Source organism: Ochotona princeps, chromosome 15 (genome assembly GCF_030435755.1).
Source record: "Ochotona princeps isolate mOchPri1 chromosome 15, mOchPri1.hap1, whole genome shotgun sequence".
NCBI lineage: Eukaryota > Metazoa > Chordata > Mammalia > Lagomorpha > Ochotonidae > Ochotona > Ochotona princeps.
In genome coordinates this window covers 6,529,630-6,653,626 of record NC_080846.1, presented here as the reverse complement: position 1 = coordinate 6,653,626, position 123,997 = coordinate 6,529,630, and the positions used below count along the sequence as shown (strand labels likewise).

General features: G+C 55.2%; 5 protein-coding genes and 1 pseudogene across 12 annotated transcripts; 4 read left to right on the top strand and 2 right to left on the bottom strand.

Annotated features, from left to right (window-relative positions):
• The first annotated feature begins 5,529 nt into the window (after window positions 1-5,529).
• EIF3L (eukaryotic translation initiation factor 3 subunit L) lies at window positions 5,530-26,332 on the top strand. The gene is made up of 13 exons (XM_058673063.1): window positions 5,530-5,647; window positions 6,028-6,076; window positions 6,357-6,567; window positions 9,768-9,847; window positions 11,543-11,604; window positions 14,609-14,678; window positions 15,147-15,220; window positions 17,153-17,324; window positions 18,934-19,088; window positions 19,824-19,994; window positions 21,418-21,915; window positions 25,342-25,422; window positions 26,121-26,332. The coding sequence occupies exons 1-13, from the start codon at window positions 5,615-5,617 to the stop codon at window positions 26,157-26,159; spliced, it is 1,695 nt and encodes a 564-aa protein (XP_058529046.1). The 5' UTR covers window positions 5,530-5,614; the 3' UTR covers window positions 26,160-26,332.
• An 8,286-nt stretch (window positions 26,333-34,618) lies between these two features.
• Window positions 34,619-34,991, top strand: LOC101528161 (small ribosomal subunit protein uS17m-like; annotated as a pseudogene).
• Window positions 34,992-42,635: 7,644 nt separating this feature from the next.
• MICALL1 (MICAL like 1) lies at window positions 42,636-66,916 on the top strand. Of its 2 annotated transcripts, none has more exons than XM_058673020.1 (16): window positions 42,636-43,158; window positions 48,901-48,949; window positions 49,341-49,482; window positions 53,202-53,293; window positions 54,238-54,383; window positions 55,777-56,213; window positions 56,523-56,580; window positions 57,288-57,679; window positions 59,928-60,382; window positions 62,704-62,838; window positions 63,280-63,406; window positions 63,551-63,641; window positions 63,782-63,855; window positions 64,779-64,893; window positions 65,109-65,155; window positions 66,036-66,916. In XM_058673020.1, the coding sequence occupies exons 1-16, from the start codon at window positions 43,013-43,015 to the stop codon at window positions 66,155-66,157; spliced, it is 2,628 nt and encodes an 875-aa protein (XP_058529003.1). In that variant the 5' UTR covers window positions 42,636-43,012; the 3' UTR covers window positions 66,158-66,916. The 2 variants fall into 2 exon arrangements, with proteins under 2 accessions (XP_058529003.1, XP_058529004.1); XM_058673021.1 differs by having other exon boundaries at window positions 42,637-43,158; window positions 53,205-53,293.
• Window positions 66,917-68,547: 1,631 nt separating this feature from the next.
• C15H22orf23 (chromosome 15 C22orf23 homolog) lies at window positions 68,548-74,369 on the bottom strand. Of its 5 annotated transcripts, none has more exons than XM_004589755.3 (7): window positions 74,258-74,369; window positions 73,928-74,018; window positions 72,523-72,585; window positions 69,689-69,877; window positions 68,941-69,072; window positions 68,764-68,864; window positions 68,548-68,678 (listed from the first exon to the last, which is right to left on the bottom strand). In XM_004589755.3, the coding sequence occupies exons 2-7, from the start codon at window positions 74,001-74,003 to the stop codon at window positions 68,607-68,609; spliced, it is 633 nt and encodes a 210-aa protein (XP_004589812.3). In that variant the 5' UTR covers window positions 74,004-74,018; window positions 74,258-74,369; the 3' UTR covers window positions 68,548-68,606. The 5 variants fall into 5 exon arrangements, with proteins under 5 accessions (XP_004589812.3, XP_058529006.1, XP_058529007.1 ...); XM_058673023.1 differs by having other exon boundaries at window positions 74,309-74,369; XM_058673024.1 differs by having other exon boundaries at window positions 74,349-74,363.
• A 104-nt stretch (window positions 74,370-74,473) lies between these two features.
• POLR2F (RNA polymerase II, I and III subunit F) lies at window positions 74,474-123,703 on the top strand. 3 transcript variants are annotated; one of them, XM_058673027.1, is made up of 6 exons: window positions 74,475-74,632; window positions 75,157-75,226; window positions 78,557-78,687; window positions 83,106-83,177; window positions 83,367-83,474; window positions 123,692-123,703. In XM_058673027.1, the coding sequence occupies exons 1-5, from the start codon at window positions 74,613-74,615 to the stop codon at window positions 83,455-83,457; spliced, it is 384 nt and encodes a 127-aa protein (XP_058529010.1). In that variant the 5' UTR covers window positions 74,475-74,612; the 3' UTR covers window positions 83,458-83,474; window positions 123,692-123,703. The 3 variants fall into 3 exon arrangements, with proteins under 3 accessions (XP_058529009.1, XP_058529010.1, XP_004589572.1); XM_004589515.3 differs by lacking the exon at window positions 123,692-123,703 and having other exon boundaries at window positions 74,476-74,632; window positions 83,367-83,539; XM_058673026.1 differs by lacking the exons at window positions 83,106-83,177; window positions 83,367-83,474; window positions 123,692-123,703 and adding an exon at window positions 81,310-81,541 and having other exon boundaries at window positions 74,474-74,632.
• On the bottom strand, window positions 87,470-96,282 carry SOX10 (SRY-box transcription factor 10). Its single transcript, XM_004589514.2, has 4 exons — window positions 96,051-96,282; window positions 95,004-95,512; window positions 91,070-91,338; window positions 87,470-88,786 (listed from the first exon to the last, which is right to left on the bottom strand). The coding sequence occupies exons 2-4, from the start codon at window positions 95,429-95,431 to the stop codon at window positions 88,083-88,085; spliced, it is 1,401 nt and encodes a 466-aa protein (XP_004589571.1). The 5' UTR covers window positions 95,432-95,512; window positions 96,051-96,282; the 3' UTR covers window positions 87,470-88,082.
• Window positions 123,704-123,997: the final 294 nt, after the last annotated feature.

Genomic DNA, 123,997 nt, shown 5'->3' with positions numbered 1-123,997 from the left:
TCCCTGATACATGTCCTATAATTGGCTTCTCCCTCCTAAGAGCCTCGGTGCAGATGTTCGCTACCGTGCCTGCTGTGGATGGGAAAATTGAGGCACTGAGCGGCAATGGACGTCAGGCAAGGATGCAGAGCTGGACAGCTGAGGCTGCCTGAGGCTCTCCACTAGAGGTTAGGTCATGTCCAAGTGTCCGGGTCAGCTCCCTGCTAATGCACACCCTGGGAGGCAGCAGCGGACGGCCGAGTGCTTGGATCCCTGCCACCTTGGTGCGAGACCCAGATGGAATTTCTGTCTTCTTTCTGTAGCCTGACACAACCCTTGGGAATGAACCAGTGGATGAACTATCTCTTTGTGTCTGTCTTTCAAATAAAGGAAACACAAACAAAAATGAAAAAATAAGAGTTTTCTCAACTCCCTGGGAAACCTGGCCCCTGGGTTTTTTTCACCTCACACCCTGCGGATCATTCATACGTCACTTTGTTATGTGTTTCTGCTCTCTTCCCACATCAGTCTTCAATCCCCCACTGTCACCTGAAGAGACCCAGGCTGTGTATACTGTGTAAAGCACAACTCTCTTTGTGTCTCTACTGCCTGCCAGTCAAATGAATTCAGTTAGAAATTCAACCAAAATCTTCATTTTTTTTATCCTTTCCATTAAGATCCTTTAAGTTTTTGGCTTAAATTTTTATTTTGCTTCCTTACTGGGCCCACTCCCAGATCTCACACTCTGCAGGTGGTTCTGCAGGATAGCTGAACAGGATTTGTCCCCAGTCCCCGTACTTGTCAGCTGATGCTGCAGCAAAGCCCAACCAGCCTGCACTTACTCTGGCTCATGCATACACTAGTGGATACAGTTGGTTAACCCAGCCTGGCTCTCCCCAATCCAGTTCACATGCAGGCCAACAGATGTAGCCCTGCCAGTTCTGTTCTGCCCCAGGTTTGATGCTTGCCAGTGGGAGCAGAGGCCCAGCAACGGAGCCTGTGCTGTCCCCTATCAGGCTTGCAACCCTCCCCTTCGGGTTTCATGCGTACTGGTGGGTGTTGCAGCCCAGTCTGTCATGGCCCACTGCACCTTGGCATTTGCTGGCAGGTGCTGTAACCTACCCCATCCTGCTCTGCACCTGATCCTAGCTCATGCTGGCAGGGGCTGCAGCCTAGTCTGACCCATCCAGCCCCCAGTCCCTGCCCTAATGTGAACTGGCTGATGCTGTAGCCCAAACAGGCCTGTCCTACACCCCGTCTTCATACTCATAGCTGCCATTGGTTGTTATGAACTGGCCCAACCTGGCCCGTCCCCAAATTTGACCCACATGTATGCCAGTGGGTACTTGTAACTTGGCCTGGTCTGGGCTGCTCTCTGCCTTGGTTCTTGTGTTCACCTGCCAGGGACTGTCATGAAAGAGGAGTTCCCTAAGCTTCACAATCAGATCTCCTCCCAGTGACAGATCTTGTGCACACCAGTGGGTCCTTGGTCCAGGCTGATTTGGTCTACTCCCTGTCCTGGCAGGAACAGTGGGTTTGCCAAACCAGCCAACACCCATTCCAATTCTTACTGTTGGGTGCTATAACCCAGCCACACATGGTCCATGTCAAGACATAGCGGAGAACCCAAGTGGGGCTGCTGGGATTAGAACAAACACCCATATGGGATCCTGGCGCGTTCAAGGAAGGCAAGGACTTTAACCACTACACTATCATGTCGGGCCCTTATAACCTAATGTCTTAATGATTAGGCCAAAGATTGCCTTGAGTAATACATTTTTTAATTTTTATCTTGTTTGAAAGAGTACTCCTACATGCCCACAACATTTGGAGCTAGGGCAAGCCAGAGGGAAAGATCCAGAACTCAATCCAGGTCTCCTATGTAGGTGGCAGGGACCCAAGCAGGATGGAGAAGAGGGAGGAGAGGGCTGTGAACCTGACAGTGTCATGGCAAGTGGAGCCTGCACCAGAGACAACTGAAGAGCCCAAGCTAACTGCAAAGTGTAATGAGACTGAATTTTCTCCTTTCTCAAGCCTGGCTCACCTGAGCTGCTCTCCCTAGGAAACTCCATTAGCCAAACTAAACAACCCAGATTGGATTTGTCAGTGATTGGTTGTGCTTGCCTGCCTGGGTCAGCGATGCGTTTCTAAGCAGATTCACTACCCATGTGCTTCCAAATGATAAACTAAGCCTCCACTGCAACGCAGGTTTTTTTTTTTTCGAATTTAATTTTATTTTTAATATTGTTTATACAGCTGAAAGGGATTCATGCCCATCTGGGCCTCTGATTAGTGTGAGTAGGGTTAGCCATGGAGGAATGTGGATGGGACACATGTTTCAATCTTTTTTTTTCCCTCCTGTGTCCACAGGGGAAGAGACGGAGAGAGCCACTCCCAGCTATCAAACCACATCAGTACCTGTGGAAGGGGGATGGTCCTTTGATGACACCCTAGAGACCCGGATGTGCAGAGGAGTGTTCCGAGGGTGTTGCTTGAGTGGTTTCAATAAACCAGAGATATTATTGGCTTCATTGCTCCAGGATTGAGTAAATCTCTCCAAAAGTCACTGGTTACAAGAATCCACAGATACAAGAATATGCTACAAAGCCTGGCCAGAACTGTTCAACCTGTTCTGCCCTCTTCCTCTGACAAGGCAGCTGACATCCCCCACTGGTCTAGCTGAGCTGGTCATCATGTTCCCCATGTGCATTTGGACATGCTGTCTACTGCACTGGCACCAGCAACTGACGAAGCCCAGTTCTGACACATACACTCTAAAGTCTGACCACACAGCCTGTGATTTTTCGGTGGCTAGGGTCTGTATCCAATGGTTCAGTAGGAAACTCCCCTAAGAAACCCTGCGTGGGATGACCTCAGACCTGACTCCTATGTGTGTAGCCAGTACAAGGTCAGGTGTGGTCCATCACCTACACGAGCCAACACACACACTGGTGGATGCAGCTAACTGGTTAGTTCCAGCCCAGCCCTCTATCACATAAACTGACAGGTGCTGCGGCCTAGCCTAGCCAACCTGCCACAGACCATCTTCACACATACCAGTGAGTGCCACGGGCTAGGCAGGGGGGTCCCCAATAACTCCTACTAGGCTCGTCCCCAGCTCCAGTCTAGCTTCTGTTGCCCAGCATGACCCAGCCCACATCCCATTCCATGGGTGCTGCACCTCAGCGCAGCCCAACCTGCCTTTACACCTGGCTCTTGCATATGCTAACAGGTGTCACCACCTTGTCTAGCCTGGCCCTCCCCGGTTCTCGTGCTTACCAACAATAGGAACAGCCTAGCAAAGGAGTGTCCACAGTTCCCAGCCCCAGATCTTGTACCTGTCAGGAGACACTGGTCCAGCCTGACACAACTTGCATCCAGTCCTGGCATGTGCCAGCTGATGCTGCAGTCTAGCCCAGTTGGCCTACCCCATTTTTGCTCTTCTGTGTGCTGCCAGTGGGTGCCTAGTGCGTAAGGCCACCTCCTGCCATGCTGGCATCCCATATGGGTACAGTTGCAAAGTCCCAGCTGCTTCAGTTGTGATCCAGCTCCCTGCTAATGCGCCAGGGAAGGCAGCAGAAGATGGTCCAAGACCTTGGGCACCTGCACCCATGTGGGAGACCTGGATGAAGCTCTTAATTCCTGGCTTCAGATCCATGCAGGCCCAGCTCCAGTTGTTATGGTGTGGAACCAACAGGTTAAAGAGCTCTGTCTCTTCCTCTCTGTAATTCTTCCCCCCAAAAAACCAAAAAATGGCTTATTATTTATTTCTAAATGTAAAATGACAAAGGTCTTCCCACCCACTTTCTCATTCCCCAAATAGCCGCAACAATGGGGAGCTGAAGGAGGCTGGAGTGGGGAGCCAAAAGTTCATGGAGCTCTCCCATGTGAGGGCAAGAACTCAAGTACTTGAACCACCATCTGTTGCTTCTAGCAGGGAACTGGAATAGAAATGGAGCAGTAAGCCCGGCAGCGTGGCCTAGCGGCTAAAGTCCTCGCCTTGAAGGCCCCGGGATCCTATATGGGCGCCGGTTCTAATCCCGGCTGCTCCACTTTCCATCCAGCTCCCTACTTGTGGCCTGGGAAAGCAGTCGAGGACGGCCCAAAGCCTTGGGATCCTGCACCCATGTGGGAGACTCGGAGGAAGTTCCTGGCTCCTGGGTTTGGATCTGCAAGCACCGGCCGTTGCAGTCACTTGGGGAGTGAATCATTGGACGGAAGATCTCTGTCTCTCCTCCTCTGCATATTTGACTTTCCAAAACAAAACAAAACAAAACAAAGAAACAAACAAAAAAACTTTGGTAAAAAAAAAAACCCCAAAACATAAAAAAGTAAAATAACCAAACATGATCAAGAGAGTACATTGCTGGGGACTGTCCCTGAGCACAGAAGGGTCCTGGTATTTTTTGGGGGGGGCGGGGCGAGGGAGGACTTCAAGGGTCCTGAAACTTAAGCTCCATAAACTCCATGGGGATCCTGCACAAGTAGAACACAAGATTGCAGCACTGGGGAATGGGGCAGGCCTACACCAGTCTAAGAAGGGTGTTCCTCCGGGGGGTGCATGAAGTCATAGCAAAAACTTTAGGACCAGATGGGCCCGGCGGCGTGGCCTAGTGGGTAAGGTCCTCTCCTTGAACGCGCTGGGATGCCATATGGGCGCCGGTTCTAATCCCAGCAGCTCCACTTCTTCTCTATCTCTCCTCCTCTCTGTATATCTGACTTCGTAATAAAAATAAGTCTTTAAAAAATTATTTAAAAAAAAAAAACTTTAGGACCAGAACCAACAGGGGATATATCGCATAAGCAACGGAGCTATGTGACAATGAGGTCTGGAGACCGTGGCCCAGACAGGGTGAGGCAAGTAAATTCCTGGTCCCTGAGCAAATCCGTGCCAGGCACTGGAACCCATAGTTCCACTGTATGTTGCCCATGGTGGCTCAACCAAGTTTTCTAAGGTTTAATATACGGGATCCTGTCTGTGAGTCGTATAAGCCCACCGCTCCGCGAGGGTTTCCGTGGATTCTGAAGTCCCCCTCCTCCCGTGCCTCGAATTGGCACAGGACCCCGCAGCGTGGGCTCTCACCAGCAGCGGGGGTCCCCAGCATTCCAAAACAGCTGGCCTCATCTTTGCCTGCTCCACGAGGCCACTCTCCTCAATGCCGTGTCCTCGCGTGGGACACGCGTGGGACCACTGGTACACTCGGCACGTCCAGTCTCGAGATGCTCCAGAGGCCTGAAGACACTTCCGCGGCGGACGAAACACTTACACCTCAACCCCAGGCCGGCCCCTCATCGTCCCTTCCTCCAGAAGCCGTCCGGAAGAGGCTGGCAGCCATCTTGGGTGTGGCATCGTAGGGATTTCCCCTTTAATTTTTACCAGTTGTAATGACAACTAGCTCATGATTTTGGCTCAGAACTTACATAATTGCCATAGACTCATATTGCTTGAAAAAAAAGAACTGAGAAAAAAATATTCTTAAGTAATTATCCTCGTCACCCTTCTGAACATGGCCGTTTCCGTTTGCCGGGGGCCCCGGAACGTCTTCCGGTTTTCTGGTGGGGACTTCCGGCGTCGTAACGCAGGCGTGTGCCGCCGAGTTCGCTCTCTCCGGCGGTCTCCACGAGCGGCGCCGCCATGTCTTATCCCGATGATGATTATGAGTCGGAGGTAATGTGGCGCCACTCGCGTGGCCTCATTCGCCATGCGGTTTCTGGGCCCTCTGGGATGCCGGTCCTGGGAGGAGGTTTGGGGTTTTGGGCGAGCGACCCGCCCCGAGCGGGCCCCATGCTGCTGGCCCAGCACCCGGCTCCTCTCTGCCACTCCTCCCCGCGTGTCCGGCCCTCGAGTCCACTCCTTCTCCAGGCTTCGCCGGCCGAGACTGGGGAGACGGTTCGGTGTTCGTGTCAGCCCCCTCTTTTTCCGGGCTGGGGTCGGTGGAGTCCATCCCGGGGCCCCCCAGGCTGGGACGGGGCCTGAACCCTCGGCCTGCCAGTGGGACGCCGGCTGGGAGAGCATTGTGGATTCCCGGGTTGTCTGTTTGCTTCCAGGCTGTCTACGACCCTTACGCGTATCCCAGCGACTATGATATGCACACAGGTGAGCGCCCTGCCGGGGACAGCCAGGCCTCGGTACTTCTTCAGGGTCAGGGTCAGCTGAAAATCGCTTTGGCGGTGAAGTTCTCTGGGTCTGACCGGCACCTGCTAAGGACTGCTTGTTGGGGGGGGGGGGTTGGGACGGATTTGGAAAGTTTATAATGGTTCTTTTCCTAGTAGCCAGGGGGGATTGTACCACTTTATGTAGACTCAAGGGTGGTTTAATTTGAAGACTTCTGTCCCACCAGGAAACTCTAAAATATCTACCCATCTTTGCCCTCCAGGAGACCCGAAGCAGGACCTGGCTTATGAGCGTCAGTATGAACAACAGACCTATCAAGTGATCCCGGAAGTGATCAAAAACTTCATCCAGTATTTCCACAAGACAGTTTCAGATCTGATAGACCAGAAGGTGTACGAGCTGCAGGCCAGCCGGGTCTCCAGCGACGTCATTGACCAGAAGGTGTACGAGATCCAAGACATCTATGAGAATAGGTGCGCGCTGGCCGAGGGGCCGCCTTCCGGGGGACCGCCTTCCGGGGGCTGGCCTGGTAAGGCAGCTCCTTGGCAGGAGGGGAGCTGGATGCTGGAGCTTTTTTTTTCGGTGCTCAGGGGAGCTTTGATTCCGTGGCTAGAGACAAGTTCGCCTTATGGGACTTGTGTCTCGGGAAACTTGGACAAGGCCTGAAACGCTAGCGTTTTCAGAAGCTTACACGAAAAGGGAAGTGTCACTGTTAGTAACTGTGCCAAGCGCAGTTAGCGTCATGTTGTCAGTGTATTCGAGTTGTGTCCAGGGGCTTCTCCTGTGTGTGGTTTTTTTGTGTGAGTGTTTTTGCCCTTCACGGTGCCCTCCACCCCCCCCCCCAAGGGGATGATGTTGCATTTTATATTTAACAAAAAAAAAAGAGTCACATAGCTAATTAGGTGGGTATGGTGGGTTTTCTCCCCTCACAGTTTGACACCAGAGATAAAATTGTTTTTAAATCTTGTCTAGAAATAGGCAGAGAGCAGCAGGCTGCCATGAACTAGTTCACTCCCTGATGCCCACAGCAGCCAGGGGCCAGGAGCTCAGTCCGAGTGTCCATGTGGGCAACCTGTACCCGACCACCTGCCATTGCCCTCTGCCCACCAGGGTGAGCATTCGCCGGAAGCTGAAGTTCCACGTGGGGCTGGGACTTGAACCCAGGCAGTCTGGTATGAAATGCTGGTCTCTCCGATGGCGCCGGATGCCTGTCCCGTGGCGTGGTTTTGAGGGTGCCCCAGTGTGGCGGCCGTTGGAGATAAGAGTGGACAGACACATCTGGGGTAGTTAGAAGAGATGTTGCCAAGAGTGGAGATGATGCCTGGTAGGGTACAAGGCGGGCAGGGGTCTGGAGGCCTGCTGGGCTGTGGCCTGCGTTTCCTTCTTTTCCTAGTTTCCTGGTTGAAACTGTAGAGGCCTGAGCTCTTGAGCAGAATAGCCACAGGTGCAGCTTCATTCATTAGAAAAATGAATTTTACATTTTTTTCGAAATGTAGCTAGTGTTTTAAAAATGAGTGTCCCACAGTAGAGGACCTCACTGTTGTTCTGGCTCCCTCTCCTCCCTTTATTTAGGTTTTGTTTATTTGAAAGATAAGAGTTACAGAGTAGAAACCAGTCACCCACCTGCTGGTTTGTTCTGCAGGTGGCTTCAGCAGGCAGGCTGAAGCCAGGCCCTGCTAGGTGTCTGAGTGTGTGCAGAGGCTGCAGAATTTGGCCTTGCTCTGCTGCTTTCCTGGGCGGGTGAGTGGGGTTAGAAGGTGGGAGTGGAGTGAATGTTTTAAGCTAATTGGGTATTTCACTTTTTGCCTTTGGAATAAATCTAAATCTAGTATGTATTTTATAGTTGGAGCATATTTAGTTTCTTGTATATCAGAAGTACTTAATCTCTATTTAGATTTCATAAAGTTTACTCAAGTAATTCCAAATATACCTGAGTGCTGAAAGTGTTTCAATAACTGAGTTACTGGTTTTTATTTATTTTTAAAAATATTTTTATTGAAAAGGCAGATTTATAGAGAGAAGGCGAGACATAGAGAGAGAGAGAGTCCATCTGCTGGTTCACTTCCTGGTTGCCACAATGACTGGAGCTGAGCCCGTCTGATGCCAGGAGCCAGGAACCTCTCGTGGATCTGCCGTGTGGGTGCAGGGTCCCATGGCGTTGTGTCATTATCTACTGCTTTCCTGGCCCAAAAGCAGGGAGCTGGGTAGGAAGTGGAGCAGCTGGGACACGAATCAGCACCCGTGTGGGATGTCAGTACTTGGAGGTGGAGGATTAGCGAGATGAGCCACTGAGCTGGCATGAATTACTGGTTTTTATATTTGACATAAAATTTACTGAAAATTAAAGTTCCGTTCTGTTGTGTTAACCCCCTGTAGCTGGAGGATGCTTGTTGGGCCTTAAGGGGCTATCCCACCTGGGGTCGTTCACTGCCCCCCACGCTGGAGTATTAGTCTCTGCTTACCGTCTGCCAGCGTACCAAGGGAAGCAGCAGATGATGGCCCATGGCACCCAAGCAGACCAACTGGAGTGCTTGGCCCAGCCTGACCCAGCCTGACCCTTGTGTGTTGGGAGATGATTTCTTCCTCTGTGTCTTCATGTCCGTCACTCTGCCTCTCAAATGACTAAGAAATTAGCAGAGATTTTCAAAAGGCAGGAAAAGGGACGACGGTCAAGATGAGGGCTGTGTCTCGCGCTGGCCTGCCTGCAGCAGGTGAGGCTCAGGCGGATGCGAGTTCTGGGCTAGTGGCTTCGGCCTGGCTATTGGCATTGGGGCTTAAACCAACACTTGAAAGATTTGTCACTATCTCTGCTTTTCTGTGTCTTTGCATTTCAAATACAATGAAAACAAATATTTTGTTTGTTTATCTATTTTGAAAGTTTGTTTGAAAGACAGAGTTACAGAGAGAGAGAGAAGTGAGATTGTCTGTCTAGTTCACTCCCCATTGTAAGTGGAGCAGCCAGACTCAAATTAGTGCACTATATAGGAACCAATATATATGGGAGCAAGTAAATCTCCAACAGTCAGAGGCTTTATTTGCTATGCCACAACACTGACCCTGAAAATTAGGGGGGGAAAAAGTGAATCATCAGACAGGTGTCAGGGCAACCAAAAAATTTTCCAGAGGCTTTGAAGAAGGTGTGATCTGTAGCAAAAGGTCAGATGAGAATGGAGTCAGATGGCCGAGGAATCGCTCAATCTAGAGGGCTCCAGAGTGGGAGGCTTTCACTTTGTTCCCTATGTGTGCTGGACTAACCCAGGAGGAAGGGAGGGCTCAGGCTGGGATGGGAGAGGGGGATGGAGCTGCTCAGGGGAGCCGGGGAGAAACAGCGCCAGCATGCATGCAGGTGTGCTGCGGGGTCAGAGCACAGCAGGCACAGCATTCCCAGACATGGAAACAGCACAGGCCCATCCCAGCTTGGGATAGAGTCACGTGACCCTGAAGGCTTGCTGAACTCCTGACGGAAGGGAGTGAGTTGCTATAGTAAGGGCAGTACGCTACACCTGTCGTAGTGCAGAATTGGGGTAGGATGTTGTGGACGGGAAGGGTCCTGGCCCAGCTTCAGGGGCCAGTTGCCCTCTCAGAGCTGCATCCTCATCCATCCACTGGGAGGGGTGGCTCTTTTGGGTTTTTCCTATTTAGAAGCTATGAAACTTCTCTGCTTGGTTTTCAGCTGGACTAAGCTGACTGAGAGATTCTTCAAGAACACTCCTTGGCCGGAGGCTGAAACCATCGCCCCGCAGGTTGGCAACGGTAGGTGTGTGCTTGGGGGTTGGTGGTGCTGTGTGGGCGCCTGCAGCTAGGAGCCCCTGGCCGGAGGCCTCTGCAGGCTGGGTCCCTGGGGCTTCCCTGCTTCTCTCCCTAAGACCCAGTGCTTCCTTGGAGGTACAGTTGGTGGAAGGAAGGCCTCAGGTCTCACGAGGGGACAGCTCTCCTCTGCAAGGCTAAAGCCAACGTTGGCAGTCCTTGTCCTAACTGCTTTCCACTTCTGTCCATAATTTGTGGTCACTCCAATAACTCTGGAGTCAGCACCCTAGCCTGGCACCTGGCAGCTTCTTCAGTGATATCCTGTCTGGGTGAGAAGTGATGAGCACTTAGCTGCCTCTGCTGCCTGCTGGAAAGAGGATCTTTCCCACGTCGACTTGTCCTGTGCCCATGTGGGTGTCTGTGGATCTGCGCCTTCCTCTAGGAGGCACACGTTTCTAAGAGTCTCTTCTCAGTGGGGTCTTGGGTGACTTCCTGCATCTGGCAACAGATTGTAACTGCATGTGGCCATGTTGTGTGACGACACGTGTCTGTGTCATCTACTGCAGCCACTCCTTAGAGCCCTCGTGTCCAGGGATGCCATTGGAACCTAGCCACACATGTTCCCCTACCCAGCACACCAACACATGACACTCCCAGAGGGAGGGCAGGTGTCCAGCTGGAAGGTCCGGAGGTGCCAGCCAGTCACGCAGTGAGCATCTCGAAGGATAGCAGTCTCGGGCTGGCTGTGTTAATTCTTCCTGCACAGGATGACCACCTGAGGCTGCATTGGCCACAGGATGAATCTCCTAAATAGGATTTCTGAGTCAAAGATGTCTGGGTTTCTAACGTTATTAGTGTCTTTGACCCATGTGGAGCCTTAACTATTTATGTGCTGGTTTGTTAAAGTAGTTGGACAGCAACCGTTTCTAATTGGTGAAGAGGCCAGTGCTGTGCAGGTAGAACATCCACCTGTGGTGCAGGCATCTCATGGATACCAGTTCAAGTCCTGGTTGGACCACTTCCAGTCCAGTTCCCTGCTCTTGGCCTAGGGAAGCAGTGAAGGATGGCCCTAAGTGTGTGGGCACCAGCATGCACTTTGAGACTTGGATGAAGCTCCTAGCTCTTGGTTTTGAACTAGTCCAGCTCTGGCCATTGCAGTCATTTGGGGAGTATACCAGCAGATGGAAGGTTTCTCTTGCTCTCTGTTCTGCCTTTCAAATGAGATTAGGATGAGACTGACAGAATAGAATGGGGAAAAATACACTTTTAAGATTTATTTATTTTCACTGGAAAGTCAGAATCACAGAGAGATAGAGAAGAAGATCTTCCATCCACTGGCCCACTCCCCAGGTGACCACAGTGGCCGGAGCTGAGGTAATCTGAAGCCAGGAGCTTCTTCCAAATCTCCCACACTGGTGCAGGTTCCCAAGGCTTTGGGCTGTCTTATACTGTTTTCACAGGCCACGAGCAGGGAGCTGAAAGGGAAGTGGAGCTGCCAGGACACGAACCAGCACCCACATGGGATTCTGCACATGCAAAGCAAGGACCCCAACCAGTAGGCCACCGTATTGAGCCATGAAGTGAATTTTTTGGCATGCATTTTTTGTGCATAAGCATATAGTTTAGATGTTGTTTAGTTCCTAAAATCACCTTTCTTCCTCCCTCTGCTCCATCTCACACGCTCTCTGCCATCTTTTCCAGATGCCGTCTTCTTGATCTTGTACAAGGAATTATACTACAGGCACATATATGCCAAAGTCAGTGTGAGTATCTGAAGGCCCCCGCAGCCCGGCCCACCCCACACCCTATTCAGGATGCACATTCACGTGCTTCTGCCTTGACCAGTCCAGACTGTTGTCGGTTCCTTTATCTGTGAGTGATGCCAGGCTCCTTGGTCACACCTAGCTTAGTCTATCACCACCCAACTCTTGAGCTAACCAGTGGGACTAATATTTCCACAGAGTTTGGCCCCCACATCCCTCACAGAATCTATCCCCAGAAATGGTTCTCTCGTGTGCTGGTTAATGTCATGGCCCTGCCTAATGTGACCAGTCTCCTAATCCATCATTATGTCAGGTACTAGGATATGGTCCTGCCAGACAAGCCACCAGCCTTAGCTTTTTCATGGACTGGTGCACGGTGGTCAGCATTGTTCACTGATAAGAAGTTCTGCAAAGGACTCCAAGGAGGCTGGTATATCAGTTTTACCCATAAAGGCCATCTGGTCCCTCTCCTCCAACCTACCAGGTCTCAGTACCCTTGTTTACTTTCAAAGGAAAAGTTACTTTGTCATTGGTAGTCTTCAGGATTGATTCATAACACAGAGGCACAGTGGGCTCACCATGGAGCTACCTAAGCAGCAATTCAAAACCCCAAAACCACAGAGCTTGCTGCCGGTGTGCTCAGTGGCTGGAATCGGGCCTCTTGAGCATGGAGACAAACCTGGCCTGGCACCCACCCTTGCCTCCCAAGGGCATGGTCACTACCTGACCTTGCTGCAGCATCAACAGGGATGGGCGGAGATTTCGTCTAAGAAATGCTGAGGGAGTCAGTGAGTCCACATTGCTGGAGTGCACGCCAGAGAAGCCAGCGCTGCGCCGCCTGTCCCCGCCCTTCTTGCCGGTCCACTCATTACCACGTGCGGGCTTCCAGACTGCCATCCCCGCAGCGTGTACCCAGACACTTCTTTTTTCCTTTGGTGTGTTGTCCCTGAGTGTCCTTCCTTCTGAAATGTGCATGACGCTGTCACTGTGTGCCAGGCACAATGCTAAGCGCCTGGTTCTGTCTCTTAGTGGCAGTATCACAGAGTTGACAAAAATCTTAGCGGAAACCTCTGCGCTCTGCAGAAGGCCAGGCTTGGGTGTCGCACTGGCTGCTCGGCATCTCCACCCGGCTCTCCAGTCGTCATCTCTAGTGTAATGTGCCCAAGCTGCAACTCCTGCTTCTCTCTTAACCTGCTTCCTGTACATTTGTCATCTCGATAACTATCACTGCCATTCAGCCTGTTTCTCAAAGCCAACATTCATACCCCTGCTGCTTCTCCAGCGCCAGTCCTCAGGCCAGAACCCGTGCAGGTGCTGCTCCCCTGCTGGCACATTCCGCCCCCATCCTCTTTGCAGGATGGTCGCCAGGCCACTCCCTCACAGGCTTCTCCTGAGAAGGCTGAAGTCCCAGGTTTTAGCTGTGGCTGCTGAATCCTTTGCCCAGCTGATATCTTCCCTCATCCTCTCCCTTCCTGGATCCCTAGCCATTCCTGGCACTTGAGAACAGCTCTCACTAGTGCATTCTAGCATGTGTTCAGTGGGCGTTTCTTGCTTCCTCCACTGGAGGTTAGCTGCACCAACTTTGTTTTCCCTGCTGGAATCCTGTCTGACTCATTTTGGTGATGTGATTTTGAGCACATGTGTGCCTTAGTGAAAAAGGAAAATAGAGCCATGGTCTGTGGAGTGTTTACCTCAGGAAGTCCCAGCTTCTCAGGCACTCACCACCCATCCCTCAGCACCTGATCTGACTCAAACCCCCGTCTCGGCACCAGTTGTCATCCCCGTGACTAGTAGAGTTCCTGCCACCAGAGTCATCCCAGTGGGACCCCAGTCACCTAAGTTGGTAGGAGGTAGATGCCCTAAGGTTATTAGTGCTGAAACTGATGGACCTAGTGGGAAGGGAGAGTGTAGCCGGAGTGGACACATGGCTTTGGGCAGGCCGGGACATCGGGTGTCCCCCACCAGCCCCCAGGACACCTTCTGCCCGGTCTGTAGCTGAAGGCTCAGCAGGCCGAGGCGCTAACTGCTGCACTGGGTACCGGTGGACACTGCCTCACGTGTGGCCAGTGTTCAGCTGTGAGGAGGAGGCTTTTCCCCTCGTGAGCCTCTATATTGTGTAAAGGCCTTAACTATGTTTTTTTTTTTTTTTTTTTTTTAAGATTTATTTTATTTTTATTACAAAGTCAGATATACTGAGAGGAGGAGAGACAGAGAGGAAGTGGAGCTGCCGGGATTAGAACTAGCAGCCATATAGGATCAAGGCGAGGACCTTAGCCACTAGGCCACGCTGCCGAGCCCTTAACTATGTTTTCTTACTGGTGACCAGTCAGCGACACGCCCCCCCCCCCCCTTGGGGGTGGCAGGGCCAAGACTACAACATGTGTATTCTTTGTACCCAGTTGCAAAGGACGTCATTCCTGCTCTCAATCCCCAAGCTCAGAAGTTGGTCCCGAGGACCAGCAAGCAAATGGTTAGGCTGTGAGGTCCTGCTGTTCATCAGTAATCCTCTTAGCTGTGACTTTGCGGTAGCCGTGAGCAGTGTGTCTTGAGTGGATATAGCTGTGTGCCCGTGCAACAAGTGATGGACAAGAGACTGGAGCAGGTGGTTACTGGCCCTGGCCTGGGGTCTGTTTGGGATAGGAGGGCCTCCTACCTGCTGGTTTGGTGGGGCCTAGTGTGGCTTGGTGGCATGTTGTCTCTTTGGGCTCCTGTTGAAGCACAATTCTGCTTGTGCCCAGGTTGGCAGTGTTTTCTTCTGTTTCTATGAAACACTTTGTCTTCTCTGTGCCAGAGCACTCCAGTTCTCTAAGGGTCAGGTCTGTACCCCTGTCATCCAGCGGGCAGTGCCCTGTGGGCTGGAGCACATGCTGGCTTCCCTGTGGCTTTAGGACTAGGATTCCAAGCTAGAGAGAACAGACCTCAGTTCTCGCAGTTCCTCTTCGTAGCCTGGGGTGAACCACGTGGAAGTGAGTTATCTGTGTGCTGATGTCTGTTCTCTTCACAGGGGGGACCGTCCTTGGCCCAGAGGTTTGAATCCTACTACAACTACTGCAACCTCTTCAACTACATTCTTAGTGAGTCTCAGTTGAGCCAAGTGGGTGAGGTTAGGAGAGCTGGCATTGGTTTCATGCTCTTCTTAAGCAGGATTTGGGAGTGTAAGTGGGAGCTGGGGGCTTGTGGTTTGTTGTCCTTTTAAGAGGGAAATTTCAGGGCCCAGCATTGTACAGTGAGCTGAGTGATGATCCACCTGCCAGGTTCAAGTCCCAGCTAGTTTGCTTCTGGTTAGCTTCTTGCTGATGCTCGTGCTGGGAGGCAGCAGGCAATGGCTGAAGTACGGGAGTTGCTGCCACCCGTGTTGGAGACAGGGATGGGGACGCCTCTGCAGCCTGGCCCACCCCTGGCTGTAGGGGATGTGACTCAACAATGGAGAACCTCTCTCCCCCTTCCACATAAGTGAAATAAGCAAAACTAGTTCTGCGGTCTGTGAATAATCTTTGGATCTGACATTTATTTATTTATTTATTTGGTGATTTCCTGAGCAGATGCTGATGGTCCTGCTCCCCTTGAACTTCCCAACCAGTGGCTGTGGGATATCATCGATGAGTTCATCTATCAGGTATCTCCTCCGCCTCGTTTGGAATAATGACCCAGGCAGGGAGCAGGTGAAGCCATTGCATGTTACAAAAATAGTCCAGGTGGGGCAGAAGATACCCTGTGGCAGTGTCCTCATTGCTTTTCTGCTGAGGAGCTGGCCCAAGCTCCGGGTAGGAAGTTGGACGTTTCTGTGTTTGGGCTGCTGTCTGGTCGCTCCATCGGAGATTTGATTGTAAGTTATTCGGACTTCACCTCCCACACTCAGAAAATGGAAATACACTGCTTGATGATGATGGAGACGGTGGTGGCCAAAATCTGTCAGGACACCTTCTCCAGGCTGCTGCGGACAATGTTTTGTTTGTTTGTTTGTTTGTTTGTTTGTTTAAGATTTATTTTTATTAGAAAGTGAGTTATATAGAGAGGAGGTGAGACAGAGAGGAAGGTCTTCTGTCCGCTGATTCACTCCTCAAGCAGCCATAGTGGCTGGAGCTGAGGCATTCTGAGACCAGGAGCCAGGAGCTTCCTCATTGCTTAAGGCCTTGGGGTAGTTTACATGTCTATGTCAGGATTGTAGTAGGAAAGGCTACAGAAATAGCCAGGCAGTTTACATAGTGCTTCTTGTAGTAAATTTGGCTTTTTTGTTGTGATTGTTTTCTTTCTCTTGTGGAGACCAGTTTTATTTTGTAGAAATTATACATCTGAAAAAGATTAAAATAGAGAATTTAGGAAAAGGATCTTTTTTCGCTTCTGTTTTATGGGGATCATATAATTGGCTAGCTTTGGGTATTTCAGGGGTATTTGATGGAGGTTTTTTTTGGTTGTGTTTTTAAGATTTATTAATTTGAAAGGTGGAGTTACACAGGGAGGGAGAGACAAAGATCTTTAGGCTGCTGGTTTACTAACCAACCACATGGCTGAATTTCTCAGCCAGGAGCTTCATCTGAGTTTTCCTAGTGGGTGCAAGAACCCAAGGGCTTGGAGGAGCTCTCTGTCACTTTTCTTCTTTGTACCTCTGCTTTTCTTTCTTTTTTTTTTTTAAGATTTATTTTATTGGAAAGGCAGATGTACAGAGAGGAGGAGAGACAGAGAGGAAGATTCTCCGTCTGATGATTCACTCCCCAAGGGCCATAGTGGCCTGTGCTGCGCCAGTCCGAAGCCAGGAGCCAGGAACCTCTTTCCGGGTCTCCCACGTGGGTGTAGGGTCCCAAAGCCCCGGGCCGTCCTTGACTGCTTTCCCAGGCCACAAGCAGGGAGCTGGATGGGAAGTGGAGCTGCCAGTGCCAGAACCGGCGCCCACATGGAATCCCGGCGCCCACATGGGATCTCAGCGCATCCAAGGCGAGGACCTTAGCCATTACGCTATCACGCCGGGCCCAACTCTCCTTTTCAAATAAAAAAAGAAAGCAAAGAAGGCATTGTTTGTGCTGTTTGACCAGGGTTGTGAATCCAAGGTCCCCCCAGGGTGTGCCTGGAGCATCTTGCCCAGGGCTAGGCTCCTGGGCCTTTTCCAGTGCAGGCCTCCTGACTGGTGGCCAGTTGGTGACTGCTGTCAGCCAGGCAAGCGAAAGGAGGACCTGGCTAGGCAGCTCTATCCCTCTTAAGATAGTCACTTCCTGGGCTTAGCCAGTTCTCTCCTGGAAGGGGATTACCGTACTTTCCCTTTCTGACAAAGGTTGAAGTCCCTTTGTTATCTTCCCCCCCACAAACTAGTAGCAGTGCCAGATACTTTCACCTAGTCACCGTGTGAGGATAGACTCGGTAGTGCCTAAGATTCATGGTTTACTCAGAGCTGGCCGTGGGAGAATGAGCTCTAAGAAAACTGAAAATGAGCAGTGGTCATCTCCCTGCTCCTCTGCCTGGCCCAGAGCTCTGGCTTCGCCTCATTGGTGCCTTGCACACATGATGGTCACGTGCCGCTGTCCCACGGCTGTGTCTTTCTGTTCTGCCTCAACAGTTCCAGTCCTTTAGCCAGTACCGCTGTAAGACGGCCAAGAAGTCCGAGGAGGAGATCGACTTCTTGCGCTCCAATCCCAAAATCTGGAATGTGCACAGCGTCCTCAATGTCCTGCACTCCCTGGTCGATAAATCCAACATCAACCGGCAGCTGGAGGTGTACACCAGCGGAGGTGAGGCAGCAGGCCTAGCGCCCTAGCCTGGCATCCCTCCCAGCAGCCTGTGCTGGGCTCCAGCCGAGTCCCTGAGGAAGTAGAATAGCTATGTCGCCGTCTTTGGGAGTGCTGTGCTGAGTTAGGGTGGGCTTACTGAGCTGTTCATTCACAAACACCTCCTGGGACTGTGGCCTGTGGGTTTAGATGAATCCTTCTTGGGCTTTGGAGGTTGGATCCTCTTTACACTGCTGTTTTTTGAAAGGCAGTTACTGGGGGGAAGTCTGCTATTCATCCCCCCAAATGGCCACAACTGCCAGGATTGAGCCAGGAGCTTCAGCCACATGTCTCACATGGGTAGCAGGGGACCAGGCATTTGGGTCATCTCTTGCTGGTTTTCCAGGCAGTTTGAAGGAATTGGATTGGGTTTGGTGCAATGGCTAAATTCTCAACTTGTAAGCACTAGGATCCCCTCTGGGTGCCAATTGGTGTCCCAGCTGCTACACTTCCAATCCAGCTGCCTGCTTGTGGCCTGGAAAACTGGTAGAGGATGACCCAAAGCCTTGGGACCCTCACCTGGTGGGGTGCAGAGGAGGCTCTTGGCTTTGGATCAGCCGTTGCGGCCAATTGGGGAGTGAACCAGTGCATGAAGACCTTTCTCTCTCTTTGTGAAATTGATCTGCCTTTCCAGTAAAGATAAATCTTTAAAGAAGAAAAGAGGGAGCTGGGTCAGAGAGGGAGAAGCAGTCAGGTCTTGAATCTGCACCCATAGGGGCTGGTGGCAAAGCAGGAGGCTGCTTGGAAGTCTTCTGCGTTGGTGTGTCAGGCTTGTTTGAAGTGGCTGGGGTGAAACTGGGAACATTCTGGTGTCTGGGGATGAGGGGACTGCTGGCCCCTCCGGGTGGTTGGGGACTCTGAGAAGTGGCGTCGCTGTAGAATGGACCTCCTTGGAGATGTGACGTGGTGGTTCCCTGCAGGGTAAGTGCTGTGAACACTGAGACAGGTGGTGCTCTCCGACTCAAGTTGCTGCTCTGGCTTCTGTTTGAATTGGTCGTTTTGCCTTCTTGTAATTTTGTAAAAATATTGATTCACTGTGTTGTAAAGATCTTCTAAATGTTGACACAAATTTTATCACAGTATTTAAAAATCACATTGCTGGCATTGGCACTGATCTTCGCAGGTCTTTATTTGGAAGCTCATAGTGAGAGCTTTTCAAAGCTGCATCTGGCAGCTCGTGTTTCTCATTGGCAGCAGACACGGTCGGCTTCAGCTGGTTTCATTGAAGTGTGCAGGTTGACTTCGTGTGTTCTTGAGAACATATTTGCAGGTAGTTGAATCTGAGTGACCTGTTAGTGGTCATCATTCTTTCCAGTAGAAGTGGTGCTCTCAGAAAGAGGAGTTGGTCCCTTTCGTGTAAGTGCATGACCAGAGCCCAGCTTTGACCTCTGGACTCAGTGGTCAGGTGGTCAGAGGGGCCTTGGTAAGAGGCCCCACTCACTTCTCACCCCCGAGAGAAAATGAGTATGGTTGGCTGGACTGGGCTCGCTGTTTTGGAGAACCCTCTGGGAGGCAGCATTGGGGCGTTCTTTAGCACACGTTTGCTGCAGCAGGCTATGTCTGTCCCTGCCAGGTGACCCTGAGAGTGTGGCTGGGGAGTATGGGCGCCACTCACTCTACAAGATGCTCGGCTACTTCAGCCTCGTGGGGCTCCTGCGCCTTCACTCGCTGCTCGGGGATTACTACCAGGCCATCAAGGTGCTGGAGAACATCGAGCTCAACAAGAAGGTAACGGCTGGCTTCCACTCCCGGGGAGACACGGGATGCCCTTGGGGTGAACCTTAGGGGCCAAGGAGGACTCCTCCCTGGGCCATCTGGAGTCTCTTTGGTGTGGTCAGAGTGCGCCAGGCCAGCTGCAGTGGCTCATGGCACTTAGGTGTTTTTCAGCAGTCTTGGTTCTCCCTCTCTGTTTTATAAAGATTTTACTTTTATTTGAAGGGCATAGTTACAATAAGAAGGGGCTTCCATTCATTGATTCACTCCACAAGCGGCTATAGTGGCCAGAGTGAGCCAATCAGGAGCCAGGAGCTTCTTCCAGGTCTCCCACGTAGGTGCAGGGACCCAGTGATTTCCCTGGTGCATTAGCAGGGAGCTGGATTGAAGTGGAGCAGCTGAGACCTGAACCAGTGCCCATGTGGGGATTCAGCACTGCAGAAGACGGCTTGATCCCCTCACCTCTGCACCAGCCCCTGTGCATTCCTTTAGAGCACTTAATTGAAAAAGTGAGAAAAAATAAAGCATTGAATTTTAGGTTAGTTCCTTGTAGTAATAGCTAGAAAGATGGAAGCCGTAAAAAGATAACCATTTAGTAGTGGCTTCAACACCACAGCTTCCTTGGGATACTTCTGGGCCTTTGAGGGGTCACTGCTGGTGTCTCCCCACCGGCTGACTCTCGGCCTTCCCTCCTTGCACATGCCCCTGGAACAAACCCGGACTCAGCTGTTTGTGCCTGCCCTCCCACAGAGCATGTACTCCCGTGTGCCTGAGTGCCAGGTGACCACCTACTACTACGTTGGCTTCGCGTACTTGATGATGCGGCGTTACCAGGATGCCATCCGGGTCTTTGCCAACATCCTCCTCTACATCCAAAGGACCAAGAGCATGTTCCAGAGAACCACGTATAAGTATGAGATGGTAAGGGGCTCTCTGTGCTGCCGGCTCCTCATGTATTCATTTTTTTTTTTAAAGATTTATTTATTTTATTACAAAGTCAGATATACAGAGAAGAGAGACAGAGAGGAAGATCTTCCATCCGATGATTCACTCCCCAAGTGAGCCGCAACGGGCCGATGCGCGCCGATCCGAAGCTGGGAACCTGGAACCTCTTCCAGGTCTCCCACGCGGGTGCAGTATCCTTGACTGCTTTCCCAGGCCACAAGCAGGGAGCTGGATGGGAAGTGGAGCTGCCGGGATTAGAACCGGCGCCCATATGGGATCCTGGGGCATTCAAGGTGAGGACTTGAGTCGCTAGGCCACGCCGCCGGGCCCCATGTATTCATTTTTAAAAATATTTATTTATTTTTATTGGAAAGACAGATTTAGAGAGAGAGTTTCCATCCGCTGGCTCATTCCCCAAATGGCTAGAGTGGCCGAAGTTGAGCCAGTATGTAGCCAGGAGCTTGCTCTGGTCTCCCACACTGATGCAGGGTTCCAAGGCTTTGGGCTGTCCTTGACTGCTTTCCCAGGGCTCAACCAGGGAGCTGGATTGAAGTGGAGCAGCTGGGATACGAATTGGCGCCTATATGGGATCCCAGTGCTTGAAGGGGGAGGACTAACCAATTGAACCATTGCGCCGGACCTGCAGCTGACTCTTTTAAACTGCTTGAGATAGAGAGCTACAGCAGGCGAAAGAAAGGTCTTCATTTGTGGGCCAACTTTCCAAATATCTGTAACAGCCAGGGCTGGGCCAGTCGAACCCAGGAGCCTAAAATTCTGTCCAGATCTCTTAACTGGGGAGTAGGAACCCATGTACTTGGGCCATCATCTGTAGTTCCCCACAATGTGTTAGTAGGAAGCTGCGTTGGAATGGGGTAGCTGGACTTGAACTGACACTGATAAGGGATGCAGGTGGTCAAGGCTGCAGTATGACCCACTGCACCACAATTACTGCCCCAGGGGCTGAAATTTCAAAGGATGGTGATGCCACACACTAAGCCATTTCAACTGGAGGTTGAGAGTTGTGGGGATCAGAGTGTTGGATTCTAAAGTAGTGCTTATCACCGTGTATCTAGTGTTCCATGGGCAGTGAGGAGCCATCAGAGGTTTTGAGGAACTTTATCCTGACATGAGAGGATTGTCCTGTCAGTGATGGGAACTGGACTGGGGAAAGACAAAATGCCGTGAAGAGCTGGGGGGTGACAGCCCAGAACGAGGGGCACTGAGGCAAGCTCAGTGGCGCTCAAGTGAAGATTGGTGTAGATCTTGGGGAAACCAAGACTGGTGCGATGGGGAGCGGTGAGGGTCCCTGCAGTGCCCCCAGGGGTGGGCAGCTAGTGGGCATTGGGGCCTCAGCACAGTTGTCAGCCTCACCATTCGCACGAACTTGACCTGCCCACAGATCAACAAGCAGAACGAGCAGATGCACGCGCTGCTGGCCATCGCGCTCACCATGTACCCGATGCGGATTGACGAGAGCATCCACCTGCAGCTGCGGGAGAAGTACGGTGACAAGATGCTGCGCATGCAGAAGGGCGACCCGCAGGTCTACGAGGAGCTCTTCAGCTACTCGTGCCCCAAGTTCCTGTCGCCTGTGGTGCCCAACTATGATAACGTGCACCCCAACTACCACAAGGAGCCCTTCCTGCAGCAGCTGAAGGTGTTCTCCGACGAGGTACAGCAACAGGCGCAGCTCTCAACCATCCGCAGCTTCCTCAAGCTCTACACCACCATGCCCGTGGCCAAGCTGGCTGGCTTCCTGGACCTCACTGAGCAGGAGTTCCGCATCCAGCTGCTCGTCTTCAAGCACAAGATGAAGAACCTGGTGTGGACCAGCGGCATCTCTGCCCTCGACGGCGAGTTCCAGTCAGCCTCTGAGGTCGACTTCTACATCGATAAGGTAGGCTCGCGTCTGGACAGGAAATTCGAAAAAAATACTGTGATCTTCTGCCATTGTTCTGGGCGTAGGGCACTTATGTGAAAAATCCTCTTCTTGGGATGTTTCCATCCTACTGTAAGACAGTAGACACTAGGGGCTGACACGGTGGCAGAGTAGGCCACCTCCACCCGTGGTACCATGTGGATGAGAAGTAGAGTAGCCAAGACATGAACTGGTGCGCATATTGGATCCTGGCACGTGCAAGGTGAGGATTTAGCCACTGAGTCACTTTGCTAGACCCTTGTGTCACAAGCAGAGGAGATGGCCCAAGTCTTTTGGACCCTACACCTCTGTGGGATACCCGAAAGAAGCGCCTGACTCCTGGCTTTGGATCAGCTCAGCTCTGGTTGTTGTAACCAGTTGGTCAGCAGATGGACAACCCTTTCTGTCTCCTTCTCTCTGAAAATCTGCTTTCAAATAAATATTTATTTATTTTAAAAACATTTATTTATTATTTTTTATTGGAAAGGCAGATATACAGAGAGGAGAGACAGAGGAAGATCCTCCATCCGATGATTCACTCCCCAAGTGGTCGCAATGGCTGGAGCTGAGCCAGTCCGAAGCCAGGAGCTCTTTCGGGTCTCCCATGCGGGTGCAGGGTCCCAGAGTCTTGGGCCGTCCTCCTGCATTCTCAGGCCACAGGCAGGGAGGTGGATGGGAAGCGGGGCCGCTGGGGTTAGAACCTGCGCCCATGTGGGATCCCAGTGTGTTCAAGGCAAGGACCTTAACCGCTATGCTGTCGCGCCGGGCTCCAAATAAATATTAAAAGAAGAATAAGAAGGAAAATACCCAGTAAACAGATCAGCGTTATAACTAAGCAGACCATAGTAGATGGGCCCGGGTGGCCACAGTTGGCAGAACTGGGCCAGGCTGAAACCAGGAGACTCCTGCTCTCTTCTGGCTTCCCACATGCATGCAGGGGCTCAAGGACGTGGGCTGTCCTCTCTTCCTTCCAGGGCAACATGAGCAGGATGCCAGCACCACAGGCTGAGGCTTAATGTACCATGCTATAGCTACAGCCCTGGGCGATTTTTGAGAACGTACTGTGTAGGGCTGACCTCATGGTGCAGCATGTTAAGCCATGCCACCTATGATGGCGATATCCTGTCACTTCAGGTCCCAGACATCCCACTTTGGATCCCACATCCTCTTCCTCTGCCTGCTGAGATGCTGACTTTGGCCAGGCTGAACCCTGACCCTTAAGAGCGTTTAGAGATTGGACCAGCATCTTCTCTCTGTTCCTCTGGGCTTAGCATGGGTAAATCTCTTTTTAAGTCTTCAGTATTTGAAAAGCAGAGTTAGAGAATGATATGCAGTCTGTTGTAGCATGGCGGATGAAGCTGCTGTCTGTGACGCCAGCATCCCAGATGGTTGCCAACTTGAATCTGGCTGCTCCACTTCTTTTTTAATAGATTTTTTTTTTAATTGGAAAGTCAGATTTACAGAGAGAATGAGATGCAGAGAGAAAGATCTTCCATCTACCTGTTCAATCCCCAACAGCCAGAGCTGAGCCGATCCAAAGCCAGGAGCTTCTTTTGGGTATCCCACAGAGGTGCAGGGCTCTCCTCTGCTGCCTTCCCAGGCCACAATCGGGGAGCTGGAAGGGAAGTGGAGCAGCCAGGATTAAAAACTGGCGCCTGGGCCTGGCAGCGTGGCCTAGTGGCTAAGGTCCTCGCCAGGATCCCATATGGTCGCCGGTTCTAATCCCGGCAGCTCCACTTCCTCTCTGTCTCTCCTCCTCTCTGTATATCTGACTTTGTAATAAAAGTAAAAATGAAAATCTAAAAATAAATAAATAAATAAATAAATAAAATAAAAAAAAAAAACTGGCGCCCATATGAAATCCCAGCGTATTCAGGGCAAGAATTTTAGCCAGTAGGTTGCTGCGTTGGGCCATTTTTATTTATTTTTATTGGAAAGGAAGTTAATACAGAGAGACAGATAAAGATCTTCTGTCCATTGGTTCACTCCCCAAGTGGCCACAACAACTAGAGCTGAGCCGATCCGAAGCCAGGAACCATGAGCAGCTTCTGGGTATTCCGCATGGGCACGGGGTCTCAAGGCTTTGGGACCAGCTGCTGCTGCTTTCCCAGGCCATAAGCAGGGAAGCTCAATGCATCTCTAACTCTGCCTTTCAAAGGAGTATATAATTAATGTGTGTGGTATATAAAATGTGTGTGTGTGTATATATATAATGTATAATTTACACATACATAGATGGTGTTTAAGTACCCTGCAGGTCTCCCAGGTGCAGGGGCTCAGATACTTGGGCCATCCTCTGCTGCTTTCCTTGGCATATCAGCAGGGAGCTCGATCAGATGTGGAGCAGCCAGGGCTCAAACTGGCAATGGTGTAGGATACTACCTTCTCAGGGTGGGTGGCCTAGACCCCTGTGCCCCACCCAGCCCAGTGCTGCCATGTGAAAGTTTCCAACACAGTGATTTTAGTATGCTGTAATCACGATGTTGTGGAAGCACGCCATGATCTAATTGCAGGACGTTTCCATCCAGTGGAAAGCAGCCAGCTACCCAGCAGCAGTCCCTCCTGGCTGCCCGCTCCTTCCCCTTTCTGCCTTGGGGGTTTCCCTTGGCGTTTCTGCGGCCTTCTGATATGTCGCCCCTTGTGCGGGGCTGCCCTCCCCATGCCTGCTGGCCAAGTGTACCCGCACTGTGGCTTGTGTGTGAGTGCTCAGCTGCCTCGTTGCTGTCCTGTACACGCACACACCATGTTTTGTCCACCCCTTCCTTGGGCAGCAGGCCTGGGAGTTGTTTTCATTGCTGTGACGAAGTTTGTGTGAGCAGCATTTGTGTCTAGGTGTGAATGTGCTGAGTCATTTGTTTTGAAAACTCCCCTTGCTTTCTCACTTGAGACTGTAACTTCTGGAATATGATGTGGTTGGCAGAATTTAACTGTGTCTGACATGAACAGACTTGGCCAACGTAAAAATATGCCAGTAAAAGTGGGTGTTTTTCAATGTTGTTTCAACTCAAGGAGCCTTTCCCTGCAGTGTGAGCTGTGCCGTCATGTTTGAATCTGCCATCTCTTAGAGTCCCCAACTGGCTCGCCCTGACTCTGGTTTGGTGGAACACCTCTCCTGAGAATAAGCAGTGTAGTTATTATAGATGTTCAATTTTGCTCAGAGATTGTATTTGGGTCAAGCTAATAATAATATGCCCCTTGCCTACATCAGAAGATATTTTCGCCACATGTTTTGTGGTGGTATTCTTCCCAGCGGCTCCTCCCCACACAGCCCTGCCTTTGCCTTTGACAAGCAGTGTAGGGGTAGAGATTTTGCCAGCACTTAACAGCAAGTCCCTGAGTGGCTCCTGGGTTGCGGGACCCTCCCCTTCCTGCTCCCCTCCCTCATAGCTAACGCTTGTCCCCCAGGACATGATCCACATTGCTGACACCAAGGTCGCCAGACGCTATGGGGATTTCTTCATACGTCAGATCCACAAATTTGAGGAGGTGAGAGACGGCCAGGGACTGCCAGGGACCGGGCTCAGAATGGGGTGGGACTTGTCACGTGGTGTCTTTCCTGCTTCTGTTCTCTGGTAGGCCTGTAATGGGCCCTTTAAGCTGTGGGTTGGGGCTCCCTGTCAGGGCGGGGTGGGGCGGGCCTCCCCAGAACTGGCTGCTTCCCAGCCCTCTGCGGGTGGCCAGCTCTGCTTGCCCTCCCTCCTTCTCTAGGGTTTCCTAATATGGGCAGGTTCTCTGCCTGCTCCTACACATCCCTGCCCACCCCCCCTGCTCCTGGCACTGGGCTCCACCTCATACGGGTCTGGCGGGTTCCTGTTGGCTGGGGTTCCAGCCTGTTACCTTGGTGGAATCCAGGCCCTAGCAGAGTCTGGTGGTCTTCTGCAGTCCCAGTGGGAGCCTGTGTCCCCATGCTAGGGACCCTCCAGCAGGGGGCAGCCTCTGCCTGCAGCAGTTACACATAGACCAGTGCTGCCTTCTGTGGGCACAGGGGTGGGGGTGGGGAGAGCAGTGGAGGTTATGATTTGGAGTGTGGGGGGCAGTCGATACAGGCTGTGACGGATCACGCGCACAGCAGGACTGTGCACATCTTTGTCTTCAGGGAGCGCTGGGAGCCCCACCTGGTGATGCCCCCTGTGGGAACAGGTACAGGAAAACTTGTAGCCAACTTTGCATTTCTTCCCCTCCAGCTTAATCGTACCCTGAAGAAGATGGGACAGAGACCCTGAGGACATATCTGCGTTAGTTGGTCACCTGTTCTGATGCCACTGTGGACATCAGTGCTTTTGGCACCGGAAGTCGGTCCCTGGGCAGCCCTCAGCCTGCCAGCTGGGTGAGATGTGTTTGAATTGAGGACCGAGATATTCTAAGCAGACCTGAGTAAAAGATGTTTGGAGCCAGATCTGTCAGCCTGTTATTGGGGGGTGGGGGATTTGGGTCGGGGCTGCAGCTCATTGTTTCCATCTGTCTGGAAGCATCCATTATCAGTGTCTGATTGTCTTTTCTAAAGTACTTATTTAAAAGAGAAAGATCCACTGGTTCCCTCTCCCATGTGGCCCCAATTGGCCAGGGTTAGGCCAGAGCCAGAGCCAGGAGCCTCATCTGGCTTGTCCATGTGGGTGGCAGGGGTCCGAACACTTGGGCTGTGCTCTTCTTTCCCTGGCACATTAGCAGGGAGCTGGGTCAGAAGTGAAACAACTAGGACAAGAGGCAGCACCTGTGTCGGCTACTGGCATTGCAGGGAGCAGCTTTACCCACTGCACCACAGTGTAGTCTGCTGTTGTCAGGTTGGGTTCTCATCCCCTGGTGTTTATACAGCATTGTGTCATTTCTAGGACGTTGGAACTTTGTGTCATCACAGGTCATGAGAGCCCTGTGAACCTTGCATGACGTGTGTAGTGAGAGTCCTGTGTACCTTACGCGGTGTGTGTAGTTGGGTGGCAGTTTAGGGGCAGCACTGGGAGGAAATTTAAGCACATCCTACTGCCAGGGGCTATCAGAAGACACATGTCTCTTCCTGGCATGAGCCCGAGACCCCGGATGTAGTAGTGAGAGTCTCCCATTTCACTGATAGGCAAGTGGACCCTGGTCTCGATGACAGGCAATCCTTGGCTCTGGATCACTACTTGTTTGTGATCTACCCAGCCAGAGCTTGGCTTGCCTGGGGTTTGTCTGTCATGGGGCCTGCCCAGGGCCACCCCTGGCTACAGCTGGCCTGGTCAACTACCCCTAGGCTACCTCGGCTGGGTGCTGGTTCCCAAGAAGATGAACTCACATCTGGTGCCTGGCAGCTGCCAGTATGACTGAAGCCCTTCATGGCTATGAGCTAAGCCATGCTACATCACCAAGTAGGTTCCACGCCCAGTAACCATTGTCCCGAGTGGGAGCCCACAGGGGGCAGGCAGATTGCTGAGCCACATGGCCCTGAGCTAGGGGATCTGTGGAGTCACCAGACGGGAGAGGCAAGGGAGGCCCTTGATTTTGAACTTGGGCTTCCAGGATTAAGCTCTGGTTCTAAGCAATCAGGTTGCTTGGTGATCGTTTCCACTGAGTGTTGGGCACGTGGTGGGGTTTGCCCTAAGCACGGGATGCTGGTCCCTGCTAGGCAAAGGGGAAGTGCAAGTGGGAAAAAAATGCCTTGTCCTCATGGGACTTAAATTCCGGTGGGCCAACCCCTCTTGGCTGTGTGACTTCCTTTCACATTCCTTCAGTGGGTGCAGGCAGATGTAACAATATTGAGTAAGTGGGGCAGCTGCACGTATCCTGTAGCACTGAGGCTAGCGGTGAGAGATGGTCACATGGTGTCATGGAAGTAGACATCAGAAGAGGGCAGACACTGCACATGTCCCTGGAAAACCAAGTGCCAAGGCTCTGGGGCACAGCACTGCCTGTGTGGCAGGAGTGTCGCAAGATGGCAGGCAGAGGGGGAGGGAGGAGGAGTGTCCAAAGGTTGGCTGCCTTGCCACCTGCAGCCACTCTACACCTGGCTCCCTGGCTGGACAGAGGGGCCCACTAAGGAACTGTGCTGCTCCAACCCCATCCTGATGTTGGATGACAGCAGCTCCAAGGAACTCAGACCTCCACCTGAGCTGCTGGCTGACCTCACTGCATTTGAATTCACCAGAGTTCACATCCCATCAGTCAAATTGTGCCACATGCACTACTCCTACCCTGTCGGCTGACAGGCCACTTCTGGTGCCCCAGGCCACACTGACCCAGTGTGTGAATGCCTGGCTCGGAGCCATCACCCAGGCCCATGGCAGTGCTGGGAGCCAGCAGTCCTGGGAGGAGGCGGGGCAGGCACCACAGCACTGCGCCTGGCACGGCTTGAGGAATGCGGGGCAGTCGGCGGCTGTGGCCAACTCACAACGATTCTGGATCTTCTAGTCCGAAGCAGAACAAGCAGGCTCACAGTTCTTCCAAGCAAACGGGTGCAAGGATTCTATTCTCTGGAAATAAGGCACCTCCAGTGGGGCCAGGATCAAAAATGTTCATACCTGTAGGAGAGGACAAGAGGGGAAAGGGTGGTGTGAACTTGGAGACAAGGGGCAAAGTATGTTGTGAACTTGGTCAGACCTGGGTTCAGGTTCTGTCATAGCTGCACAGTTGTTGTCAGGTTAATTACCCAAGCTTCTCAGTTTTCTCTGATACATATTAAAAAAAAAAATACGTATTTATTGGAAAGTCACATGTACAGAGAGGAGGAGATGGAGAAGAAGATCTTCTGTCCGATGATTCACTCCCCAAGTGGCTGCAACAGCCGTAGGTAAGCCAATCTGAAGCCAGGAGCCCGGAGATCCTCCGAGTCTCCCATGTGGGTGCAGGGTCCCAAGGCTTTGGGCCATCCTCGACTGCTTTCCCAGGCCACAAGCAGGGAGCTGGATGGGAAGCGGGGCAGCTGGGATTTGAACCAGCGCCCATATGGGATCCCAGTGCGTACAAGGTGAAGACTTTAGCCATTAGGCTATTGTGTTGGGCCCCAGTTTTCTCTTTTTTTTTTTTTAAAGATTTATTCATTTTATTACAGCCAGATATACACAGAGGAGGAGAGACAGAGAGGAAGATCTTCCGTCCGACATTTCACTCCCCAAGTGAGCCGCAACGGGCCGATGTGCGCCAATCCGAAGCCAGGAACCAGGAACCTCTTCCGGGTCTCCCACGTGGGTGCAGTGTCCCAATGCATTGGGCCGTCCTCCACTGCTTAACCAGGCCACAGGCAGGGAGCTGGATGGGAAGTGGAGTTGCCGGAATTAGAACCGGCGCCCATATGGGATCCCGGGGCTTTCAAGGCGAGGACTTTTAGCCGCTAGGCCACGCCGCCGGGCCCAGTTTTCTCATTTTTAAAACTTGGGTTTGTAACTGCCCAGAGGCTTGTTCCGTTAGCATAGCACCCAGCAATGGTGTGTGTGTTTTGGCAGGGATGGGGAGGGTGGGGGTGAAGGCCATTATTAGTTGGCTGTGATCTTGGTGATCAGAGTCAAATTATAGAGGCAGAAAGTCCTATGTGGAAGCTGCTGGCTACTTCCTCGTGGAGCTGGGACGCACAGCCTCCACAGTGCACCCAGGGGCACTCCCCTGGGATTGCTCAGGAAGCAGAGAGGAGCAGCAGAGTCTGGGGTGGCTGGGACGCATGTCTGTGCACCAAGGCTCAGGCTTTGGGCCTCGTAGGGGTAGTAGCAGGTATGGAAACCCAACAGAATGCAGGAGTTTGGGGTTGTTACGGGACCAGGCTTTGTTAGGGCTTGGCAGCTGAGCAGATGGGGGCTGCTGGGGGGAGGACGCCTGCTTTGCTCCTGGTGGCTGAACCATAGTGAAGCTGTGCTCTGAGGTGGGCTGCAGGTGGGTCCCAGTGGAGGTGGAGGAGCCCATGAGAGGGACATCCAGGTGCAGGTGCCCAGGGCACAGCAGGCAAAGGCATCAGCAGCAGGAGCCGGTTCCTCATGGATGTGGGCCAGCTCTTGTGGCTCTGGCCAGGTTCCTTTCCACACAACAGCACACCCTCCGACCCTGTCTGTTATGCACTTGACCATGAACGCAAGACAGGCTTTGCTTCCTCCTGTGCCCGTGATCCTAGGTAGCTTCTGACCCAGGTTGTGGTCCCAGTTGTCCAAAGGTCACCTCCACATCTCAGAGGGCCAGCAATCTCCCTCGTAGAGTGATTGAAAAGAACAAGATTTAAAAAAAAAAAATCCTACAGGGGTTGGCATCATGGTTTTGCACTTGAATCCTCGAACCCTCTGCCTGCAACGCTGGCATCCCAGGTGAGTGCTGATTCATGTCCTGGCTGCTCCACTTCAGTCCAGCTCTCTGCTTTTGGCCTGGGAAAGCAGCAGAGGATGCCTCAAGTTTTTGGGTCCCGGCACCCACGTGGGAGACTCAGAAGAAGGTCAGCTCTGGCTGCTGTGGCCATTTGGAAAGTGAACCAGAGGAGAAGATCTTTCTCTCTGCAAATCTACCTCTCAAGTAAAAATACATGAATATTTAAAAAAAATTCTAGGTCCCGGCACAGTAGCATAGCAGCTGAAGTCCTTGAATGTGCCGGGATCCCAAATGCGCCCCGGTTTATGTCCTGGCGACCCTGTTTCCCATCCAGCTCCCTGCTTGTGGCCTGGGAGATCAGTGAAACACAGCCCAGAGCCTTGGGCCCCTGCACCCGCATGGGAGACCCAGAGGCTCCTGGAGCTCTGGCCCTTGCAAACTCTGTCGGACTCTGTCTCTCTATCGAATGTATCTGACTTTCCAATAAAAATAAGTCTTAAAAATAACGAAGGGCCCAGCGGCGTGGCCTAGCAGCTAAAGTCCTCGTCTTGTACACACCGGGATCCCATATGGGTGCCGGTTCTAATCCCAAATGCTCCACTTCCCATCCAGCTCCCTGCTTGTGGCCTAGGAAAGCAGTAGAGGAACGGCCCAAAGCTTTGGGACTGCACCCGTGTGGGAGACCCGGAAGAGGTTCCAGGTTCCTGCCTTCGGATCGGCGTAGCACCAGCCGTTGCGGTCACTTGCGGAGTGAATCATCGGAAGGAAGATTTTACTCTCTGTCCTCCTCTCGGTATATCTGACTTTGTAATAAAAAATAAATCTTTAAGTAATAATAATAATAATAAACATTTGGGATTGATTGAAAGGAAGCCGCCCTGTGAGCTGCTGAGGAAAGGGACACTAACTGGAGCAGTGTCCCTTGCAGGCAGGGGAGAGGTTAGAGTTGAACGAATGAAGGCTGCAGTAGGGGGAGGGATGAGTCGAATGTCATAGTCCTTTCTGGAACAAGAAGGTGTGAGGGGAGCAGGTGAGGTATGGGCACCCTCCCAGCCCCACCTCTGGCCAAGGGTGGCCTCCTTGCTGTCCCATCTTACCCCAGCCTGTTTACAGCCCACAGGACTGGGGTCCCTGCACTGACTCCAGGGCTTAGTGACATCAGAAAGAGGCTGAGGGGTACAGGGGCCAGTCCAACTGGCAAACTGACACTCAGTTTCCTAGTTGTTCTAAGGTATTTTTACTGAAAAGGCAGATCTTAGAGAATAAGAAAAAGATCTTTTATCTGCTGGTTCACTCCCCAGGTGGCCTCAACAGCCAGAGCTAATCTGAAGCAGGATCCAGGAGCTTTTTCTGGGTCTCCCACGTGGGTGCTGCATCCCAGGACTTAGGCCACCTGCTTTCCCAGGCCACAAGCAGGGAGCTGGATCAGAAGTGGAGCAGCCAGAAACTGTTGCCCATAAGGGATGCCTGTGCTTGACTGTGGAGGATTAACTGGTTGAGCCCTCACAGTTTCCTGGGGTTTTTCCAGAAGGAGGGGCCAGGGGCAGCAGGACTTGTCCTGTTTCCTGTGGCTTCACATTCCTGTGCAGCCCGCAGCCCAGAAACCTGGCTTTTCCTGCCCTTACCCAGCCTCTTGACTGAGTTCAAGGTGCTGACCTCGTGCCCTCCATTCCCTGTACCCCTCCCCTTCCCTTGCCATCTGGGACCTTCTAGACCTGGCGGCTCCAGGCTCTGGCTCCATGCCCCTGGGCCCCTGTTTCCTGCCAGTCAGAGGTCAACAGCAGACCTCCCCCAGGGTCCTCTAACCCACAGCGTGGAAGACAATGAGACAGGTGCATGGCGGCTCACACCCTGCCCATTGTATGTGGGGTGACTCCTCCAGAACAGCTTACGCTCTCTAGGGCTCTCACCAGGAAGGGCAGCCTGCATGTGCGTCACATCCATGTCATGGCGCCACGCAGGGTCAGGTAGAGACAGCCTTTTCCGGTGTCTGACAGCCTCTTCCTGTCACCAGGCAAGAGGCAACCTTCCTGCCTGAGGAAGTTCAGTGCAGCTCTGCCCGCCTGGAGTCAGGAGGGAGGGTGAGCTCTGCACCCCAGGATCTCCATGCTCCCCTGCAGCCCCCTTCCCCGCCTCCCTGCAGGTCCTCTGCTCTCCCTCTTCCTGCCCTACTGGCCTGCTGGGGGAAACCCCACCCCTGATGTTTATTGCAGTTGAAAGTGAGCAACTGGGAAGTTCTGAGAAAATCCTGCCTGGAAGAGTTGGTGGCTTACAAGTTAAGCCACTGTGTGTGAGGGGCGGCACCCAGAGAGATGCCGGTTCACGTCCGGGTTGCTCCACTTCTGATCCAGCTGCTTGACTATTATCCTTGGAGAAGTAGCAGAGGGTGGCCCAAGTGACTGGGGCCCTGTCACTCACATGGGGGACTCAGATGGAATTCCAGGCTCCTGGTTTCAGGCTGGCCTGTCTAGGGAGTGAACCAGCAGATGAAAAATTTCTTGGTTTCCTCTTGCTTTGTGTAACTCTGCCTGTGTGTTAGGATCTGTCTAGTGGGGAGGGGCCCCTTGGCCAAGCACATGCCGTACATGTGAGCAGCTGCCCAGGCGCTCCCTCCTCCAGGCTGCCCTCAAGGATGTCCTGCTCTCCTCCTCTGTGTCTGTTTTTGTTTGTTTTTACATGCCTGTCCTCCACACCCACTGCCAAGCCCTCCAGAGTAGCAGGCACAAATTTCTTCTCTTGGGACCCTTGTGAGTATACCCCTCCAGGGCCCATGGAAGGAGGGAGATTTGGTCTGGGGTAATCAGGGCAGGCTTCAGGTTAGAGGCGAACCCTGGGTATCATTGGGAAGAGCTGTTGGGCGGTCTGTGCGGGGGATCTCATCAAGCATCCTGTATACATGCAGGGTGTGGGTCAGGTGGGTGGGGTCTGGCCCCAGCTCCCTGTTCTAGGAGGACCATGAGCAAACACATTCCCTCTCTGGACTCCGATCTTGGCCACAAAGGGTGCTTTCCAGGGCAGAGAGTCCCCTGGCTGTTCAGAGTGGGCCCCTCTCTTGGGACAGTCCCCCATGATCTAGGCTGGTCTTGGCAGGCTCTGAGAGCATGGTCCTGGGGACACACAGGACGTGGACACAGGACACCCACAGTCCCACAGTGCATTGCTGGTGGGTGAGGAGGGAGTCCACCTGCAAATCCAGGGAAGATTTTCTAGAATAAATAGATGATGCTGTTTCAAAAAGTTCTTGGTAACAGAATTCGAAGATGTTTATCGAGGGGCATGAATCAGTTGACGTTCTATATATGTGGGTGTAGGGGCTGAATGGCCTGGGGAGACAGACTTGGAAGAAATCACCTCCTGTGGCCAGACACAGCTGGAGTTCCAGGGGACCCAGGCCTTACTCTGGCAGGTGGCAAGGGCCAGGACACCAAATGCTGTTGGCACATGCTCAGGCATGCCTCGGGCCCAGCAAGGATGTAGCAGGGCAGGAGACAGTGGCCACTCCTGCCATCAAGCATCCCACATGCCTTCATTGCCCCCCTAAGGTCCTACAATGCTCCCATTGTCCATGGCACTGCCACACTGCCATCCCGTGGGAGCACCCCAGAGCCAAGGGTGTGGCAGGGCCTGAGGCCTGCAGCACAGTCTGGGTGGGAAAGCATAGCAGTCAGACCCACGGGACACAGAGAGGGGACCCAGAAGATTCCTAGAATCTGACACCACAGACACTTGGGAAAGGGTTGCCCCTAGGATCCATGGGATGTGTGTGCAGGTGCAGTGCTGCCTACCCACATCATGTTGTCCTGGTTTCATCGTATAAGTCACCAGTGCTCTGACCCCCGCTTAACACACTTCTCCCCTTCCCAGCTGGGACTGGGTGGGCCAACTTTCTCTTCTTGCTTGGAGCTTGATTCCATTGTAAAGGGAGAATGATATCAATTAAGATATAAACAAGGTTGTATTGATGAGAAAGTTAAAACAGCAGGTTTTTTTTGTTTGTTTTTTAAAGATTTATTTACTTTATTACAAAGTCAGATATACAGAGAGGAGGAGAGACAGAGAGGAAGATCTTCCATCCGATGATTCACTCCCCAAGTGAGCCACAACGGCCGGTGCGCGCCGATCCAAAGCTGGGAACCAGGAACCTCTTCCGGGTCTCCCACGCGGGTGCAGCGTCCCAAAGCATTGGGCCGTTCCTCTACTGCTTTCCCAGGCCACAAGCAGGGAGCTGGATGGGAAGTGGAGCTGCCGGGATTAGAACCGGCGTCCATATGGGATCCCGGGGCTTTCAAGGCGAGGACTTTTAGCCGCTAGGCCACGCCGCCGGGCCAGTTTTATTTTTTTGTTTGTTTGTTTAAAACAGCAGTTTTAAAAAATTGTTTTTGGCCTGTGAGCTTGGGCTGTGGGACTGAGAGGTGACCAAAACCACATAATGTCAGTTATCTGTTCATTGGTCCATGCCAAGTGGATTTTGGGGAAGGTGATTGGAACCACAGTGCAAAAAAACAGCTCAAATTAGGGCTTGTGCTGCGTCCCTATTTATTAAAGTACTTCAATAAGAGAAAGGCCTACTTTGCCCATGATAACCCTTCAGCAGTGCGCAGTGAGGGATACTGTGCTTCTCAAAGCTTTACCTGTCCCATGGACGAAGCATGTGAAACATGAACTGGCTGAGATCACTTTCAAAGTTGGAAGAGAGACAGATCCAGTGACAGGGAAGCCCTGTACGGGCACCACCTACCTGCAGTGTGGAAACCACCCACTTAACACAAAGCCTGGAAGAACTGCAGGTCTCAACAGCTTGAAGGAGGACTGGAAGGAGGAGCCAAAGGGAAAGACTGACCCATTGACTTTGTGGAAATGAAATTTGCCTTTCCTCATGGACTGCCCAGTGTCACCTGTAGTATTTAGGAAATAGCTAAAAGTAAATGAGGTAAAGGTCTTGCTTGAGATTGTTTTTTAAGAGCCTATGATCATGTTTCAAATAGTTTTTTTTTTTGAAGATTTGTTTATTTTTATTGCAAAGTCAGATATACAGAGAGGAGAGGCAGAGCAAGATCTTCCATCCACTGGTTCACTCCCTAAGTAACTGCAATGGCCAGTGCTGCGCCAATCCGAAGCCAGGAGCCAGGAGCTTGTTCCAGGTCTTTCACACGGGTGCAGGGTCCCAAGCATTTGGACCATCTTCAACTGCTTTCCCAGGCCACAAGCAGGGAGCTGGATGGGAAGTGGAGCAGCTGGGACACAAACTGGTGCCCACATGGGATCTGTGTGCAAGGCAAGGAATTTAGCCACTAAGCTACCACGCCGGGCCCAAATACTTTTTAAGTAAACATGCTTTTATCTTATACTAAGTGTACTTACCAACCTATTGGATTGTTTTAGAAAATGTCCTATTTTTTTATTGTTCATGGGAATCTTGGGCTTTGACGACTTCCATTTGGGAGAATTCCATTAGATATAAATGAGACCACATTTTTTGATGATAGATACTAACATAATTTTTAATGTATTTATTTTATTGTGTTGTTATATAGTTCCATAGGCTCTGGGATTTCTCTTCCGTCTTCTAGAACCTCTCCCAACCTCACTGATTTCTCTAGAATTGTTGCAGTAGTACAGTCCTTCATAAACAGTCACAGGTCCATCATTTTGCAATTTGGGTGTGTCCGGATATTGTAGGTATGGATGATGGTAGAGCATCTGGAATCCTATTGTCAGGATGGATTTGACGGTTTTATTGGGGGCCATCTTTGATTTGGAGGGGTAGATAAGCACTGCATTGTGTCTGCACATCTGGATATGATGGCCTCTATTGCACAGTTGCTATACATCACCTTGGATGAGGAGCCACAGAACAAAATCAGCAACAGGAAGAAAAATAGAATACTTTTTTTTTTTAAATTTTAAAATACATTTTTGGGTCCGGCATCATGGCCTAGCAGTTAAAGTCCTTGCCTTGAACACGCCGGGATCCCACATGGGCGCCAGTTCTAACCCCAGCAGCTCCACTTCCCATCCAGCTCCCTGCTTGTGGCCTGGGAAAGCAGTGGAGGACGGCCCAAAGCCTTGGGTTCCTGCACCCGCATAGGAGACCTGGAAGAGCTCCTGGCTCCTGGCTTGGGATCAGCGACTCCAGCCATTGTGCTCACTTGGGGAGTGAATCATTGGACGGAAGATCTTCCTCTCTGTCTCTCCTCTTCTGTGTATATCTAACTTGGTGATAAAAATAAAATAAATCTTTAAAAAAAAAGAATACATTTTTTAAAAATTATTTTTTCCTGTAAGATGAACAATTCCAAAGGGAAATAATCAGTCTGCCTGTGGATACTTTCAGATTTTTTTTCCTAATAAAAATGTTGACATATAGAAAAAATAATTATTTTTATATTTATTTTATTGTTTTTAAAGATTTACTTTTATTTTTATTACAAAGTCAGATATACAGAGAGGAGGAGAGACAGAGAGGAAGACCCTCCATCTGACGATCCACTCCCCAACTGAGCCGCAACGGCCGGTGCGTGCCGATCTGAAGCCGAAACCAGGAACCTCTTCCGGGTCTCCCATGCGGGTGCAGGGTCCCAATGCATTGGGCCGTCCTCGACTGCTTTCCCAGGCCACAAGCAGGGAGCTGGATGGGAAGTGGAGCTGCCGGGACCAGAACCGGCGCCCATATGGGATCTTGGCACGTCAAGGCGAGGACTCCAGCCGCTAAGCCATGCCGCCGGGCCCTATTTTTATATTTATTTTAAAGATCTATTTTATTTTTTATTGGAAAAGGAGAGTTACAGAGAGAAGAGACAGAGAGAAACACCTTCCATCCACTGGTTCTCTCCCCAAATGGTCTCAAGTGCCAGAGCTGAAGCCCAGAGCCTGGAGCCTCCTCCAGATCTCCCACATGGATGCAGGGTCCCAAGGCTTTGGGCCGTCCTCGACTGCTTTCCCAGGCCACAAGCAAGGAGTTGGATGGGAAGTGGAACAACCAGGACATGAATTGGTGGCCATATGGGTTCCCAGCATGTGCAAGACGAGGACTTTAGCCATTAGGCTTCTACGTGCTTGGCCCCTGTAATACATTTTTAAAAGACCCATATAGGGGGCCAGCACCCACGAATCGGCTGTCCACCTGCAAGCATCAACATCCCATATGGGTGCAAGTTTGTGTCCCGGCTGTTCCACTTCCCATCTAGCTCCCTGCTTTGTGGCCTGGGAGAGCAAAAAAGGATAACCCAAAGTTTTGGGACCCTGTACCTGTGTGGGAGACGTGGAGGAGGCTCCTGGCTCCTGGCTTCAGACTGACTCAGCTGCAGCCTTTGCAGCCATTTGGGGAGTGAGTCAGTGGACAGAAGATCTTTGTGTATCTCCTCTCGATAAACGTGATCTGCCTTTAAACTTCAAAAATATACATATATAGTTAAAATAGATGTATGTATTTGAAAGGCAAAGAAAGCATTACAAATGTGGGGAGAGACCTTCCACCTGCTGGTTCACTGCCCGGATAGCTGTAACAGCCAGAGTTGGGCCAGGCTGGAGCCGGGCACAAGGAACACCATCTGGGTCTTCCATGTAGGTGACACAGACCCAAAACTAGGACCATCATCTGCTGTCTTTCCAGGCAGATTAACAGGGAGCTGGAGTGAAAACATAGCATCCAGTACTAACTGGCTCTCTTTCTCCTTAAGAGTCTTTATTTCAGGGGTCAGCACAGTCCTGCTTCAGGCTAATCCTCTAACCTGTGGCACCGGCACCCCAGCATCCCATATGGGTGTTGATTCATGTCCCCTGGACACTCTCCTTTGTATCCAGCTCTCTACTAATGACCTGGGGATACAACAAAGGATGGCTCAGTGCTTTGGGCCTGGGTACCAATGTGGAAGACCTGGAAGAAGCTCTTGGCCTCTGGCTTTGGACCAGCCCAGCTCTGGCCATTTAAGGCTCTTTGGGGAGTGAACCAGTGGATGGAAGATCTCTCTCCCTGTCTCTCCTTCTCTCTGTCACTCTTTCAATTAAGAAGAATAAATCCTTCTTTAAAAGAAAAAAGCTTTATTTATTTGAATGGCACTTTGATAGAGAGAGAACGATCTTCATTCTGCTTATTCACACTCCCAGTGACTAAAACAGCTAGGGCTGGGCCAAGAAAAGGCCAGGAGCCAGGAACTGCATCCAGTTCCCCCACGGGGATGGTAGGGATCCAAATCCATGGCTCACGATCTGCAGCCTGCATTAGTAGGTGCATTAGTAGGGAGCTAGATGGAAAGTGGATCAGCTGGGACGCAACTGGCCCTTGGATGGCACATGGCAGCATCACAAGCAGCAGCTTAACTCCCTGAGCCACAATGTCAGCCCCGCTTTTTAAATCCATGACAAGCAAGGGGGTAACCAGGGATTCGAGTTGTTCAGTTCCAATCCTGAGAGACCAGGGCTGACCTGCCCCACCTTTAGCTGCTGGCTTCACCTTACAGCTGGCCCCAGGGATCCATGGTCTCTCCTCATCACCCACCGCCTGGAGACGGAGGCGAGGCCAAGATAATCACCCTTTTACAGGGTGGGAAATTGGGGTTCACAGGGCTGAGCTCACTGGTCTGTGGTCACACAGGTGTGCCCTGACAGGTCCTTACTGCAAAGGGAGGGGAGCTGACTCAGATTGTGGCCGCAGGAAGCCCGCAGGACGTTCATGGGGGCCAGGAGCCAGTCTGGGTAAACTATTATTACGGCAGTGGGAGGAGTAGAAGTTGGGCCGGCAGCTGCCTGGGGACCAAGGGGCCTGAAGCCTATCTGAGCAAACGATTGGAGTCATTTCTGAGGCTTTTTTTGTTTTTGTTTTTTTACTGTACTTTTCATGGTTCCTGATTGACTTTATTATCTTTTAAAAATATTAATTTTTATTGCAAAGGCATCAGATATGGAGAGAAGGAGACACAGAGAGAAAGATCTTTTGTTCACCTGTTCACTCCCCAAATGTCTGCCAGGGTCAGAGCTAAGCTGATCTAAAGCCAGGATCCAGGAGCTTCTTCCAGGTCTCCCGCACAGGTGCAGGTTCCCAAGGAGTTGAACCATCCTCTGCTGCTTCCCCATGCATCAGCAGGGAGGTGACTGGGAAACAGTAGCTGGGACACAAATCGGCGCCCATATGGGACCTCAACACTTGCAGCAAATAGGATGAGCCAATTGACACATTGTGCTGGGCCCAACTTTATTTTTTATTTTAGTATTTAATATAAAGGTAAGGGGTTTACAGACCCATGTGGGCCTCTGGTTAGGATAGAGACGGTCAGGTGGGGAGGGAAGGTGGCTGAGGTGTGTGTTTCAGTTTTCCCTCCTATGTCCATAGCGGAGCAGGGGGGTTCTGGGGAGGGTGGAGAAAGCTAGTACTGCTCCTTGCTGTCACACTGTATCAGTGCTACCTGCCTGGGACTGAGAAGTTCTTTTGATGTCCCCTTTGAGACTCAGATGTGGGGAAGAATGTTCTGGGTGTTACTTGCATGGTCTTGATTGTTCTAAGATGTCAGCTGTTTTTACATCAGAGGTGAGAAATTTGTTTCTAAGGCCTATTGGCCATTCTTGGCACGCCCACAAATGCCTATGTTTATTTATTTAATTTTAAAGATTTATTTATTTTTCTTGCTACGTCAGATATACAGAGAGGAGGAGAGACAGAGAAGAAGATCTTCCATCCGATGATTCACTTCCCAAGTGACCGCAATGCACCAGTCTGAAGCCAGGAGCCCAGATCCTCTTCAGGTCTCTCACGCAGGTGCAGGGTCCCAAGACCTTGGGCCGTCCTCGACTGCTTTCCCAGGCCACAAGCAGGGAGCTGGATGGGAAGTGGGGCTGCCATGATTAGAACTGGCACCCATATGGAATCCTGGCACGTTCAAGGCGAGGACTTTAGCCGCTAAGCCATGCCGCCGGGCCCCAGACCCTATTTATTTAAGATCTACTTACTTATTTGAAAGAGTAGCAGAGAGAGGAAATAGAGAAAGTGTTCCATTGGTCAATTCCACCCAAATGGCCACAAAGGCTAGGGCCAGGCACTTTGTCCAGGTCTCCCCACGTGAGTGCAGGACCCCAAGCACTTAGGTGATCCTCTGCTGCCCTCTCGGGCACATTAATGGGAAACTAGATCACAACTGGAGTGGTTGGAACATGAACGGGCACACATATGTGATGCCAACATCAATACATAATAGTGCCCAAGGTTTTTATTTTTAAATGTTTCTTCCTTTGGAAAGTCGATTGAGAGAGGGGTGAGGTAGGAAGCAGAGATCTCCCATCTGCTGGTCCATTGGCCCAAGTTCTGAAGCCAGGAGCCAGGAACTCCATCCGGGTCTCCCACGTGAATGTTGAGGGCTTTCATAACTGGGTTTTCCTCAGCCATCTCACAGGCCCAGCTTTGGGAAACTGGATCAGGAGCCAAGTGCCTGGATTCAAGCTGCCATTCCAGGGTGTCACCCAGGGCACCATAATGCCAGCCCCTGCTGCTGCCCTTTCAGGTTGAAAAGGACGCTGGTCTGTGAAGGCCAAGGTCAGGGTCCCAAGCCTGAGTCTTTTGTTTCATGAGGGAAGCACCTGGAACCCTGCCTTCCCAAGTCACTTCCCATAAGGGATAGAATGTCAGGAGGGGGCAGTGTGGGGCGCCTGGGTGCTTAACGCACAGACAGACCACAATGGGGCCTTCCCAACCCGCATTGGTGGCTTTCCAGCTCTGGATATCCCTGGGGAATATGGCCCACCTTGTATGGCCTGCCTTATTCCCCAGGCCCTGGTTGTCATCAGATGGAGGACTCCATGGGCGTTGAGGAGGTGGTCATTCCCAAACTGGCTTCTCTCCTTGATCATTTACCCAACACAGCCCAGGTGACACAGGCGTGGGGGTTGGATCACTAGCTTCCAGGTGCCAGGTGTGGTTATGAAGGATGCCCTTAGGGTCAGATACTGTCTACTTTTTAAAAAATAATAGATTTTTGGGCCCTGGCACGATAGCCTAGTGGTTAAAGTCCTCACCTTGCACGCGCCAGGATCCCATATGGTTGCCGGTTCTAGTCCCGGCGGCCCTGCTTCCCATTCAGCTCTCTGCTTGTGGCCTGGGAAAGCAGTCGAGGACGGCCCAAATCCTTGGGACCCTGTACCCACGTGGGAGACCCGGAAGAGCTCTTGGCTCCTGGCTTCGGATTGGCTTAGCTCCAGCCGTTGCAGCCGCTTGGGGAGTGAACCATCAGACGGAAGATCTTCTTCTCTGTCTCTTGTCCTCTCTGTATATCCGCCTTTCCAATAAAAATAAATAAATCTTAAAAAAATAATTAATTTTTATTTTTCTGATAGGACAAGTTACAGAGAGAGAGGGAGACACAGACCTTCCAGCTGGTTCACTCCCCAGTGGCCATAGTGGCTGGAGCTGGGCTGGTCCAAAGCCAGGAGCCAGGAACTGCATCTGGGTCTCCCGCTATGTGTGATGGGGGCCCAAGGACTTGAGCCATTTTCTGTTGTTTTCCCAGGTGCATGAGCAGGGAGCTGGGTGCTAGAGTCCAGGTGCACCACAATGGTGGTCCCAGGGCCAGGCACTTTACAGTTAAAAGTGGTAATTCTCCCCATTTTCAAGCTGTGGACAGTGAGATCTCGGGAGGCTGGGCTGATGTGACTCTAGTCCCATTCCCAGATGACTAAGACCCTGCTCCTTCCCTCGGGGGAGGAAACCACCGCCCCATTCCAATCAGTCAGTGCTTGGTCAGGGTGACTTCATAACCTGCCAGCTGAGAGTGGCTCATTTATCTGCTGAAAAGTCAGGAGAGGCCTCTAGGCAGGGGCGGACAGCTGCCGGGCCAGCAAGTGTAGAACTAGGTTAGGCAGCCTTCTAGGGCCTGTGTGTGTCTCCTAACTGCCACTTTGGTCCCCCTGTCACTATCATCAGACCTGAAGGAGACTCAGGCTCAGTGGGAAGGGCAGATCCCTGAGCTTATAGGGGGGTGGGAGAGCTGGAGGTGGAGTGGGGTGCGAGACTTGAGTTTTCTCGCTTCTCCCTCAACCCGAATGGGGAGTGGATGGTAAGGGGTCAAGTGGAACAGGAGAAGGAAGCTGGTGGCCATCAGGGGTGTTTGCAGGGGAACTGTGTCCCCTAAGTTTCAGGCCATGGTTGCTGAGTGTGTTTGGAGAAGTCAGCGTGGGGGAATTTGCTGGTTCTCAGGAGTCGGGAACCAGCGAGAGGTGTCCCGCCTCCGGAGGGGAAGTCCCGATGGCAGGGTGGTGGTGGCCGTGGGGGTGGGGGGAGATTAAGGTGGGAAAGGCTGGCCTGCACCGTGGTTAGGGGTAACCCAGGTCCTCCAGCTCGGGAGGAGCCCTGGGGTGTCTGCAGAGGCGGGGGAGGGTCCACGTCTAGGGGCGGAGCGGCCAATGGGTTGGGTGCCAGGCCACCGCCCCCTCCCCGCTCCCCCGCGGCGGGCGGGCGGGCCTCGGGCGGGGACCTAGTCGGTGAGAGGCCCGCCCGCGGCCGGCCCACAATGAGGGGAGCCGGCTGCCGTGAGTAAGGGCAGGCGGCCGGCCGGGGCCGGGCCACGCGGGGCGGAGGCTGCCGGGGCAGGTCGGGGCAGGGCTGGCCAGGCGGGCGGTGGCGGTGGGAGCCGTGCCCGGGGCCCCGCACCACGGAGCGCGCGACCTAGGACAGCAAGGCAGGCCGGCCCGGAGCCCCGCGCCCTGCACTCCAGCGCCCGTCCGTGGGCGCCCCGAGCTCCGAGCGGCGCCGGGCAAGAAAAGCGTGCCGCAGCCGCAGCCGGAAATCAGCCTCGGAAATCGGGGGCCCCCACCAAGCCGGAGTCAGATCCCCAGTGGAGACATGGCGGGGCCGAGGGGCGCGCTGCTGGCCTGGTGTCGCCGCCAGTGTGAGGGCTACCGCGGCGTGGAGATCCGCGACCTGAGCAGCTCCTTCCGGGACGGCCTGGCCTTCTGCGCCATCCTGCACCGGCACCGGCCCGACCTGCTGTGAGTGCTGGGGCGCGGCGGGCAGCGGGCGGGTGGCTGGCGGGCGCTGAGGCCGCCGCCCGCCTCAGTGACGCGGAGTCCGGCCGGGGGCAGCAGGCACCGCCCTCCGCTAGGGACGGCTCCAAGCGAGGCTCCGGGGGACCCCTAGCCCCGCACCCCCTGCCCCCATCCACCTCTTTTGCCCCGCCTTCGGGGTATAGAACCTGACCCCGACCCCGCCCCCCGGGGGGACGCTAGGGGCGCGACCTGTTTACGGGGTGGGGGTTTGTGGGGGGGCACTGAGCCCTCATCTTGGGGACCCCTGCGCCCCTCCTGTGCTCTAGGTTCCCCTCCCACAGGCACTCGGAGCCTCCAAATAGGAATATAGAAGCTCCAGATTACTGCCCCCACCATTATACACTTTTCTGGCGGATTTGGGGATTTGGAGTTCGTTTGAGAAACTGTAGTGCATTTGGGAAAGGCGTGTCCGTCCTTAGTAAAGTCTGACGCTGGAGAAAGGGCTGCCCAGGGACACTTTTAAGACCTGGAGGAGCACTTCAGCGTGACCTTTCCTCACCTGAGCCCTCCCTGTCTGCATCCCACCCCCACCCCAGAAGCTCCCCAGCAGCCCTGGCTCCCCTTTTGTGGCTGGGGATGCTATTACCAGGCTGAGGGCCCCCGACCCATCTTCCACCCGTGCACACAAAGGGAGTGAAATGTGGATTTTCTGCTGTTAATCCGTTTTATGTCACTGTAATTCATGGCCCTGCACAGGATCTAGGAGAGCAGAGGGAAGCCCCCCACCCTACTGCTGCCCTCCCTCATACCCCATGGAGTGGGGGGTGGGGAGGGAGAAGGGAGGAGCCTCCCCTCCCCCACCCCTCATCTTGGTTCTGACCTAGTTCTTACCTGGAGGGGACCCCCACATTAACAGCTGCTGGGTAAAAGGAAGTGGATACACACACACAGTGTTGGGACCAGGTCTGTACCCTAAGCTATGGGAAGAGGAGCTGGAGACCAGGCCTGGAGGAAGGCTCTCGGGAAAGTGTGTTCAGGCCCCCTCTCCCAGGCGTGGACTTGGGGCTGCCTCCCTTCTGAGCTGCCCCTGCCCTAGGCCTGGCCACTCATTCTTGAAGCCATGGGTGTGAGTTCACCTTGTGCCCGCCTTGCCTCTGGCTTCAGGTTATACTTGGCAAATCTGGGGCAAGAGTCATGGACCTGGTTCCTCTTGGATGCAGCCCCTCACCCCAACCCTGGAGTCAGTCCCTCTCCCCCTATGCCACCCCCCGCAGCTTGGCAGGGTCTGGCCACTGGGTCTGTTGCACCTGCAGGCCTGCCCCCAAAGGGCTGCCCCAGGGACTGAGTGGTACATGCACACTGCTTTGCTCTGCATCACGTGGGTGCCATGTGCGTGGGTGAGTGGAGCAGGCCCTGGAGGAGAGGCTTTGGGGGCAGGTGAGGGAGATGGGTTGCTGCTTGCTGCTTGCTGTCGGGCCTGCTCAGAGCAGCATAGGGGTGGAAGATGGAGGAGGAGGAGGGTGCCAAGATGGGGGCTCACGTCAGAGTGGATGGCTGGCAGGGTCTTCTGTGAGGCAAGGGCAGGGACTGGCAAAGGACTTGGAGGTCAAGCTGAGTGGTCAGCGTCAAGCAGGGGAGAACCCATGTTTGTTCTACCTGGTTTGAGGTCTTTGGATGAACCGGGTGAAACTACACTAGCGGCTACTTCTCCAGGAGTTTGTAAGGTGGGCTATGTGGAGGCACCTCCCTTGTGGAATTGTCGGAGGGTTGGATGAGATAATGAGCGAGTGTGCAGCAGGCAGTCCTCCTAAACAGTGGTGCGTGGCCGTGGAGGGGTGATGGCCATGTTTCAGGCTGTTCTAAGTGTCAGAGTTATTACTCTGCCCTGGTACTGCCTGGTGGTAAAGTCACCAGCCAATCAGCCCAGGTTACCTGGGCATGGGCAGAGGATGTGTGGGCGGTATTAGAAGTGCAGGTGCTTTGTCCAGCCTGGGAAGACCTCCCCAGGGAATGCCCGGTCATTGGGGACATGACAGAAGCCAGGTGGGGGCCCCGCCTGAGCGGAAGTGCGCTGAACCGTGCTCTGGGGGTGCGGTTGGGCCAAACTGAGAGTGAGTGAGAGAGAGCCCCCTTGGGTGGCTGAGGAGGTGTCGGGGTTGGGGGAGGAAGGGGGAACACAGGGAGCCAAGCCAAGCTGTAAGCTGGAGAAGATGTGGAACGAATTACTCTTCAGTTCTTAGAAGAGGTGTGAGGTCAAGCCCAGGCCTTCAGAGCCCAGCCCCCCAACCCAGCTCCCCTCCTGGGCTTGAGGGAGGCCTCAGCCACAGGTCAGTGTGGTGCACCCAGCACCTCTGTCAGGTATGAGGTGCAGGGGTTGTCTGCTGTGGGAGCCAAGAGTCTGGTCCATGCTGTCCCCCACCCCCTGCTCCAGGCATCTCTAAGCTCCCTGAGGCCCAGGGACCATGTGGGTTTCAATTCTGTGTCCCGTGTCTCCCCCTGAGTGAAGTAGAACTTTGCCAGCCCCCAACAACTCTTGGAGAATAGCTGTGTTGCCAAGATCCAGATGTTGAGGAGGGAGTGAGACAGAGATGGGAGATGTTGTTGCAGAAAAACAAAACAAAATGCACCCTGAGGGAGATGGCCTTTTTTTTTTTTAAGATTTATTTATTTGTACTGGAAAGTCAGATTTTTAAAAAAGATTTATTTTTATTGAAAAGTCAGATATACAGAGGAGGAAAGATAGAGAAGAAGATCTATCCGCTGATTCACTCCCCAAGCAGCTGCAATGGCCAGAGCTGAGCTGATTTGAAGCCAGGAGCCAGGAACCTCATCCAGGTCTCCCATGTGGGTACAGGGTGCCAAGGCTTTGGGCCATCAGCTGCTGCTTTCCCAGGCCACAAGCAGAGAGCTGGATGGGAAGTGGAGCTGCCGGGATTAGAACTGGCACCCACATGGGATCCTGGTGCATACAAGGTGAGGACTTTAACCACTAGGCTACTGTTCCGGGCCCTCGAAAGGCAGATTTACAGAGAGAAGCAGAGACACAGAGAGAAAGAGAGAGAGAGAGAGAGAGAAAGAGAGAGAGAGAGAGAGAGAGACCGCTGCTGGTTCACTCCCCAAATGGTTTCAATGGCCAGAGCTGAGTGAATCCAAATCTAGGAACTAGGAGCATATTTCTGGTTTCCTACCTGGATTCAGGGTCCCAAGGTGTTGGGCCATCCTCTGCTGCTTTCCCAGGAAGCTGGATCAGAAATGAAGCAGCCAAGGCTCGAACAAGAGCCCACAGAGCCTGCCAGCCCTAAGGACTGAAGCCAAGCCTGCAGCTCCGTCTCTCTGACTAGTTGTTTCTGTTTCCTTTGCTCTCGGGAATGACCTTTGTTGGGGGCTGGGCTGCTGTCGTCCTAGCCTGTGCAATGTCAAAGCGTGGGCCTGGGGTGGAGAGCAGTGCACAGCTTGGCTAGGTGTAGTAAGACCAGAGTTAGTGAGGCAGCCAAGGGGACACCGGAGCCAGGTAGAGGAGAGAAAGGGGGATGGAGCTGGTTGGCAGGCACCTCTGTCCTCTGCCTAGTCTGTGGATCTCAGGGGGGCGCCCGGGCTCCTGCCCCATTTCTTCTGTAGCTCAGAGTGCCTGGGACAGAACTGTCCTGCACCCCACATCAGAAGGAGAACAAGAAGGATGGGCTTGCCCTTCAGCTGAGCCAAGACTCTGCCTGTCCTGACCTAGAGGGCCCCAGCACTTTCCCCACCTTGCAGGTGAGCAGAGAAGTGTGCCGACCCCTCAAGGTGATGTCCTTAGGCCTGACCTCCAGCCTTCCCAGCTGCAGCCTGGAATGGACGGGGAGCAGGGAGGCTGAGCTGCCTCTGACCAGTTTCCACCTCTCCTGGGGCCTGAGGGATAAATAAAGCCAGCACAGCAGCCAGCTGTCCCTGCTGCTCAGCTGTCCCACAACAGGCACCCCCAGGCCTTCACTCACCTGTTGCAGCTTAGAATTCCAAAAATCTTTCATTGTTCCAGCAGTGGAGCTGTCTTCAGGGTCCCCAGGAGTGGCCTGATGGGTGTGCCAGCGTTTCGATAGAGCCCCCACCAATGGCTCAAACTTGTCCCTGCTGCTTGGTCCTGGGCTGGGCGACAGCAAGTCAGCAAAGCTGCTGTAAACCTGGCATCTGCCCAGCAAGGGCTGTAGCTGAGACTACCCCTATCTAGGCCTCAGTAGTCTCATCTGTGAAATGGGATACGTATGTGCCAAGCAAAGTGGAGGGATGGAGGTGCTCTCCATGGCACTGGCTGGCAGGCCCTGCACTGCTCTGGGCTGTGTCTTTGCCACCTGCTGGGCAGATGGCTCTCTGAGGGACTGGGGATGACTGGGCCAATCTCTGCTTGAATGTCTCCAATGACCACAAGCTCATTCCAGGCCCCACCTGGCAGCCCCAGCACAAGGGGACTCTAGAAAATTCATGCAAAATGAAATGAAAAGATACATGTATTTTGGTGTAAAATTGGTTCAAGATATTCATTGCCATGGACTTTTTGAAGACCAGTTATGGGAACGTGTGCCTGCTGCCTCTTTCCCCCTCAGCCTTCACCACACACCCTTGCTACGGCACATACTGGTCGGGATGTCACCACACACCCTTGCTACGGCACATACTGGTCGGGATGTCACCACACACCCTTGCTACGGCACATACTGGTCGGGATGTCACCACGGCCCACTCCATACCCTTGCCCTCTCACAGCTCTCTCTCTTAAAAGATTTATTTGGGGCTTGGCATGATAGTGTAGTGGTTAAAGTGCTCGCGTTGCACGTGCCAGGATCCCATTTGGGCGCAGGTTCTAATCCCAGCTGCTCCACTTCCCATCCAGTTCCCTGCTTGTGGCCTGGGAAAGCAGTTGAGGATGGCCTGAAGCCTTGGGATCCTGCACCTCTGTGGGAGACCCAAAAGAGCTCCTGGCTCCTGGCTTCGGATTGGCTCAGCTCCAGCCATTGTGGCCACTTAGGGAGTGAATCAACGGACAGAAGATCTTCCTCTCTGTCTCTTGTCCTCTCTGTATATCCACCTTTCCAATAAAAATAAGTGAATCTTTTAAAAAGAGATATATTTATTTATTTGAGGGCCTGGTGCGGTAGTCTAGCGGCTAAAGTCCTTGTCTTGACTGCGCCGGGATCCCATATGGGCGCAGGTTCTAATTCTGGCAGCCGTGCTTTTCATCCAGCTCCCTGCTTGTGCCTGGAAAGCAGTGGAGAACGACCCAAAGCCTTGGGACCCTGCACAGGTGTGGGAGACCTGGAAGAAACTCCTGGCTCCTGGCTTCGGATTGGCTCAGCTCCAGCCGTTGTGCCCACTTGGGGAGTGAATCATCAGACAGAAGATCTTCCCCTCTGTCTTTCCTCCTCTCTGTATATCTGATTTGAAAGAGCCACAGAGGTAGAGAGGACAGAGAGAGACAGATATTTCGTCTGCTGGTGCACTTGCATAAATGGCCACAATAGCCAGAGCTGGACCAGGCTGTTCTAAGCCAGAAACTTCTAACTCTACAGGGTCTCCATGTGGGCTTGGGGCCCAAGCAAGTGGGCCATCCTCTGCTGCTTTTCCCAGGTGCCTGAGCAGGGAGCTAGATTGAGAGCAAAGCAGCTGCTGGGGCTCCACCCAGTGCCCCGATATGAGATGCAGCTCAACGTCCTGTACCACCGTGCAGGCCACTGTCACCTGTTTTTTGATAAGTCTTCTCTTTGCCTATTGCAGAGATTTCGATTCACTTTCCAAGGACGATGTTTTCGAAAACAACCGCTTGGTGAGTCCCAGACCATTGGAAGCCCAAAAGGCTGTGTGTTTGTATGTGTAAGTGTGTGTAGATCTTCGTGTGTGTGTATATAGGTCTGAATGTATGTGGGTGTGTGTACATGTGTGTATGGGCCTGAGTATGTACACATATGTATGTGTGTGAGCATGGATGGCAGGGGTCTTTTGTAGGTGGGCTCCAACCCTGCCCTCCACTGGCCCCTTGTACCTGGAGCGTCAGGCCTCTTTGTCTCCTAAACCATCCTTTTGGGTTGTTGGGCCTGGAGTTGAGGGGAGCCCACAGTCAACCCGCCATGCCATAGGGAGCGGAGCCAAGGCTCTGGGCACCCTCTGAATCTGCCTTCTTGCCCTGCACTGTGGTGGCGGTTCCCGGCTCACACCAGGCCTTTGAAGTGGCTGAGAAGGAACTCGGCATCCCTGCTCTCCTGGACCCCAATGACATGGTCTCCATGAGTGTCCCCGACTGCCTCAGCATTATGACCTACGTGTCCCAGTACTACAACCACTTCGCCAGCCCAGGCCAAGGTGAGGGGCACTGGCCCTGCGGGCAGGGGGTGGAGCTTATCTTCTCCTTATATATGGGTATGATTGGCCGGTGGGGGAATGTGGGCTGGCAACATAGACCCCGGCTCATTTCCCTTGATCCTTCAGTCAGGGCTTGAAATGCTTGTGTGGGAACATAGCCCATGGGCACTGCCTGAGTATACTGGCTGCCTGCAGGCTTCAGCCTGCTCCAAAGGGATGATCCAGGCCTAGTGCTGAGCCAGGGACCCAGACTGCACGTTAACTCCAGGGTGACAGCTCGAGGCTGGTGCCCTGGCCGTGCATGCGCCTCCTTCTGCAGAGAGAAAAATGGGCCCCGAAAGGGGATGTAGGGAGCTCAAGGTTACATAGCATTCAAACTAGGGGCCCGAGTTTCCCCACTGGGTCACTGCTGTCCACTGATCCTGAAGGGACCCCATTTTTTGCCCTGGGCCTGCCTCTGCTCTCTGTCTGGTGTGTTTTATGAAGCCAGAAGCTTTTCTTACTAAACATAACACATGTTCATGTCCTTGCTGTTCTACTTCCCATCCAGCTGCCTTCCTGGGAAAGCAGTAGAGGATGGCCGAAAGCCTTGGAACTTTGTACCTGTATGGGAGACCCAGAAGCAGCTCCTTGCTTATGGCGTTGGATCGGTTTAGCTCCAACCATTGCAGCTACTTAAGGAGTGACCCAGTAGATGGAAGATCTCTCTGTTGCTCCTTCTCTCTCTGTAAAATCTCCCTTTCAAATAAAAGTAAATCTTTTTGAAAAACTTATGCAAGGTGGAGAGACAGAGGTCTTCCATTTGCTGATAACGCTACCCACATGCCTTCAGCAGCCAGGGCTGGGCCAGGCCTCCCATAGAGTCTGGATTGGGACCAGAATTCAAACCTGGGCACCTGACCAGGGATGCAGGTGTCCTGAGCACGGGCCAGAACCTGCCAGGTGTGGTTTCAGGCCACTTGACCTCTACATGCAGACCACTTTTATCGCATCTGCTGCTAAAGCAAAGGAAGCAGCATGCCCCGACACCTGCTGTGCCATTCCCCCAGCTGCTCCTGATGATGCTCCCTGGGCACGCGAGAGGTCTTCAGGGGAGATGGAGCCAACTTGACTCCCACAGGTCTAGGTGACTTTGGAGCCTGCTGCCCGCAAAGGTGCCAGCACCAAGCTGAGTGTTCAGTTTCAAAGAGGAGCCTGGTTGCCCAAACCTGGGTCAGGGGTATCAAGACAAAATCCAAAGGGAGGCGCTAAGGCCGAGTGGGTAAAGCTGCCACCTGCGACGATCCCATATAGGAGCGGTTTGTGTCTTGGTGTCTCTGCTTCTGAGCCAGCTTCCTGCTCGTGGCCTGGGAATGAAGCAGAGGCTGGCCCAAGTGCTGGGGTCCCTGCCATCTGTAGAGGAGACCTGGAAGAAGCTCCTGGCTTTGACCTGACCCGGCCCTGGCTGTTATGGTCATCTGGGGAGTGAACCAGTGGATGGAAGATCCTTTAGTTCTAACTCTCTCCCTCTTTCAGCAGTTCTTTGAAATAAATAAGTAAATAAATCTTTTAAAAATAGGCCAAGTTCAGCTCCTTAGTGCAGCTTCTAAGGGCCTCTGCCCCTTCACCTTAAGCCACACCCCAGCCCAGCCACAGTCATGTTGAATTTCTTGTGCTTCCACAAATACATCTCATTCCTCCCTGCCTTTCTCCTGTGATCTTCCCTCCCCTCCCACCCTCACCAGGTGGTGGCTTATGCTAAATTCTTTCTTTTTTTCCTAAGATTTATTTGTTTTAATTGCTACATGGAGTTGTAGAGAGAGAGGACGAGAGATGAAGTGAAAAATCTTCCATTTGCTGGTTTACTCCCCAAACAGCCTCAATGGCCAGAGCTGGGCTGGTTCTAGTTCAAAGCTGTGGAGCCAGGAATTTTCTCCAAGTTTCCCATGTGGGTGGCAGATGCCCAAGGCTTTGGGCCATCAGCTGCTGCTTTCCCAGGACTTAAGCAGAGAGCTGGATGGGAAGTGGAGCAGCTGGAACTTGAATGGGGACTCATGTGAGATGCCAGCGCTGTAGGTGGAGGTTCAACCTGCTACCCCAGGAGGAGGAGACCCTGTGAATACCAGGGCTAGAGGCAGCAGAGGGTGGTGTGCTCCTGGGCAGTACGGGAGAGGAGGAACAGACTGGGTATATGTGGGAAGGTCATGTAGGGACCCAATGAGGCCGCTGGTCATCATAGCCCCAAGTTCATGGCCATGGATGTAAGTGAAACAGCTGCAGGAAACAGTTCTTCCCCCTACAGCACGTGACGCATGCAGGCGCTTTCTCTTGTGTCCTGTCTTTGGAGTGTGCTGTGCACTGCCCACTGCACAAACTGCAAGGTGCCCGGTGGTCTGCAACTCGAATTTTGCTCACTGCTGTCTGAGATCACAGTGAGGAACTAGCGTTGTGGGTTTAAAACTCATGCAGTAAAGCTGACCTTCCCCCAAACCCAGCAGACAGACCCCTGACTTTCTGGGTTTTATTTTATGTTATTGATCTACCTATGTTATTGGTTTACCTATTTGAAAGGCAGAGTGACACACACACACACACACACACACAGAGGTCTTCCATCTGCTGGTTTACTCCCCAGATGTTTCCACATCCAGCCTGGGCCTGGCTGAAGCCAGGAATCAGGAGCCTCTCCTTGGTCTCCCACATGGGTTATGGTCCCAAGGCTTTGAGCCGTCGTTTGCTGCTTTCCCAGGCAACAAGTAGGTAGTTGGATGGGAAGTGGAGCAACCAGGACATGAGCCAGTGACCGTATAGTATCCCAGCTTTTGCAGGGGGAGGATCAGCTAGTTGATCTACCACACTGAGCTCTGGGCTTTATTTTCCATTGTTGGGTACCAACTAGACCTCAGGCTATGTTTACTGATGTGGGAATGAAGGAGCCGAATCTTACAGGAATGCAGGGTGAGGCCGGGTGGGCAGGGGGCACACAGGGGACATGCAGGGCCATCCCCATCTTCCTCAGGGGAGGAGGCCCCCTCTCCTGAGTCCTCAGGCAGCACCATGTGGTCTCTTTCTTTTTTTTTTTTTTTTTTTTTTTTTAAGATTTATTCATTTTATTACAGCCAGATATACACAGAGGAGGAGAGACAGAGAGGAAGATCTTCCGTCCGATGATTCACTCCCCAAGTGAGCAACAACGGGCCGATGCGCGCCGATCCGAAGCCGGGAACCTGGAACCTCTTCCGGGTCTCCCACGCGGGTGCAGGGTCCCAATGCATTGGGCTGTCCTCAACTGCTTTCCCAGGCCACAAGCAGGGAGCTGGATGGGAAGTGGAGCTGCCGGGATTAGAACCGGCGCCCATATGGGATCCCGGGGCTTTCAAGGCGAGGACTTTAGCCGCTAGACCACGCCGCCGGACCCCATGTGGTCTCTTTCTTACCCTAGCTTCCTTGTCCCACCGGGAGCACCCATGGACGCCTCTGTGCTGCCACATGCTTGTTCCTCTTGGCTCCATGCAGTGGGACTTCCTGTTCTCCTTTATGGAGGATCAGCCTGTCTTGAGCATACAGCTCGATGGTGTAGCCCCCTGACCTGGCCTGTGGGCAGCAGGGCCCTGCTCCTGCTGTGCCATGTTCAGTGGTCTGCCCAGGACGTTGGCTGCAGAGGGCGAGTCTTGAGCCAGGCTGGGCCTTGGGGATGCTACACCCTCCACCTGCTACAGGCTTGCTTTCCTGTCTCTTAGCAGCTGGTGTCTCACCGCCCAGAAAGGACCCGACACCCTCCTCCTCACCATCTGTGACACCCAGTACTGAAGAACCAGGAGACGGGACTCAGGTAGGCAGGTGCCTGGGTCTGCAGGTCTGCGGGGGCCTGGGGGATATGTTATGGTGGTGACTGTCACTCCAGGGCCCTGATCCTGCTAGCGTTAAGTGGTGTTCTCTGCCCTTGTTCTGCTGGCTTTGGAAACAGGGTCTCCCAGGCCAGGATGGGGAGTCAGGGTGCCAGACCAGTGCCATGGACACTTCTCAGAGGAGATTCGAGGGATGACAAGTTGGCACAGGGTTGGTTGGAGGACAGCTGCATGCCAGCTGGCCCTCAATGGCACTGCTAGTAGTTAGATGTGGTTTGTTCTCTGGACCCCTCCCTGGGTGGCCAGAGCTCCCAGGGTTCCAGCGTGGTCCTGGTCAGTTCTCCCAGCAATGTGGAGAACTTTGGCATTGTGGACCTGCATAGATGAAGAAAGTGAGGCTTGGCGAGGTTTAGTAATTTGTCCAATGGTCAGAAGGGCAGGGTGGGTCATGCTGCTAGGCACCTGTGCCAGGAAACTTAGGCGAAGCAAGAACATGCCTTTCTGTCTGGATACCATTTGATGGTGTGTGAGGGAGGTCTTTTCCCACTTTCTCTCCAATGTTCTTTACTGGGGTGGGGCGGAGCTCCAGAAGGGGGTCAGGGCCAGGGCTGCTGGGACAGAGGCTGGAAAGTGTTGTTCTCTGGACCCCTCCCTGGGCATCCAGGGGCCAGGGGGAACTCCCATGGGACCAGAGACTCGAGCAGATAGCTCAATGCCACAGAGCTGGGAAAGGTGGACCTTGAGCAAGTTCCCCTCTTTCTGGCTTTGGGAGGTGTGATGGTCTCTCCTGAGCTCCTGCCAGGGCCCAAACTGACTACCTGAATCCCAGGAAGTTTAGTACATGCATAAGGAAGGGGAAGAGGGAAGTGTTCGGGACCAGGTTTGCCTCCACCCCCACCCCGCCATCAGCTCATCCTGTTCCCTGCAGGGCGAGGAGCTGTCTTCCCCCAGCAGCCTGTCGGAGCAGGGCACCCACCGAACCCCCAGCAGCACCTGTGCCGCCTGCCGGCAGCATGTGCACCTGGTACAGCGATACCTGGCTGATGGCAGGCTCTACCACCGGCACTGCTTCCGGTGAGTGGCTGCCAGGGCTAGGGGCAGGCATTCATCCCTCATCACCTTCACTATGGGGGACTCCACAGCCGCTGTGCGCCAGTTAGCCTGCCAGAGCTTCCGGCTTAATCCCCGAATCCACTTAGGAGCTTCCAGCAGCTGGAGTTCATTGAGGGTGACTACCTATTGCTGATTAAGGAACAGTGTAAACTTTCAAAGACAAGTTTACTTGAGAGAGAGAATATCTCTTGTTCACTCCTTAAATGGTCCCAAGGACCAGGACTGGGCTAAGCCAAAGCCAGGAACCAAATGCTATCTACGTCTCCCATGTGGGTAGCAAGGGCCATCCTCGGCTGCTTTCCCAGGCGCATTAACAGGGAGCTGGATCAGAAGCGGTGCGGCAGGGACTTAAACCAGCACTCATATGGGGATGCCAGGTGCTGCATGGTAGCTTAACTTGCTACACTACAATGCCAGCCCTTAAATAAAAAAAAATTATTTAAAATCGTGATGAAGTCTTGATTTAAGTGGGAGTGAACAAGTGCATGGAAGATCTCTCTCTGTGCAACTCTGTCTTCCAAATTTGTGAATAAATTTTTAAAAAGAACAAAAAAGGAAAAGAAGTTGCTTTAAGAGTGTGGCTCCCAGGGGAATTCAAACTTTATAATAAAATCAACTAAGAAGCAAAGAAACTATAGAAGCTTAATAAATTGCTGAAAACATTTTATATGCTACAAGAAAACAAAATCAGAAAAGGAAATCAAATGGTCAGGAGAAGTCAAGGACTTGGTTCCTGTGGCGTTTGCTCTGTGTCTGTGAGGGTGCATGAGATGGGGGACCCGGGTCCCCCACGGATCCACCTGCAGAAGTGGGGTGTCATAGAAGAGAAAATCTAGGTGGCACTTAACACACTCACTTCCAGCACCGGGGCAGGTTCTAGAAATTTCTGAATGTGACTCCCAGTCCACATACACTTGACACTGCAACTTGTCACATGTACGTGCCTCAATGATACCAGCTTGATCCCACGGGTGCACAGCTAACTGGAGTGAGAACAGCTGTGGCCTAGCTGCTATACGGCACTGTGCTGCAGTTTATTCTGTTTAATTAAAAACCAATTGGATTCCGTTGGTTTAAAACCACCAGTCTGATTTCCTGCACATCTGCGTGGCCTTCACGCCCCATCTGGCACCTCTGCCAGGGGAACTGTGCCTTCTTCCTCTTGCAGTATCACTCCAAGGTGCCTTTCACAATTTCTGCTGTTCCACTCTGCTCCTGCCAGTTGCCTTCCTCCTTCCCACACGTACCTCCTGCCATCCGCCTTTGGGCAGTGATCTGAGATCCTTGCAGCTTGCAGTTGGGAGAGAGGGGAGCAAGGGCTGGCCCAGTGATACCCTGTCTTGTCCCCTGGCAGGTGCCGGCAATGTTCCAGCACCCTGCTTCCCGGGGCTTACACAAACGGACCCGAGGAGGGCACCTTTGTGTGTGCAGAACGCTGTGCCAGGCTGGGTCCAGGAGGCCGACTGGGACCCCGGTGTGCGCCAGCCACACAGTCGAAGCCGCTGCCGGCTGCCAAAGATGAGGATGCAGGTGACACCAGCCCTGCAGAGGGTGCAGGTGCCAAGGCAGATGATGCCAAGGCCGTCCCTGAGGCCCGGCCCCAGCTCGCTGCCAAGCCTCGGCTTCCCAGCAAACCCCAGGAACTGACAAGTCCTCCTGGCAGCCGCCCCACACCCGCCCCCAGAAAGGCCTCAGAGAGCTCAGCCCCGACGCCCCCCACACCCCGGCCCCGATCCAGCCTGCAGCAGGACAGCTTGGCAGAGCAAGCTGGTGGCAGCAGCCTGGTGAACGGTAAGTGAGGGCCAGGAGGTAGGCAGAGAAATAGGTGGATGAGGAAGTCGTATTCAGAGAGAAGACAGGAAGCAGTGGCTGAAGTGGGGGTGTGGGTGATTCCTGGGGAGACACTTGGAAGCCAAGAGAACTTTCTAGAGGAAGTGATCCCTGGGTTGAGTTGAGACTCCATGTGCAGAGGGGTATCAGTTGGGTCTCTGACCATTCTGTCTCCCAGGACCCCTTGGAGGCTGGGAAGCTGTCCTCCTGGGAGTGAGGCAGGCACTAGGTTGCCCCAGAAGCCCTGGCTCACTCTCCTTTCCCTTCCAGGAAGACTGCATGAACCCCCTGTCCCCAAGCCCAGAGGAACACCCAAGCTGTCCGAGAGGTATGCTCCTCTTTCCCAGCTTGCCTGCTCTGGACGCCCCGCCTCTCTGTGGGCACACTCCCTCTTCTCTGAGGCCTCCTGGGATTCCTGCTGCTGCACCTTGGCCTATTCCCTATTGTGAGCAACAGGGCTGGGGTGAGGGGCAGGGTGTGGAGCCACCCTTGGAATCCTTTCCCCTCTCCAGGCCTTGTTGTCTTAAGGCTCAGCAACTAAGCATAGAAAGACCTGGAAAAGCCGCTCCTGGCTCTCAATCCTCCATCCCCAGGCCTAGGTTTTGGAGTGGAGAGGTCGGGTGCTCGCAGCCTTTGGAGGCGGGTGGCTGGGGCTGCCCCTATAGGTGCTGTTTACAATGGCAGCTGTCCAGGTGCCTGATAATGTGACTTCTGGGACCCCACAGTGGTCAATGTCCCCATGCAATGCATGGGGACAGTGATAGAAAGGACCCAACCTCTGTGAAGGCCACATAGACTAGCAACCACAGTGTCCCTCCGTTAGTCCTTCCCCAGGTAATTGTGTGACTAGGGGGCCTCCCTGGATCTGGTCGGAATGTGACTGTAATGGTCCTTTTTGACCTTGGTCCAGACTGGCCCCACAGGCCCTGGGGGTGGAAGAAGGGAAGGGGCGGTTTTTCACCTGCTGCCTGTGAAATGGGCGCAGACCCCTCCACACAGGGCAGGAGCCTCAGCCTCCTCCCCGCTGCCCTCCAGGACGCCACCTCCCAGGAAGGACCCTCCTTGGATCACACTGGTGCAGACAGAGCCCAAGAAGAAACCAGCCCCGCCTCCGCCCCCCAGCAGCAGCAGCAGCAGCAGCAGCCCTGGGCTCCCCAGGCGGGGCGGCCAACAGCAGGAGAGCGGGGGTGTGGAAGAGGCGCCCCAGCAGAGCCCCACTGCTTCCCAGGAGCCCAAGCCCTACAACCCCTTTGAGGAGGAGGACGAGGAGGAGCATGGGGAGCAGCCCCCAACAGGGCCCAGCCCTGGCCCGGCACACACAGAGGCTACGCCCAAGTCCCTGCACCCCTGGTACGGCATCACCCCCACCAGCAGCCCCAAGACTAAGAAACGTCCTGCCCCGCGAGCACCCAATGCGTCGCCGCTTGGTGAGTGCCTAGCCCCCAGAGCTTTCTGGTGGCTCTATGCCCGTTTGTTCCTGTTTGAGCCAGGGAGGGGGTGACGTGGGAGTCCTCTCCTGAGGTCAGGGGTCCCCAGGTTCCCTCTAATTTATCCTGGGATTGCCCTGGGAGTGGCTATCACTACCAGGGGTGGGGAAACTGAGGCACAGAGAAGGTGAGAGATTTGCCCTAGACTTCCCAGCTCCAAAGTGGCAGGGATAAGGTTTGTCATGGTGGCTGCAGCATCCATGCCTGCAGCTCTGCCTGTTATGTTCTGGAAGCATCTTATCCAGTGAGCGCTTTGCACATTTGGGTCCTTGGGTTGCCTGAGGCCACGTGCGTGGGACTCACTGGGACGCCACCCTCTCGGGCGGGTGTTGCTCTGTGGCCTGGGAGGACTGGGACCCTCCCTGGCTGTGTAGGGCTCAGGTGTGGGGAGTTCAGGCCGTTCTTTGACCTCGCCTCAGTCTCTTGGCTTAAATTTTTTTAAAGGTATATATTTTTAAATTTGAAAGGCAGATTTTATGGAGAGAGGAGAGACAGAAATCTTCTACCTGTTGGTTCACTCCCAAAATGGCTGCAATGGCCAGGGCTGAGCCAATCTGAACCAGAAGTCGGGAGTTTCTTCCAGGTCTCCCACTTGGGTACAGAGTCCCAAGGCTTTGTGACCATCCTCTACTGCTCTCCCAGGCCATAAGCAGGGAGCTGGATGGGAAGTGGAGCATCTGGGACACGAACCAGAGGCCATATGGGATCCCAGCGCTTGCAAGGTGAGGATTTAACCATTGAGCCATGATGCTGGGCCCAAATTATCAACTTTATTTGGTAGACTGAGAGACAAAGTGAGTCAGATGTCTCATCTGGGATGCCTGTGGCAGCTGTGGCTGAGCCAGACTGCAACCACAAAGTGGAAAATCAATCCCAACTTCCCATGTGGGTGGCAGATACCCAATCAGAAGTAGAGGCAGGGCTCAAGGCCAGGTGTGCCCGAATGGGATGCAGGTGTCCCAAGCAATGTCTTAACCAATGGACAAGACACTGACCTCTCCCAGTCTTTATGCCCTGGGCTTGGTTACCACCTTCTACCACAGTCGGGGTCCTGCTGCCTCTGAGCTCTGTGAGATTCCCTAGAATGCTGGACCAAGGGCGTATTAGAGGACCAGCACTGTAGCCTAGCAAGTAAAAGTTGGCATTTGTATCCTGTACAAGTGCTGGTTCAAGTCCCAGCTGCTTCAATTCCAATCCAGCTCTCTGCTAATGGCCTGGGAAAACAGCAGAACTCAGGTGCTTGGGGCTGTACTCAGTTCTGGCTTCTGCTGGTCCAGCTCTGGCTGTTGCAGACATCTGGGGAGTAAACCAACAGATGGAAGATCTCTCTTTCCCTTTTCTGTCTGTAATTCTGACTTTCAAGTAAAGAAACAAATCTTAAAACAAACGCATGTTAGAAATGGTCCCAGTCAGGAAATTGGTCATGAAATACCCGTTTTGTGTTATTTTTTGGGCATTTACTTTTGGAGTCATGCTTTCTGGAAGGTTTTTGTTTTTGTTTTTTCCTTAACTTAAGACCTCTCAGGAGTAAGGAGTAACTAAATTGAATGATGCAATTTGATTTAAATCAGTTAAGTCCTGGGACCCCTGAACTCCCACAGTCTGTGTGAGGAGGGGAACAGGCAGGTTTGGGATATGGCCAAACTTGAACCCCAGAGTTGAACATTTCTGGGTTCAAAGCCAGCCCTTGCTAGGGGAAACACCTTCTCTCCTCCAAGTGTGAGGCAGGCAGGTGACAGGGGAGGCATGGACTCTGACACCTGCAGGATGGTGGATGAGGCCCTGGCAGCGCCCGGGCCAGATCTGCCCACAGCAAGACTGCTTCTCCTCCCATTCCTTCCCTGAAAATCAGAGGGAGAGGAGAGGCTGGCCTTGCTCCTTCTGGCCTCCCCTGCGCCTGCTTTACCTCTGGGCTTGCTCTGGGGTGGGTAGGAGCAGTAGAAGCGGCTTCCTACTGGCTGAGGGTCAGGTGAGGGGCCATGGGTTGGGCAGTGGTGACTGAATTCCAGACCACAAGCAGTACAGGTGGACTGGGGACAGTGGATGCCCTGTGTGCCTGGGCCCTTGCACTGTGCATGTGCAGAAAGGCTTGGGTGTCCCAGCCTCATTCGGGAGAGAGGATGGGTCAGGCAAGGCCAGCAGCCCCCTGCTGGCATCCCTCAGGCACTGTGTACTTGCTGGTTCACAGCGCTACATGCCTCTCGCCTCTCACACTCGGAGCCCCCATCGGCCACGCCGTCGCCAGCACTCAGTGTGGAGAGCCTGCCGTCAGAGAGCTGTAGCCAGGCTGCCAGCACGCAACTTCTCGAGCCGCCTGCTGTGCCCAAGAGCTCCTCGGAGCCTGCTGTCCATGCCCCTGGCACCCCCAGCAACTCTGCCAGCCTCTCGGCCAACTCCTCCTTATCTTCCTCCGGGGAGCTGGCACAGCCTGGTCCCAGCCTCGCCCCCAGGACTCCGGCCAGCCCAGGTCCCCAGCCAGCCAAGCCGAGCAGTCGTGCCGCCCCCATCCCTACCCCTACCCCCACCCCTACCCCCACCTCCACCCCAGTAGGAGACAAGAACACTGTGCCTGCACCTGCACCTGTACCTGTACCTGCACCTGCACCTGCGCCTGGAACCTCGTCCCCCCAGCTTCAGGTAAAGGTGAGTGAATGCCCCTCCTGCTGTCGTGGGTGTCTAGGCCTTCCCACCAGTGCTGACCTCTAACTTCCAGAGTGGCCTTAGCCACTCTGTGCCCCTCATTCAGCTCCTGGTGTAGGGAGGTGCAGGTCTGCCTCTCCACCCCCTCAGCCATCTGTCAATCCTCACCCCAAGGTGGGCCCAGCAGCCAAAGTGCCTCCAGACATCTGGTTTGCCTGTGCACTGGCCCCTATGGGAGTCACTCGGCCTGCCCCCTCTATTTATCTCAGCCTGACCCCCTCCACCATCCACCATCCAGCCTTCTGTCCATCCCAGTTCTGTGGGTGCCAGGACCTGCACAGAGTGGCAGTAAGACTCTGTCCTCCTTGCCCTCCTGCGGCCCTGTCTACTCAGGGAGGGACATAGGCAGCGGGATTGTTCTAGATGGTCCGTGGGGGTGGGGGAGCCTTGAAGGGAGGGGCGGCTTCCTTTCTCTGCATTGGAGCAGCTGGAGCACCATGGGCACTTCCTGTGGGGGTGGACTCCAGAGGCCACAGGTCATGGTAGCGCACAGAGCCAGGTTAAGGGATGGTGCTGGCATGATTGGGGGCGGGGTCAGCCCTGGACAGACAGCAGGGCCCAGGACACATGTGCCACTGTGCACCTCCATTGTCTGTGGAGGGGGTGTCTGCAGAGGAAGGCAGGTCTGGTAGCTCTGTCCTGGTGGGGGTTGGCCCCGTGGCCACTGCTGTCACTTCTTAGTGATGGTGGTGGAAGCTCTGGACAGGCACCCCCTCAGGCAGCCTGTGTGTGTTTCCATTGTTATTTTATATGAAAGATAAAGGTTGAGAGAGAGAGGTCTTCCATGTGCTAGTTCATCCTCCCAATGCCCACAACAACTAGGGCTGGGTCAGGCCAAAGCCAGGTGCCTAGAACCGGGTCTGGATCTCCCATAGAGGACAAGGACCCGAGCACTCGAACCGTCATCATCTGGCGCCTCCCAGTGTGTGTGTTGGCAGGATGAGAAGCAGGGGAGCTGGGACACAAGCTATGCATGCAAATGTCCCAGGCGACAGCTCAACTGTGCCATATACCCATCCTCAGATGGCTCGTTCTGCAGCTGCCTGTGGGCTGTGGGCCATGATGTGCCGTGGGCCATGGGCTTCTTTCCCTGCCCCATGCCAGCAGCCTGGGGTTGCTTGGGTCAGGACATCCTCCTGGGCCCCCATTGCTGCAAGGACCTCCTCTAAGCTGCACCCACAGCTCTTTTGGACTCACCCCGCCCCCTCCTGGCGGGTTTCCAAGTGCACAGGGCTTGTGCTGGCCTGCCCCTGGGCCCTGCAATCCCCACTCAGCCTTCCCTGGCCAGGTTCTTGCTCTGCTGGCACCTGCCCCACTCTTTGGGCCTTAGCTTGCACTTGTCAATGAGAGAGGGGCTCCTGGGTTCCTTGGTGGTGGGAGGCAGGGGCGTGATCCTGTGGCTGTTGGAAAGACTAACTGGCGGGGGTTCTAAATGGCCATAAAAGGCAGAAACCCTGGAGGGCTCCCAGGGTGTGGGTGTGCTTGTGGTGGGTGTGCTTGTGGTGGGTGTGCTTGTGGTGGGTGTGCTTGTGGTGGGTGTGCTTGTGGTGGGTGTGCTTGTGGTGGGTGTGCTTGTGGTGGGTGTGCTTGTGGTGGGTGTGCTTGTGGTGGGTGTGCTTGTGGTGGGTGTGCTTGTGGTGGGTGTGCTTGTGGTGGGAGGGGCAGGCCCCCAAGGCAGTTTTGGGAGGGTCCTCCCTTCCACCCTCAGCCCAGAGTTAACAGAAAATGTCAAAGGTGGTGATGGCAGGAAGGCGGGTCTTGGGCGTCAGCCCATCTTGGCAGGCAGTTGGAGAGGGGTTGAGCCAGCCTGTCTGCTTGCCCTGCTGGGTCCTGGTACCATCTCTGCCTCAAAGAGTCCCAGAGCCCAGCCTGGCCTGCCAGGATCTCACCCTGAGCTGGCACAGGCCAACAAGCAGGGCCCTCCCCACCCCCACCTTGCCTCTGCTGGGAAGAAGCTGGGTTCCTCAAGCACCCGCAGGCTCTCTGAGGGGGGTGAACTGGGAGGGGAGCCAAGAGTGCCATGGGCCGTGCCCTGGGCTAGGCGGGCCTTCCCAGAAGGACACAGAGCCTGGCCAGCGGGAACCCTCAGAGATGCAAGCCAAAGCCGGCCTCTAGGATAACTGGTTGTTGAATCACCGGGAGTGTGAGAGCTGGGGTGCAGGAAGCTCCCCCTGCCTGCTTTCCAAATGTCCACGCCCTGTGGCTGTGGGGACCTGCCCACCCCCTTCCCTCACTTACCCTGCCCTTTCTCCCCCTGCCTTCAGTCTTCCTGCAAGGAGAATCCTTTTAACCGGAAGCCATCCCCCGCAGCATCCCCTGCCACCAAGAAGGCCACCAAGGGATCCAAACCGGCAAGACCACCTGCCCCCGGCCATGGCTTTCCACTCATCAAACGCAAGGTGCCAGCAAGGGAGCCCCCCCAAACGCAGAGCTGATCTGAGCCTCACTCCCCCTCCCTGCCCAGCTTCAGGCTTCCCGTGGGACTCCCACAGGGGGACTGGGGTGGTCTGCCTAGAAGGCGGAATGTGTAGCTTGGGAACCTAGGGCAGATCAGCCACCTGCCCACAGGGGTTGCGGGGGCATGCTTGCCCTGCTATAGCCCTTCTGGAGTATGTGTGCTGAGGTGGAAATCAGAAGGCCATGGCTCCCTGTGGGTGTGAGGCCAGTGGCGTGGAGGGGCGTGGCTATCTCCACACCCAGCCCTTCCCCACCCTGGGCTCCTGCCTGTTGTCCAAACCCCACAAAGCCCACAGTGACTGCCACTGATCTTTAGAAAAGTCAGAACTCCAGGCAGGCGGGCAGGTCATCAGCCTTTAGGTGACCAGGACATTCCTGGGCAGGTCCAGGCTGACCAATACATCCCTGAGGAGGACATCCATGGAGAGATGGACACCATTGAGCGCCAGCTGGATGCCCTGGAGCACCGGGGGGTCCTGCTGGAGGAAAAGCTGCGTGGGGGTGTAAATGGTGAGGAGCTGTTATGAGGGTCTGGCCCCCGGGGCAGCGGGGAGGCCCCAGGGTGGCGGTGGGAACTTCTCTTTACAGGGATGGGGGCAAGGGAGCCGACTGGGACTTGCACCAGCTCTGGCCTTGGTGGCATCTGGCTTTTAGAGGGCCGTGAGGATGACCTGCTGGTGGACTGGTTCAAGCTCATTCACGAGAAGCATCTGCTGGTGCGGCGGGAGTCGGAGCTCATCTATGTGTGAGTGTCCCCTCGCCTTTACCCCGGTTTGTGGGTCCCTAAACATAAGGAGAGGGACCCTTGGCCACCCAGGTCGTCACTGGGGCAGGGCAGGCTTGTTAACAGCCGCCTTTTTCTCCCCATCTCACCCCCACCTGCAGCTTCAAGCAGCAGAACCTGGAGCAGCGGCAGGCCGACGTGGAGTATGAACTGCGCTGCCTCCTCAACAAGCCGGGTGAGCAGTCACAGCTGCCTGGGGGCACAGGGCAGCGGGCGACCCAGGGACTACAGGGGACAAATGCGAAAGGGAGCTGTGTGCACAGGATGGGGTGTGGACTTGTCATGGACACCAGGCAGGGTGTCTGACAGTCCCTAACCCGCTGAGAGGATGCTGGCATGTTCCCAGCCTCAGCAGCTTCAGTGCAGAACAAGAATGGAGGGGTGCCACATCTCAGGGTCATCTCATGGTCAGAAGACAGTGGCCATGGATGACTGGCTCCACACCCCAGGGGGCGGGGAAGGGAGGGAGGGTTCCAGCTGCAGGTGTAGCCCAATCTCACAGGACCCTGCAGAGGCTGAGCTGGGAACCGGGCTTCACCTACTCCTGTGTTGTGTTTCTGAGCGGGTCCTGTCCCTGCACACCAGTCCCTGTGGCCAGTGGGGCAGTGATGCTGGTCTTGCCTCTCCCCTGACCCAGGAAGCCGCAGGTTGCCTCAGGAGGCTGGGCGACACCCTGTGGCCAGAGTGGGCATAGCCGTGCTGGTCCATCCCCTGTCCCAGTGGCAGACACTGCCCACCCTGGGCCAGGGGACATGTCCCAGTTGCCGTAGGCTGATGGTGTTTCTGCATGAGGACATGTGGGGGCTCCCTGCTGTCACCTCACCCTGGTCCACATGCAGCGTTGCGCGATGTGTGACCATGCTGACCTCTGTTCTTAGACCTGTGTTGTGGGGGCTGCCCTGAAGGGGTTCTGTGGGTAGCAACCTAATATCCTTATCTCTTCTTTAACCACCTTCATTTCTCCCAGGACTTCAGGGCCCCATTCAGCTGGCTCCCACCTCCCCTGTTCCTGTGATCCAGCCAGTTTCCTGGGGTTGGGGGCTAGAAGGGAAGGGAGCTTCCCCACTACTCACACCCCTAACTGTTCTCCCTGGGCAGAGAAGGACTGGACGGAGGAGGACCGGGTCCGGGACAAGGTGCTGATGCAGGAGCTTGTAACCCTCATTGAACAGCGCAACGCCATAGTCAACTGCCTGGATGAGGACCGGCAGAGGTGCCTTGGCTGGGGCTGGTGCAGGGAGAAGAGGCCCAGAGCAGCCCAGCCAAGGGTCCCCTGGGGCAGGGTGGGAGTGGGGAGAGTCCAAGACACAGTGCCCAGGCCAGTTCAGCCCCCACCGGTGCCTGGCAAATCTAGCACAGCCTGTTCTACCCTCCATGGTTTCGGTAGCCAGAGGGATTTAGAGAGGTTCTGGTCCATCCTCACTACAGGGAAGAAGAGGAAGACAAGATGTTGGAAGCCATGATCCGGAAGAAAGGTGAGGCCTTGCTTCCCCAGGCAGGTGTTTGGGTCTGGGAGCCCAGCCCATGGGAGTGCCCAGGCATGGCACAGGGCGCTGGAGGATGCTGTGTGCCAATGCTTTAGCTTGGGTTCTGTTGGGAAGGCCACGTGCAGCAAGGGAGGAGAAGCTTCAGCCAGGAAGGCCATGGCCAGGGAGGATTGTGGCCTATTGTGGGCATGGTCCCCAGGGAGTGTTGGTGGGGAAGCTGCGGACAGACCACGGTGCCCACTAAGAACCACAAGGTTCCTGGGCCACTGGTAGGAGCGCTGGGCTGCGAGGCAGAGATCTGGGGTTTTTGCTGAATTACACCAGTGACTCACTGTGTCTTGACTCAAGCTGGAGTCTGACCGCGTGGCTCTCAGCCGCAGCTGTGGCACAGATGAGCTGGGCACCCTGGCCTGGTGCCAGGGCAGTGGTGGCCATGCCTCTATGTGTACATTCAGAACCACACTTAGCCCAGGGCCTGGTGCCTGCAGACAGCACAGGTGGTGCGAGTCTGTTTTTAAAGAACCCCCACCTCCATTTTCCTTGTAGGTGAGATTCAAGACTCAGAGAGGTGCTTTCTGAGGGTCCAGTGAGGCCTGGTAATGCTTGTGTCAGGGCACAGGAGCTGTGAGCCCCGGTGCAGGTGAATCGGGGGGTCAGGGTTCCTAGGCAGGTGTTCTACCTGGTTGGTCCTTGCTACATGGGGAGAGGATGCGTCCCAGGCCCCAGGGGGACAGGTCAAAGTCTGGAGACATGTGGGGTGACGTGCTGAGCCCTGCTGGCTGACGCCAGGACTGTAACAACCCCTCCCCCGGCCCATGCCAGAGAGACGTTTTCCCATCTTGCCCCACCCCACCTTTGTCTTTTGCAGAGTTCCAGAGGGAGACTGAATCTGAGGGCAAGAAGAAGGGCAAGTTCAAGACCATGAAGGTGCTGAAGCTGCTAGGGAACAAGCGTGAGGCCAGGAGCAAGGCCCCCGGGGACAGGAGCTGACCACGACAGGGCTGCCGGGCCCTTGTGCTCCTGGATCGGCTGCCAGGCTGTGCTTCAGCCGAGAGGAAAGAGAACTTTTAGGGAGGGAGCCCCTGACCTGCAGCCTCTCCCCGCTCAGGGTCCTTTGGCTGGTCTGGGCCAAAGAGTTTCCCCTTCCCTCTGTGTGCCCCAGGCAGTGGTGACTCAGCCCTGCCACCTCCACATGCTGTGACTGAACCCAAGGCCAAGTTGGCCCCACCATCCCAGGTCTGCTTTCCTATGTGCCACCCTGCTCTGGTAGGCTGGCTCCTCACTTCATTTTCACAGTCCCAAGTTCTGGCCGCCGTGGCAAGTGCAGGGGCAGGGCCGGCTCTTCAGCTTCCTCCTGCTCCGCACAAGTTCCCCCCATCCCTCACTCTGCTCTATTTATGAAGTCCCCATTCAGTCTGTGCTAGCTGCCAAGAGGGTGGGCTGTGTCGCTTGGCCCCTCCCCTTACCCTTGGGGTTCTCCCCAGCTGACTGCTTCCCCCAGCCTAGAGCTGGGGGGCCAGGCTGGGGTGGACACGCTCGGGTAGGTGCTAATACTGCTTATTTGCCTTGTTGGTGCTGTTCCCAGGCCTGGTGGAGAGCATTGCACTGCAGGGTCAGGGCCAGCACCCATCACTGGGATGTCCCAGAATCTCTCTTGCCCCTGCCAGCTGCACTCCCCTCTGGGAGAAGAACACATGCTGTACCAACTCTCACTCGCCTTCACCAACAATAAACAGAGACCACCTCCAGTGCCAGTGCCCCACAGCCTCGAGCCACAGCCCTGCCTGGCTGGGCAGCCTTGGCTGCCCTTCAGGGGGGCAAGTAGGGGCTGTCTCCCTGGAGCAGGGTGTTCTGCCAAGGACCAGATGAGCAGTGATGATGTCATCGTGGGTCACACAGAATGATCAGTTATGGATGTACTGAATTTCCGGTCGCCCCTGCAGTTACCTTGGCAGAGCCAGCCCGGGTGATTCTGTGGGCCTGGTGCACCTCACGGGCTGACCTTCCCCATCCCCAAAGGGGTCCTTGGCTCTTGGGCTGCAGGGAGGTGCCTGCTTTCCCAGGGGGCCAGGTGACAGCTGCAGCAGTGCCTCCGAAGCCTGTCAGGATGGTGGGCAATGTGCAACTTGAGGACTGAGGGGGGTGGGGGGGTGGGAGCGAAGGCCAAGGGGGTGCTGCTTTCAGCTGAAGCTGGTGTGATTGCTTGGGTCCGTGTGGCCAGGCTTTTCCCATGGCTTTAACGCAGCTGGAGATGCATGTGGCAGGTGTGGCTTGTAGTGCCGATTGCTCATAGGAGAATCCATCAGGCATTGTGGGCCTGGGCTGGTTTTGCCCTGAGGTAGAGCTGTCAGGGTGCATGGTGGCCAGCCCGGCAGGTCACATCCTCTGCCTTTAGGTTCCTGTGGGTGTGTAAACAGAGGTTGTCCCTGGGACATCCCAGAGCCAGCACCTGCCTGTTGATTCTGTATGTAGACCATAGATCAGGTCACGTACCCTGGTGGGGTTGCAAGGAAGGGCCAGACCCTCCACGGTATTTTGGTGGTTGGTGGGGACAAGAAGAGAGAGAGGATAGTGGAGAAGGTAGGGCTCATGGGGAAAAGGACCAATGGACTGGGTGCTAGACTGGGGGATGGGGAGGGGCGCCCGTGCCAGCTGAACCCTCACGGTGGCCCTGCCCAGGGAAGTCTCACAGATGTGGGTTTTGCTGAAGGTCACAAGTGCATGCAGGAAGTGGGACTTCCAGCAAGACCCTTGCACCCCTTTGTGGAAAGCCACAAAACTCACTTAGCACCCCAGCATGGCTGCTTGCTAGTTCATTGCCCTTGGGTGCAGGATCTTGGGAGCCTTATTTTCCACCCATGGAAAAGTCACCACCGTTATCTTGAGTTCACGGAAATAATGAACTCAGACTGAAGTTCAAGTACCCACGAGTGCTGCTTTATTTGCACTTGAAATATGCTTGTAGGTCTTGAAAAAACCACCTGTGCTAGCAAGTTCTAACTCCTTGAACAAATAAGCTTTATCCTCCAAAAACACAATGACCAAGTAGAGTGTATTTTATTGGCCAGTTAGTGGTTTAACATTTGCCCAAGGCTGCATGGAGTCGCCTCTGCTGGTCCCTGACACTGGTGGGAACAAAGGGACCGTGTTCACTCCCAGGACACACAGGGGAGAGAGCCCACTGGGTGCCCTTGGGGTGCACGTCCAAGGTCATAGGACTAGGGCTCCGTGTTGTCTGTGACTGGGGCCCTGTTGTCTTGTCTTTGTTGCTGTAGGTCTCCCAGGGCAGGCCAGTGTGCTAGGGTGCTGGGGATGTCCTAGACTTGCTGAGGCAGGGCAAGGCTGTGTGGCCCAGGGTGACATGGTTGGGCTGGATGGGTGGTGAGCCTGCCCAATGAGGGGTGGGCCCTCGTGGTTAAGGCTGGGCTCTAGGGCTGGATTAAGCGATGTCAAGAGCTTTGCTGAGTTCCTCACTCCTCTTGCGGTCAATGTCTTCCATCTCCCGTATTTTCTGCAGAGGGCGTTGGTGAGCGCTGGGGTCAGCGTGGGGACATGGACCCCGGGATGCACCTGCCCACTTCCTGCTGCCCTCTTACCTGGGAGATCTCAGCAAGGATGAGTACTCGGTACTGCCGGCCTTGGCCCAGGGCCTCCATGGCGGCCAGGAATTCCTTCCTGTCCTGGATCTCCCGCACCACTGGGCAAGAGGAGAAGGTTTTCAAGGTACCTCTTCCTGGTTGGGGCTCCTCCCCCTCCCCTACCCAAGCGCTCACATTCCTCGAAGCGGTCCGGCTCAGGGGCTGGGACATCCTGCCGCATGGGACGAGCCTTCCTTCTTGGTTCTTCTGTGTCCTTCCCAGTGGCAAAGATGTTCTGGAGCCTTCGTTTCTCCTTCTCCAGGTCTCCTGCAGGGCCCCGAGTGAAGGTGCAAATGGCGCCCCCTTCACGGGCTGTCCCCATGGCAGGCAGGCACACTGCAGGGGCCCTGGGCTGTGGGGAGGGAGTAGGGAGGGGCTTCTGCTGGCACAGCATCTCCCCTGGTGCTCCTTGGGCTTGTCAAGATGAATAGGAACAGAGGGGAAGCAGCACAGGTTGTAGGGGTGCACAGCAAGGCTATGGAAGCTTGGGGCCTGGTAGTCTAAGCTCTGCCATGGGGGGCAGCTGGGGTGTGGATGCAGCCCAGGCATGGGGGTTCTGGCAGATCTGGGAAGGGGCAGGGCCAAAAGGGAGCCAGGTGGGCAGGGGCAGGAATGGTTCCTGCAGCAGGGCTGGGGCCCAGAGGGGATCCATCTGGGGATTGCGCGGTGACAAGGACATGGCTTTGATGGTCCCATGCCCACCAGAGAGCCCCCCTCTGCCTGCCATTGGCTCCCTTGTATCCCATACATGTCTGGTCTGACACACACCGGCGTGGGAGAATGTTGATTAGCACCTGTCCTCCCCTTCACACACACACACACACACACACACACACACACACACACACACACAACAGGCCCCGGCTGAGGCCCTGTCACTCACGGGTGGCCTGTGGCTTGAATTGCTCCCGGCTGTAGGCCCCGTTGGCTTGGCACAGGCTGACAGGCCGCAGTTGGGAGCGGGCAGCTAGGATGGGAGGCAGGTAGATGGCTGGTGCCGGCAGTGGCTGCTTCCCAGGCGAGCCCCCCTGGCTGGATGTGGGGCTGCATTGCAGGGGTAACGTGTCTCCTCCTGGGGGAAGCAGGGTCCGGTGAGAGGAGCCCCACCCTGCCTTTCTCAATGCCCGGCTGCCTTTTGCTTCTTTCACAAAATTGATGGCCACCTGTTATAGGAGCAGGGGGCAGGATTTCACTGTCTCCCCCTTCTCACTAGTTTGTGTTGCAATCACTCCCCATGTGTCTGGGGAGGGACAGTCATGGCTTCCAAACACTGGATTGTGCTGTATTCAATTCGGACTATTGCCACTGAACAACGTATGACGGACATTTTTCCAGAAAAATCCACACATACAACTTATTTTTTATAGCTATATACGAGTCCTTCCAATGCACACACTATTTATTCAGCTAGTCCCCAGGATTTTAGGAATTCAGGTCATTCTTCCCGGGGGTGGGGTCGGATTTCCTTTTTTTTTTTTACTACTTCAAACAATGCTGCAATAAATGTCTTTGTAAATCTTGTCTGCACTGGCACTCTCCTCCATGTGGATTCCTACATGTTCTGCTTGGGTCAAGTGGGACCATGTGGACGGCGACCATGCCCTTCTGTCCCACTGTTACCAGTGCTCCTCCCTCAGCCAGCCTGTCACTTCAACCCTGGGTCCCGCTCATGGCTTTGATTCGCCCCCATCCTTGTGCCCAGCCTTCCAGTTCTGGTCAGCACATGGGTATTGGGTATCTCCCCTATGCCAACCTGTGGGCACGGAGAGGTGTAGGTGGTCGGAGCACTGAGTTCTGCCCCCACCCCCAGGTCTTCAATTTGAGGTCAGAGCAGTGGTATGGGTGATGATCAGTGAAGTGACCTCTATGGGACCTTGGCCGGCTGCAGTGTGTATGTATCGTAGAACAACAAACAGTTTGAGCAGGTGGCCCAGGAAGGCCTGGTGGAGGATAAGACTGGAGGGAAGGCCCAGGCTTGGCAGATATGCAAGGGAGGACGTCCCAGGCTGAGGGGGCAGCTGCGGCCAAGCCCCAGGGATAGTAGAGGTCAGAGGTCATGGAAGTCTCTGGAAAGATGCTTTTTGTGAAGTGGGAGGCCAGGGTAAGGTTTAGAGTAGCAGAGGGGTCCTTGGGCAGCTTCAGGGTCCAGGGCAAGGGTGAGATGGGCTGTGAGGCTGTGCAAGTTCTGTGAAGCGCCCTTGGGGATCTGGGTGGCCAGAAGTTGTGGGGGGGAAGGGGTACAGGGTCTAGATAGGGTGAAGGTGGAGCAGGCAGGGCTGCTAACACTGGAGGCAGGGTGTAGGAGCATGAGGGGCGTGCAGGGAGCAGAAATATGGCACTGCTTTCCCTGGGGCCCAGCTGGGCCTTCCCCCGACTGCCTCCCACCCTTCCCACCGCCCACACCTCCCTCCCTCTGGCCCACTCTCAGCACACAGTCTGGGCTTAAGCAGGCCTGGCACAGCCTCCCTCCAGTGGCCAGAGTGGGCAGCTGCTCCCAGAATTTACCTCTGGTTCTTTCGAAAACTCTACAGCTCTCTATTCTGATCCTTTCACTGTAGTCACAGTGAAAGCACCTTGAGTCACACGGGTGGTTTCAAGAGTTCACTGGGCTCCTTGCTAAGGTGCCTGAATAATCCCACTCTTTGTTTTGTTTCTTCACGCTTTACTTTTGTTAGGAAAAGAGGAGGGGCTGGCACTGCGGTGCAGTATGCTGTCTCCTGCTGTGCTGGCATCCTACAGAATGTCAGTTTGAATTCTGACTGTTCCATTCAGCTCCCTGCTGATGTTCCTGGAAAGCAGCAGAGGATGGCCCAAATCCTTGGACCGCTGCATCCATGTGGGAGACCTGGAAGTAACTCCCAGCTTCTGGCTTTGAATTAGCCTGCCTCTGGCCATTGTGGCCATTTTGAGAAGCACACCAGCGGATGGAAGATCTCTCTCTCCCCGTTTTCTCTTTCTGTAACTGTTGGGATTCAATCAACATCTTACATGTTTTTTTTTTTAAAGATGTATTCATTTTTATTGCAAAGTCAGATATACAGAGAGGAGGAGAGACAGAGAGGAAGAGCTTAACGTTCGATGATTCACTCCCCAAGTGACTGCAATGGCTGATGTTGAGCTCATGTGAAGCCAGGAGCCAGGATCTTGCTCCAGGTCTCCCACGCGGGTGCAGGGTCCCAAAGCTTTGGGCCATCCTTGATTGCTTTCCCAGGGCACAAGCAGGGAGCTGGATGGGAAGTGGAGCTGCCAGGATTAGAACCGGCAACCATATAGGATCCTGGTGCGTTCAAGGTGAGGACTTTAGCCGCTAGGTTACTGTGCTGGGCCCAGCATTTTATTTCTGCTGGCTCCTGGGAGTGAGTGGCACAATGAAGAAGACATGGAGCCTGTTTTCCAGGGAGGGCTTCCCTGGTACATGTAGGGGATAACAGACACAGCCCTGGCGAAGCCCTTGCTGACTGGGCAGGAAATGTCACCTGCCCTGACCTCCTTGGAAAAGCCACTGAGGGTCACCCTGCAAGTTGCTCAGGGTAGTGGCAGGAGCCATGTCCCAAGAAGCCACCAGGCCTCGTGAGGCTAGTTCCCCAGGAGCAAGGGGCAGATGTGCTTGTCATGGGTTCAGTCTTCGCAGTAGGGTCCCTACCCTCCTAGCACAGAGAAGTGCCAACTGCGGCCCCACACCCCCTGCCTGTGAAGACACGATGGGCTGCCTCTTACTCTTCAAGGTGTCTGTGATGTGCCGTTGTTGGAAGTTAGTCAGCTTGGATTCTTTCATCATCACTGGAAGATAAACACATGCACACACAACTTCCATGAGGCCTCCTGGGCTGCACGGCAAACACCCTCATCACATCCCACTGCAATGTTAAATTCCATCATTCTTGGAGAGCAGGTGCTGTGCCCCAGTCTAGCAGCTTAAGCCTCCCCCTGAAACACTGGCATCCCATATGGATGTGTCCATTATTTTTTTAATAGATACTTATTTTTTCTTTAAAGACCTATTTATTTTTATTGGAAAAGCAGATCATATTTATGGAGAAAAGGAAAAGCAGAGAGGAAGATCTTCCTTCTGTTGGTTCACTCCCCAAGTGGCCACAACGGCTGGAATTGAGCTAGTCCCAAGCCAGGAGCCAGGAGCCTCTTCTGGACCTCCCACATGGGTGCAGGGTCCCAAGGTTTTAGCCAGTTCTTGACTGCTTTCCTAGGCCACAGGCAGGGAGCTAGACAGGAAATAGAGCAGCTGGGACACAAACTGGCAACCATATGGGGAGGATTAGCCAACTAAGCTTTGGGCTACCTTGTTCCCCTCATATGGGGTTTATTGAGTCACTTCCGATCTAGATTCTTGCTAATGTCCTGGGAAAGCAACAGAGGACGGCCCAAGCCGTTGGGCCTCTGCCACCCACGTGGGAGAAACTCTGGCTGTTGTGGTCACTTTGGGAGTGAACCAGCAGATGGAAGATCTGTCTCTCCTTCTCTCTGTAGCCCTGCCTCTACAGAGCAGGACTGAATCTGGGAGTTGGAACACAATTGTGGGTGGCAGGGACCCAGACCTGCGCTGGCAGCACTGTCTCCCAGGGACTGTGCCAGCAGGAAGCTGGGGCCAGGAGCAGGGAACTGCACTCAGGCACTTGACGGGGCACTGGTGTTATGCACTGGGACTTCCCCTTCTTTTCTGCCATGCACACAGTTTGTTAATTCGCTATATTATTTGTTGCCAATCTACTGCCACCTCAGCTTTGTTCTCCAACCATGTCTCCAGCACCTGGCAAGGTCTGAAACTTTGTATCTTTGCAGTTGCCTAAATCATGTGAATGAATGCCAGTTCATAGAGACAGACCCCTGGGCTGGAGCTAAAGTGGAAGACCAAGCAGACAGGATGTCAGCTAACTCTCTGACAACAGGAGTGCTAAGTGCTGGGGGGGAAAGTCTGTGGTCCCATAAGTGCTCCCCGCAGGCTGGGCCTTCCTGAGAAAATCGTCCTTGTGGTTTAGAGGGGCAGGCTCTAAAATTCCTGTGCCCTGAGTCTGTGTGCCACCCCACTCGTTGTCTGGGAATGAAAGGCGCAGGTGCTGAGGTGTTGCTCCCGCCGCTCTTCCTCCTGGTGTCCCTCAACACTGACCTCTTAGCAGTTCGCACGTCCCCGGTGTGTAAGGGGCCGGCTTGGGGCAGCGCCAGGGGGCCGATCCTTTGCTCATTGCCTCCACCCTCTTCTGCCAAGTCACAAGAGAACCCTGAGAGAGAGGAGAGACGTAATGGCACACGCCGACTCCCACCCACCCCTCAAGCCTCTGCTTCCCCAGGTCCCCAGCCCTCTGAAATCCGCGAGCAGGGGTCGGCTGGCACAGAACCACGATGTCACCAGTGCACACCGAGCCAGCGCCTGTTCCTCTCACCCGGACGCCCAGACACCCGGACATGTACACATCGAATGTACCTGCTTGAACCTGACCTCGCGCCTCGGAGCAAGGCCATGGACAGACAGGCTTAGTCACCCTAGTACCGGTCAAGTGATCCTCCTCCCCTGCTAAAGCAAGACCCACAGAGAGGCGCACGGGGTTGCTTCCGTGCAGCAGCAGCCACCCCAGCGCGGCGCAGACTACTGCGGCTCACTCACTGGAGCGACAACGCGGCTCTGGTTACCACGGTAACGAGACACGTCACTCGCGCGCGCGCAGCTCCGCCTCCCGGAAGTACCGCCTGTGGGTCACGGCGCAGGCGCCAGTGGCAGCGCGGAGCGGCGCGAGGGAAGGCGCTCGGTTTAGGGTCGTACGGTGGTGGGTCCCGAGGGCTGCGGTGGAGTCGTCATGTCGGACAATGAGGACAAGTGAGTGTGGGAGCCTCCGGAAGGGTGGGAGAGGCGGGGCGTCCGGCGTCGGGGGGTCAGGCCTGCGGGGAGGCCTGGCGTGGACCAGGCAGAGAAGAGGAGACGTGGTTCTTGAATTCTTAAAGGTTAGACGAAGGAGGGGAAGGGGTTTGTGGGAGAGAGCTCTTTGCTGAAGATCAAACCGTGGGAGTCGTCACGGTGTAGTGGCTTTTCCAGGCCAAGAGCAAGGAACTGGATGGAGAATGGAGCAACCAGGACTCTAACCAGCGTCGGTATCTGATGCTGGCGCCGCAGGTGGAGGAGTAGTGTGTTATGCTACCGTGCCGTTCCTCCCCACCCCCCCCAAAAAAAGTTTGTTTGAAGATGAGGAAATACGTGTTTAAATCTTACTGGGTATCGTCCAGGAGGCGGGAGAGACACTGCTGGGGCGGGGCGTTGATGGAAGGAAGGTTGGTTCCCTCGGGAAGTGGCCGTTTGTTGGGGGCCCCAGGCTCATGGTTTGGATTGGCTGATCTCTCCCACAGCTTTGACGGCGATGACTTTGACGATGTGGAGGAGGATGAAGGGCTGGATGACTTGGAGAACGCCGAGGAGGTCAGTGTTCAGCTGCCAGGACTCCAGTCCGTGTCCTGAGCCGCCTGCCGGCTGGAGACCCCTGGGCAGCCCTCGGGCTGGCCGCGTATGCAGGGGAACTCGTGGAGCTGGTGGTTCGCTGGCCAGGGAAGTTTTTTCTTCTCTCATTCTTTTCTTTCCTTCCTTTCTTTGGTTTCTTTTCTTTTGGTAAAGATTTATTGGAAAGTCAGATATACAGAGAAGGAGAGACAGAGAGGAAGATCTCTCGTCTGCTGATTTACTCCCCAAGTAGCCGCAATGACTGGAGCTGAGCTGTTTCAAAGCCAGGAGCCTCTTCGTGGTCTCCCATGCGGGTGCAGGGTCCCAAGGCTTTGGGACATTCTCAGCTGCTTTCCTGGGTCACAAGCAGAGAGCTGGATGGGAAGTGGAGGAGCTGGGTCACGAACTGGCGCCTATATGAAATCTCAGTGGATGCGAGGCAAGGATTTAGCTGCTAAGCTGTTGTACCAGGCCCTCTTTGGTTTCTTTATCTATTTACTTGGAAGGCAGAGTTAGAGAGAGGAGGGGAGAGACTGAGTTTGCTTCCCGAATGGCCAGTGCTGGGCCAGGCGGCACCCAGAGCTAGGAGTTCCACCCCCGTCTCCTGCGCAGGCGGTGGGGGCCTGAGCACCTGGAGTGTTGTCCCCTGCTTTCCCAGGCGCGTTTCGGGGAGCCATGTCAGATGAAGGGCAGCCGGGATTGGAGCAGATGCTCGCGTGGAATGCCAGCATCATGAGCAGCAGCGTCACCCCTGGCTGTGCTGCCAGCCCCGAGGCTTTGTGTCATTGGGTGGATGCTGTGCCAGGGAAGGCCCCGGGGAGTGGGAGAGGACCCTGCTCAGGCAGGAGTGGTGCCCTGAAGGCAGCGGGAGCTGCTAAGCCTGCACTAAGCCTGCTGCGGCCCCAGCTGTTTGGCTCCTTTGGCAAGTGAGCCAGTGGATGGAAGATCTCTGTCCCTTGCTCTTTGTAACTCTGCATTTTAAAGCAATAAAGTAAAAGAACCTTTAAAAATAATTTGGAAAATTGCCACATTGTGTAAGCTGTGCTGGGGGAATGATGTTTTGTCTTGTTCTGTGCTCCACCCCAAGCCCTTAGGACACTGTTTGGCATGTAGTAAGCCCACAGTGGATATCTGTCGACTTAATTCTGTTTGTTACAGAGTTTGTTCACCCCACACCATGAATGCTGTAATCAAAGGCACATGAGAGTACAGAAGAGATGGGATGGGGAGAAAGAGAGAACTTGCTTGTATTGATTTACCAGGGAAATGGGTACAGTAGCAGGGCTGGGCCAGGCCAGAGCCTGGGGCTCCCTCCAGGTCTTCCACATGACTGCAGGGGCCGAAGTGTCTGGGCTTTCATTCACTGCCTTCCCAGGTGTATTAGCAGGGTGCAGGGTTGGAAGCAGAGCAGCTGGGGTCCACTTAGGAGCGGCAAGCAGTGTTGGCTCCCTGCTGGTCTAGGTTAGCCCTTGGGGCCTCTTTCACCAGCCTGCTAACCCTGGCATACTGTGCCCGTTCCAACCTCCTTTCGTCTTCCCTTCTAGGCAGTAAATTCTTTCATCCCCCCCCCCCCTTTTTTTTTTGTCTTTTAGGGATTTATTTATCTGAAAGAGTTACAGAGAGAGGGAGACATCTGCTGGTTTAGTCCTCAGATGGTGCAGTGGCCAGGGCTGGGCCACGCAGGAGCCAAGAGCTTCTTCCAAGTCTCCCGTGTGGGCGCAGTGGCCGAAACACCTGGGTTGCCTCCCCTGCTTTCCCAAGTGCGTTAGCAGGAGCTGGATCGGAAATGGAGCATCTGGGACTTGAACCAACACCCATGTGAGGTGCTGGCCTCCAAGGCGTCAGCTTAATCTGCTGCACCACAGTGCTAGCCCTAGAGACCGGACATTTTGAGTTTTCTGTTTAAGCCCTTGTTGCAATGACTGGCGCAGGAAAGAAGTTTAAGAAATGATTAAAAAATATCTGTATATTGGGACCTGGCATCATGGCCTAGTGGCTAAAGTCCTTGCCTTGAACACACCAGGATCCCATATGGGTGCCAGTTCTAATCCTGGCAGCTCCACTTCCCATCCAGCTTCCTGCTTGTGGCCTGGGAAAGCAGTCGAGGATAGCCCAAAGATTTGGGACTCTGCACCTGTGTGGGAGACCTGGGAGAAGTTCCTGGATCCCGCCTTTGGATCGGCATAGCACTGGCCGTTGTGGTCACTTGGGGAGTGAATCATCAGATGGAAGATCTTCCTCTCTGTCTCTCCTCCTCTCTATATATCTGACTTTCCAATAAAAATAAAATAAATCTTAAAAAAAAAAACCTGTATATTGGGTTGGTGCAGTGGTGTAGCAGCCTAATCTTCTTTTCTAATGTTTATTTATTATCTTTATTAGAAAGGCAGATATACATAGAGGAGGAGAGACAGAGAGGAAGATCTTCCGTCCAAGGATTCACTCCCCAGGTGGCTGCAACAGCTGGGACTGAGCCAATCTGAAGCCAGGAGCCAGGAGCTCTTCCGGGTCTCCCACGTGGATACAGAGTCCCAAGGATTTGGGCCGTCCTCGACTGCTTTCCCAGACTACAAGCAGGGAGCTGGGTGGGAAACGGGGCCGCCGGGATTAGAACCGGCACCCATATGGGATCCTGGCGCGCTTAAGGCGAGGACTTTAACCGCCACGCTATCGCTCCAGCCCTCTGCTTCACTTCTGACCCAACATGTTTGTGACCTGGGAAAGCAGTGAAGGATGGGCCAAGTCCTTGGGTCTCTGCACTCATGTGGGAGACCCGGAAGAAGTGCCTGGCTCCAAATCAGCTCAGCTCTGGCTGTTGCAGCCATCTGGGGAGTGAACCAGTGGATAAAAGATCACTTTCTGTCTCTTTCCTTTTGTCTGTATAAAATATTCCTTCCCAATTAAATTAAATCTATCTTTAAAGATGAACCTGCGTGTATGTAAGTATTCCCACCTTGCCCTGACCCTTCTGGCCATTTGACCCGGAGGGCTGCGCGGTCTTCAGAATATGCTTGTTGCTGGCTCCCTTCTGGGAGCGACTCGCCATGTCCAGGGACTTGTTCATGCTGGCATCCCCGGCCGGCCCCCCAGCTGTAGGCTCCCTGCTGTGCCCCCTCGTTGAGGCAGCCGGATCCCCCTTGCGGCCATGCCTGAGGCTCCAGCGCTGGGCCGCTCACTGCTCTTGGGAGGACTCCAGGGCACATGGCTGCCCTGGCCCTGGCATGCAGTTAGCATCATCAACATGCTGGAGAGTGTGCATGCTTGGGACCCTCCCTCACATTGTCCCCCTTTCCATGTTGTCCTGGTGTCCAGGAGGGTCAGGAGAACGTTGAGATCCTCCCCTCTGGGGAGCGACCACAGGCCAACCAGAAGCGAATCACCACACCGTACATGACCAAGTACGAGCGAGCCCGCGTGTTGGGCACCCGCGCCCTGCAGATTGCGTGAGTACGGGCGCCTGCGCCAGGGAGGTGGAACGGCCTGCTCGGGAGGGGTCCATGGAAGACGTGGCAGCATGAGGCAGGGCTGGGCTTCTTGAGGCTTCCCTCCGGCCTCGCCTTCTAAATGCGGAAGAATAGCAAGATTGAGGAGCCAGGTGCCTGGTCAGGAAACCTGTGAGGTGGCTAAGGTCCTGGGCCCAGCGCGGGGCTGCCTGTGAGCCACTGTCTGCTGGCAGGTGCTTTGAGAAATCCGGCAGGACTCTTGAAGAAGCCCGTTTTCCCCCATGGTCACTTGCCAGCACTTCCTTCCAGAGCGGGCGGGAGCTGATGCTGCCATGGGAGAGAGGGAACAGGGAATGGGGTGACCCAGGCTGAGGAAGGGTGTCCCGCGAGGAGCCCGTGCAGACTGGGGGCTTCCAGGAGCCAGGTGCAGCTTAGGCGGGAGGAGCGGTGGGGGCCACGGGAATGAGGCCCTGCATGCTGGCGGGCAGTGGCCCTCCCTCGGTGCTCCGCCTAGGGTCTGAGCAGTGTTGGCCTCCTCCCCTCCGCCCCTTGGGGGTGAAGCCGAAATAGCAGGTTTGCTGGGAGGCAGCTTGTGCTCAGCTGCTGTTCTCAGTGAACACAGAGCCCGTGCTGCTCCCACCGCGCTGGTGGCAGTCCTCAGCTGGATGTGGTGTTGTGTTACTGTGCTTTTTTTTTTCAAGATTTTTTATTTTTATTTAAAGGCAGAGACAGAAGAAGGTCTTCCATGTGCTGGTTCACTCCCCAGATGGCCACAAAGGCCAGAGCTGAGCCAATCCGAAACTGGGATCCTCTTCTGGGTCTCCCATGTGGGTGCAGGGGCCCAAGGATCTGAGCCATCCTCCACTGATTTCCCAGACCCCAGTCAGGGAGATGAATGGGACGTGGACCAACCAGGGCATGAACCGGTGTCCATATGGGATGCCGGCATCACAGGTTAAAGGATTAGCTTGATGAGCCTCCGTGCTGGCCCCTGCTTGTGGCTGTTTAAGTTAAAAAATAAATTCAGTTTCTTCCTCACTAGCCACATTGGAAGCACTTAGTGGCCACATGTGGTCAGCGGTTGCCATGGAACTACAGAGCTGTGGGACATTTTTTTTTTTTTTAAAGATTTATTTATTTTTATTACAAAGTCAGATATACAGAGAGGAAGATCTTCCATCCGATGATTCACTCCCCAAATGAGCGCAACGGCCGGTACTGTGCCGATCCGAAGCTGGGAACCTGGAACCTCTTCCGGGTCTCCCACGTGGGTGCAGAGTCCCAAAGCTTTGGGTCGTCCTCGACTGCTTTCCCAGGCCACAAGCAGGGAGCTGGATGGGAAGTGGAGCTGCCGGGATTAGAACCGGCGCCCACATGGGATCCTGGTGCGTTCAAGGCAAGGACTTTAGCCGCTAGGCCACGCCGCTGGGCCTGGGACATTTTTTTTTTTTTACATGATTTATTTATTTATATTGGAAAGTCAGATATACATAGAGGAGGAGACACAGAGAGGAATATCTTCCGTCCGATGATTCACTCTCCAAGCGACCACAATGGCCGGTGCTGTGCTGATCTGAAGCTAGGATCCAGGAGCTTTTTCTGGGTCTCCCACGTGGGTGCAGGATCCCAATGGTCTGGGCCGTCCTCGACTGCTTTCCCAGGTCACAAGCAGGGAGCTGGATGGGAAGTGGAGCTGCCGGGATTAGAACCGGCGCCCATATGGGATCCTGGTGCGTTCAGGACGAGGACTTTAGTCACTAGGCCACGGCGCCAGGCCCCGTGGGACATTTCTAATTGTAGAGCATTCTGTGGGGCACACGCTTGGTGCAACAGGGGTGTGTGATGCCGTTAGGGACATCAGCCATGATCTTCCTGGCGTGGGGGGGGTTGGATATGGGCGTTTTAACAGGATTCAGGGCAGTCATGAGTGAAGGCTTAGAGTGACAGGAGATGACAGGGGTACCTGCAGAGTCACCAGGAAGGCTTCATGAGGGGACCAGGAGTCTAATAGGGGGATCAGGGGAGGCAGATTTGTGGCTCTCAGGTGTGGGGAGCAGCACAAGGGAAGCCGGGGACAGGCAGCTGGGGACTCTGGGAGCCCTGGCAAGGAACTTGGGGCACACGGCTGAGCAGTGGTCGCTAGGGTTGTGGGTGACATGCTCACGGACGGCAGTGTGGAAAAGTCGACGTTCTGAGGCCACATCAGGGTCACTTGTAAGTCCGCGCGTCCCCAGGCTGGTCTACCTTAGTCTAGTATGGTGTTCCTGTTGATTTTAGGGTTTCCCTCTGCCGAAAGCCCTCTTGTGAGGCACCACCTCCCTGCCGGCTCAGACTGGTTTTGACCTGGCTCATTGGCGCCACCTGGTGGCTCGTGTGACTTGTGACGCTAGCATCCCAAGTGGGTGCCTTGTTTTGTGGAGTAGGTGCCAAGGCCCCTGGTGTGCATGTGGGAGAGGTGGGAGAGGCCAGAGGGCTAAATGCCCATTTGTTAATCACCTCGGGCATGACTGTTGTGTAGCAGTTTTTTTTTTTTTAATTAATTTGTTTTTATTGGAAAGGTAGATACACGGATAGGAGGAGAGACAGAGAGGAAGATCTTCCATCTGTTGATTAACTCCCCAGGTGGCTGCAACGGCTGGTGCTGTGTCGATCTGAAGCCAGGATCTCAGATCCTCTTCCAGGTCTGCCATGCGGGTGCAGAGTCCCAAGGCTTTGGGCCATCCTCGCCTACTCTCTCAGGCCACAAGCAGGGAGCTGGATGGGAAGCAGGGCCACCGGGATTAGAATCAGTGCCCTCATGGGACCTTGGCGCGTTCAAAGTGAGGACTTTAGCCGCTAGGCCACGGCACTGGGCCCTATGTGTAGCATTCTGTATAGCTTCCCGCGTGGGGAACCACATGAAAGTGCACTAAGGAAGTATGTGGGAAAAGGAAAAAATTGGGTCCTGACGCTGGGAAATGGTTTGGCTTTTTAGAGTCAGAAATGAGAATGTTTAGTAATTAAATTAGTAAGTCGGTAGCTGTCAGAGCAGATGGTTATCAGAGCCATCCAGGCAGCCTTGGAATGCACATTCCCAGGCCCTTTAATGTGAGTGTCTGAAGGTCTGCAGAAGGGCCTGGGAGTGTGCATTTTGGGCATGCTCTCTTAGCAGGTCTGGGAGGTGAGGCAGCCTCAGGGCGATGGAAGGGTGGCCGGCCTCTGGCCTGGTGGCTGTGGGGAATCACGTGGGACAAGAGCAGGTGGGTACCTCACCCTTGTGGAGGCTGGGGTGGGGCTGGCTGGAGGAGTGAGCCCCCTGGTGGGAGCACTGCTACCACATAGAGAGAATGACGAAAGCTGGGCATTGAGGCTGGCTCGTGGGCTTGGGGTGATGTGGTCAGGGCTGTGCCTTGGTGCTCTGCCATGGCCACTGGACTCGGGTGTGTGTGCCGAGTCCTCTGATGGGGAAGCCACCTTGACCCACGTGTGGCGCCTCATGCATGACACCAAAACTTGCCATGTTCGTGTACTTGTCTGGAGCTTCAGCTTGGCACATGGGAAGTTGAGTGAGCAGCATGCGCGGCTCACGTCACAGCCCTGGCCTTTGCTGGTTATGTGGCCTTGGGCAAGACACTGAGTGCTCCAGGCCTTGTTGTCCTGGTCAGTAAAATAGTCCACGGCACCCGGCAGTGAGCCAGCCACCAAGACCCCGGGAAGGCTGCTTGTGTGCCACAGGGGCCCTCGGGTTCCGAGCCTGGCTCTGGCAGCCAGCAGTGCATATCCTGGATTGGAGATTTTCTTTCTCTAACAGAAATGAGAGGTAAATATCTGCGCTATAGAATACAGTGTCCCTAAGGGAGATGCCACAGGATGCCAAAGGAAAAATTCAAGTACTTCATGAAAAGGAGACTAACTCCCCATCCCTGATGGGAAGTACACAAACTAAGCCCCGAGAACAGATTGCTGGAGTGGCTGTTTGGTTTAGCAGTTAGAGCGCTGGTGCAGGGCAGCCTGGGTGCCCAGGTTTGGTGCTTGATGCTGGTCGTAGTTCACCTTCCTGCTGTGTGCACCCTGAGCAGCAGCTGTGGTGGCACGAGGAATTACAGGGGAGACCCGGATAGAATTCCTGGCTCCTGGCTTTCCCCGAGCCAAGCCCTGACTATTGTGGACATTTGGACAGTGAATCAGCAGATGGAAACTCGCTCTCTGACTCAGATTCACATAAACTTCAGATGAGATGGTGTGTGTAAAGAAGGAGGGGCCCTTAGTCCTTGTTGGCCATTAGTAGTCAGTGCTGAGATTCGGAGAGATTAGCTGCGAACTGCTTGCTGCCGTGACAGCCGGTGGGACCCCGGCAGTGCCTCCAGATGGCACTCCTACCAGTCCTGGCTGCCTGGGAGGGCCAAGCAGGCTCCCAACCACCCATCGTCCTCCTGCAGGATGTGTGCCCCTGTGATGGTGGAGCTGGAGGGAGAGACGGATCCTTTGCTCATCGCCATGAAAGAGCTCAAGTGAGTCAGGCCTGCTCACGGCACCCTCCACCCTCACCTCCATGGCCATGCCTCGGGGTGAGACGCGTTCCCAGGCGTTCACCCACCTGGCGGGAGGAGGGAGAGGACGGGGGGCGGAGGCAGGACCTGGGCCCTGTCCCTCCTGCTGCCTCGCTAGCCCTGTGCACCTGTGCCTCTCCCCTGCTGCAGGGCTCGCAAGATCCCCATCATCATCCGCCGCTACCTGCCCGATGGCAGCTACGAGGACTGGGGTGTGGACGAGCTCATCATCACCGACTGAGCTGGGCCCTGAGCCGGGCTTGGCCTCCACCCTCCATTTTCTACATGTAAATAATAAACTGTTTAGTTTTTCAGCCCCTCCATCTCCCACTGTCTGGTACTGCCACCTGCTCCTTCCCAGTTCCTGCCCTGCTGCCCGGAGCATGTGCCTGTCGCAGGCACCCTTCACCCTGTGGGTCCCCGCGTCCCTCCCTCGGGTCCCTGCTCACAGAGCAGAGGCTGCTGCAGGGGAGACACCTCAGCTGCCTTCCCACAGACAGACTTGTCTTTGTGCCCAGGGAGCCGGTTGCCACGGAAACCCCCAATTTCCTTTCCTGTGGGGACTGGCAGCAGGGGCTTCTCCCTTCTCAGGAGTATCACAGAGCAGGTCTCATCAAGCCACCCATTGTTTCCCAAGGACCTGCCTCTAGCCTCTTATCGGGGGCTGGGATCCCCTTTCAGGAGCAGGGCTCCGGCAGGAAGTGTGGGGGTGTGCTGATCTCCCAGCCCCCCAAGCAGAGCCCTGCGGGGCAGTCAGCAGCTGGAGGAGCCAGGACAGCACACCTGCTCGCCCTGCCGCTCTGGCCCCCTCCTGCTCAGGCCACTGCCCACGCTGGCCTTCCAGGCCCAGCACGCTGGAGGCCCCTGGAAGCTGTCCACTCCCTCTTGGCAGGGGAGGGGGGTCCTGGGATTATGCACACTTGGGTCTGGCCTTCCTCTGCCTTAGGGGAGGATGGGTCTCCCCCCACCTACGCATCCCTGTCCTGCTGGCTCCCTCCTCCTCGGGGGATGGCAAGGGAGCATCTTTTGACCAGCAGAGATGGAAAGGAGGATTGGTCCCTGAGTGCTGCCTGCTCCCCAGTGCAGTACGGCTCCCCTTCCAGGGCTTGTCTGGCCCCTGCAACACGACAGGCCCCCCGGGATGGGGGCTGCATGCTCAGGGTGCAGGGAGAGGGGTGTCCTGCTCTGAAGAAGGGTTAACTTGGGGAGCAGCGGACTTCGCACCCCTGCCACCCGCTGCCTCCGAGCCTGTGGAATCCTTTAATCAAGTTGGGTGCTGAAATTTCAGCTCTGAAATGCCGCCTTTGTGCTGGCATTCAGGGAGCTTGGGGGTCACTTTCTCGGCCCCATTTCTCTAAATGCTCTCTTTGTTCCCTGTGGGCCACTCAGTATCAGATGTGATTAAAGGGAGATGGGGTTGGGGCAGGATGAGAGGAAGGGGGATTAACCCTTAGGGGATAGGGTGCAAGGGAGGGGCTTGGGGGAGAGAGGGTGTTTGACCCCGCCTGCCCATTGTGCCTGGCAGGGAGTCCTTTTGCTGTTGACTTCTTGAATCTAAAGCCACCTGCCACTGCTGTTGGTTGATACTGCCCTGGGTTGGGGCATATTCTGACAGGTGGATCAGGTGCCCTGCTGTGGTCCAGGTGTGCCTGTGCCGGAAGCTTCTGTGCTCTTTAGGGTGTCTCAGATCTCTGAATGTTTTTTGTCCTCTGCCCTGCTTCCCAGTCACTTCGCAGCCGAAATGCACGTCCCGGAGGTGGTGGCTTCATCTTTGAAATGTGGCCTCTCTTATTTATTTATTTAATAATGATTACATGGTTGATCAGGTGGGAAGGATCAAAGTTTAGGGAAAATTGGGTGAACTCATTGTTTCCAAGTTTGCTATTTCTTCTTGTTCCTGGGGGAAAGGGAGAGACAAAGGGGGAAACCACTCACGACTTTCCCCACGTCCAATGCCCAGGGATGAGGAACCACCACCTCGTATCAACCCAGAGTCTGAATGTGTACATAGTCCGAGGGTTCTGTCCATGCGGCTTGGATAGTTCTGAAATACTGCGGATTTCACTGCTCTGAGGATGGTGTCACCCTCCCAATGTCCATTATTCCCCATAGCCCTGCCTGCTCCCTGTGCATTCACCCACTGACGTAGTGGCAGCAAGTAGGCTGGAAGTGGACAGATGTCCTGCCTCCAAGTGGAGGGAAGGTAGATTGTAGACATGTGACTGCATAAGGTTTGCACTGACCTCTGACAGAATTCTAGGAAAGGACTCAGAGCACTTTGTTAATTAGGGAGAGATCAGGCATAAGCACAGGGTTCCAAGGAGTCTAGTGAGGTGGACCGACTCCTCTCACATGGTGCCTGGTGGACCCAGGGCCCGCCACAGCCTCGGTTGCAGCCTGTGTGCCCATCAGAGTGAGGTAATGAGATGGTCCCCAAACCGACCAGACTCACCCTAGGAGTTTTCAGAGTGCTATTGATAGAAAGAGGTATTTCATGTGGACGCAAGGCCCTGTCCCTTCATGTCCAGCTTTAGTAGTGGCCTGAGTGAAAATCATTCTGGTTTGCAGATTCATAAAGCTCTAAGAGAGCTGAGTTCCAAAAGATGGGTTGCAGGCAGGGAAATGGATGGGCCAAGATGGGGTCTGCTAATGGTCCAGTCGCTTCTTGGCCTTTTCTCACCCAAACGACGACGCAAAGCCCCCAAACCAGCATATCTACAGTGTGAATGATCTGACATTGCAGCAGAGGCAACCTGAAGGAGCAGGGCTTTCCGTGGGCACCAAGCCTCATGGGGGCTGGCAGTTTTGGGGAGGTATCCTGAAGAGCTGGCAGCAGGCAGCTGCTGGACAGCAGGTGTCTGGCCCCCCTGGGATGGCGGAGCCGAGGGCCTGGGACCCCTGACTAGGACAGGCCACTGGATGCCATTGCTGGAAGGAAGGGGACATGGTGTGCAGCAAAGAAGAAAAGTCCAGATTGGTGAGTAGGGCCTGCAAGCTGTGGGCAGGGGGACACGGGATGAGTAAGAGGGTTGGTGCTGGAGTTGGAAATGTGCAGCACTCGTAGCTTCAGTGCCCCCTCTTCCCCTCACCAACCTGACTGGACCCGAGGGAGTGACATCACACCCTTGGCCAGAGGGCACTCTGGAAGTGGGCGCTCTCAGGAAGCGTTTCCAGCCATCATCCCTCAAGTTGTGTGCTAGTAGTGTGGAGTGATTCCCTCTGGGCCCTGCTGAGGCATGAGCTCTTGTGGAGTAAGAAGTGGAATATGATGTTGCATATGTCTGATGGCCTCACTTTAGACCGGAACACAGGCACCTTGGCGTGGGCTGGGGCTTGTGTGGGTCTCCTGGTGTTGGGGACAGGTAGAGGGCCCATCCAGTGCAGACTGTGATGGCAGGAGCTGGTAGGCTCCACCTACCTCTTCCCTCTGCTGGGTGAGTAGAGGGGCCGCCAAGAAGGCGGTGAGCTCCCGCTAGATCTATTAAGAGGGATCAGTGGGAGAAGCTGCACCCCTGAGGTTCCGATGCCCTGTCACTGACACACAGTGGCCCACAGGGCCTAGCTGGGATGCCAGCTCTCCCAGCCCACTCTGTTGTCTCCTTCCTCAAGGGAGAGCCCTTTGGCTGGTCTCTCCTTTGTATTGTCCTAGCTATTGCCAGGCTGCGGCTGTGGTTGCACAGGGCATAGGGCTGAGAGAGCAAGAGACAGGCCAGGGCAGACCCAGCAAGCAGGTAGCGGAACCTTTAATTTTATTAACGTGGAATGCTTAATGCAGAGTTAATAGGGGCTGAAGGAGCTAGGAGACAGGGACTACTGAGATAAATAAGGGGACAGTCATGAGTTACACATGGGGTTGGGGGGCGGGGAGCTGCAAAGCAGAAAGATAGAGTGGACAGCTACGCACTTTTATTCAGATACAGCTGGGAGGCACAGGGCAGGAAGCAGGAGGCGAATGCACAGTTGTCGGGATCATAGCATCTGCAGCCTGTGGCCAGCAGCCCGGGCGCGGGGCCCCAGCTCCTCCTGGAGATGAGGTTGGGGCCTGAGCTGCCCTAAGTCTCCGGGAGACCCAGGGCAGTGGGACTGGCAGAGCTGAGCCCACAGAATCAGTGAGGGACAAGGCAGGTAGCCAGGGGCCCTGGGGGGAAGGCTCCGTGGTGTGCCCCTGAGTCCTCCCCTGGAGCCCCAGCCTCCTCCTGCTGGGGTGTGTCACAAGGCCTGAGGGGTTCCAGTGGAAGCAGACGGGGTGGGGTGGGTGGGAACCCTCTTCCTCCAGCAAAGACGTGAGGTTATTGGCACAGAACTGGGTTGGGGGGGGGCAATGCCACTGTGCCTGTGCCAATTCCTTCCTGCATTTAGGGGAAGAGGGCCTTTGGAGGGATGAGAATCCCTACTGGGCACCACCCTGACCTTAACTCCCCACAAGGTTAAAGCCATCCTCAGCCCCCAGTGGCAGACCAAGCCAGCTCCAGGCACTGAGGCCCTGGGGACCCTAGCTGTTGGGTGCCACACACAGGTGGTTCAGGGACCTGTCAGCTCCCCCCTTCCCATGGGAGGAAGTGGGAACTCATGGGAGAGGCAAGGCTTTCGATGCCCATCAGCCCTGGGTGGTGCCCCCCCGTCTCCCTGAGGAGTGGGTCTGGGTCTCTCCCGGGATCAGGTGCAGCCCTTCATCTTGCAGTCTAGGGGCGCCTGTCAGCCTCTCTCCCTACTCAGCTGGCTAGCTGCAGCCCGGCCAGGGCAGGTGGGTCATCAGGGCAGTAAGCCACACAGAAAGGCTTCCTTCCTCCACCGGGCCTGAGATGGGCATGGAGCAGGGCACACGGGCAGATGGGAGGGGTGGGGGGTCCAGGGCAACAGCCCCCTTCAAGGCCGGGACAGCGTTGTATACACAGGCTGCTCCCAGTGTGTGGGGCTATGGGACTGGGGCCCCGAGGGGCTAGGGTCAGAGATGGCCGTGTAGAGAGGCCGCTGTGAGGGCCCCATGTAGGAGAAGGCCGAGTAGAGCCCGGAGGCCTGGCTGGAGTGGCCGTAATAGGGTCCTGAGGGCTGATGGTCAGAGTAGTCAAACTGGGGGCGGGAGATGGACGGGAAGGCAGAGCCGTAGTGGGGCAAACTGAGGGAAGTGTAGGCGATCTGTGAGGTGGACGGCTGGTCGGTGTAGTGCGGGGGTCCCTGGGGCCCCGCCGTCTCTGTCTTCACCTGCGCTTTGGTATCCACACCAGATGGCGAGACCGTGGGCAGAGCCACACCTGGCGGCTTGGAGATCCAGGCGGAATGTCCACTGGCCACGGCCAGGGCGCTGCCCAGCCCATAGCCAGCTGCCGAGTAGCTGCCCACATGGCCCGGGTGCCCATTGGGCGGCAGGTACTGGTCCAACTCAGCCACATCAAAGGTCTCCATGTTGGACATGACCTCGTGGCTGATCTCGCCGATGTCCACGTTGCCGAAGTCGATGTGCGGCTTCCCGCCCTCCCCCATGGAGCGCCCATCCCGCTTGGGGTCTGCCTTGCCCGACTGCAGCTCTGTCTTGGGGGTGGTTGGAGGGGTGGGTGGGCCATGGCTCTGGCCTGGGAGGAAGGAGACAGAGAGCAAGGTCAGAGGCAAGACAGAGCTGTTGGGGTGGGGTGGGGTGGGGTGGGGCGGGGTGGGGCAGTGGGGGGAGTTCTGAAGTTCACCTTCAAGCAGTGGATCCCTCCCAGGGGCCAGGGCTGACCACTGCCTTGGCCACAAGCTGGCATCTCTTTATCCATTGGTCCTGGGTTGGTCTCTCATTGTTCACAGAAGTCCCGGAGCTTGGGGTAGGTCCTGCCCTCCCCCACTCTGTACCCACCCCTGTCACCACCAGAGGGGAGGCCTGCTTTGGTGTGGCAACCATTCCTGTGGGCAGGTTCTCCAATCAGCAGAAGCCAGCTTCCCCAGCACCGCCCTGCCTCGCTTGCCACTCCTCTGCTGCTGACTGCCAAGTGGTCTGGCCTTGGGGTGCGTGGGCCTCACTCCCCACCTGCTCCTCTGTCTCCACCTGGGCCTGTGCTGGCCTTGCTTCTGCTAAGCCTCGCGCTTGACCACCCTCCTCTCTCAACTAGTCCATGTCACTCCCCACTTTAGCACCCCCCAAACAGGGCTGTGTGTCCCTTTGAACCCCACTCCTCCTCCCAAGTCTGCCTGCTGCTCAGTGGCCCCTTAAGATTGGGCCACTGGCCCTCGTTCCTTTGAGTGCCCACATGGCTGCTCACACCCCCTGCAGCAGATGCCCAGGGGGCACTGCAAGAGGTTAGGCATGGTGCCAAGGCGGGAATGGAAGGAGACCGAGTCCTGGCTCCTAAAGCTCATGAACTGGCCCAGATCTGGGAGCCATACGTGCCCAGTGTGGGATGTGCTGTGATGACAGGAATGCCCAGGACCTCCTGGCAGAACAGAGGAGGAAGTCACCCAATGCCTTGGGGGCATGGGGCGTCTTACCAAGGCAGTGTGTGGAGGGCTGCGAGTGGTGAGAAGGCCGTAGCCGGGCCGCAGTTTCATTCTGAGCTGGTGGTGTGGTGGTGTGGTGGTGTGGTGTGTGTTTTGAGGAGGGATAGCCTGGCTGAGCATCCCATCAGAGCAGGTGCGTACCAGGGCCGCCTCTGAGACCTGCATGGGCCAAGGGCTCTGCCCCTTGGAGAGGCCTGCCTGGGCTTACATCCTGGTGCTCTCGCCAACTGCCAACCCTAGAAAACCCCTAGATTCCTTGTCTCTAAGCATAAGGGGCTAGGCAGCTCCAATCTGGTATCCTTGGTCAGAATCTGGTGGGTGACTGTAGGAGCGGGAGATGTGCACAGAAGGCTGTCTTGCTGGCCAGCCCTAGAGACCCTGCCCCTACAGAGTGTCACAGATACTTCCGGTGCCCTGGTGTCTTCCTGGACTAAAGATCCCTGCTGTCCCCCTAGACTGTAGAGGGCTGGGCCCCCGGGCTTCCCTCATGGGTGCTTCTCATTTCCATGCCCGTGCCTGGCACCAAGCAGGTTCAGAGCGTGTCCTTTAAGCTGTGCTTGCCCAGCATTCCAGTATGTAAGACCTGGGCAGGCGCGTTCAGGAACACAAGCCATTTCTCACACCCTATAAGGTGCCAATAACCTGGGCCCAGCAGCTAAAGTCCTCGTTCGTGTGGCACGTACCAGGATCTCATATGGGCACCAGCTCTAATCCCGGTAGCCCTGCTTCCCATCCAGTTCCCTCCCTGTGGCCTGGGAAAGCAGACAAGGACAGCCCAAAGCTTTGGGACCCTGCACCCACGTGGGAGATCTGGAAGAGGCTCTTGGCTCCTGGCTTCAGATTGACACAGCTCTGGCCATTGTGGCTGCTTGGGGAGTGAATCATTGGACAGAAGGTCTTCCTCTCTGTCTCTCCTCCTCTCTGTATATTTCACTTTCAAATAAAAATAAATGAATCTTAAAAAAAAAGGTGCCAATAACCTTGCACCTGGCTGAGACCCTGAGTCCCATGCTTCACATGCCGCTGAAGGCCGACTGAAGGAGTCAGTGCGTGTGTATGCATGTACACACAAACACACACACACACAGCGACTAGCAAGGTGCTGGTACAGAGTAGGTGCCGGATGTACGCCAGCTTTGTTTCCATTACTAAGAAGCAAACACTCTTAACTAAGGCCTCCACATCCCCCTTTGCCTAGGGGCAAGTCTTGCCTCTGCCCTGAGTGTGTTCCGGACGCTTGCTCCCTAGAGCTGGGACAGCTGCACTGCCTGGCGACCCCTTCTTGGGGTGCCAGGGGCTTCATGCCGTCCAACCTTCTGCCCCCTGCCATGGTTTCCCAAAGTGCAGTTGTGCGCTCTGCATCCTCCCTGTCCAGCACTCACCTGAAGGGTGTTCAGGGTTCCCATCGGACATGGGGGAGCCCTCACCAGGGTGCCGGTGGTCCAGGTGGGCGCTCTTGTAGTGGGCCTGGATGGCGGCGGCCCCGCCTGGCTCAGCCTCGCCCCCGGGACACTCAGCCTCCCCTTGGGTCGCTTTCCCGTTCTTCCGCCGCCGGGGCTGGTATTTGTAGTCGGGGTGGTCCTTCTTGTGCTGCATCCGGAGCCGCTCAGCCTCCTCGATAAAGGGGCGCTTGTCACTCTCATTCAGCAGCCTGGGAGTGGGAGTGCACAGGGACGAGGTCTCTGAGTGTCCCAGCCCCCACTGAAAGCCCACAGGGTGGGGCACCTCCCCCTGAGGGGCAGCTTCGTGGTGGTTTATGCACCAGAAGAGGCAAAGCCCAAGGAACAGCAGCCTGGCGCCCCGGCCTTTTGAGTGACAGGAGGATCTGCTCCAGGGGAGAGGACAAAATCCTCACCGCCCAGGCCGTGTGCAGGTGGAAGTGGCTGCCGGGTTAGGGGAGAGCTCCCTGGGACTGGAGGAGTGCCCTGCGTGTCCTGCCTCCGCCTCTGTGTGGGTGTGTGTTACGTTGCAGCCTATGGAGCACCTGGGATGATGCTGTCTACTGGCCTGCGATGTGGGATCCACCTGAATGGGGATGCGCAGATCCTCACATGAGGGGTCCCCTGAGACAGGTGCTGCGTGTTGTGTGGGGACCATGGCACAGTCCTCAGCTCCGCTGTATTGCTTTGGTAAAGCCCAGAGGGGGCTGGTCATCTGCAAGAGATGCTGTATCCTTGTAAAGGGGGTGAGGGGGAGAACGGAAAGCCAAGATCTTTTCCCAGGGGGATGACAGTCCCTAGGAACACGCCCTGCCCACCTGCCTGGCTCCAGCTTCCAGTTCAACGGTACTAGGATGGGGGAGGGGGAAAGGACTCATTCAGATGAGGTGCTGTGTGCCTGCCAGAGGCAGTGGGAGCCACCCCTCCCTCTCCTCAGGGGCCCTCTCTCTGGCTGCAGTTGGTGGGTGGGTGCCCTGTCCACCAGTGGCAGCTCCGCCGGGCAGCTGGGAGGGGGTGGTCCCATCAGGCGCCTCCGGGCTCCAGCCGCCAGGCCAGCAGCATTCCTCCACAGCTTAGCCTGCCGCCCAGCCCTGCCCTGGCTTGCTCCAAAGGGCTTTGGGATTGATGCTCACCCCAGCACGGCCCTAGGGGACAGAAAGTGGGATGTAGGTGCCATGACCTGGAAGAGGACGTCAGGGAAAACAGGCCAGGCAGAAGGGGTTCAAGCAGAGAGTCCCCAGAGCTGGACACCAAGCTCACTGTCACACTGTGTCTGTCCTTACTGCATCCCCTGCCCCCAGGTGGGCAGTGATCAGCTAGACAGTGGTGGGGAAAGGGCTTGCATGGGCCAGAAGGGATCCCAACTTCTTCCCAAGTGAGTTTCTGGCAGTTGCCTTACCAAGAGCCACTGCCAGCCCGGACCCCAGCGCCATCTCTGGCACCAGCCGGCTCTGTTCTGTGCTGCTCTAGCCCTGTGTCCACTCCACCCCGCTGTGTCCCTGCCCCCTTCTTCTGACTAGCCCTCACTCCACATCTTGCCAACCTTAGCTGGAACTGCAAACCCGTGTGTCCTCATTTTTGCCTTCACATCAGCCCCCTGTCCTCTTGGGGAATGGCAGGACAGGAGGAGTGGGGGTGAGGGGTATTGGCTGTGGCTGAATCTGCTCTCCTGCAGGGGGAGGAGGCAGGGGGTACTGGGGGACTGGAGAGGTTGGTGAGCCTCATCATGAAAGGCCCCACCCTTAGCTCTGACTGCTCCTGCGCAGATCAGCCCCCCACCCGCTCCCCACAATGCTCTGCCTTACAGGTTTGGGGCGTGCCCATCAGAGCACCCCTGTGCTCAGGTGGGTCTGATCCCACACCAGGCAGGGCACCCCACCCAGCCTGCCTACACACATATTGAGTCTTGAGACCGCTGTCTTCCTGTTGGGCCTACTTGCCCACCCTCCTTCCTGGTATCCAGGAGTCTTGAACTCGGCAGGGCTGGGTTCCAGAAGTCTCTGGAGTGAGGCTGGCCATTCTAGCTCACGCCCAGATGTTTGCCAGGACCCTCCAAGTGCAGGTGGCCACAACTTTGGGGCCTGTTGCGGTCCCGCTACCCTCCTGTCCCTGAGGTTGGCTCCTCAGCCAGCAGGGGAACCTCTATCCTGACAGCCCTGCCCAGGTGTGCTCCTATGCTCACAACTTGAGTGTTGGCCACAAGCCAGACCAACCCACGACAGAGCACTGGAGGAGGTAGGAGAGTTGGGGTCCCTCCTTGCTTTATCTGGCTGGGCTCATGGGCCCCGGGGCCCAGTCCATCTGCCTCCCTCTTGGCCGTGTTCCTCAGTGGCTCTTTGTCCCACATCCCCAAAGGCATGGTGCTCTTGGCCTGGGCCAAGCCCCACCCAGGTCTGTAGGGACTTTGGGCTGGGCAGCCAGCAGTGGCCTCCGCTCCTGGCAGAGCTGGACATACAGCAGCTGGTCAACCAGGTCTGGGCCTGCCCAGGATGAGCAAGGTCCAGGGCTGGCCGTGGGAGGGAAAGGGGACACTAGGCAAGCCCATGGCAAGGACAGGCCAAGGGATTGGATGTGGAGTCCCTCCCCCATCACTCCCAGCCTTGGAGGATCCAGATCTGCCCCATGGCTGGGCCCAGCAAGGGGGAGAGAGTGACATAGCCCGAGGTTCTTACAGTTGCCATGTATGTTGTCCCTGCCGTCTTTGCCACTCTCACCTCCCTGCCCTGGACCATGCCTTGGATGGAAGGGTAACCTGCCACCATCCCCAGGGTCCCCAGTGACAGTGAAGAACCTTGGGCCCTGGCTCTGCCACCCCCTGATGTGTGCCCTTCCGGGTGCCCCTGCCTTTCCAGGTCTCTCTCTGGCAGTCTGGTAGAGAGCAGGTAGGCACCGCAAGTCCCTCTCTCTTCCCTCTTGGAGCTGGCTAAGGATTCCTGGGGTGGGGGTGAGGGTCCCCTGCATTGTACATCCCACAGGGGCCAGTCAAGCTGGTAGCCAAAGCCTGCAGACTTTCTGTTTACAAGGATGTTTTCCCACGCAGGTGTGGGCTTGGCCCACCCCAGGGGTGGGGAGAGAATCTAGGGGACCCCGGGACAGGAAAGGGGCCACTGAGGGCTCCTGGCCAGCCAGAGGGCTCAGCTCCAGTTCCAGGCCTTAGGGAAGAGGTTACTTAGGGTTGGGTGGGGCCCCAGGAGGAAAGATGGCGCTCAACCAGGAGAGTGAGGAAGGGCGCGGTGGCTCTGGTTGGAGAGAAGGGTCTTCTGTATGTCCCTTGCCTCTCAAGGAAGTAGCAGTTGCCCCTGCCCAAATGACCAGGGGTGTTGGGACCCAGCGGAGACGGGTGGGACTGGGTGAGAGCCCTCTTCCTCCCCCTCCTAAAGACACATGAGAATTCCTTGTTCCTTCCCTCTGACTTTGCAAAACTGCCTGCCTCAGTTTCCCCTCATCTCCAGCCAAGCCCCTGATTCTTGCCCAAGTCTCTCCTCCTCCGGGTGGCAGTGGCCCCCCTTGAATCTACAAGGGGTTAGTGGAGTGGCTGGCGGTGTGCTGGGAACTCCCCAGGCCCAGCCCAGGAGGCCCTAGGGCTGCCATCGGTGGAATTCCAACCGCGAGGGGGCGCTTTCCCCACTGCCACCCAGGGGTGGGGTGCCAAGGCTGCTGCAGTTCTGGGTTCCGGGGTCGTTGGAGGTGTAGGACCCAAGGGAACGCTTGTGGAAGAGGGGTAGGCAGGGTCCCCACACCTCATCCTTCAAAGAGGTGGCTACCCCCCACCCCCGGGGCTAGTGGGGAGAATGGTCCTCCCACCTCCCTGCAGTTGGTGCCCTGGGGTGAGGGGTGGGGAGGTCTGGGGCCAGCTGGCTGGTCGGGGAGTGCTCACCTCCAGAGCTTGCCCAACGTCTTACTGAGCTCGGCGTTATGCAGGTGCGGGTACTGGTCGGCCAGCTTGCGGCGTGCTGCCTGCGCCCACACCATGAAGGCGTTCATGGGCCGCTTGACGTGCGGCTTGCTCTTGCTGGCGCCGTTGACGCGCACCGGCATGGGCACCAGCGTCCAGTCATAGCCGCTGAGCACCTGGCTGACCGCCTCGCGGATGCACACGGGGAACTTGTCATCGTCTGCCTCGCCACCGGGCTGCTCCTTCTTGACCTTGCCCAGCTCACCCGGCCCCGGGCTGGCTCGCAAGCCTGAGCCGCCACCGCCGCCGTCGGGCCCCAGCGAGGCCGCGCTCCCGGGGGACAGGCAGCGGGGCTCCTCGGAACCCACGGGACTCAGCTCCACCTCCGACAGGTCCTGCTCCTCCGCCATGTCGCCCCTGGACGCCGCCGCCTCCTCGGCCTCCTCCCCCGGGCCCGCCGCGGGGGTCCTCGCGAAGAGTCCAACGCCCACCTGGACGGGGAAGGAGGGCGCGATGGAGTGGCCGGCTAGGCCAGGACACAACGTGGCGCAGCCCCCGAGGGGGCGGCCGTACCTGGTGCTTGCGCTGCACCGGCTCGGGCTCCCCTGGGGCCGAGCGCACATGCCAGACCCTAGGTGGGCGCAACCCGCCTTCTCGCCTTCCCACCACCTGTTTCCAACCGTCTCTTGCGGTGTGGGTGGATTTTTCTCTTCAACCCTTCTTTTGGGTGGAGGTTTGTTGATGGAAAGGCAAGAAAAACGGACCCTTTCTTCTGCTCTAATCCCGTCCCTGGAATTTCCCACCTCTTCTCTCACCTTTCCTCTTTGCCTTCCGCTCCACCACCCGGCCCAGAATGGAGAGGGGCTGGCGTGCGCGCAGTGCGGGGTGCCAGTCTCAGTCTCTCTCTCTCTCTCTCTCTCTCTCTCTCTCTCTCTCTCTCTCTCTCTCTCTCTCTTTCTCTCTGCCCCGTAGCAGCAGCAGCGTAGTAAGGCCTGGTTGGCCAGGGAGGGCCAGAAGCTGCGCACTCACCTCCTCGGACCTCTCCTCCAACCTGGGGCTGGTCCTCAGGAAATAGAAAACCGAGTCCCAAGGTGTGCAGTCCAGCTCGGGGGTCTGGGATGGGGGTGAAGCGGGCCGCCTGGGAGGGAGGGGCCGAGGGGGCCCTGAGCTTCAGGCCACGGCCTCTTGGGACGGAGCCTGGATCCCCAGCAGCAGCCACCCTGGCCGGACAGCTTGAGACTGACTGAGCGACTGAGCCGCGGGCTGCAGAGGGCTGGGGAAGGAAGGGGGGGAGGGGGAGGGGGAGGGGAGGGAGGGAAGGGTTGAAGGTGGAGCCTCCAATGCTTTCCTCTTCATCCCTAACACTCAGGGCTCCTCCACCCTGCTCCCAGCACCCCCCCCCCCCGCCCCTCCACACACATACCCTGCTGGGGCATTGCTGTCCAGGCCCATCTCTGCCCAGGCTGAGCACACAGCTTAGGCTGGGGGTAGAGGGGCCGGGAGGAGGAGATGCAGGCTGCCAGGCTGGGAAACTTGCTGGGAGGAGAATTGGGCCCAGCTGGAGTTCTGTGTCAGGTGGCAAGGTCATAGCGGACAAGGGACGGGCAAGGGAGCCACCTGTGTGAGTGGTGGGGCAGTAGTGTCACCCCCTTCCCCTCCACCTCCGCCCTATGTGGCTAAGTCTCCCACTCCCACAGTCTCTGCCCTCCTACTACTGCTACCGTCAAAGGCAGATGTTGGGTCCCTTCCTGGCAAGGTGAAGACACTCCCTGCCCAGGGCAGGTGCCCCCACCTCACTCCGGCCCCTTCTCTCCAGTTGCCCGTCTCCTGGCCCAGCAGGGATAGAGCTGGGAGACCTAAGACCAGTGTGGTTCCCCAAGGCTGAGATCCCACAGGACAGGACTGGGGGGTCTGCCTTAGGAGACCTCACAGGTATTGGGGGGTGCTGCTTCTGGGGAGGGGGAGTCAGGTTGTCCTACACTCACATACACACAGCCCTTTCCCTCCTGCCTGCCCTGCTGGCCTGTCCACACCCCTTCTCATTCTTTTCCCAGCCATCACCCTACAGCTCCTCTCTGATCCCCTCCCATAGGCCTGGGCAACAAGGCAGGTGGGCTGCGTGTACAGGGGGCAGAGGGAGCCTGGATCCCCTTGACTGCCATGTGTGGTTCTGACTTCCTCTGCAGCTAGGGGAGACTCCAGACCCACCCGAAAGGAGTTCTGCAGGCACTGGGGCTGGAAAGGGGGTCTGGGGAGACCCGGCCACAGGCTTGGTGGTGGGGAGTTGTCAGTGGGACACAATGAGGTAGTCACACAAGGCAGAGGCATGTTGGGGGGTGGGGGCGATGTACATTGGAGAACACACACACACACACACACACTTGCACACTCAGACAATCGGGCCAGTGTGTCTGGGGCCTCCGTGCCCAGTGAATTAGGAGTTTGATAAGGGTTTTCTCTTTCTCTCGCTCACTGGCCTTGGACAATCTCCCCCCAGTTTTTCTCGACGCCACCCCCGGCGCTGCCAACCCTCCTCCCCCCGCCCCCCTTCTCTTCCCTGTGCCCAGACGCTTGTTCGGGGCCTTGAAACAGTGAGCTGTCTTTGTTCGAAATACAGGTGAACGGCAATCATGTGATGAACACACACGCACATAAAAAGCTTTTTAACAGCGCCCGCCCGGCCTCAGAAGCGCCCGGAGAGGAGCCGCCCCGGACAGAGCGAGGGACTGAGGGACACGCATCCTGCCGCTCGTGCCCCCGCAGCCTTCTCCGACTCCCGCTGCTGCCTGCCCAGCATCTGTCTCTTGCGGTGGGTCCCTGCTCACGCTTATACCCTGTGGTCCCTCCTTTCGCCGCCACCACCACTGCGCCTGTTCCCCAGGCCCTCCAGCACCCTGGGGCTGGAAGGGGTAGCTGTGGTGGGAGAGGGCGAGGGCAGTGGGTGTAGGGTTCTTCTCCAGCTCCCTGCCCCCCTTTTATCCTCCTTGGCCCAGCTGTGCCAGGGAGGGAGTGGGGGTAGCAGGGAGGTGCGCTCTGCCTGTGTTGAAGCCAGAAGACAGAGGGAGCGTCATACAGACCCCGGTTTTCTTGTGTTTGAGCTCTCTGCTGAGAGGTGCTGGCTGAGGCAGGTGGGGGCCTCGGGGGGGGGAGGGGAGCAGGCAAAAGGCCGTCAGATGACCAGCACCGTGTGTGTGTGTGTGTGCGTGTGTGTGGTTGGTGGGCCCCTCCTCCCCCTGCTGCCAACACATCCTCATCCACCCTGCCTGCTGTCAGCTGGGATCCCCTCCTTGCCCTTCCAGGCAGTGGGGACCCAGTTCCCTCCAGCAAGAGGGCAGGGGGGGCTTGCTCCTGGCGGGATGGAGTGGGAAGGGCTGCTGTGCCCTGTATCCAAGGGTGCTTAGGAGCCCTCTGCCCCAGCCCCAAGGGGGAAGGTGCAAGTGAGTGTGCTAGCTGCCCCTCTTCTTGCAGAGGGGTCCTGGGGCCAAAGTGGGTGCTGCGATCCAGGAGGCCTTCCGGGACTCCAGTCCTGAAGGCTGCTGGTCCCACATCTCCCAAGACAAAAGGAGGGAAGCCAAACCCCTGTCCCTCAACTGGGAAGCCCACCTACCAGGGAGGCCTCCTCCGGCCAGCAGGGACCCTTAAACCCTTTAGCTCTGAAGCATCTTCATGGGGACATGCTGTGTGAAAGACCCGCCTGTAGTTCCCCTCCAGCGCCCCAGGCTCCACCCCGCTTCGCCTGGCCCTCCCCACCAGCACAGGTCCCTGAGCAAAGTTGGGAGATTACTGTTGGACACAGCCAGGCAGAGAAGGAGGGTTCTGACCGAGCTGAGCCTCTGCCTGCCTCAGTTTCTCTACATGGACACCAGAGCCTTGCTGGCTTCCCTGAGAGAGACAGAGCTGACCCAGGGAGCCCAGCTGTCCCCTCACCCCTTTCCTCCGGCCTGAGACTCGGCATTTCTGCCAAGCCCTCGCAGGTAGCTGCAGAATATGTGGTGGGGTTTTGAGGGGAAAGGCAAGTGCCTAGACTCTGCTCCCCTCCATCGACATGGGTGTTCAGGTAGAGTTGGGGATGAAGGGAAGACCTCTGCTTTCTTGACACAATACCCCTCCTCCAAGTCCTGCTGGAGGCTGTGGGGACCTCTTGCAGAAACCCCATCTCTACAGAGAAGGAAAGGAGTTGATCCATGAAGCCCAGAGCTGGAGGCCAATCTGCAGGCTACATTGGGGTGTGGTAAGCGATGGGTGGGACAGAGTCATGGCCTGGGGGAGAAAGATGGGGAAGGGGTGCCCCTCAAACCTGTTTTCTTTCGCTCCCCAACCCCAGAAGGCTTCATCATCTCTGTGGTGTGGAGGAGGAGGTGGTGGCAAGTTGGGCCTGGGGTGCTGTGTCCCCCTTGGGCCTTGACTTTTGTGCATGTAGACATGGAGGATTTTGTCTACCTGCTGTGCCCCAGGTAGATGAGGGAATTAAACCCCACACACGGACATGCAGTGGTAGAGAAAACCACTGACATGTCGGGCCGCCCCTGCTAAGAGCCAGGAGGAGTTTCAAGCGCAGCCCGGGTGAGCCCAGCCTTACCGTGTACAACCCACCTGTTGGTTCAGGGAGAACCGAGGACAGAGTGTGTGGCAGAGGCAGGGGTGGAGTGGGGGGCTGTATGGTTGGCTCCTCCCTCATGCCCGGGCAGTGACAGTTTGCTCCTGAGTCCTCCCTAACAACTGTCAGAATAGGTGCTGCTCTTCTCTGAAGGAAACTGAGGCATGAAAATGTCCAGGGTTGGGCCTGGGCTCTGGCGATGGTAGCATAAGGCCTGGACTGTAGGGCCTGGACTGTGGGGCCTGGGTTGGCTAACACCCTGAGCTGTGCCGCCTGCCCGATCTGGACCCCAGGCGGGGAGCTTCGTGGCTGTCCCCACTCCTTTGTACCTGTTCTGCCCTTCCCCTGAGCAAGCATCCCTCCCTCCTCTGTCCTCCCTTGGGTGGTGCCTGCTGGAGGCTCACTTCCTAACCCTAACCCTAACCCTAACCCTCACCCATTCCTGGACCTCCCTGCTCCTGGGGGACTTTACTGCACTTCTTCAGCTCTGCTACCTTCCATGGTGTGTGTGTGTTGGGGGGCAACTTTAAGGGTGCAATATCTCCTCCCTGCATGGCCCAGGTCCCCACCAGTGCATGCTGCCTGGCAGAGTCCTCCGAGGGGCTGGCCTTGCCTTCCTTCTGGGTCTTGGCCTCCCTAGTTGTGGGGTCCCCCACAACCACAGGTCATCATCCTGAGCTCCCCGGGAGGAGGGGAAGAGAAGGCAGGGAAGACTGGAGAGGGCTGGCAGCATACTCCTGGCTGGCCCCAACAAGGTGCTCCCCGTCTCACCTCCAGTGTGAACGGAGTGTCCATGATGGTGTAGGGATGGGGCCACTGGCAAGCAACTCTGAGGCTCTGAACTGTCCCCCCACCAATCCCCTTCCTCCCGGTTCCCTCTCCACCCTGTCCAGGGAAGCAGGAAGCCGGGACCAGTGCCCCTTGTTGCCTCAGCAGTCTGACCTCTGTGCCCTTCTTAGAAACCTTCGGACACTGGTTGCTGCTGAACACACTTCTTCTAGTCCCTGCGTGCTGCCGGGAGCTTTGTGAAAGTGGCTTGGCTGCCCTAGATGGGGGTGGGGGTGGGGTGGTAGGGAGTCAGGGAGGAAGGATTGGACCAGCCCCTGACCTTGAGGAGTCGGGAGAGACCTGTATGGTGATCCAGACCTTGCCCCCACCCCACCCTGACTTCAAGCCTCAAGACCTGGCGGCCATCCGCATGGCTGTTTTCTTTCCTGGCCTAGGTTTTTCCACTGAAAAGGGGGCAGGGCGGGCTAGATGACGTGCAAGAGGATTTCCGGATTTGGTAACCTGTGAGCCAGATTTCAAAACGAGAGGCTGGTGGCTGAGCCATCGTTTGGAGTGCTGCCTCCTGTCCTGGCTTTCTTCCTTCTCTGTTGTTTGACCAGTCATTTTTGATTTTAAACACTTGGTTTTATTTTGTTTGAAAGGCAAAGGGAAAGAAAAAATGATATTTTCCATCACTGGTTCATGGGGCTGCAATGACCAGAGCCGGTTCTGGCCAAGACAGGAGGTCAGAACTCAGCCTGGGTCTCCCTGTGGCCTTCAGGAACCCAAGTGCCCGAGCCATCAGAGTGTCGGTTCTAACCCCAGTTGTACCGTTTCTGATCCAGTTCCCTGCTAATGTGCCTGGGAAAGCAGCAGGAGATGCAGCCAATGTCCTTGGACCCTGCACCCATATGGAAGACCCAGGGTGGAGATCCAGGCTCCCGGATTCAACCTGGCCCAGCTTCTGGCCATTATGGCCATTTGGGGGAGTGAACCAGTAGATGGAAGATCTCTCTGTCATTCTGCCAATCAAATAAATAAAATAAATCTTTTAAAAATTCCATCCCTAACAGGTCTTCATAAGTATCCATCTTTATTAACACTTGGCATGGTTTTGAGTACAGTTCCTCCTCATTCCACACAGCAGGTGCTGGCGGTGGCTGCTTGGGCACCTTGGTGCCCACCAGGGCTATGCCATGTAAAGACTGATGTGTCCTCCTTTCTCTCCAGGTCTGCTCAATCTAGCTTGTCTTTGGCTGGGAATTAGGAGTGTTGGGTGGGCGGGGGACTGGGCTGATTAGAACATGGTCCCAGTCCCGCAGGTCCCGTGTCTCTCTTAGCTGGAGTCCTCACCTCCTTCCCATCCCTCCTTCCTTCCTGGCTCTCTACCCCACCACTGGGCCTGCTGTTCCTTCTTTCTCCCTCGCAAAGTTCAGAGAACCAAGTGGGGTGCTCCCTGGCGACCTCTGACCCAGGACAGTCTTGGATGTCACTCACCCTGTAACCCTGGCCCAGAGCTTGGCAACCCTCATGCACACCTTGCACCGGCTTGACCTAACCTGCAGACAATGTCCATCCACACTGGAGCAGTGCCTGGCTGCCAAGGGCCCCTGTGACCTCAGGGACCTGCTGCAGGGTGGCTGCCTATTGACCTTGTCTCACCATCCTCACGGCTTCTTTTCCTCTGGTGCAAGTGCTGTCCCCAGATGTCCCCCTGCTAACTGCCCCAGGGACCCTGGAGGCTGGCCGAGCAGGAATGCAGTCACAATCCCGCTGAACCAAATAGGAAAGAAAGTGAAGAATGGTCATATGACTGCCCACTCCATGCACCTGGACATCTCTACTGGGCTTGGGCCTCCCAGGCAAGGCTGTGCTGTGGCTGGGGTCAAGGTGGGCAGGCAGGCACTCACCTTGTCTTCATGGAGCCTCTGCAGATGTCCACAGACACCTGCCTGGGCGAGAGAGGGAAAGGTGCGGACACTGGTGAAGACAGAGGAAAGAAGGAGAAGGCTGGTCTTTTATTTGAAAAGCAGAGTGACACATGGAGAGAGGGAGATAGAAAGCTTCCATTGGTACATTCAGTCCCAAATGGCCACAACAGCTAAGGCTGGGCCAGGCCCAAGCCAGAAGCCAGCCACTCTATCCACAGTTCTCCTCGTGGGAGGCAGAGACCCAAGGAGTTGGGAATCATTTGCTGCTTTCCCACGTGCTTTAGCAGGAAGCTGGATTGGAATCAGAGCAGATGGGACTCAAACTGGGGCTCCCTAGATGGGATGCCAGCATGCAGTTTATCCCACTGTGCCACAGCACCGGTCCCAGTGGCTTTGCTACCTTGATGGTTAGGGGCACCTTGGGGGGCACTGATGCTGTCCAAAGTCCTGTCTTTGCGGGTGGGCGAGTGGAAGAGAGTGGCAGCCTTCCTCTCTCCGGGTGGAGTTGGGGCACATGTCCAGGTTTCCTGGCCTAGCAGGTGGCAGCTAGACCCTGTCTTGTTGCCCTGGGTCCCTTGTCACCTTGCCCTGTTTTCCAGAGCATCAGCAGCAGCACCAAGGCTGGACAGGACAGCCCGGGATGCCTGACATCCTCTCGTTCTCCCAGGATACACTTCTGCCCTTAAAAATGGACACCAGGAGCCCGTATGGTGGCTTAGTGGTTAAATCCTTACCTTACATGAATTGGGATCTCATATGGGTGCTGATTCATGTCCCAGCTGCTCCATTTTCCATCCAACTCCCTGCTTGTGGCCTGGGAAAGCAGTTGAGGATGGTTCACAGCCTTGGGACCCTGCACCTGCACATGTGAGACCTGGAAGAAGCTCCTGGCTTCTGGTTTCACATCTGAGAGCTCTGCTCTGGCCATTGCAGCCATTTGGGGGGCGTGAACCAGCAGCAGATGGAAAATCTGTTTCTCCTTCTCTTCATAAATCTGATCTGCCTTAACTGGGGTGATCCTGTGGGATTTGGGGGTTTATGTGTCCTTAAAGGACCCTCCTAGTGATAAGCTGTCCTTCTCTGGTGATGTCACATTGTAAGAAAGAGCAGAGTGACTGTGAGAACTGTGGCCAGAGACAGCAGAGTTCAAGGCCGGTGGCCCTTGTCCCATTTGCAGGTGTGGGATGGAGCCAAGTTACCTAATCCGTCCATACCTCCAGCGGCCAGGAGATGAAGGTAGCAGTCCTGCCTCGTGGGTCTGCTATAGAGGTGGCAAGGAACAAGGAGTGGCCGGTGCTTGGCCAAACACTAGACACAGAGCTTGCCTCTATCCACTGAATTACTATCGCTCAGCATCCAGCTGGTCCCAGCATGGACGGCTTGCATTTGTAATGTGTATATAACAAGGCCCCGGGCAAATTTCTTCTGTGATAAGAACCCGCCACCAGGGCCCAGCCCTGGAGGTGTGTGGGACCAATACTTTCCACTGCGTCTGCTTCTTTGCCCGCGGGTGTCCTGTGTTCGTCCTGCCTCCCCACAGGCTGTCAAGTGGAGAAACCAGAGCGTTGCCATGTGCCCTGTTTGGGCCTGGATCCCTGAGGTGACTGGGTTTTGCTGGTTCCAGTGGGAGGAGCAGCTACTGACAGCTACAGAGGTCTCTGTTTCCGCTGTGAGACCCTAGGGGTTTCAGCCATCCTCTGTGGGCATTTAGCTGTCCAACTAGCGAGTGCTATATCAGCAGGAGCTGTGGGAGGCAGGGGCCACATCTAGGTTTGTCTCACACAGAGCCAGCTGCTCAGGATTTGGATGTGTGAGCATTCAGCAAGTGCTCAATAAGCACACCTCAGCTCACCATCAGCCCTGCCTCCCTCTGGCCCTGGCCTGGGTTACATCATTTCCTGTTAACTTCTCTTCCCAAGTCGCAGATGGAGCAGATGCAGGTGCACACAGCAAGCAAAGGAATAAACAAATTCACACCCCCCTCTGCTGGCTCTAATAGGAGAGCTAGGCAGCTGCTTCTGCCTCCTCCATTCAGGAGGCCTCTTGCCACCATGGAGGAGCCTCGTCTCTCCTGGGCCCTGTGTTGGGGCTCAGCCTGCAGAGAATCCTTCCGTAGCAAAGCTCTCACTGCAAATGTGGATTGCCTTCGTAGCCATTCAGGGGCTTCCTGCTGCTCATGGTCAGTGGATGAGCGAATAAAGCTAGTTTCACCGGAGCAGGGCAGATGCGAGCCAGGAGGAGGAGGCTCACCCACGACTTTGCATGTGATGGACCACCAGGCTGGGTTTTGTGGGAGCCAAACCACTGGGGACTCCAGGAAGCAGAGCAGGGGTGGAGGGGGAGCTTGGCCCTTCCCTCAGTAGGCAGGAAGGATGGGACAGATCCGTCACTTCAGACACCACTGCCCCAGGGGACCCAACCCTGAGCCCCGGGAGGCAGGGAGAAAGGGGACAGGAAGCAGGCAGAGTCTCTCCCTCCTGCCCGCCCTGCTGCTCTGCCAGCCCCACCCTCCGCCCCCATCTCTGGCGAGAGCATGCAGCCCCAGGCGCCTTGGCACTCAGGGGACTGGGGCGGAGGGGGAGTTGAAATCCTATTCTGGCCCAATGCCTTCCTGCGTTTGATTCCTGGGGCGCAGAAGGTTGACCGCGCTGGTAGCTGCTGGGGAGGCCGGCAGGACAGAGGGAAAGGGCGAGGGCACTGCCCACCTCTGTGTGCCTGGCACTGTGCAGCCACATCCCACTGCCCTGGGGAGGCTGGCAGGGGGAGAGCTCCAGGGAGAGACCTCCTGGAAAGGCTACAGTCGGCCAGGAGGGGAATCGCTGTGTGACCTTGGTGAGAAGCCAGCTCTCTCTGGCCCCGTCATCCTTCTCACCTCCTCCCCCTCCAGGTGGCCTGCGCCTGGTGTTCCAGGAAGGTCTCTGGGGAGCTGGTTTTTAGATTCCATCGGGAGTTGCAAATTAGGGTGGGAATCTGTATTACTATTTCAAAAGATTTATTTATTTATTGGAAAGGCAGAGTTGCAGAGAGAGAAAGAGATCTTCCATCTGTTTATTCCCCCAAGATGGTCCCAACAACCAAGGACGCACCAGGCTGGAGCCAGGAGCTTCTTCCAGGTCCCCCATGTGGATGCAGGGACCCAGGCGCTTGGGCCATTCTCTACTGCTTTCTCATCAGCAGGGGAGCTGGATTGGATGTGGAGCAGCTGGGACTAGTACCCTTATGGGATGCTGGCATTGCAGGCAGCAGCTTAACCCAGGGAATCTGTCCTTTCAGAAGCCCTGCTGTACTTACAATGTTCCTGGTAGAGGCACTATCTGAGCAGGTGGTCTGTGAGTCCCCCCTCTCCCATCTCAGCACTTGCACCTCTCAGGCAGGCTTCCCCCCGCCCGCCTGTGTTTCTGTGGCACCTTCTACATGCCCACACCCTAGACTGGGGAGGCCAGCGTGCTGTGCCTGGTGTCCTGTGTGCTGCTGGTGTCCAGTGGGAATGTAGGCCCCAGAGGGCAAGGCGCTGCACTCCGTCTCTCCACCCCCACCCCCGCCTCTGGTTTTTCCTTCCTCTCCCTCCTTAGAGGTAGGAGTCATGATGCAGTGGTTACCTGCTGTTTGTAATACCAGCATCCCCTGTCAGAGTCCCAGATGCTCCACTTGCCATCAAGCTTCCCTCCAACACACCTGGGAAAGCAGCAGAGAATAGTCCAAGGGATTGGGCTGCTGCAACCGCGGGGGAAACTTAGAAGCATCTCCTGGCTCCTGGTTTCAGCCTGGCCCAGCTTTGGCTATGGGGCCATCCTGGGGGATAAGTCAATAGATGGGAAGGTTTATCTTCTCTCTGTGTTCCTATCTTTTCCCAGCCCCTATTTCTCTGCCTCTGCCCCATGCTGTCTGCTACATACCCTGTCTGCAATGGTGGCCGGCTTTGGGCAAATGGGGGACATAGGGGACAGGTGACAGTTTTGAGATGCCTGTTTGTGCAAACGCTTATTGAGACACACTCGGGCTGTGGGCATGGCATTGCCTGGTCTGACTGGCAGCCCTCCACCACTGTCTGCAGCCCACAGTCTAGCAGACTCCTCACTGATCCACCTATGGCCATGAGACACCATGTTCCTAGCACCCTATTTTGCATAGAACTGCTGCTGTAGGCAGGAGGGTGGAGGTGGGGGCTTCCTGGCACTCAGACCTTACCTGCAGATGGACAGAAGGGTTTGTAGCTTTTCTTAGAAAGAGGCAAAGGCTGTGGACATTGGTAGGGCAGGGAGCCGTCCCATGTGTCCCTCACTCCCCCCACCAGGGCATGCAGCCGGACCCGCAGTCTTGGGGTAATTGCTAGGAGAAGACAGCAAGTAGGAGCATAGGGGTTTGGGGAGCGGGAGGCGTTTTGGTCCAGAGGCTAGGGGAGCTGGGTAGTAGGGTTGTGCCACCCATTTGCAGCTGTGCGGGGGCCAGACACTTCCCCAGTCTGGGCCTCGGTTTCCCCTTCTGAGCAAGATGGCTTCAGGAACTTCTTCCCACCTCACCGTCTGAGTTTCCTTCTCACCCCAGCCTGGTGGGGGAGGGTGTGGGACAGAGAATGAGGGGGCTGGGGATTTTATCTAGCCCAACCATCCTTCCCCCACCCAGGACTGGAGCACCAGGCTGTCCTGTCCTGCCTCCTCCAATCCGGTTAACCCCTCAGGGCTGGGCCAGGCTGAGGGCATGAAAGTCCCATCTGCCCCTTGAAGAACCTTCCTGGCAGGCCCTGAGGTGCTGAGCTGGCCCTGGGGAAGCTGCAGGTCTGGGCCTCCCACGCTCCCCTGTGGGAATCTCCTTCTGGCCTCAAGGGGGCTGGCAGAGACCCTGGCCACCAGGCAGAGGCAGAGCCTGGAAGAGTCGAGCAGCCTAGGGTGGACCCCCACACGCCCACACCAGGGCTCTGGGCAGTAAGGCATCCCTGTTCCTTGCAGACAAACCCTCTGCACCCCACCCACAGCAAGTTCCCTCCACCCCACCCCAGGCCTGGTACAAGGCCCGAGGGCGACAGGCAGGGTGGGGGTGGGGGGCAGGAGAAGGGTTAAGCCTGGGACTCTCCCGGGATGGCTTTGGCCGCAGCGGCTATTCCTGCAGGAGAGAACAAGGAGGCCATTCTATGTGTGGGAATTAATAGCAGAGTCATCTGGGGTGTCATTCAAGCCCTGATCGACTCCCGGAGGAATGCGAGGGAGGGAGAGAAAGGGAGAGAGTGAGAGACAGAGGTGGTGAGGGGAGGTCTGAAGTACAGATGTCAAAGCAAGGGTGTTAGGGTACTGCTTGTAACAGAGCCCCCCTCACAGCAGAGACCCTGGACCTGCAGTGGCTAGACCCCCAAAGGGCCCAAGGTCTTCCCTCTGTCTTCCCTCTGTACCCTTCAGCCCTTCACCCCCATGAGACTCGCCTGTCCATTCGCCTACGATCCCCCTGTCAGGGCTAGCCGAAGGTCCTTCTTTCCTGAGCACCCCATCTCTTTATGAGGTGCTGTGGGAATAGCCCTGGCAGGTGCTGTGGGCACCAGGCTGGCTTCTTGAGCTGGACCCTGCATTCCTGGACCCACAAGCACCATCCCCCTCTCATACCCCCCACCGCTGGGAGTCAGGCTCCAGGTGCATTGGGGAGGAACTCAGCTCTCAGCCCCCTCCTCCTCCAACTACTCAGACCCTTCTGTCTGCCTCATGGGCCTCTGGCGACATCTGGAATGTCACAGCAATAGGAAGGCCTTGGGAGGAGGGAACAGCCCAGGCTATCTGCCAGCACAGGGCCCCCTACCCTCCCCCAAACCCCGCTGAGCCATCGCATGGCCGGAGTTTAGGACAGAGGGAACTAGAGAGAGAGATCAGGTCTCTGAGCCGTCATATCAGGGGCCCCACGCCTGGCTTGGGAGCTGGTTCCTTAGCTTCTCCCAGCCCAGGGCTCATCTCTGAAATGCCCCCTCCCATCACAGTCAGCGGAGGGCTTCTCGGAACAGGTGCCAGCTAGGTGCCTGGCAGGGGAGCCACCCTCCCTGTGCCTGCTGCTGTGCTTGTTTATTGTTGTTACCGCAGGACCGGGCAGTGTCCACTGCCCTTGGCCTGGAAAGCACAATGCACCTGCAATGGACAGCCTGTACCCTCCCTCTGGGGAGAATCCTTGGAGTGCTGTCATGGCTGCCTCTGGGCCATAGCCTGGGTGCAGGTGTGTTTCCTGGCACCGGAGCCTGCCCTGTGTGCCGGGGTCATTTCCATGTCAGATGACTCATTGAGAAGGCGGGGTGCTGGGACAGGTGTGCAACTGGAAGACAGGCAGGCTCCTCCCTGCTTGCCAGGGGAGACCCTGGGTATGGTGAAGGCTGAGGGCGGAGGCCCTCAGAGACTGTCTGGTGGCACCTATTCTTTGTGCAGAAAGGGGCTGAGGTCTGCTAAGGAAGGGACCTCTATGAGGCACCAAGGCCCAAGTGGAGCTCTTCCCTCCTGCATTGGACCCAGAGGCTGTGAGAAGCTGGGTAGATCTGGAGTGTTCCTTATCCACAGCCTGGTGTGGTGGGGCTCACGTGCAGGAAGGAGGACGAACCTTTTGCCAAGGGTAAACCTTAACCTATTGTGGCATCACACTGGCCCGGTATGTGGATATCTATAACCAGCACGTTCACTGCTCAAGGAAAAGAGTAAACCTTCTCGATTGTTACTTTTGTTTACTTGGTCCATGAGAGGAGACTAGAGAGTGGATTAAAATCTCCTATTCCCAGACTTGGTATGGTAGCCTGGTGGCTAAAGTCCTTGCTTTGCATGCGATCGGATCTCAAATGGGTGCCAGTTCATGTCCTGGCGGCTCCACTTCCCATCCAGCTTCCTGCTTGTGGCCTGGGAGGGCGGTCGAGGACGGCCCAAAGCTTGGGACCCTTAGTTCCTGGCTTTGGATAGGCTTAGCTTCAGCCGTTGCAGCCACTTGGGGAGTGAAGCAGCAGATGGAAGATTTTTTCTTTGTCTTTCCTTCTTTCTGTAAGTCTGACTTTACAATAAAAAATAAAGAAATCTTTTTTTAAAAATATTATTTATTATTTATTTATTGCAAAGTCAGATATACAGAGAGAGGAAGATTCTCCATTCGATGATTCACTCCCCAAGTGACCACAGCAGCCAGAGCTGAGCCGATCCGAAGCCAGGATGCAGGAGCCCCATCCAGGTCTCCCATGTGGGTGCAGGAAACTAATATGACTGTTTTCCCAGGCCACAAGCAGGGAGCTGGATGGGAAGTGGAGCTGAAGGTTTTAGAACCGGAGCCTGTATGGGATCTTAGCATATTTAAGACGAGGACCTTAGCTGCTAGGCCACCATACAGTGTCCCAAAAATAAATAATTCTTTTTTTTTTTTTTTAGTTTACATCTTTTTTTTTTAAATTCTTTTCTTTTTATTGTAAAAATAAATAATTCTTTAAAAAAAAAATCTATTCCTAGTGTGCTGCGGTTTCTGCCCTGGGCTCCTGTAGTTCCTGCTTTATCAATGTTGATGCTATGATATTTTTTTTTTTAAAGACTTATTCATTTTTTTATTACAGCCAGATATATACAGAGGAGAGACAGAGAGGAAGATCTTCCGTCCGATGATTCACTCCACAAGTGAGCCGCAACGGGCCGATGCGCGCCGATCCGAAGCCGGGAACCTGGAACCTCTTCCAGGTCTCCCACGCGGGTGCAGGGTCCCAATGCATTGGGCCGTCCTCAACTGCTTTCCCAGGCCACAAGCAGGGAGCTAGATGGGAAGTGGAGCTGCCGGGATTAGAACCGGCGCCCATATGGGATCCTGGGGCTTTCAAGGCGAGGACTTTAGCCGCTAGGCCACGCCGCCGGGCCCAGATGCTATGATATTTGATGCATAAATGTTTCCACAGTAATTTCTTTCTTGGATTGTGAGCGAGTTAGTGAGCTGATTTCCTCCTGTTGATTCATTCCCCAAAAGCTCATGTCCACCAGGGCTGGTGGAAACTCCATCCAGGGGTCCCATGTGGCTGGCAGGGATGCAGTCACTGGAGCCATCCCCACCACCACCAGGGTCTACACCGGCAGGAAGCTGGAGTCAGGCGCTGTGGCAGAGAATCAAACCCAGACGTGGACGTGCTGATGTGGACTGCAGGCAGTTGAGCCATTATCTTCAAGCCTGCCCCAGGATGTATGCTTTTATGTCTCCATGACGACCAGTTGTTAGCTGCATGAAGTTCATGTTTTCAGCATCTCTAATGCGTCTTGACCTACATCTAACCTTGTCAGGGCCGCTAACCCCTGGGCACCTGTGGCAGGTAGCCGTGGCTTTACTTCGGCAAACAGTGAATGGATGCGTAAGGATGCAAGGCTTCGGGCGTCAGAAGCTCACAGAGCTGAATTGGAGCTCTGATGTTGACGTGCACTGGCGTGTCACCTTGGGCATGTCCCTTCATGCTTCAAATCCTTTATTTCCTGTAGGAGGATGGTACCCTCACAGGACACAGTAATGAAAGGAGACCAGTCTTACATTGAGGAATTCTTGGCGGGAGTGGGCCTTGGACCTGGGGTCTGAGCTCCTCCTGTGTCCCGTAGTAGAGGACCCAGGTTCAAACCCTGGCCCTGTGGCTCTGGGAGGTGGTGGTGATGATTCAAGGAGTTGGGTCCCTGACACTCACATGGGAGTTCCTGGATGGAGTTCCTGGCTTCCAACTTTGGCCTTCCAGCTCTAACTGTTGCGGGCATTTGTGGAGTGAACCTGTAGGTGGGAGCTATCTCTTTATGCTTGGAAAATAAATAAATAAGTAAATTTTAAAAATTGCCATGGGCAGGCACCCACTTTGCACAGGGTCCTATGGGGTGGAGAATTGAAACATATCAGACCAGCTGATGGCTGGGGGCTGGATTTAGAGTGTATTCACCTGCGGGACTGAGAGCTGATGCCAGAACAGGGTGACTGGAGAAGTCTCAGCAGGTTGAAGAGGACCTGCAGGGTAATGTTTCCTGGAGTGTAGATGGGTGACATAGTGGCCTGTGGAGAGTCCAGGCTACGGGGAGCATGACGGAGGAGGGGCAGGCAGGGAATGTGCCAGGCCAGGGTTGGCAGCATCTTGAACATCTGCTTCCAAAGTTTGGAGACCCAGTGAGGGGCCATGGAGGAGGGTGTGGCTCCAAAGTGATAGGAACTCCACATAGGCCGAAGGCAGGAGAGCAAGGGCCGGGCCCCCCGGGGACTGGAGAGCAGGGTCCCGACAACAAGCACCTGGATGGAAGGAAGTTGCTGATGGATTGGTCCGTGAGGGTGGCAAGGGGAGAGGGGTGGCAGGCAAACTTGGGGTGGAGGACATTGCTGTCACCTGAGATGATAAAATCTAGAAGCACATCCTTTTAGCGAGGGCTAGTCAGGTGCTGCGCCCAGACTGCTGGGTGCTGGTTGCCTCCAACGTCAGAGACACAAATGGCACATGGGCGTGGTGGAGGACCTCCCGGCATACTTCCACACAACCGTGTGGCAGGAGGGCAACAACAGGCTGAGAACCAGGTGGCTGGGAGTGGATGACCTAGGGCATGGTGACCTGCTCTGTGCCTCGGCTTTCTTATCTGTAAAATGGGTTAGAATTGCAACACTACCCTCAGGGGTGGTGGCGATCTAGAGAAAGCTGCCAGCGCAGCACCTGGTAGCCGCTTACACAGTCCTTTAACCACGTATTTGCCACATACCTGCTGTGTGCCAGGAATTCTTGCCAGCACTCAGGTTCCATCGGTGAACACAGATACAAATACTCAGTTTCAAGCAAGGGAAACTGAGTCAGAACCATTGAGATGGATTACATTTATACTGATGCACCTGAGGGAAGGTGATGGGAGGCAGGGGATGGAATGAGGAGCAGAGAGAAGTGGGGCTGCCAGCTCCCAGGAGGGTGATGGAGGCAGCCCTCCAATCCCAGGAGCTGATGTTTGACTGAAGGCCTGCAATGTGTGGGGTCTGGAGAGGAGTTTTTCCGAGCAAATGAGGGACTAGCACCTGAGGGCTGGAGTGGGGGGCAGACAGAAGCTTCTAGCTCCTGACTTCAGATCAGCTCACTTCCAGCCAAATGTGGCTGTTTAGGGAATGACCAGCAGATAGAAGATCTCCTCTGTCTCTCTGTTTCTCCTCTCTCTCGCTCTCTCTCTCTCTCTCTCTCTCTCTCTCTGTCTCTCAGCATTTCAAATAAAAAAGTTAATCTTTGGGCCTGGCACAATAGTCTAGTGGCCAAAGTCCTCGCCTTGCGTGTGCCAGGATCCCATATGGGTGCTGGTTCTAATCCCAGCCAACCTGCTTTCCATCCACCTCCCTGCTTGTGCCCTGGGAAAGCAGTCGAGGATGGTCCAAAGCCTTGGGACCCTGCACCTGCATGGGAGACCTAGAAGAGGCTCCTGACTCCTGGTTTTGGATCAGCTCCAGCTGTTATGGGCACTTGGGGAGTAAGCCAGCAGACAGAAGATCTTTCTCTCTGCATCTCCTTCTCTCTGTAAATCTGACTTTCCAATAAAGAATATTTTAAGAAAAAAGTTAATCTTTACAAAGACAAAATGTGTGCTTAGATGAATTCATCACCAAGTGCATGCACAGGCCGGTGAGCCCTCGCCTCCCACTCCCTCCCCATCCCTGGCAACCGCTGATCTCTGCAGTCTCTGAGATCTTTTTCAATTGTTAAAAAAAATATAGGGATAATATACCCTCGTTTTGTGTGCAGTTGTTTGGGGTGTGGCTTCTTTGACTCCGTGTAATTGTTTTAAAATTCATCAGTGCTGTGTGTCTGTCGATAGGTGATCCTTCTTATGATGGAAGAATATGCCATTGTATGGATCGCCGTGATGTGTTTATCCACTCAGCTGCTGAAGGACATCTGGGCTGTTTCCAGCTTTTGACTATTACAAACAAAGCTACTTGAACATTCGTGTAGCAGCCATGTAGATACAAGCTTTCACATTCCGCAGGTAAACACCTGCGAGTGGAATTACTAGGTTCCAGGGTATGTATATTTAACTTCTTAAGAAACCGTTAGGGACCAGCTGATGGCACAGCACGTTAAACTGCCATTGGGGATGCCTGCGTCCCATGTCTTAGTGCTGATTTAGGTCCTGGCTTGTCAACTTCAGATCCAGCTCCCTATTCATGCACCCGGGAAGCAGCAGCGACAGCTCAAATACTTGGGTGCCAGCCACCCATGGGGGAGCCCCAGGTGGAGCTCTTGGCTCCTGCTTTTGGCCTGGCCCAGCCCTGGTTGTTGTGGGAGCACCTGGGGAGTGAATCAGCAGATGGAAGGCCTCTGTGTTTGCCTCTCTCTCGCTTGATCGCTCTGTCTTGCAAATAAATTGATTTTTAAAAATTGTCAGAAGTTGTTCTGTCGGCGTTTTCCACACATTGGACAACAGACGGTAAGATGGACATTTTGAATGGTGATCATTCTAAGAAACATGTCGCAGTATCTCCTTGTGGTCTTTCTTTGTTTCCTTAGGGGTAAATCACCCGGAGACTCTCTGCTGGGTATGTCTACCTGCCATCTGTATGTTGTCCTTGGCAAAGCTCCTTCAAATCTTTTGGCCATTAAAACACATTGAGTAGTGCATTTTCTTATTATTAAGTTCTGGGAGTTCTTCATATATCCCGATTACAGCCCCTCGTTCATTTTATGATCTTCAAACACTTGCTGCTAGACATTTTATGGTTTCAGATTTTGACCTCAAGGTCTGCAGTCCGTTTGGCGAGCACCTGTTTTGTTTTTCGCATGGGGTGTGAGAGAAGAGCTGTGGCTCCTATTGCACGTGGCTCTCAGTTGTTGGGGACTGTATAGGGGACTGTGTATCAAAAAGCCCAGTCTTTTCTCCCCATTTTGGTTTGTTTCTTGCAGCTTTGTGGAAAGCCAGTGGGCTATGGGGTGCGCCATGTGTTCTCAGAATCTCGGATCCCCGCCCTCCCCACCTCCCCCGACCCTGGCCACTAATGAAGACTATAAAGCAGTTTAGGAGTAGTCAATATCTCAGCCATATCAAGGTAAGCTAACTCGCCGTGTTTATTTGTCTTTATTGTCTCAGCAATAGTCTATAGATTGATTGAAAGGTCTTGTGAATCCCTAGGCCTGTCATTTTAAACTTCCTGTTTCAGAATAGGCTTAAATGTGTTAACTGAAGGTAGTGGGGTGTAACAGAGTTGCCACACACACCACATGCGGCTTCTCCCATTCTCAGTGTTAAACATTCCAGCACATTCGTCACAATCCCTAAGCCACACCCAACTGCCCCCTCTTCCTCATCCGGACTCCTCATACCATCTCACTTACCCCTCAAAGCCTCTGTGAAAGGTTGGAGATTACTTTTGACTTAGTATTTTATTATTTGGAGGGAATAGCACTTAAAAAAAAGATTTATTTATTATTATTGCAAAGTCAGATATACAGAGAGGAGGAGAGACAGAGAGAAAGATCCTCCGTCCGATGATTCACTCCACAAGTGACCACAATGGCCGGTGCTGCACCGATCCAAAGCCAGGAGCCAGGAACCTCTTCCAGGGTCCCAAGGCTTTGAGCTGTCCTCGACAGCTTTCTCAGGCCACAAACAGGGAGCTGGATGGGAAGCGGAGCTACCGGGATTAGAACCGGCGCCCATAGTGGATCCTGGTGCATCCAAAGCGAGGACTTTAGCCACTAGGCTACGGCACTGGGCCCAGCACTTTTTTTTTAAAGAAAAAAAAGATTTATTTATTTCCGCTTGAAGAGATCTTCAATCCTCTTGTCACTCCCCAAATGGCCACAACAATCAAAGCTGAGGTGATCTGAAGCCAGGAACCCGAAGCTGCTGCTTCTGGGTCTCTCATGTAGGTGTGAGGGCCAAGAACTTGAGCCATCTGCTGCTGCTTTCCCAGGCGATCAGCAAGGAGCTGGATCACCACCAGAGCCACCGGGGGCCTGGTACAATGACTAAGTGGCTAGATCCTCGCCTTGCATGCTCTGGGATCCCATATGGGCGCCGGTTCATGCCCCAGCTGCTCCACTTCCTTCCAGCTCCCTGCTTGTGGCCTGGGAAAGCAGTTGAGGACAGTCCGGGGCCTTGGGACCCTGTGCCCACATGGGAGACCCAGAAGAAGCTCTTGGTTTTTGGTTTTGGATCAGCTCAGCTCTGGCCATTGTGGCCACATGGGGAGTGAACCAGTGGATTAAAAGTTTCTCTCTGTGTGTTCTTCTCTCTGTAAGTTTGCCATTCTAATAAAAGTAGAATAAATCTTTACCATAATAATAAGCATCATCATCATAATAAAATGAAATGGAGCTGCCAGGACATGAACTGACATCCATGTGGGATGCCAGTGCCACAGGGCAGAGGCTCAGCTTGCTGTGCCACCGTGCTGGCCCAGAGGCATAACCTATTTTTAAATTCACATCATCATCAAGGTCCAAAGCCAGGAGCCAGGACCTTCTTCCAGGCCTCCTCGGTGAGTACTGGAGCCCAAGGACTTGGGCCATCTTCTGCTGCTTTCCCAAACTATCAGCAGGGAGCTGGAAGGGAAGTGGGGCACCCAGCACTGGTGTCCATATGGGATGCTGTTGTCACAGGTGGAGGATTAGGGAGCTAGGCCACCACACCAGCACTCTTTGAAGAGCCCTCTAGTTTGCTTATTTGTGGAAATGGCCTGAGAATTGCTAAGCCATGCCCTGGTCAGAAACATACTTGCCAGCTAGCAAGGGTGTTTACCTATGCTTGGGTCTATCTTTTCCCTTCAGTGTTTAGCACAAATGCCGCAGTGGAAAGTGGCTTTGATCAGCTCCTGGCTCACTCTCTGTGTCATCATCATATCTTTGCAACACACACTTCTCTCTAGAGAGCATATATTTTATGATGCTTTTAAAAAATATTTATTTATTTTTATTGCAAAGTCAGATATACAGAGAGGAAGAGAGACAGAGAGGAAGAGCTTCCATCTGTTGAATCACTCCCCAGGCGGCTGCAATGGCTGGAGCTGGGCCAACACGAAGCCAGGAGCCAGGAGCCTCTTCCAGGTCTCCCATGCGGGCACAGGGTCCCAAGGCTTTGGGCTGTCCTCTACTGCTTTCCCAGGCCACAAGCAGGGAGCTGGATGAGAAGCAGACCCACCAAGATTAGAACCAGTGTCCATATGGGATCCCAGTGCACTCAAGGCAAGGACTTTAGCTGCTAGGCTATCGCACCAGACTCCTATGATGCTGTTTTAACATGGAAAATTATATTTCTGATCATTTGTTGCTGGTCTATACATTGGCTTTGTATACTGACCTTGAATCTTACAAGCCAGCCCAACACTAACCACAGATGTTTGGGATCGATGCCTCTGTAGAGACGATCATGCCGTCTTGTTGCTTTGTGGGGAGCGGAGAGGAAATGGGGCTGTGAGGAGGCCTCCCTCAGGCCCAGGCAGGGCAATGTGGGAGACTTCCTCCCACGTGTTCCTCCCCTTCCAATTTGGGCTTTAAACATGGCAGACCTGAGGAGCCCATGTGACATTTGGGGAAGGAACACAGGCTGAAGGCTGTGCCTCTCTGACCCATTCCTCCCTTGTGCCTCCCATCACCTGCTCCGCCCATCGGGGACGCATCTTGTCACAGGGCCACCTGCAGATCCCTGGTCCTGCAGTGGCAGCTTGGTGCAGCACCGGTCTTGGTGCGGTGGCTCCAGCCACACCCTTGGCGGGCCACGGGAAGAGCGCTCCTTCCGGGACTGACCAAAGCCCGACCTGGCCCGAAGGCATCTGGGAGTCCTCCCTCTGCCAGCCCTGGGATGGTTCAGGAAATGCTGTGCGTGACACCCGCCCCCAGGCGCCACCTCTCAGAGAAGGGACCATTGTGTCCCAAGGGTTAACGAGGGATGTGAGGAAGGGGCCCTTCAGCCATGCTGCCCTCTGACCTTTCATAAATCAGAGGGGCTGGGGGCGAGAGGGCTGCTTGGCAGGATTCGGTGGGGTGGGGGTCTGAAGCAGCTGCGCGCGCCGTTGACATTGTTCCCACCATTCTGAGTGCAACAAATCCCTCTATTGTGTTCCTGGTTTATCTGGTTCCTCTTGTTTATGAGCAGGCCTCCGTTGGCAGCGGTTCCAGCCCTGGGCGGGTGGAAGAAGTGCTGGCACGCACGGCGGGGGGAGGGCACCGCCGCCGTCAATGGCCGCATTGTCCCTGCACTTTTTGTTTCTACTGTATTGACATGTTGGAAGAGAGAGACAGAGACAGGGAGAGGAGAGAAGAGAGAGAGAGAGAGAGAGAGAGAGAGAGAGAGAGAGAGATGTGAACAGGGGAGAGAAAAGAGCAGGGTGAGGGCTCTGGTGTGTGGACTGAGGTCTGTGCCTCGGCGGCTGTGCCAGCAGCTGGGCAGCTGGGGTGCCAGGGGGTGGTGGGGGGAGCAGCGTGAGGGGCCGGCCAGTCTCCCACCACAGTCTCTGCCGCCTGGCACCATGTCCCCCCTCCTGGCTGGGGCAGCTGTGGGGCTGTGCCGAGTGGGGCAGGTGCCAGGGTCTGGGGTCTGCATCCTGCTGCGGCCCTGTCTGGCTGTACCACCCGAGGCAGCTGTCCCAACCTCTGCATGCCTTGGCAGCTAAGTTCTGCAAGTCAGGGGAGGAGGAGGGGGGGAGAAAAGAGGGCCTGGATCGACCTGGGGGTAGAGTCACGTGGGACAAAGACCCCAATGGCATGCTTTTTCCCACTGGGCTAGGTCCCCAGGAGCCTGAGCAGGTGTTAGGGGCGGGGTCCTGCTCCCCAACCCCAAGCCAGGTCCAAGCTGCAAGCTGGTTGGGGGTGTGGTTGCTATATCCAGAAAAAGGGGGCCGGGGAGGAGGCAAGTGCATGGGAGTGAGTGAAGCCCATGACATACCAGGGTCCGAGGGACCCTCCAAGGCCGCGAGCCTGTCCTTGCTGCTGCCCACAGGCCTCACCAGACCTCGCCAGGCGGCTGGTCATCCGGCCCAGCTGGGCCACAGCCAGTGACACGATGTTCGCGGCTCCTCACATGGCACCTCCTGTGGCTGTGTGCACAGCCCAGACTCTGTGGAAGCTCTTGCTGAACTCTGTGGCTCTGCAGCTGCCCCATTCAGGGTCCAGCACTCCTCAGTGGGACTGTGGGGCTCTTCCCCTGGGAAATGGGCTTGCCCATCCTGGTTTTCCTGCTATGCTGCAGGGGCCATAGCGTAACTCTGCAGAGAGCTCTCCAGCCCCTCCCCAGCGTGGTCCAGGGGGTTGTGGTCATGGGAAGGGGGGAGGACCACGGTTCCTAGGATGAGGCAGGGAATTGATGATGATTGCAGCTGCAGCTGGCAGGGGCAGGGCTGCGGTCAGCATCAGGGCTCAGTCTACAGCTCGGGTCAGAGTTGGTTCTGGGATGCAGTTAAGTGCTGCCAGAGGTCAAGATGACAACTGAGGTCAGGGGCAGGCAGCTTGAATGAAAGCTGGGAGAGAGAGTGAGCATGGGGGCTGGGGTTGGGAAAGGAGTCACCATGTAGCAAGATAGTGAGAGTGAGGGTCCATCCTGGATCTCCGGTGATGATTCAATCTGGGCTCAGGGCTGGGGCTGTGATGAAAAGTGTTCATTTTGCAAGGTAGGGTGTGTGTGTGTGTAGGATCAGGGTTCAGTTGTGACAGACAGGAAAGCTCATAGTCAAGCTGGGGTCATGGTCAGGGTCAGGCTCAGGCTGGGGTCACAGCCTCACCAGATGGAGGGATGTTTCTTTCTTTCTCTTTCCTTCCTTCCTTCCTTCCTTCCTTCCTTCCTTCCTTCCTTCCTTCCTTCCTTCCCTCCTTCCCTCCTTCCCTCCTTCCCTCCTTCCCTCCTTCCTATTATATCTATTCTTATCTGAAAGGCAGAGTTACAGAGAGAAGAGACACAAAGAGAGAGATATTTTCTATCTGCTGGCTCACTCCTCAAATGGCCACAATGGCCAGAGCTGAGCCAATCCAAAGCCAGGAGCCAGGGCTTCCCTTGATTTCCCACATGGTGCAGGTCCAAAGGCTTTGAGCCATCCTCTGCTGCTTTCCCAGGCCACAAGCAGAGAGTTGGATCAGAAATGAAGCAGCTGGGACACAAACTGGTACCCATATGGGATGCTGGTGCCAAAGGTGAAGGGTCAGCCTGATACAACAGCGTGCTGGCCCCAGGATGGCCTCTTAACTGGCTCCCAGGTGCACCAGGGTCAGTCCAGGGAAACGCACAGCTGAGAGGCAGTGCAGTTTTGTTCTAGACGCGGAGGTGGCTGGGAAGGGTGACCTCCTGAAGGTGACCTGGAAGGGTGACCTCCTGAAGGTGTTCTGTCAGCTCTTTGCAGTCCCAGTCCCACACAGCACTCTGCACTATACTCCAGTCCTCTTGGCAGTCTCACCATCACTGGAGTGGGCTGCTCTGCGGGGTGCAGCTGGGACACGGGGGTGAGGGAGCCTTCTTGCAGGGTGCAGCCAGCACACAGTGGGGAGTCCTCTGTACAGGCAGCCTGGGAGGAGCACAGGCACTGTGTACTTGGAAGGAAGGGCCAGGGTGCATGCAGGCGAAATTCTTCCCCTGCAGGCAGAAACGAACCACAGATCTCAGAAGTCTGCAATGTTCCCAGGGCATTATTTGGGGTTGGGAAACCCAGAAAAGCAGTGGCCAATGAGGGGTGGATGGAGGAGTTTGGGACAGGGGCCATGCAGACCTCCCCTCCTATGCACACACCCTGCACACACACCTCATGTGGATGTGGATGCAGTTGTGTTTGGGGCAGGGAGGGATTGGGGGATGGGTAAGATCACAGATGCCCTCTACCCTCTGCCCACCATCCCCCACCATGGGTGCTGCCCCTTCCTCTGCCTGGGGCCCAGCCATCCCTCATGACCTGCACCTGTGCTCATGGTGACTCATCAGCTTAGAGATACTCCAGGAACCATCTGCCTGGGGCGGGTGTGGGAGAGCATGGCACAGGGTACCCATGTAGGTCTGGCCATTGTTGGGGAGGGTAGTGATGTGTCTCCCTCGCACCGGGGCCCTCTAGAGCCCAGGTCTTCAGTGGCCTCTGGAGTCGCCTGTGTGTTCATAAGGTTCCCACCACTGCCACCACACTCTTGGTTCTGTCTTGCCATCAGCATCAGGGTAAACCAGGGGAAGCCACCCCCATGGGTGTCCCCTACCCCTTGTCCCTCCTTCCTCTCCACCTGCCATTCCGGGGTCAGCACCGGTCTGACACCACGTGTATGGCCGAACACATCACTCTTGTTTGTTTTTTTGCATGTGACACTTACTGAGCCCCTACAGAGGCTCCAGATGCAAGTGGTCAGGCAGAGAGTGTGTGTCTGTGTGTGTGTGTGTGTGCGCGCGTGCGTGCGCGCCAGGGTTTGCTGCTACAAAGGGAATGTGGCCATGGGGCTCCCTGTATCAAACTCTTCCTCAAAGTTTCCAGTGGAAATAGCAGGAATTTGGGGTTAGATCCCCAGAGGGTTGTAGAGTCTTGGCTCGGATGTCTTCCAGCCCTGTGACCTTGTTGTAGCTGATGAACCTCTCTGTAAGTCTTGGGCTCATCACTTACAGCACTGATCTCCTGGGGCAGTGAGAGTGCTGGGGCCTTACTCCTCCCATCTGCTAAATGGGCCTATGAGACTCTGCTACAGCTTAGCAATTGTTCGAGCCTGTCTTTGATGGGGCATCTTTCTCAGTATGAGAGTGCAGTCATGGAAGCCTCAGAAGGCAGATCATGAGTTCTCCTTCCTAGTGTTCATTTCGCTCCTGGATTTGGAGAGCAAGAATCAGCCACCAGGCTGGAGCACCAAAGCCGTCACAGAAATGGGTCTTGGATGGTGTCAGAATCTACAGAACGCCTCTGAGTCTCTCTGCTCCTCCAGCAGTTTTCAAGGTGCAGGCTGATTTCCTCAGCAGCTAAGGGCACCGCCTATTGTCCCACACTTACACAAAGGAGCAGTTTTAACACAATGGGAGCAGGCTTACAGGTGGGACAGAGGCCGAGGGTCTTGGTTCCCACATCGCTGGGTCATCCTGTACCCCTGGATACCCCCTTCTCTGTGAAGGTCCCTGGGTGTGGTGGGGCTGGGGAAGGGGTGCTCCAGGGTGTCTATACCAGCAGACCTGTGAGCTTGTTGCACCTGCCCTCCTCCACAGGAAGCAGGCTGTCACTCTCTGCTCATCTTCTACCTCAGGCCAAGCACCCCTAATTGGAAAATCTGAACCCTGAAATGCTCCAAAGGCCAAATATGTTTTGAGCTGATGCCCCAAGTGGTGAATCCCACATCTGGCCATGTGTAGTGTTGCAGCCCAAACCCAGGCATGCTGAACCCAAGGTCTAAGACCCCTTGGGCAGTGTGTATGTAACATGGAGGCTTTGGTTTTCTAGACTTAGCCCCTTTCTCCTCAAGATCTCTCATTATGCACTGGCAAATATTTCAAAATCTGGGAGAAAAAAATCCCAAATTGGGTCCCAAGCATTTTGGATACATGTTATTCAACTTTTATTAACAACAGTTTACACAACAAAACTACTTCTTACAATCTATAAGAACTCCCTCATAAAACTGCCAGGGCCTGGGGCTTTTTTGTAAAAACCCTTGCACGTGATAAAACTCACATGACCCAAAGTTTACCTTTTTAATCATTTCGAGGTGCACAGTTTGGCGGCATCTGGGCATCCACATGGCAACCATTGCTACCACCTTCCCTCCTGCTACCGTCCATCCCCTCCTTTCTTCCCTGCCAGCTGCTGGCACCACCTGCTCCCCCAACTCCACCTCCTGTCTCTGTGAAGCTGAGGTTTCTCACTTCAGTGGGATCGCTCCTGCGCCTGGCCTGTTCCACTTCACGTAGTGTGCTAGAGATCAGATCATGTCATAGCATGTGTCCCAGCTCAGTAATAAACAGCATAACAATCAACGTCCCAGTGTATGGATCCAGCCCATCTTGCTCACTTGGGCTGTTTGCAGCTCCTGGCTGTGGCAAACAATGCTACACTGAGTTCTGGGAGCTTTGGGGAGGTGGAGAGTCCTTGGGCAAGTTCTTGGTGTTGGGTCCAGGGATCCTAGCTGGCTCATCATACCACGAGGATGGTCCCAGGTGTATGTTGGTGGTAGATGGCAACCTTGTGGGGGCACAGGAAAGAAGAGGAAGGGACTGGTGGGCAGTCAGGGTCGGTAGTGGGGACTGCGATGCATGCCCATGAGAGAGGTATGTCAGCAGGATCAACTGTGGATATGGTGCCCAGAAAGCAGGGGAGGGACTGGGCTGTGGACAGGGTGGCTAACCCTGCTATCTGGGGTCTTCTGCAGGAAAATCCACGGCATGAAAATGCTTAAGGGTAAAGGGGCACAGGCTGCACCTCTGCATTTGGCTCAGCTGCTGGAAGTTCCTGGAACAGGCGGCTGGGGGTGTGACCAGGTGTTCCCCCACAGTGGGGTTCTCTGCTTGGGGGTTCCTGCCCCCTAAGAGGTCTTTTCTATCCTCTGGTGTTTTTCCTACTCACCAACATGTCACTTCCAGGCAGCATGGCCTCTTCATAGATATCTGACCGGAGAAGCAGCGGCCCCAGATGGGATCCCTTCCCAGCCCCACACATGTGCACATACTCATACATGCTCATCACACGTACTCACACACATGCAGTCACACACACAACACAATCCAAGCACTCATATGCGCACACACAGTCACAAAACCCACGTAGACATGCACAAACACACACACACACACACACAACACACACACCCCACATACACTCGCACCCACACACACATACAGCATGCCCCTTTTCACTTCCAGACTTCCTGCTGCGGTGGGGTGGTCTCGTCAGCTGCCAACCATGGAGTTAAGCTCTGTCCATAGCACTACCCCTTCCTGAGGGGCCTACTGGGTAGACTGGCGACCCTTGGACACATGCACACCACTCTTGCAGGGCCCCTCCTTGGGGCATCCTTCCTCCGCCCCTCTCCTCCCCTCCATGCCAGCTGGTCCGGCTCAGGTGTATTCCTCCTGGTCATTGTCTTGGGAACATCTGTTTGCTCCTCTGTCTCCCCCGTGGTGTGGGGTGCTCTTTGGGGGCAGCACTGTGTCTGACTCAGATTAGGGAACCCAGAGATGTGACCAGAGCCCACAGAGAGCTGGCCCCCAGTGCACCGGAGGCTGGAATCCTGGGTTGGCCTCCTGGCACACATTTGGTTCTATTTCCTGGATTAAGGCGGATTCTCCCATCTGCATCTGGGAAAAGACCACTTCAGGTGCCTCTGCTTGAAGCTGCATCCCACCCCCAAGCTTGCCGGCCTCTGGATGCCTGACAGGTGCCATGAGGCCGAGAAGGAGGCGTGGGGTTCACCCAGGGTCCTCAAGCAGCCATCCTCCTGGATGCTGAAACTGCAAGCAGGTAGACTAGAACACACTCAGCTTCTTTCTCTTGGTCTCCACGCCCAGGACAGCTGGCATGGTGGACCCTGAGAACCCAGGGCTCCTTCTCTTCCAGCCTGGACAAGGCAGTGGGCCCAGGAGACACATCTGCCTCCAACCGCCACTCAGTGTGGCCTGAGGCGAGGAGTCCTCAGTTTCCCTCTCTATGACCCCAGTCCCCTTCCCCAGCTGTGGCCTGGTGAGATTCTGCGAGCAGAGGTGGGCTGGCAGGGGACGGATGGCTGCTCTCTCCCTACCTCCTCTCCCCAGTCCCTCAGGGTCACCCCAAAGCCACCCCCTCTCCCGGCTCCCTGG

Bases quoted from the DNA above. Each gene is read 5' to 3' on its own strand.
- SOX10 (XM_004589514.2), bottom strand. From the start codon at position 95,431: ATGGCGGAGGAGCAGGACCTGTCGGAGGTGGAGCTGAGTCCCGTGGGT. The intron at 91,339-95,003 runs GTGAGCACTCCC...TCCCACTCCCAG, and splicing joins ACGTTGGGCAAGCTCTGGAG to GCTGCTGAATGAGAGTGACA. The intron at 88,787-91,069 runs GTGAGTGCTGGA...CCTTCCTCCCAG, and splicing joins GAACCCTGAACACCCTTCAG to GCCAGAGCCATGGCCCACCC.
- C15H22orf23 (XM_058673022.1), bottom strand. From the start codon at position 74,225: ATGTCCGGGTGTCTGGGCGTCCGGGTGAGAGGAACAGGCGCTGGCTCG. The intron at 74,019-74,177 runs GTGTGCACTGGT...GTGACTTGGCAG, and splicing joins GAGGAACAGGCGCTGGCTCG to AAGAGGGTGGAGGCAATGAG. The intron at 72,586-73,927 runs GTCAGTGTTGAG...TTTATCTTCCAG, and splicing joins GACGTGCGAACTGCTAAGAG to TGATGATGAAAGAATCCAAG.
- EIF3L (XM_058673063.1), top strand. From the start codon at position 5,615: ATGTCTTATCCCGATGATGATTATGAGTCGGAG. The intron at 6,077-6,356 runs GTGAGCGCCCTG...TTTGCCCTCCAG, and splicing joins CGACTATGATATGCACACAG to GAGACCCGAAGCAGGACCTG. The intron at 17,325-18,933 runs GTGAGGCAGCAG...TGTCCCTGCCAG, and splicing joins GGAGGTGTACACCAGCGGAG to GTGACCCTGAGAGTGTGGCT.
- POLR2F (XM_058673026.1), top strand. From the start codon at position 74,613: ATGTCGGACAATGAGGACAA. The intron at 75,227-78,556 runs GTCAGTGTTCAG...CCTGGTGTCCAG, and splicing joins ACTTGGAGAACGCCGAGGAG to GAGGGTCAGGAGAACGTTGA. The intron at 78,688-81,309 runs GTGAGTACGGGC...TTAACTCCCCAG, and splicing joins ACCCGCGCCCTGCAGATTGC to GTGGCTGCAACGGCTGGTGC.
- MICALL1 (XM_058673020.1), top strand. From the start codon at position 43,013: ATGGCGGGGCCGAGGGGCGCGCTGCTGGCCTGGTGTCGCCGCCAGTGT. The intron at 60,383-62,703 runs GTGAGTGAATGC...CCCTGCCTTCAG, and splicing joins CCCCCCAGCTTCAGGTAAAG to TCTTCCTGCAAGGAGAATCC. The intron at 63,856-64,778 runs GTGAGCAGTCAC...CTCCCTGGGCAG, and splicing joins CTGCCTCCTCAACAAGCCGG to AGAAGGACTGGACGGAGGAG.